Here is a 124,135-nt window from a genome sequence, read left to right on the forward strand (position 1 = left end):
CACAACAATAGAGCAGCCGTCTAGCAAAGCCCTAGACATCCCCCAAAACACCCTGACAGAACACCCTAGCAACTATCTACAATAGTAACCTTCCAAAACATCATTGCAAATACTTAGAAACACCGAGAAATCTTAGAAAAAAACACCTTAGAAATCACTCCCAACAATATTGCAGCCAGAGTAACCACCTAGCAACCATCCACAACAACACAGCAACCATGTAGCAAAGTGAAGTCCTAAACACCACTAAAACAACCTGGCAACCACACAGAACACCTTAGCTACAATAATTGTATTACAGAACACCTTAGCAACCACTTAGCAACCAGCCACAACACCAAAGCAACCACTCGGCCAGCAACACCCTAGAAATCACAACACAGCAAACATCAACCACCCCTAGCAACCACCTAATAACACCATAGCAACCATGTAGCAAAGTCCTAAACACCACTAAAACAACCTGGCAACCACACAGAACACCTTAGCTACAATAATTGTATTACAGAACACCTTAGCAACCACTTAGCAACCAGCCACAACACCAAAGCAACCACTCGGCCAGCAACACCCTAGAAATCACAACACAGCAAACATCAACCACCCCTAGCAACCACCTAATAACACCATAGCAACCATGTAGCAAAGTCCTAAACACCACTAAAACAACCTGGCAACCACACAGAACACCTTAGCTACAATAATTGTATTACAGAACACCTTAGCAACCACTTAGCAACCAGCCACAACACCAAAGCAACCACTCGGCCAGCAACACCCTAGAAATCACAACACAGCAAACATCAACCACCCCTACCAACCACCTAATAACACCATAGGAACCACTCACAACAATATCACAACCACAGAGTAACCACCAAGCAACAGCCTAGCAACCACCCACACCAAGACAGCAACCATCTAGCAAAGCTCTAGACACCAGACAACAGAGACAATTCTGTCTGAAAATGACTTTCTTCTGCAGAACACAAAACAAGTTATTTTAAAGAATGCTGGGGTCGAAACAACAATATTGACATTATATGGGAAAAAAAGTAAAAAATTGCATTTCACAAAAAAAACAAAAAAAAAGTCATACAAATGTCATAAGGGTGAGTAAATGAAGACAGAATTTTAATTTCATTGATGTACTGTTTAATTTGGTGCACTGCAGTACATGAAGACATTTTTACAGACAAGTAAAGAGTTTTCCATGCGTCGATTGTGTTGTGACGGCTCTATATGTGTGTGTGTGTGTGTGTGTAGTTCTCCCAGGTGTGTGTAGTGAAATGGAGAGCAAGATAGGGATCAGGCAGGAAATGGCCACTGCGACGTTGACCTCTGCTTTACCTTCCCTCGATCTGTCATACTGTCCTTCGCCTGACTTTTCACCCCTGCACTCTTGAGTTAGAGGAAATAGAAGTGCACTTCTGCTGCTTATTTTGGCCCTGTGAACACACACACGCGTGCACACACACATTCACACACACAGAGAGAGAGAGAGAGAGAGAGTAAGTTTATTCACTTGAATTCACTTCAGCCCAAACCATGTTAACTTCATGCAGTATGCAATTTCTCAAGAAAAGAATCCATGCGATTTCCATTCCACTGGTGGAAATATTCAAATCAAGAGAAAAGGAGGCCTCATGGATACTGAAGCATAGTTTTTCTTGAAAAATGCTCAGATTTGTCTTCTGTTTTGTTCTGTTCAAGTTACAGGTTCAAACCAGAAGTTTACATTGTTTTCTTTGCTCACTAAAACTTCCAAGTGACCAAAATAATTTTTTATCTGTTTGTACATTTATCATTCATAAAGCAGCAAATGAAAATACACCATCAAGACGTGACCAGAAAAAGAAAAGAAACAAAGACAGATTAGGTCTTTTGTCAGTGTGTTTCCTGTTGTTTTCCCCTATATCCTGTGAGAGGAACCGGAACAGGAAGAATATTCTGTCTATAAAAGTCTGCATCTTGAGGAATAGTTCGCCCAGAAATAAAATTTGTTTTGATTTATTAACCCTCATATCATTCCCATATGCAGCTCTTTCCATATTAAACTGCAGGGAAAAAAAAAAAACATGATCAGATGAAGGTTATTAAGACAAAAACAACCACCTAGCAACCACCCACAATGGCCTAGCAACCATCTAGCAATGTCCTATCCAGCTAACTGGAAACGTTCTCACATCTTTTAAATGTTAGGATAAAACATTCTTAAATTAATGTTTATGGAACATTCTTGTAACTTCATTAATATTTGATATACGTTCTCATAACATTGAGAGAAAACATTCTTAGAACATTATTCTGTTATGTTATTGTTACTTGATGAAAATGTTCTGAGATCAATAAAAAATGTTCTGAGATCAACATCCTTATGATGTTATTTGTACTTGATAAATGTTCTCAGAAACGTTTTTGTAACCTTTGAATAAATTTCTAATCACAATAAGAAAACTGGACATTTTGACATTCTTATACTAAATATCTACGTTTAAATAACGGTATTTTTGGTTAAAATAAAATTAGTAGAACATTTAATAAATGTTATTCGGTTTTAAATAACATTCTAAATCACAACAAAAAAATTGTAGTATTTTTAATATTTCTAAAAATAAACATTCAAACAACATTGTATTTTGGGTGAAAATAAAGTTAGTAGAACATTTCTTACAATGTAGCATTCTAATCATAAAAAAATTAACATTCTTAGAATATTACAAATATTCTAATCACATAATGTTATATTTTGGGTGAATATAAAGTTAGTAGAATATTTTAAGAAATATTTTAGCAATTTTTAACGTAATTAAAACTGGATATTTCAACATTTTAGAAACATTTCAGAACAATGTTCCCACAATGTTTTTATAACCTAAAATTGTATCCTAGGTAGACACCACCCAAAACACCCTGGCAACCACCCAGAATGCTTTAGCTACAATAGTAACCTTATATCTGACTCAGATACTCACATTGAAATTGATGATGTCAAATCTGATGAGATGCATAAACAATTTGGCGAAGACACAAATAAGATTTCAGAGATGCACAAAAAAGGATGAGTCCTCATTCAGATTTATCCTAATGACTAAAACTTGGAAGTTGCATGAACTACATTTATGCTGACTTCCTAAAAAGCTTCATGTCCTTCTTTTGGAATTCATATCTTAAAATATTCACACCAGATTTGAAAGGTGAATTTATTCAACAGTGGTGTGCATAATCTGCATGGCCTTGCCAATGCAACAAACTTTGGCTGAATAGAATTTGAATAATGGGGCTTCGTTTGTGGCCGGAGCTGTTTTTAAATGAGTCGACCTTGTTTATGTGGGAGTTTGGTGTGAAGGTGGGAGACTCCACGGGGAGCAGCCAACTGCCACATTACCAAACCCCTCCGCTCCCGACACACGCTAAAACTTATTCACACACTCTTTGCTGTTTTCTTACACGTTTATTTCTTTTGTTTACCCCCCGCCAGCTGCGTGGAGCAAGTTTAAGGCAGTTTGTTGTTTGCATCCAGTCTTTTTTCTACAATTATAGCAGTTGCATTTATAACACAGTCAGAATGACTAAGGACATGAGTTGTGTGTCCCTATTTGAATGTCACACAGTGTAAGACAGGGCTTGTGTTTGATAAATGCGAGCGCAGCAAGCCTTTTCTTCAAGTGTGTTGTCATTTTTTTGCAATCTTCCTGATGTCTTGTCAGCAGGGTGAGTGAAAAATATGCTCGACTATGCTTTTTTCAGCTGGATTTCTCTGCTATTTCTAGCTCACGTCTCTGTGGAAGAGATTATCAGTGGATTAGATGAAACCGCCTGAATTTTGAGACTGCAGCTGGATCTTTTCCCATATGTCGGATGAATGCTTGTGAATATTTGTGTGTTTGTCCTACAGTGATCAAGAATAAGCTTACATTTGCTTCACAGGCATTTGTCTGGCTCTTGTCTTCTGCACTCGTTTAGCACCTGCAGGAGAAAAAGAGAAAACGGCTATCTGATAAAACTGATTGACAGCATGGAACCGAACTGGCTGTAAAAAATACTAGAGACATATATCACCGCAAAGTGGATCAGGAACAGATAAAGCATAGAGGAAGAGGAAGATTTTACGAAAAGCGTTTCAGAACTGCACTAAAACAATATGAGAATGCTCAACTCGGGTTGTCAATTTAACATGTTCATTTAGTGCAATTAATTGTTTTAAAATAAAAATGCTTAAATTGAACAGAACAGACTAATCACAAACAGATTAAGAAACTCTGACCAAGTGTGAAATGATCACTATGGACTATGATGTTGAATGATATCGAAGGACATCAATATATTGCATTCTAAAGCAACATCACAATAATGACTTTCTTCATGCCTTCATGTTGTCTTCAAAATCTCGACTTCATGTCTTCAGATGTTTTTAAAAGACGTTTCTTCTACATTTATTTGATCAAAAATGCAGTAACAACAGTAATATTGTGAAATATTATTACAATTTAAAATATCTGTTTTCTGTAATATCTTTTTTCTATAATAAAACTGTAACTCAGCTAACAGGGAATGTTTCGATAACGTTTTTTTGACGTTTTATAAATGTTAGGACAAAATACTCTTGGAATAATGTTAAAGAAACATTATTAATATTTTACATAAGGTCTAATATGTTAAGAAAAGTTTTTGTTTTTAGAATAATGATCTTGGAATGTACTTATTGTCAGGATTGTGGACTGTTTTGTGTGTGTTTTGCTCTCCATGTGTTCCCTGTGACCCAGTTTTTGCCTCGTGTTGATTGTGTTCATTTGACTCCAGGTGTGTCTCGTTCATCCCTGATTGTCTTGTGTATTTAGGTCTTGTCCATTCAGTTAGTGTTTGTTGGTTCTGAACATCTTTCCATGTGTTCCTGTGTCTCCTACGTATGTGGGCTATTAAAGACCGTGTATTTTCAAAATTATAGAATGGAATGTTTCTCTAACGTTTGTATAACCAAGAAATGTTCTTTATACATAAAAAAAAACTGGATGTTTGGAATGTGTAAAAACCTTCAGAAATGGCATTTTCAAAATAATGTAATGTTCCTCTAATGTCATTCTCTAAATATAAAAAATGAGAGTTTTTAAAACTGAAAAACTGTTCTCATGTAACATTTTCAAAATGACAGAACGGAATGTTCCTAACATTCACATAACCAAGAAGAAATGTCCTTAATGCATTATAAAACTGACATTTTAAATGTTTCTAAAAAACATTCTATTATAACATTTTCATAACTTTAATGGGGAAAAAATCCTTGGAACTTTTTTATTTTTATATGGGAATTTATTCCATTGATTGAAAAGCTGCATTTTCAGCAGCCATTACTCCAGTCTTCAATGATCCTTCGGAAATCGTAATAAATGTATAAATGAACAAAGATCAAAAGCACCACATTTATTTGAAACACATGTGAAATGTGCAAGTGTTTTTGTGATATCTAAAGATATTTTACTGGAAAACACATCAGGATTTTTGCACTAAAAATATGCTAATGGTCAACTTTCGGCCCACTAATCTTTTTTTGCATATCGCCTGATATAATGCTACCCTGAGTTTTCATCAGAAGGCCCCAGCTGTGTAAGTCATAATCCAGAGTAAACCCTCATTAAAAACCATGTTTCCCATAAATCTGTGGTGCTCACTCACAGAGATCAGCTAATCTGACAGCAGAGGTGCTGACTGTCACGGGTGCATTATTCCGGAGACACGGTGTTGATATGAGTTCCTGAATCCTGTCAGTCCCTCGCCGACTCTCTCTCTCAACCTCTCAGCACCAGCACACAGAGAAGAATCCAACCATTCAATTATTCCTGGAGCCGAGCCATTCTGCACCGGGGCCGCATGTATGTGTGTGAGGCCTGAACGACACGGAGATGCTCGGCACGTCTCTGCGATCAGAGAGTATTACTGTGCAGCGGTGCAGGGCGGCAGTGGGGGTATTAACTCTACACGTGTACGCTCTCACAGTCATCAGCTCACACGCCGAAATGGAGAAACGCGTGTCTTATCAAACGCACCTGTCAGTCACAGAGATGTCAGCAGATGTGAAATTGATGTATGTGTGTGTCGTGCTCGGTGAGGAGCAGTAAATAAAACACTAGAACACGACTGTGTCATGCCACGAGAGCGTTCACCAGAGACTCCACGGCAGATCTGTGTAGCAGTCGGCGCCATCGCATTGCTGCCGTGGCATTTTGCTGAAATGGAGTGGTGGCACTGCAAAAATCGAACTGCCTGAAACAACAGAGAAAGGAAAAATTACAAATGAAATCCTTTTAATAGCTCAATTATTTCTCTTGGATAGCGGTGGCATTAAAATCAATGTGAAACTGGACTTCCCTAATCTGATGATTTCCAGGATGTTTAGTGAGAAACGCATATGGATTTTATTTATTGGAAATTGATTGGGTCGTGAAAAGTGGGTGGGGTTAAAAAGTAAAAGGACTAGGTGATGTCATCGGAAAAGTCATTTTCAAGATGCAGAGCATTAAACATTTTGATCTCTTTAGAATCTCAATTGATTCTAGACAGCAGTGAGAATAAATGGAAAGTAAATGGAGACTTTTGCTTACTGTTTTGCTTAATGAGTTTTAAAAGAGGGAGTTCCGGTTTGAGCAATGTAGCGGACGCGTGTGTGAGAGTCTCCGACAACTTCAACTTAACAGTAATTACCATCCATAATAAATTAGGCATTCATTAGGAGACGATAAAACAGGTGTGGCGACAAAATACCTAACTCAAAAACGAAAACTGACCAAGATCCAAAGAAAACTTCGATTAGCAGCAAGCTAGCTAAAATGGCGACGGCTGCTTCAGAGGCTAACGAGGAATTCTCTCTGAGTATGCTGACTACGGAGTTGGGAAAGCAGCGCGAATATCTCAAAGAGGACATGAGTGCGTTAATCAAGTCTTCCCTTGCACCAATCCAGCTTTCCATAGAATCGTTTCAAGAAACTGTGGATGCGTTTGGTAAACATCTTGCAACCGTGGAAACGACGGCTGGGGAAAACTTCGAGGCTCTCAATAAAGTTCACTTCGGATCTGTTGAAAGATGTCATGGGTGAGCAGGTGTTTGAGAAACCTTTATTATAGAAAATAAAGTCTGCGAGATCTCAAAATGAACTCAAACATTTCTCATTAACTTCTTCCAAGACTGAATGATCTGAGCTGCTATTCACTTCACATACATTTTGTAGCTCTGTTCTCCTAATGAAACAAATGACGCATGTCTTAACCAGATGCAATGCTGTTAGACTACAGTGACAAAAAATGTGTGTGTCCACACCAGGTGAGACAAAGCTGCGACGACTGACTCATTGACAAAGTCAATCAAAAATCACAGCCAATCAGAAGAGTATGTATATTGCAGAGATCTCTCTGCAAGTGCACTGCAATTAAATTGATAAGTAGTTTCAGTTTTAAAGGGGACCTATTATGCCCCCTTTTACAAGATGTAAAATAAGTCTCTTTCAGATTTCCTTTGAAAATGAAATTTAACCACAGTGTCCTCGGCTCAGATGAGGGGAGATTATGGCGACTCCTATGTTCATTAGTGCATCCCAAAACACAACACAAAGCCTCTTTGGCGCTGACACTGTATATCTGCAGTAATGGCGGACCGCAGCTTCTCACTCAGGGCTGTGTTTATGCTAATAGGGCAGGGTCACAAATGAGTGGGACTTTTTCCCCTCAGTGATGTGAACAGAGGGAGAATCTACAGTTGAGTAGTTAATGTTGTGGATTCGTGTCTGGTTAGGACACGGTGTGAGACAAAGTTGTCTCAGATTAAGTGAGTTATTAAAGAAATAATTGTCTGGGAAGTTTCACAAAACAGCATGAAATAGGTGTAAGATTGTAGTGTAGCTGTTGGGGAGAGTCTTTGACTCTGATGGAGCAGATGAAACTAAACGAGCGTGAAAAATCTCTGGATCGGGCCTAATGATCAGTGATATGAGGGAGCCTGAGGAAAAGCAATGTGGCAAATTTCATTCCCTGACCTTTCTGATGTCCACACGATTTCCAAGCGGCCAAAACCAGTGTACCAACACACACGAACATAGAGAGAATTTATCCATCACATCACATCGTTTGGACATTTGGTTAAAAAATTTAAAAAAAACTTGGAAAAGCTACATTGTAAAATGAATGTTTCATTTCACATACCAAAAATCTACTTTTATTAATTAGACTCAATTTAAGAATTCACTGAGTGGTCTGAACCATCATGATATGTTTTTGTGATTCACGTTCCTTATCTTTTTGGGGACCAAATGGCAAAAAAACATATTAATGAACTATATAAAACTATTTATGTGTAGGAAATAGAAAATCTCATTAGTTCAGTCACTGGTGTTTTGTGTGTGTGTGTGTGTGTGTGTGTGTATCAGTGTGTAGGTAATGAGACGGTCTCTCACTCCTCAAGCTTTAACTGTGTGCCTGAGGACAGACCATGAGCCTAAGAATGCAGCCCACCTAACTAGCTGAGCCTGAAGACATCGCTGTGTGTTTGTGTGAGTCAGTGGCACAGGTTTGAGAGATTCATGCCAACTAGCGATGAAGAATCTCACTGTGCCCACAGCAGTATCAACCGACAGCAGAAACAAGTAGCAGCACCAGCTGCAGAAGCTGAATAACATTTAAATGAGATGCAGTGTGAAATATTCTGTTTTCGGCTCTAAGATCCAGTCGGATGGATTGTTTCTTAAAATAATCAATATGCGCTCATCTGTGAACCCACAGCAGTTGAATTATATATTAATGCACCAAAATACTATGAACCATAAACAGTGAACAGCTTACAGACATATATTATTTAGCAGAAAAAAAATATGTATTTTACTTTATTAATACACCGCTATTTTATGAAAGAAATTAACCGCACAAAGCAATGGATTATTTTATTATGCTGGAGGTTGGTAACCACTCTGCATCATGTTTTAACTATAATAAATGTTGTATTACAAAAGTGAAAAATAGCTATAGCCTAATATTGCTATACAAACAAAGGTTATCAGATTTCTCTGAAAAAAGACTTGATAAACCTGCAGTTAGGCCTCATTACTTGACAAAATAACCATACATTCCGATAATTATCTAAATATTTTATATGAATTATTTACTAAACATTATTACACGACTCTCTAGAATACTTGATTCTGATTGGTTAATCGCGCGATCCCGTGGTCTGACATTTCCTAATGTTATCATTAAATAATCGAGGTTTATTCATGGTGTGTTAAAAGTAATTTTTAAATGCTTTTACATCTTTAAATTTCCATTTAAAGTTCGTAAGTTTAAGGGTGAGTAAAAATGTCACTTTATTTGCATCTAGGCTTACTATTGAGAGCAAATCTTTTGCTGATTGTTTACAGTTTAAGGTGAGAATTCACACAAAGCATCATGGGGCATAAGAAAAGATGAATACAGGTAAAATTCGAATACCTTTTCAGCTCAAATAAATGTGTCACGTCCACCTTTATTTGGTGAGTAGGCCTAGCTAATAAGTGAAAATATCCGTCACTATCGCAAAATAAATCTGTAGGCCTACATGTTCGAATTACTTTCCTCGACATGAGTAAACCAGGTTAGTTTCTGTGAAGAGAGTGAAGTTGATAAACTTAGTGAGTTTAATCAATCATTTGAAGAATGGCAGATTTCAGTCTGCTGGCTAATTTCGGCACAAATTAACGCGCGAAACAGGAGGAATTTCTCCCTACAGCATTTGGTGCACAGTATCAAGCTGTTCACATCTGCACACACACACACACACACACTAAAGTAGAAGTCTCACATGGCCTCAGGGGGGTTGAGTCGCATTCTGTCCATCCTTACCTCTCTCGCGTTCTCGCGCCTCTCTTCTGGGACTTCTCCTGTTAGTTTAGCGTTTTTCTGCGAGAGGCGCGTCTGCTTCTCCATATGTGCCCTGTTTGAGAGAGAGCTGAACTACACTCCATGTCACACAAGAAGTTGCTGAATTATTAAGATCTCCAGATTTTCTGTGTACTACACATCTTTGATCCATCTGTTGGAAAGATGCTCATAGCTGCTGAAGTGTACCGTACCTTTCCTCTGGCTCACAAGCTGTCGCGGATCAAGTTTGGAAGACGTAAACTCATGTTGTCGTGATCTAGAAGTTTGACACGCTAGCACGCCAACTCCTGCTCTGACCGTCTATGGTGTTTCTTCAGCTATTTTATTTTTTAGAAAATAGAATAAATCCCTTAAAACACAACTTTTCACATTATCACTGATTTGTTTAATTTGTCAGTGTCCAGTGTGTATGTATAGGCTACTGTATATGCATCAGATTTTTCTTCCCATAATGTAATGAATAAATGTAAATTTCACCACATCTCAAATTCTGTGTTTGGTTTTATTTCATTTTGTTGTGGAAATGTCATTTTAAACATCAGGGGAATAAAAATGCTCCTTTGTTTGCTAAAATATGTTTAACTGCTACCAATTTGATGTATAAATACACAATATTCATGAATAAAATAAAATAAATAATTTTTATATAACGCTTTATATATATAATTTGAAACATTTACAGCCTGATTTAAAAAAATATCTGCTCACAGGTCACAAGTTGTGTTAAATAAAACTTTAACTTTTTCTTATATATATAAAAAAAAAAAAAAAAAACATAATAAAATGTTTTTTTTTTTATTTTACCTTTAGCATATATTATTATAACTTTGAGCTTGTGATATTTTGGTAACATTTTGCAATATTTGTTGACATTAGTTAACATGAACTAACAATGAAAAATACTTCTAAAGAATTTATTAATCTTAGATATTTTTAATTTCAGCATTTTATATAAATATCAAAAGTTGTGTCTGTTAATGTTATTTAATGGACCTTCGCAAACATGAACTAACAAGGAACAGTTACTAACATTAACAAATATTACTGTAACAAATGTATTGCTTATTGTTACTTAATGGGACCGATATTTTTATGATGAATTTTCATATTTTAAGATCAAAAGTTGGTGTCTGGGACAGTGCAAAGCAAGAAACATGCATAAAATGCATGAAAGTAAAACATTCACAAGAGCTTTTGTCACCTTAATACAACAAAAATAGTTCAAATCCATAAGTTTTCATAAAACTCAACCCTTTAGACATAAAAGTTCCCATAGTCCAAACAATGCCAACATGGAAACTCAAAGCTTGTTATTGAATGCTAGCTCACCACAAGCTAAACCTAGCAGGAGTTGTGCTCCTATAGATTGTGAACTCTCAATCGTTCACGTCACTGCAGAGGGAGTTACAGATATTCACTGTGAAGCAACAAGCAGAAGATGTTTGCACCAGCAGGTCTCGCTGTGTGAGTGTCAGAAGTCGTTCATCTCACCAGCAGTCATCACAGCATCTCAACAGCAGCAGCAGAGTGGGATTTGGCTTATTTTATGACATGGGAGAACTCGTTCTGATGGCAAACGGCGGATGAAGATAATCATCTCTCAAATTGAGTGAATGCATGTTAGACTCAATAAGAACTGTGATATTTTAGGGTGGGCTTCTTTTCGACAAATGTCTGAGACAACATGAAGATCCCCGCTGTTTAATCATTTTATCCACAAATGAGCTGAATTATAAAATCTAGCTGTTTTTTGTTTTGTTCTACAAGAAAGTACTATTTACAGCTGCCACAAGGTCTCTGTTTTTTTTAATTAATACTTTTTTTCAGCAAGGACACATCAAACTGATCAAAACCGACAATAAAGACGCTGTTCTTTTAAACTTTCTATTCAGAATGTATCACACAAGATTTTCACAAAAATACTGGGCAGCACGACTGTTTTCAACATTGATAATAATCAATAGATACATCATAACTCCAGTCTTCAGTGTCACATGATTCTTCAGAAATCATTCTAATATACTGGAAATACAGCTTTGATCACAGGAATAAATTGCATTTTAACAGATATTCACATAGAGAACAGGTATTTTAAGGTACAATAATATTTCATAATATGTCTGTTTTTACTGTATTTTTCCACGCTTTGAATTTGTGAGCATGAAACCTGTCACTGATTCTCACAGATCTTCATCCACACAAAGCGAAGAGGATTTAAGTGTGTCGGGGTATAAAAATAGCATCCCATTAACAGTAATTTAATCACATCTTATATAGGGACTGCTCACAATGGCTTCTCCATGCATGTATAAGGGCCAGTGGATCACAATAGCATAATGGGCCATATTAAATCCATTATTAGGTGTCATTCTGTTATCTCCTGGGCATTTACTTTAATTGCTCCTATGAATTGAATCCTGAAGGTATAGTCAGTATGATAAAGGACGAAGATCTGGCTTATCCATTCTAGATTGTTCATCAAGGTTTTTTTATTTTCTTCCTTTTCATGAGACATTGTTAAAAGACTGATGCATGTTGTTTAGAGGATCAGGGCAATTCTCAACCTCTCAAGTAATTGAATAGTATCTATTTTAAAGGAATAGTTAACCCAAATTGAAAATTGGCTAAAAACATACTCACCCTTAGGCCATCCAAGGTGTAGATGAGTTTGTTTCCTCATCAGATTTGGAGAAATGTAGCATTCCATCACTTGCTCTGCAGTGAATGGGTGCCGTCAGAACGAGAGTCCAAACAGCTGATAAAAACATCACAATAATCCACAAGTAATCCACACCGCTCCAGTCCATCAGTTAATGACTTAGGAAGACAAAAGTTGTCTGTAATAGCTTCCGGTCCGCTCCATAAAATTGCTTTCTCCATTGAAAAATTTGTCTCGTTTGCATCAGGAGAGAAATATGAACAGATCGAGCACCATTTATAAACCAAAACAGTCAAATGTGGGTGGACTTTTTCACTGGAGGAAGCGTTATTATGGATTATTGACTTTTATTTTAGCCAGAAGCAATGGTTTTAAGTTAAAATTGCCTAATGATAAATTTGTTTCTTACAAACATGCAACTTTTTGCTTCAGAAGACATTAACTGAGGGACTGGAGTGGTGTGGATAATTTGTGGATTATTGTGATGTTTTTATCAGCTGTTTGGACTCTCATTCTGACGGCACCCATTCACTGCAGAGCATCCATTGGTGAGCAAGTGATGTAATGCCACATTTCTCAAAATCTCATGACGAAACAAACTCATCTACATCTTGAATAGCCTGAAGGTATATTTTCATAAAATGTTTATTTTTGGATGAACTATTCCTAATCTGAGTCGGTGGAGGATATGAACCCTCCTTACCTTTATCATGCTATTTTTCAGTCTGATGGTGTGTCTTTAAATCTTACTGGTGCCTGTTGTGTTGTCTCAGCCCTGTTGCCTTGGTGACCTTTGCACTTGACATTTGCATGATTCCCATGTGTAGAGTGACGGACAGCCTGAGGGCCAGATGAGCCTTTAGAGAGACACTCCAGTATTCACTGCACTTTCTGTGGATTTTTTTACCACAGAAAGTAAACATTTTTTTTTTACCATTTTTAGTTTTTGTACATTCTACATGAATTATATCCTATGCATAATCACAAAGTATGATTTAGTTTATTATAAAATTTTGCAGTATTTACAGGCAGAATTATTCAGGGAGTCAGTGCGTTGTTGCATAGCATAAATAATAGAAATACATTTAACGAAACTGCAGGCTGTTCTACATGTATGAGGCTGCGGCCAAGCTCGGTTCTTCTTCATACATAATAGATAAATAGAGTGTATGAGAGAAGCAGAAAGCAGTGAAATAGTGTGAAATTGTGAGGAGAGGGCTGGTACAAAAGATGAGGGCCGAAATCAAAGCCAAATGTGTGTGTGTGTGTGTGTGTTTGGGACAGTATAGCGTTAACATGTATTTATGTGTGTGTGCAATTGCTTCTGAGTGCGTTTGCATGGCTTTGTGTCTTTGAATAAATGAGAAAGGAAGACGCCGAGCCTGACAGAGATGAGACTTCAAACGCTGCAGAAAGCAGAGACTGGATTCTATAAGCATCGCTAAAGTTCTTGTTCTCATTCTCACAGTTCTGGGTTTGTTTTGCTGCAGCATGGCTCTTGACTAGCTGGCCGCTGACATGAATATTTCTGCTAGATCTTGTAGTGCTGTAGATGATCAATGCTGTGTTTCACAAAGCGGCTCCTTGCCAGAATATACCATGGTAACCGTAGCAACTGCTAAAATGCTAAATTACATTTTATAAAGAATATGTGAGTGATGCTTGAACACATTCACATTGCTATGATGTCATTTTGTTTCTGTCAATTCTTATTTATTTTAGTGAATTTATTTCTTTTCATCAGCAAGGACACATTAAATTGATCAGAAATGACAGTAAAGGCATTTATGATGTTACAAAAGATTTATGTTTCAAATAAATGCTGTCATTTTAAACTTTCTATTCATGGAAGAAAATATATATATATATACATACAGTACCTTCCAAAAGTATTGGAAGAGTAAAGACAAAATTGCTCTGTTGGCTGTGGAGTCAAGACATTTACAAATATGATTAAAAGATGAATATGAGACAAAACTACAGAATGTCACATTTTATTATCGGGTGATTCAACACACAGATGTTTTACCAGCTAAGAAGTTCAGCACTTTTAGAGTTCATCCCTCTATCTGATGTGAGCATAAGTATGGAGCAGTTGAACATAAGGCAGATATAAAAGATTAAAAGTTATTATTTAGTTGCAGATCCCTCACAGCAGTGAGTCTGTGACCCATAGACATCACCAGACTCTTGGTCTCATCCTTTGAAATACTTTCCCCAGCCTTTAATGCAGCCAATTACAATTGTTGCTTGTTTTGGGGAGTTTCGGCAGGGCACTGTATATACAGTATATGTATATATATATATATAAACAGAAATATATGTGTGTGTGTGTGTGTCTAGATAGATAGACAGATAGATAGACAGACTGAAAGATAGTTTATGCCAATAAAATAGCTTTAAAATCACTCTCTTCTTTTTGTGCCACCATTTTGAGGCAAAAGCAGACACATATACTATTACAAACGAGGATCTCTATTAACTCCTGCTGCTGCACAATTCCCACGAACACCAGCAAGGCTACTGTAAGCCTCCGCTCTGAGACAAAGCACTCGCTCTATGGAAACAGCAGGCGAGATGGATGCCTGTCAGCACAGCACACACACGGTTCCCTCGGCCATTGTGTAATATCCTGGAGCGAGTCCTTCAGGGCCTATTGACCCCTGCAGACGCAGTAAATCTGTACGCTGACAGGACGTCAGGGAGAGAGCTAGCAACAATCTGTGTTTTAGAGGCCTGGATTATTCTGTTATTGTGCTACAAAGCTGTGTGGATGTCCGTGGCTCGCCATTTAGCCTGCCAGGAACCCCTCAGGGCTCTCGTTTAACCACTGCCATTTAGTCAGTGTCCAGTTGTTAACTCTAAAGGGGCTGAAATAGTTACGAGAATATAAAATTTGATGGTCCCCCTTAGAGAAGACAAAGGCCTGCGAGAAGCTCGTCCACCGCAGGATTAATGGCTCTGTGTTTCTCCAGCAATTTATATGACTATGGCTTTCTCTTTTTCTTAACAGAGACACTCACAAGCTGTCATAAAGAGGAGTCTCCTCACTGGAGAGAGATCGCTCGTGAAGGGAAGAGCGTTTTTATTCTGCAGAGTCGTGACATTATGTTTAATGGGGTGAAGCAGGTGTTTACTGTGGCGCGGCTTTACAACATTCTTTCTGTGCAAATTAAAAATGAGCTCACCAAACATATGGGAAGGGATTTTTGTTAGAGGCTGTCAACAGAGAATTTTCTTTTGCCATTTTGCCATTGCCGTTTTCTTTATTTATATTTGAAATACAAATATAGATGTACATAATAAAATTCACAAAGACTGCATGCTCATTATAATACCATTTAAAGAATACCATTTAGGAGTTTTAAATGGAGTTTAATATGTCACTCCATAAGACAATTCAAATTAAGATGCCATTCAGAGGCTTTAAAGCTAACAGCATTTGACTTTTAAGGGCCTTGCTGTAATTTGTATCATCTACTGTGCACACATTCAAACAGAACAGTAAAACAGGTTATGATCAAGCTAAAGCTGTAGTTTTATTGAATCTAAAGTCAAATTCACAAATTCACTTCACTTTTTGTTATCAGAGAAAACATTTGAGACTATTTTAAATTAACTACCAGATTTTTCAAGCGCATCTTTTAAGTCAACAGCATGCAATGATGTAATTCTAGATGTTTTTTTAACCTGATTTTAACAAAATAATTATTAATGTAATGAGATTCTTTGGTTCTATTCAACACTGGACATTTTACGGGAAAATATTCTCCACATTTCTTTCAAAATCGCATGATGAAATTGATACATACTGAGAAATTTGATAATTGACAGCAAAAATACAAATTATTCTGCAAATTGCAGTCAAATTGGTTTGCACAGTGCTTTTCACAATACACATTGTTTCAAAGCAGCTTTACATAATGTTATGTGATTTAAATCGTGAAATTAATGTTTATAATATCTTAATATCCTCATGCCTTATATTTGCATTTAATAGATAAGAGCTGGGAAATAATATACTATACATTTTGAGATGATACAAGTAAGCATGCAGTTGAGATTTCCTATGAGTATATCCGACTTTATCAGGAATTATGTTAAAAAAATTATTTTTCAGGAATTATGTTATTTGCCTTTGACTTCATCTAACATCCCACCTAACAAAAATACATTCTAAGAATGTTTATGTTGCCATTAAGTTATGAAAAATTCTGAATGTTCACTGAACATATCAAATATCCAGGTTTTAATTTCGATGTTTTTAAAAATGTGTTTTATTGTTTATGGAAAATTGCATCATTGGAACATGGAACTTTCCACTGTATCGTTTTGTAAACATTATGGGAATGTTACTTTTGAATGTTCTCTTAACATTCTGTTGAATGAACGTCCAGCTAAAACGTTTTGAGAAATGAATGTTCTAAGAATAATGTATAAATTAGGCCAAATTGTACAAACCTTTTGAGGACTTTAAAGACCAGAACATTCGTCAACATTACTGGAAGAACGTTTGTTCATAACTTTGAGAGAATTTGCCAGAACATTAGCCAAAGTTAGCTGGGATATGCATTTTTATGTTTATTAGAGTATTGTTAGCTTAGCAACATGCTGACATCAAACTCTATAGGAACCTGTTGTGTATTAAGTCTCATTTTGTGTGGTGTTGCTCTTTTGTTAGTAGCTTTGGATAAAATGCTAAATGGATGTCCTGGCTGTTTAGAAAGTGTCAGATTAGTCACTTAGCAGAACTATGCTCTCCACCTAGAACTTGTAAAGTGTGTTTATAGGTAGGCGGAGCAGCAGTTAGTTGAGATCACGGGAGCAGGGTGTTGAGGGGTGGGCTCATGTTAATGGGTTTATGTTGGCGAGGGGTTGTTGGTAGGGTTAATAGCTGGTGGTTCATGACCGCGGCACGGGACTCTTTCTCAAGGTTAACCAAACCCAGCCCAACGACACGCCGCTGGGGTTTACGAGGCCCAAGCCGCGGCGCACGGCACGCTAAAGAGCCCCTAATAATGACACCAATTACTGCATTCCGCTTAAACAAACGGCAGGCTACACAAACCTAATCACGCTCACATCTCATCGGCGCTAATGAGATAAAGACTCCAATTAATCCTGTGCTAATTGCTGTGGCTCATTTTCAGAAAGCATTCAGATGCAAGCGTGGTAATGAGAGGCAGACTGCGCTGAAGGCTGGAGGTGCGTCCCGTCGCCTAGAGCCGGATGGGCACAAATTACATTTATTACACAAATCACTGCACTGCTTACAGTAACGCTCACGCCACAGCTGCCGCTGTACTGAGCATCAGACCAAACAATCTCAAACTGGAGAAGGACAGATCACTGTTACTGTTGCAATTTACTTTGGATCCTATGTGCCGGCCCATTTTACTTTAAACATTAGATGCACACATGTCATATAGGGAGAATTATTAGATATGTTTGAGAAACTATTAACTACAACAAACATTAGAAGTTTAAGGCCTTGTTTTGTGCGGGTTTTTTTTTTTTTTTTTTTACAATTATATGAATTTATTTACATTTCAGTTTCAGTTTTGCTTCAGTACATTAAAATTCAAATTTCAATTCTATATTCTGTTTGCTACCGCAATTTTAATGCAATTAAAAAATTAAATAAATAATAAATAGTTAATTTAATTGAATAATTTATTTAAATAAATAAATGATAATAAAAAATTTAAAGAAAAATGTGAATTTTTATCTTTTTTTACCCTCTCTCGCAGTTCTGAAAAATGTAAAAATTTGCGAAATATAAACTCAAAATTCTGAGAAAAAAATCCGAATCACAAGATATAAACTCTGACTTTAAAAAAATTATTCTGATGTTTTTTCTTGCAATTCCAAGTTTATGTCTCGCAATTCTGTTTGTTTATTTATATATTTATTTTTAACTGTGCGTAACGGAATAAAAACTAAAGAAGACAATTACGATTTTTTTATTTCACAATTTTGACTTTTTCCCCTAGAAATTTCAAGTTTAGCTCTATTTGGACTTCTCAGAACTGCAAGGAAAAAAGTCAAAATTACCTTTTTATCTTTTATTCCATGATGGAACCATATATTACATTTGAGAAACCACTAACTACAAAATCACAAACATTGCATTTTCAGTCCCTGTTTTGTGCCCTTTTGTGGAAAGCCCCATTTCTGTTTGCTCTCTTTATGCTTTTATATTCCTTCTGTATTCATTCTGCATCATTTTGCTCTGCAGTCTTTATTTCAATAAATGATCCCTGGTTTTATAGTAACATATGAATGTACTGTATGTAATTGTGTAAAGTGTGCATGATGATTAAAGGTCAAAGGTTAAGAGGTTTTCTTCTCCTGCTGGTCACTGTCACCGAGCAGGTCGGACTGTAATGGTCATGAACGTCTCCGCTGACACAATGACATTCATAGTGACCTCATTAAGGTTAGCGATGCCATTAACGCTACACACGTGAACCTACGGCACACGGCAGGTCCTTCATGAAATCCCCCATAAATCCCCACGTAAGCCGCCCATCTCGTCCCCTGGCCTCTTCAGTTCCTCTGCCGTCTTTCAGCCGTTCCTCCGGCGCTCCTTAATTGTAGCACTCATAGTTTTCATCTTTTTCTTCCCCGTGTTGACACGCTGTAATGGTCTGTCCTTTCAGAGTGGACGTGCGTCGCCTCTGCCATTACAGAAGCCATTTTCATTCCCAGCAGCTGGACGTTGGGTCTCTCTAAATCACCTGCTCATGTAATTGCTCCATACTTAGCCAAACAGCTCTGCTCTCCACTCTCTGCCTAAGTGCATTAACTTGAGCTGATGCGCCGAGCTACAGCAGAAAAAACCATATGAAAAATCACAAAGCATCATTTACTCTCATTTCATTCCAAACATGTATGACTGTATTTTCTCTTAAATGCAAACAAATAAAATGCAAAATATCTATCTATCTATCTATCTATCTATCCATCCATCCATCCATCCATCCATCCATCCATCCATCCATCCATCCATCCATTGTTCATTCATTCATTTGTTCTATCATTCTATCGTTCATTCTGTCTATCGATCTATGTGCATTTTTCAAAATAATGTAACTTTCAAGGTTTCATCAAGCCAACATTGTCTTTCTTGACAAACATTATTTTCTAGTTGTATTTCATATAATTACAATTATATGAATTTCTTTTAATTTGAATTTCAGTTCTACTCCTGTACAATAAAATTCAAATTTCAATTCTACATTCTGTTTTCTACCGCAATTCGAATTCAGTTTTAAAATTCATAAATTTCATGAATTTGGTTTTAAATTTTAGAGTCACAAATTTCAACTATTAAATATGTATAGAAGCCTGTTTCTACCATGGAATAAAAAATTTAAAGAAAATTGAAACTTTTTGTCTCACAATTCTGAAAAAAAGTACATTATGAGATAAAAAGCCTCTAACTTTCTCTTACATTCTGTTTTTCTGGTCAAAATTACAATGATCTGAATTTCAAATTTGTCTTCAAATTAAAATTCTGCATTTTGCTCCATCAATTCAAATTCAAAAACCGAACTGGAATTTAAAAGGCATTCTCATCTAATTCTGAACGGTGCACAACCCTCCAACAATGACATGACTATATGGTAGTTCAGGATGTTACAGTAGACTCTGCTCTTTATTTATATATATTTTAGGAGGATCAGTATGCATATAAACAAAATGTCCAGTTTAACTGATATAAACAAACATGCATGAATACTGTACGGTCTCAGTGTGTGTCTTCCGATCTCTTAACCCTGCTACTCTGCTCAGCGGGCTGTGTATGAAACGTCAGCGGTTGTTTGTTGGGTTTGTTGAGGAAACAGGCAGCTTCATCGATTTTGTGACAATTGGAGAAAATCGAGCAGGAAAACAAGAGTGAAAGTTTCAGTTTGCTCTTTGTGACTCGAATCAAGGCCCACAATGGATCTTTTGTGACTTTTGGAGCAGAAAATGATTGAAATCAAGCCGCTATTACCAGTCAGTCACATACAATATTCTGTACTGCAGTGATTCAGGTGAAATTATTATGTTTAGTGACGCTAGCAGATCCATAAGAAGCTGGTCATTATTGCAAATTGTGCAACAGTTGAATCAATCATGCAAATTGGTTTTCTGCAATGTGCATTCAGCGAGTATTCAGAATGTTAAATGCAAACTCTCATTTTTCAAATCCTCATATTGTTCAGCCATTACTCTGAATATTGTCTATGATGGTCATTTTGTCTAGCAGAGTCATACTAGTAATTTACAGGTTGATTTTCATCGCTTTATTGGAAGGACAGTCACAGGATTTTCCTCCAGAGTGGGCGGGAGTCTGTTCTGGCTGTCGGCTCTGCCAACGATCGCAGCAGCCCATTGGCTAATTACTCAGTCAGCGCGGTATTGGCAGCTGACCGCACACCTATCGATCAGATCCCTCAAACACAAATTAATCAAGCCATATTCTGGCCTGAGAAGAGATGGATTTGAGCCAAGGCAGATACTTAACCAAGTGAGATGTTCTTGCATCGACAGATCTTATGGGACAGATTCTGATGATATTTGCAGAGGGAACTTATGCATGAGGATGCTATTGATGGAGAATAAACCTGCTGAGAGTTTGACTCAGAGAAAGATACGGCCGTAAGAAGAGTGGAGAGATGCACTCAAACTGTTTGAAGCTCAAATATGCACTTGCTTTTTTAGAGTATATTCTGTTTAGGCATCCAAATCTACTGTATATCCTGAAGAGATTTTCAGCTGTGGTGGTTAAATTTGTGAAACATTAGTTTTGGTGTTTGTTGAGAAGTTTTGAGATATAGTGGGTCATTGTTTGCAGTAATGAGTTATTTTTCATCATCAGACTGACGCCGATCAGACATTCAGCAGCTCGACTCTCCTGAGGCTGCATGTGAAATTAGATTAAAGAGAAGTTAAATATGGCAACTGGTATTTTTAGAAGGTTTATGGATTTGAAGACCACAACATAATTGTCGGGCCAGTTTTATGAAGAGTTAGGTGTGATCAAAACATCACTGCGAACAACATATTTATGTCCATTGGAATACTTTTTCAAAGCCCAATATTGATTTTGCATATATTTCAGTGCTTTTACCATAACTAAAAGTTATTGTTCTGTGAAGCAGGACAGTAAAACATTTTTATAAGTGATAAACTAATTTTAACGTACAGCATCGAGTGACTTATTATATTGCTGCTAGTGCCATCATTTTATAAAAAGACACCAATGTTTAATTTGTTACATTTATTAATAATAATTCCATAAGGAATTTTTTATAAAATTTATATTTATACATTTATAATTTATAAAATTATAAAAAATATTTCAAATAATTCAATCGTAATTTAAATGGTTCTTTCATAAATAATATATTTCATGCAGTAAACTGTGTTTTTTACAGGCATATTAATATAGAATTCAACTTGTGCAGTAACAGATGCACGTCTCAGCTATTTTACAATGACTCAATCACATTTTAGAGGCAGATCTGTTTATTCATTTAAAACGAAAGTTTTAGAGCATTAATTGTTAGTATTAATTAAGGAGTCCTATAGGCACAGTTTCATTGGTGTGTGATGTGTGGTGAAGTGTGTAGACTGTAAGTGTGTGTGCTGTGGAGGGCTGGTGTTGTTCGTGTAGTGGGCAGGGATGACTGAAACACATCAGGGCTGTGATTAAGCGGTAATGACACGCCGGAGCGTCAGTGTGTTCTCTTGCTGGATTTGTAGTCCCGGCTGGCACACACACACCGTCTGAGGTACTATACATCACCTGCTCTGAGTGTGCGTGTGTGTGTGTGAGAGAGAGAGAGAGAGAGAATCACACAGTGCGGCTCTGTTCCAAAACCCAACGAGCTGCCTACCTAGACAGCTTTTTAAGACAACACAAACACGACACAAAGACTCATGTTGCCTTCTTCTTGCGGGCTAAGTAAAGGGTACTTCAGGTTCTTCACAGAATGCATTGCAACTAACATGACAGACAATGAGCAATAATAAAATATTATTTTATTAAAGAATGCTATAAAATCAGTTATAATAAATTAAAATAATTATTAAAAATAATTAGTTTTGTATGCAAAAAAAAAAAAAAAAAAAAAAAAACAGCACTCAGGGTGCTGCCTGTACTGTAGGTGAGGTGGTAGACAGCAAGACAGTTCACTAGGTTTTAGGACAGAGCCTGTGTGTGTTTATAAGAACACTGAAAGCACAGAAGTATTTCAAGAAAACAAAAAAAAATCCTGTGTGATTTCAGCCTCTTTCTTACAGACTTTCAGGAGTTATTTCTCATTGCAGTCATGCCGGCAGTAAATACCTCACTTTACCCACGCTGCTCCTGTCGTGACCTCTGACCTCCATCCACACTGCTGTGTTCCCGGCTCAAGGCCAGCCGGCCGTCAGCGCTGCAGAAAAGTGGGCGGTAATTCACAACCCTCCACATCACCTGCCAGAAGCTATTGATTTTTGTTTCCCCAATCTCCAGAAGAGAAGCCGAGGAAAGATTAAAAACACTGTCAGTTTGGAGTTGAATAAGGATGTTGAGCAAGAGAGAGAGAGAGAAATACGCTTTACACTCTTAAAGAGATACTTCACCCGAAAAATTAGTCCTTTTAAACCTTCTCTGAAAATTAGAAATGTTGAAGAATATTCTTGCTGCTGTCATAATGAAAGTGAATAGGGGCTGGAGCTATCAAACTTTAAAAGGACATAAAAAAAACACCATTCAGATATTAAACCAATAGCACAAACAACTTCTGAGCCACATTGCAAGTCTTCTGAAGCTATTTTGAGGAACAGACTGAATATTAACCGTTATCCACATAAAACAGTGAAGAGCTACAGTATTTAAAGGTAGGGTAGGAGATTCCAGAAAGGCTAGCGATAGCAAATTAGCTTTGAAAGCAAGATCTCCCCCCTACCTGCGTAATCACTCTCCAAAGCCACATCTCCACCAAAAGGCATACCGGAGACTAACCTGCGACACGATGAGAGATGGTGTTAGTGGAGGATTGAATGCAACGCTGTCAGATTAGTTTATGACTCATTCACAGGTGAGAAAGCACAAAGCACATAATATTACAATAATTGCTGCTTTCATTCTAACTGGAACGCGCCGATGACGTATCATGTCCGTGCAAACAGGGTACGCAGAGGTATGCAAATGCATATTTGACAGGCAAACGCTGATCGCTGATTTATGACTGCGTGTTTTGAGTTTGAGCTCCATCAAGTTGATTCTTTATCGTCTATTTTCTATCTTAAAAACAATTTTATACACTATAATTTTCGTTTCTATAATGTGTGAATATATCCCCTATAGCATTCTAAAACAAAACCAATCAGAGCGCCTTGTTATCACTAGTTTATTTTGATTTATTATCTTATAGCCCGTTAGCATCGGCAGCATGGCTGCCGCTAATCTCGCTTACATTGCTAATACTCTATTCACACACATTACCATTGTTTCACTGTTACTTGCTTAAATGGCGGATTTGTGTCTACCTTTGAGTGCAGGTGTGGACACATTCGAGCTGCATTCGGTGCAAGCTGGAGCTGGAGGCCGTGGAGAAGCAGGCCCAGCTGAGAGACCGAACATTTTGATTGGACGAAGTTTTTTCCACAGATAATATAAATACATTTAGACCACTTAATGAGTGCTATTGAGATGTGAAGAGACTTTCAACCAACATAACAAAAAATATATTTGAACCAAATCACCTACCCTGCCTTTAAGTGGAAATAGTGAGACATTTTTACTGTAGGCATCTGTAATACATACAAAGGCATCTGTCTGCTGACTTCAAACCATTGCTTCTGGCCAAAACATGAGTCCATAATCCATAATAACGCTTCCTCCAGTTAAAAAGTGGATCCCCTGTTGTTTCTCACATCAAAATCCACCCACATATTTGTTTCGAGCTGTTTTGGAATGTTTTGGCTTGTAGACGGTGCTTGATCTGTGCAGATTTCTCTCCTGATATAAACCAGATGATTTTTTTTCACTGTCGTGGATTATGGGAAATTTTCATTATTGGATTAAAATTAGATTGAATTTTTATTAGTATTTTTCAGTGCTGATTGTAATTTATTTACAGTGATTTTGATTTATTTTAATTTAATTGAACCACCATCTTCAATTAAAAAAAAAAAAAAACCTAGACATTCTTAAATTAAGATATATTTACTTAAGAAGCAAAATTATATAAGATATTAAGTCTTATTTTCTGAGAAATGTCTCAAAATTAAGTGAGTTTACACTTCAAACGATGAAAAATATCTGACAGTGGATTCAGAAAAATAAACTTGTTTTTCATTTTTCTCACCTTATTTACAAAATAAGTGAGCTTATGCTTAAAATTATGTTTTGAGCATAAACTCACAAAATTTTGAAGCTATTTTAAGAAATCGACTTTATATGGCATTTTTCTTGTATTTTGTTTTAAGAATGGTTAGATATTTACTGGAAAGTAAGACAAAAATACTGAGGAAGAAGATCATATTTTCATTGAACGTGTGAGAATACTGACAGAATATTTGTTTCAGTGAACGATTATTTAACCCCTTGCACACTGAATGCTCATAAATCTTGAAACTCTCTGGAGGATGGCACACATCTATTTACAAACGCAAATCGCTGTGACCGGTTATGTGTCAGTGGAGACATGAGAGATGTTCATTATTACCAATGGGCTTGATGGAGTTATTGCTTTCAGGACGTGACATTTCGAGAATCCTTAACTAAATTGCACTGCGTTTGTTATTTCCCTAATGCCCTTCAAACAATGTTTGGGGATTCAATTGTATGGCTGGAATATTGGATGTGTTATTGGTTAAACTGATGGCTCACTAGATTAGTTCAGTGCTGGTTCCACCCATTTATCAGCAGTAATGACCAGCCTCGCTGTTACACAACACAACTTTCATCATTAATGACAAGCTCCGATGTTTGTACTGCATCCCTGCCGTCATGTGTTACAGTCACTGCGGTTTGCACATGTGTGTGTGTGTGTGTGTGTCCACCAGGATTGATTCATCTCTGCGGTGCTGAAACGGCATTTTATTGGCCTTGACCTCTTATGAAATACTGTCTTATCAGCTGTGCATGATTTGCTGTAAGACATTCAAATGGCACATCACGACAGTATTGCTTCAGAACACCACAAACAGCTCATGAATAATCAAATATAGTCCATTTTATCCAACATGGTCTAATCAACCTCCCTAAAGTTAGAATAGTCAGGTATTCTATTCTTCTCAGGTATTCTTAATTCAAATATGCATGTACTTCATCACTTCTATATTTAAATGATCTTTCTTAGGACTTTAAAATATATTTAACTATAGAAAAAAATGTATAACTCACTCCAAAACACAGCCAAAATGGAAACTAAAAGCGGTTATTATAGTTAACTACAACTAAAACCAAAAATAAAATATTTCCATACTTGAAACATAATAAATGTTAACTTTTAAATAATAAAAAAATAAATACAACTTTGTGTAGTTTAGTTTAACTTGAAGTACTAAAATAACTTAAACTGAATTGATTAAAAATAAAAATAAATAAATAAAATTGATAAAAATGAATGCAAATTAATAAAATGGAAACTAAAAGCAGGGTTATTATCGGTAACTAAAACTAAAACCAAAAATAAAATACTTAAAAAAATACTTTAGTTGAAACTAAATAAATGTTAATTGAAATAAAATAACTATATTTTTTTTAAATATATTTTATTTCAGCTTTTTGCCAAGGCAACCTTTTTCACTTTTGTTTAGTTTAACTTGAAGTAAAGGTATAAAAATAAATATAGCTGCAAGCAGCGATGACGGGCCCAAGCCGTCAGCATACGCCACCCCGGTGGCATCGATAAAACAGTGCCCAGCGAGCAAACGCATCACAGTAACCCTCTGGCAGTTTGGTTTTAAGGGATACGGCAATTAAAGGGTTAATCCAAACCATCAACTCTGTGAAACACACACACACACAGAACAACATATAAAACTTTAAATTCTGTGAAAATATATTTTTCATTGGTAGTTCATGTTAGTCAATGCATTTACTAATGCTAACAAATGAGAAATTATTATAGTTACCAAAGCTTTTAATGATTTATAAGCATTTTTTAATGATTTATTTTTCCATTAACTAACATGAATAATTTTTTCTAACACAAATGAATAAAGTAAAAAATATATTGTTAATATTTAATGTTATTTGTGAATTAACCAATGTTAAAAAACAACATTATTTAACTGTTGTTAATTTACATCATTAATAAATATATACCATTTAATGTTTATCAAAATCAATTCCAAAATGTGTTAATATATTATTACATTTTAATGTTTTATCTTTTGAACATGACTATTTTTCTAATATTACAAATATTTTGTTCATTGTTAGTTCATTGTAAGTTCATACTATCAATGAAGAATTAACATGCTGTAAAAAATATATTTTTCATTGTTAGTTCATGTTAATTAATGCATTCCCTACTGTTAACAAATGAGACTTAATTATAAAGTGTTATCAAAACCTTTAATGCTTTATAAGCATTTTTTAAGGATTTTATTGAGAAGTTTAAACAGACCCTCTCTCTCTCTCTCTCCCCCTCCACACTCACTGAACTCACACAGTCAGTCACCCACCCAGTCACCTACCGCACACATTAGAAGCACAGTGACAGGATATCTCTGATAAGTTTTAAATTTTCTCCTCTGCATAGTGTATTGTAAATTCATGAAATTAATCACATATCTCAGACTGTCTTGTTCTGTGTATGTAATTTTTTATGAAGTGTTTGGAAGCTGCTCTTAAAAGAAAAAAAAAAAAAGTTTTCTCTTTTTTACTGTAACTTTAATAAGTTGCCATTAAAACACTGTTCAAGATATCCTAAATCCATCCACAATTTAGCATCTTCAGTATTTTGGCATCATGAGAAAAAATGTTTGGTGTGATTTCTGTGTTTCTGCTTGAAGGAGTATGAATTTGTTTACAGCCTGTTTAAAAAAAAAACCACATTAAAATAAATATAGCCGACTTCCTGTTGGTCGTAGCTAATGACTGTAAATTAGAAAGTTGTCCGGCTTAATAAGAACAATTTATGTACCGAGTTTGGTGTCTGTAGCTATCAATATATATATATATATATAAACATTAATAATTATATACCATTTAATGTTGATCAATATTAATTCCAAAATGTGTTAATATATTATTAAATTTTAAAGTTTATCTTTTGAACATGACTATTTTTCTAACATTAAAAAGATTAATAAATGCTTTAAAAAAAATAGTTCTTTGTTAGTTCATACTATCATGGAAGAATTAACATGCTGTAAAAATATATTTTTCATTGTTAGTTCAGTTAATTAATGCATTTCCTAATGTTAAGAAATGAGACCTTATTATAAAGTGTTATAAAAATCTTTAATGATTTATAAGCATTTTTTTAAGATTTTAAAAAACAGACCCTCTCTCTCTCTTTCTCTCTCTCACCCACTGCCTCAATCCACACAGTCACTGACAGCCCACCCCACCCCCACCCCTCACTCAGATGCAGGCTGGCAAGAGCTCTCACTCAGCAGTCTAACAGCTTTCTGATAGTTTTAAAATTTTCTCCTAAGCATAGTGTATTGTAAATTCATGAAATTAATCACATATCCTCAGACTGTATTGTTCTGTGTATGTAATTTTTTATGAAGTGTTTGGAAGCTGCTCTTAAAAGATAAAAAAAAAAAAGTTTTCTCTTTTTTCTGTAACTTTAATAAATTGCCATTAAAACACCGTTCAAGATATCCTAAATCCGTCCGCAATTTAGCATCTTCAGTATTTTGGCATCATGATAAAAAATGTTTGGTGTGATTTCTGTGTTTCTGTTTGGAGGAGTATGAATTTGTTTACAGCCCGTTTAAAAAAACAAAAAACCCACATTAAAATAAATATAGCCGACTTCCTGTTGGTCGTAGCTAATGACTGTAAATTAGAAAGTTGTCCGGATTAATAAGAACAATTTATGTACCGAGTTTGGTGTCTGTAGCTATCATTATATATATATATATAATCATTAATAATTATATACCATTTAATGTTGTTCAATATTAATTCCAAAATGTGTTAATATATTATTAAATTTTAAAGTTTATCTTTTAAACATGACTATTTTTCTAACATTAAAAAGATTAATAAATGCTTTAAAAAAAAATGTTCTTTGTTAGTTCATACTATCATGGAAGAATTAACATGCTGTAAAAATATATTTTTCATTGTTAGTTCACGTTAAATAATGCATTTCCTAATGTTAAGAAATGAGACCTTATTATAAAGTGTCATCAAAATCTTTAATGATTTATAAGCATTTTTTTTAAGATTTTAAAAAACAGACCCTCTCTCTCTTTCTCTCTCTCACCCACTGCCTCAATCCACACAGTCACTCACACAGTCACTCACAGCCCACCCCACCCCACCCCCACCCCTCACTCAGATGCAGGCTGGCAGGGATCTCTCACTCAGAAGCAGTCTTAACAGCTCTCTGATAGTTTTTTAATTTTCTCCTAAGCATAGTGCATTGTAAATTCATGAAATTAATCACATATCCTCAGACTGTATTGTTCTGTGTATGTAATTTTTTATGAAGTGTTTGGAAGCTGCTCTTAAAAGAAAAAAAAAAAATAATAATTCTCTTTTTTACTGTAACTTTAATAAATTGCCATTAAATCATCTTTCAAGATATCCGAAATCCGTCCGCAATTTAGCATCTTCAGTATTTTGGCATCATGAGAAAAAATGTTTGGTGTGATTTCCGTGTTTCTGCTTGGAGGAGTATTAATTTGTTTACAGCCTGTTTTTAAAAAAAACCCACATTAAAATAAATATAGCCGACTTCCTGTTGGTCGTAGCTAATGACTGTAAATTAGAAAGTTGTCCGGATTAATAAGAACAATTTATGTACCGAGTTTGGTGTCTGTAGCTAAAACTAACCCCCCCATTTTTGACAAAAGGTGGCGCTATAGAGTGCCTCTTCCACGCCCGTTTATGAGCTTTTTCCAGTGTCTAACTATCATTAATACTCATATGTGTGTTGAGTTTCATGACATTCTAAACATGTTATCTGCCTCAAAATCACCAGAAACGAATTTTCAACTTTGACACGTTGCCATGGCAACATAAGTTTAGATATCAATATTGCCTTCACAGTTTTACATCGGCCGTGTTTTGACATTATTCTGGTGAAGTTTGAAGCAAATCGAGTAAAAATAAGATGCTGAATTCAAAGCATTTTGAAAACGACACACTTCCTGCAGCCAGTTGGTGGCGCTATAACTTTCAGTCATTATAGTCACATCTATCCGATCGGCATCATACAACGAACAAATCACTGAAGTTTGATCAACATCATACAATGTATGTGGACGTTATTAGGCATTTCCTGGGTCTCATTTTTCGCCATAACTTCATCGCCTCGCCACGGGCAAACCGTTCGACATATCAAAAATATCTTCGCAATTTAGCGTCCCCAATGTCTTGAGATCATGTTCACCGAGTTTGGTGGCAATCGTATGGAAATCCTCAGAGGAGTATATCAAATTCCAGAGCATGCGCTTTTTAAACAGCCCTGAATAGCCGACTTCCTGTTGGGCGGAGCCTATGACATGCTGTGCGGAAGTTGTTCAGCTCAATGAGTTCTATATGTGTACCGAGTTTCATATGAATACGTGCAAGTATGTGTGAGCTATACATCAAGTTTTCTGACAATTTTCCAGGGGGCGCCGTAGAGCCCCTGTGCCACGCCCGGGTCCCAGCCTCAGCGGCGTCCTAATGGCCGCAGGTTCCAATGTGCGTGCCAATTTTCGAGAGTTTTCGGGCACGTTAAGGCCCCCAAAAGTGCCCGGATGATTGAAATAAAAAATAAAAAAAAAAATAAAAAAAAAAAAAATAATAATCCTTAGAAGAACAATAGGGCCCTGCGCCTTACTGGCTTGGGCCCTAAAAATGAATATACATTAAAAACATATAGGCATAATTTAAAAAAATGACAAAAACAATTACTAAAACTTTAAAATTAAGTGAAAACAGAAAATAAAAAATAAGATTTATTAAAAATAAAATCAAATTCAGAATATATAAAAAAAACTATAATAGTATATTAATGCTTCTAAAATAACTAACTCAAATGCACAATATACCCAAAATGACTTAAATACTATATTTATATTTATAGATAATTTCATTATCTGTTTGCATGAAAGTTACCAAATTATTAATACATGTCTGCTGTTGTTTCTTCAATCTGAAAGAAACTCTTAGAAGTTCAACAGTCTCCAGCAGTGAAAGCACACAGATTTGTCTTCTGGCACAGGAACGATGTCACACCTGAAATGATGTTTTCGTTCATGTGCCATGTACAATAAAAATGCTGGTTAAATCTCTGGCAGTTATGCAGCGTTTGTGTGTCTTCATTACATGCTTCAGATATTATAGAGCAGATATTTATTCATCTCTGTCTTTTCGTTCAGCAATAACTCATGAAGATGTCTTTCTGTACTAATGGCGCTCTATTTTCCTGAGCATCTACACACCTACTTCTCCCTCAAACACAAAACCGCTTCTTGTGAAAAATGAGCATCTTCCATCAGCGGCTTTTTGTGTTTTAATATATCAAGGAGATCCAAATTAATTCTCCACTGGAGGGTCTTGGATAAATCTGCCCATTTACTTGATCACCTTGAAAGTGCAGGGCCACACATGAAAATATATGAATGCAATAATGCAACCCACATTCAGCGTTAGTAATGCATTTACATATTAAAATGATCTGCAGCCGCAAGCTGTAATTTCTTGTTGGACACACACACAGATTGTGTGTTGAAAAAGCATATTAGTTTTGCTTTTGGAGTTTAATTTATTCTGCCTTCCAGCCTGGTTCAGACTAACCACAACAACCCTTCCCCCAAACTCAAACCCACACCCGCATTACAATATTCCTCTGTCGTGCTTTCCGGTGGGAAGTGACAAGGCCTTCTGCCCTGGATCATTTTAGTGCATGCATTAAAAAAAATCAATTATTAAGCTAATTATTTTGGTCCTAGATGCTGAGTGGTCAATCAGGAGCTTATGACTTATAGTCTCTTTTTTATTTTAGCATTATTGACTGGATATTTAATGTTTTCTGCTTTTTTTAATGGCTTTTGGATGGGTTGCTATCATGTAGCACTAAAATAAAAGGAAAACCAGATTTCATTGGAAAATGCTATTATTTTACAAAATTTTTATGAATTTGTATGATGTACATTGTACAATAATGTATGATTTTGGAAAAAGAAAAAAGTAAGCATGAAGGTCCACCTATAAACATAACTGTCACTGTGGTGTAATCATATCATACCAGCTGTTGTTTTAGATAGTAGGCCTATAATAGTTTTATTAATATTTTCAATAAAATTTTTATATGTTCAATTTTTTACTTTGTAGTTAAAAAAATCATTTTGTTTTTATGTAATTTTATTCGTTTTTTAACATGTCTGTATAGTTTTTATTAATTCTTAATTTTAGTACATCAAGTTAAATTAAATGAAAATTTTTGAAAATTAAATTTTATATTATAACATGTTAAATGTTTGTTTAGTATGTTATAAAAGTTTTAAATTATAGCATTTTTATTATAAAGTTTATGATATTATTTATATAATTATATATATTTTTTCTCATTCAAACAGTATATATTTTTCTATAGCAGATTTTAGAAGTACTTATCTTTCATAGTATACATTATAATGCTATGATGAATAAATTAGTTTGCGGCATACTTCCAGCTTAGTTTTTATTATGTTTTATTTACTTTTTCCTAAAGATATAGATAAAGGTATAGATTTGGCCATCTATAGGTTACATGATATATTCTATATTAATATCAGTGCTTCCCTGCTCTTCTAATCAGCAGGTTTTGGAGCTTGATTACATAAATGTTATTTTTGTAATGAGGACCTTTTAAATTATGAAACTTGCAGGAAGTCAAAAGTTCAAGGAAAATTTTATTTCTCACGCCATGACCCATTTAATATATCAATCGTCGTAGAATTATACTAGACAGCAATAGCAAATGGAGATTTTTTTTTCTTAACTCCAGATGTTTCTGCCGAGAAAAAGACCTCATTAATCTCACGTGTCTCCTCCTTCAAAACAGATCTCAACAATGTCTCAAATAATCTCAGAGACCTCAACATGAACTTTTCTCATCAAAATTTCACTAGATTGAATGATTTTATGACAACTAGTGACTCATGTGTGTCTATTTTTATTTTCCCAGAGGAATTTTAGGAGAAAAATCTGAAACAAAGTAAGTCTCCTGAGCTCCTATGAAACGGCAACCTCAGAGCAACGAGATCTTGTTTGAAGAGCCACTGACTCATTGCTCTGTATGTATTTTCCTACGGTGCCACACAGGTGTGAGACATGCAAATATGAGCCGTGCAGCTCCCGGCGGGACCGGACTGTAGCGGCCTGTTTATTTAGTTGCTGACTGCGAGAGAGAAAGCGAGAGGTTATGTTTAGCAGGAATGATTACAGATGTACAGAGTCTCCAGCGCGTGTTCACATCACAAACGTGAAGCCGAGGCCCAGGTGGATTGGAAGCAAGCTGTTCTCCGCAGCCCCTCCCAGCCCAAACGCACACTCCCAGCATGCCGAGCTGTCAGCCAGGAGTCTCTCATAATGAAGGCTAAAATATTTTATTCAGATTTATTAATTTGAAAATGAAGCGTGCCTGTCGGCAGAGGGACAGCTCTTCTCAATCTGTCATCTGTGAGGCGCGCGCCGGTGACACCGCCATACATTTGTCTTGTCGTATCTGACAGTCGGATTCTCCCGGGCGCTTCTCCGCCAGGGATCACCCAGGGATTTTTTGAGCGGAATAAAACACATTCCGACAAGGAACAGCCTCTTTATTAATGCAAATTAGGCCTGAAAAAACGCCGGCACCAGGCACTTGGCTTTAGACACCTGATTGTGTGTGTGTGTGTGTGTGTGTGTGTGTGTGTGATTTTAATAAAAGCAGTGAGTGAGTGACTGTGGGTTTGAGAGCTCCCACACAAATCTGCCAGTCTCGGCTGTGACAGACCCCCAGAGCTACAGGGGGTTTATCTCACCAAAGCCCGTCCAGATACAAACCAACACAGCCGCCCGCTGGGACTCGCTCGTTGTTTTGACTGCTGTAAATTGGGTGGCCGAAAACAAACACTGGCATGAATGTTGCATTCATTTATTTAAGGGTCGATAAGGATTTTCAAGAGGGTTTCTCTCTCTCTATCTCTCAAGAGGAGGGGGCTTTTAATGAGACTTTTTGTTCATTGCTGCATTATGGTGACAACACTTCAACATGTTTGACTTTATGCCCAACAAAATTAATTAGTATTCATTTAATTATTTTTTTCATTTTAATATGTATTCATTTAATGTTAGTATTAATTGATCATAGAAACATAAAAAACTGTTATTTTTAATTCTTAATTGCAAATTGTTTTTATAATTTATTTATTTATGTATTGTTTGTTTGTTTGTTTTAATGTGACTTTCTGTTCATTGCAGTCTCTGGATGGTGACACCTCTTCCACATTTTTGACTTTATGCCCCACTAAATTAATTAGTATTCATTTTATTCATTAACTATTTAATTCATTTAACATGTATTAATTAATAATATTAATTGATAATATAAACATTACAATATTTTTTAATTCTTAATTGCTCATTTCTTTTTTTAATTGTATTTCTTTCTTTATTTCTTTATTTAGTTATTTTTAGAATCTGAGCTTTTTAATGAGGCTTTGTTAATTCTAACACCATTTCAACATTTTTGACCCACAAAATTAATTATTCAAATGAATTAAAATTAGAATATTAATTGTATTAATTACTTAGAATAATATTAATTGTATATTAATTTATTAACATTTGATAATGTAAACATCAAAATATTATAATCAATGTTTTCTTTTTTTGTAGTTGCAAATAACATTTTTAATTTGAACTTTTTTCATGATTAGCAGCCCCTTAATTGGACTTTTTGCTCATTACAGGACATTTTTGTCCTTAGGCCCCACAAAATTAATTAATATTAATTGTTTTCATTTTTAATATTGACAAGTATTTGTTTTATATTCATTTATATTAATTTTAATATAATAAAATATAAATATAAACATCAAAATGTGAATCATTTTTATTTTTTATTTTTTTCTAGTCACACAAAAAAAGACATTATTGACCCACCCAACTTTAACTTTTTCCATCATGTTGAAAATCAGTCAGTCAGTCACTGTTGAGAAGAGCAGCATCTGTTGTGTTGTGCATACTGATGCAGGCTTATTGCTTGGTCAACCAACTTCACTAGAAAGCCCATGCTAGTTGAACAGCTGACTTATGGCTATACAGCCTCAGATGGCCAGAATCTAGTGTAGAAATAATAGGTGAACTTTCCACGCTGTGTGTGTGTGTGTGTGTGTGTGTTTGTGTCAAAGGTGTGGCTGTGTGTTAACCAAAGGGCAGGAGACTGTCTCTCTGTGTGTGTGTGTGTGTGTGTGTGTGTGTGTGCATGTTTATGTGGTTTATGAGGACACAAATTTGTATGTCTGTATTTATGTAGCACCGTGGTCTTGCGAGACACGACATTTCGTTCCACTGTATGTCCCCACATGTAGCGGAATGACAATAAAGCTCAACTTGACTTGACTTGACTTGACTATAATGACATGGGTATGACGGAGGTATTACAATATGAAGGTGGTTTATGAGGACACTGCCTATGTCCCCGTAATTCAAAAGGCTTAAAAAACATACTAAATGGTGTTTTTTTGAAAATCTAAAAATGCACAAAGTCTCCTGTGAGGACTTAGTTTAGGTGTAGGGTTGGTGTAGGGCAATAGCACATACAGTTTGTTCAGTATAAAAACCATTACGCCTATGGAGAGTCCCCATAAACCACAAAAACCAACGTGTGTGTGTGTGTGCTTGAGTGACTCTGGCCTGGATGAGCACAGTCGAGTTGTTGCTTTCTTTCGCCGCGTGTCCTTTGACATTTATCTCTCCTCACCTGCTCTGTGATGGAGATTCAGAGTGACGTGTCTCCCTCTCTGCCTCTGTTTCTCTCTCACTGCTAAATTGTCCCACTTTTTCTTCTCCTCTGCCCCTCTTTTAGCCACTCTGTCTCTCTAGTGTTTCCGCTAATGTTCTTTCTGTCTGTTTATTATTATTATTACCCGTGGGTCTTAAACTATGATGGATAAACCAGTACCCGAGCATCTCATGTGAGGGACCACAATATTCTTTTTTCTTTTTACAATGTAGTATTTTTTGTTATAAATATATTAAATGTTCAGAATTCATTGAGAAAAAAACAACAAACAAAAATCAATAAATAAGTAAAAAACAGAATTTCTCAATTAATAAAATCTCAGTGCATTACACATGCAGAGCAGTATGCAAGATATGAGAGATGTGAGTGTAACTCTGTAACTGTCCCTGTAACTGTGCAGTATACATGTATATACTTATAATTCATGCCATAGTGGTATAAATTAGTTTTCCAGAGAGAATGTCAGTCTGTGTGTTGGTTGTGTGGAATATTCAGTGACTCTTTCTGCAAGTTACGTCATTACACCAGTAGGTGGCGACAAGTAACTGTCTTGATGAGTCAGATAAAGTGAATCATTAATGATTTATTGAAAAAAATCAGGTATTCAGGAATCAAACAAGTGACTATCATTATGAGTGTGTCATTGAATCATTCACTCAGCCAATTAAATAAAAACCCTGAATTAATTCAGGAATTAAACAATAACAGTCAATGAATCTTTCAGTCAAATGATTTGTAAAAAATAAATAAGTAATAATTCAGGAACAAAACATGACTGTATTTATTGCTGTTATTTCTAAATGAATTTAAATATATATATTAATTATATTGTTATTTATTTCATATCCAGTTTGTTTTATTATGCGCTATACACATATTTTAAATGAATATTGTTGATGTTTATTTGGTATAACTATTAACTGACAGATGATTTCAAGAAAGGACCTGATGTCTCATGACATCGGTGGTCTCTCACTATACACAATAATGCACATTGAAGTTGGTGGGCAAGGGATAGTTAAAAAGAGAAGGCTGTCAATCAGATAAAAGTGAGTGGGCATGATGGGATTGTTCAATTACTTAAATGGATGAGATGGATAATGGATTTAGTGCATAACCTGCGCTGTTCAGATCGCTAATTGTTTATATTCCCAAACAAGATGGAGATCATACAAGAGCGCCAGTCAATCAAAACTGATCAAGAACTTGCATGTAAATTACACCACTGACACAAGTACAGTGGTGTACACAAACATATATTATGTAAACAAAAACTTTTATTTTGAATGCGATTAATCGGTTGACAGCACTAATAAAAATACTGTATATAAATATGTACATTTTATGTTGTTGAAAAACCAAAAAGCAATGTTTGTTTATCAAGGTTGCAATATCTTGCTACCTCCTAAGATATTTACTTTTGACCAAATTCAAAGGCATTCCTGCATTCAAATGTCAATTAAACATATACTGCATTTTGTTTAATTGTTAGGACGCTGTCTTACAATATCTTGAAAAATTAGTATCTACAAGAAAGCGTTTTGTGTCTTTTAGACCTCTATTCAGTCCTTATGTTTGGTGTAATATGGAAAATATGATTCAGCCACATCTGTAATCACATCTGTACAGGATTGAGCTTTCAACTTTATTTTCTTTCTTTCCACAGCAGAGTTTTAGTGTAATTACAGAGCTGACCCGCATTAGTTCATTAAAGCTAAATTGAAAGAAATGATCATCTGGTAGAGAAAGAGAAAGAGAAAGAGAAAGAGAAAGAGAAAGAGAAAGAGAAAGAGAAAGAGAAAGAGAGAGGATGTTTCTCCTTCCCTTCTGCCCTCCTCTATCCGGCCTGCTTGTCATGACGTTTTACAAACGGCCTTTAAAAGCCTTTTTTATGTTGTTGTTTTTCCCTCATACAGTAAATGGAGCCATAATTTAAGATTTTAATGCATGTTAATGTGTTGTTTAACCTTCTCTCCACAATCAAGTGTCTCTAAAAGATTAACCTTGAACATGGGCCAGTTCAGACAATAATGTTCTCTGAGAAGCTTCACTGTCTAATGGAGCTGTGCATGATTGTACAAGTATGTCTTGAAGCCTGTATATATATAATATATTTATATTATATGCTTATAAATATATAAACTTTGTCGGCAACAGCTTATTCTTTTATTAAAAATTGAATAAATGCAATTTATGTTCATTGATTAAATGCACAGAGCAAGGGATGTTTTACTTTGTGTGTTGTACAGTACACTTGGCTAGCATTCTAATGCCCTGTTTTCAATGTAAAAACATCCTAAAGTGTTTCTCATGATTGTTTTCCATCTCCCTTTAGGTTGAAAACAGTTTAATGTAATTCCATAACTTGATTGTGGACACAAGTAGTCCAGGAGTTGAAGTCCATACATGGAAACTTAATTTATCTCACTCTGTCCATGAGCTGTGAACACAATCCCTCTCTGTACACGTATAAGAGCATGTATGGAGCATCTGATTGAATTTTCTGAACTACTTAAACGTCTCAGAGGACACTTTTCCTCTCTAGGACTTTTCATTTGTATCCTTGGCAGCGGCTTGTGTGTGTGCTGCAGAACATCAACTTCATGAGTTCATTAGATTGTGGGATAGCTACAGGGTCAAAGGTCAAAGGCAGTTCAGGCACGTTTTACGGCACTGGGCTGCAGATCCGCTCTGAGTTTAAAAGACACGGCATGTTTATAAAGTGATTTTATCATGGAAAACAGATTTGTCCTGTTCTTGTGAAATACAACAGTTTAGTGTAATATACACAAATACAGATACTCTATTCTAATCTGCATACACAGTACCATTCATAAATTTGGGGTCAGTAAGATTTTTATCTTTATTTTACTGTAATCAATGCTTCCATACACTGTAAAAAAAAAATTGTGTAAAATTTACGGTAAAAAACTGGCAGCTGTGGTTGCCAGAATTTTACCGTAAAAATACGGTAGCAATATTTTAGAGTTTACTGATTTAACTTTAATTTACAGTTAAAAACCGTATTTCATTAACTGATAGAATGTTAATAGTTCTTGAAGTTCTGAAATCTCTTTTGTATCTTTGTAATACACTGATAACCACCAAAATCAGGTGGTGATGAGACAGTCACACGATGAACCAAAGCACACCACAAGCTGAGAAGGCCAATACTAATATATATATATATAGAAGGAGCACAATGTCATTCACATAAACACTAAACACCATCACGGTAAGACACATGAAACTGAAATATGCAAAAAACATTTAACATTAGATGTAACATACAACCCTAATAAACATAACTTATAAGAAAAAACTAACAAGAAACATAATTATTTCAAAGAAACAACATCAAATTTGATTCTTTTTCACTTCCAAAAACGATATTTTACCGTAAAATTACATGAAATGTCTATTACAGTTTTTCACCGTATATAGTAGGGGAACTTACGTTAACCATTTAACAGGTTTTTACTGTAGCATTTTTACAGTTTTTTTACCGTTAAATTCACAATCATTTTTTAAAGGGTAGAGCAGACATCCTCAAATCTGGCTCACTCCTGCAGAATTCAGCTCTAACCCTAATCAAACACACCTGAGCTGCTAATCAGAGTCTTCAAGATCATTAGAAAATCACATGTAGGTCAGTTTGATCAGGGTTGGAGCTAAACTCTGCAGCAGATTGGCCCTCCAGGGAAAGATTTGAGGAGCCCTGGTGTAGAGCAAGGATGCATTAAACCGATCAAAAGTGACAGAAAGGGCATTTATAATGTTACAGAAGACTTCAATTTAAAAAAAAAATGCTGTTCTTTTCAACTTTCGATTCATCAAAGAATCCTGAAAAATAAAATGTATCATGATTTCCACAAAAATATTTGTCAGCACAACTGTTTTCAGCATTGATAATAATCAGAAATGTTTCTAGAGCAGCAAATCAAGAATGATTTCTGAAGGATCATGTGACACTGAACACTGGAGTAATGATGCTGAAAATACACATTTGGAATAGGAATAAATTACATATAAAAAGAAATTAAATTACATATAAAAAAAATTTAATTGTAAAAATATTTTTGAATTTTACTGTATTTTTGATCAAATAAATGCAGCCTTGGTGAGCATGAGTCTTCTTTCATTAAAAAACAAACAAAACATGAAAAAAAATCTGATTTTACTTACATAACCTATGGTAGTATGCGTTTTTGTGTATACTGTACTGTATGTGTACGACAATGTGAATTTCACCTGTAGGCTAGTCAGTCGTAACAGAGGGGAGGATGCAGGAGTAAAAGGGGAGGAGAGGAGGAGAGGAGAGGAGTGCAGATGGCACACTAACATAATGAGGCTTGCAAATAAACAAGCAGTTGATTGATGTGATGGAGGAGACGTGCAGCTGATGGAGACCGGACTGCGATGGCAGCAGAAGCTCCTGAAGAGCTGGAGATGCTGGAGTCTCTGTGTGAGGCGGCACTGATGTGGCTCTGGGTGAGTGATTAGTATGTCTGCTGTAACACAGCTCCTCTTTGTTCTGGGCTCTATTGATTCTTTCAGGCTCGTCTGTGGAGGCTTCACTGGCATGTTGCTGAAAGCGTTTCTGAGGTTCCTTGATGCCCTGGAAGCCAAACTCTCATACCACAAGCGCTGACCGTCTTTCACGTGTCTGTTTGTCTCTTATACCTACAGCGTTCATTCCCATGTAGAGATGTCACTCTCATTAGGACTAAAAGCATTTCTTTGATACTTTGATAGCGGTGCTGACTCCACCAGACAATCTGTTTGGACGACCAAAACACTTCACCTTCAACAAATCTGATTTTGTATCTTATAGTGTTTAACAGGGTTTTGGGTAAAAAATGGATTAAAAGGAAAGTCTCTGCTAAATGCATAAATGTGAAGTATTTCTAGAATGAGTTAACAAAGAGTGTGCTACTTTCTTATAGGGAAAACATATTGAAGCATGCAAGCCAAAGCATTTAATAAATCAACAGTCACATTTACACATTTTTTTTTTGTAGGCAAAATCAAGTCATTTCAATAGAAATGAATTCACTCGATTGAGAATTTCACTTGAGGGCAAAAGATTTCCCAATGCAGATTTCACTTCAAGTCACATGAATTCACTGCATTGACGAACAGAAAGCTGCTCATCCGTTGCTATATATGCCCTTGATAATAATGAACTTTTTCCACCAAGGTTTTGCTAACGTGATCACCTTATGATGGTTGTTCTGATTTCTCCCAAAATATTTTGGATGAATTCTGTGTTTTCAGATTCTATGTGGTCCTATTTAACATTTACCAATCGGTTTAGCAGCACTGATAAAAAAGGATTTTGTGGTGAGATAAATACAATAAAAAAAATGTAATTTCTACATTAAATAATTTAGTTCAGGCAAGAATTGAAAAATTTAAGTAAATTCTATATTAGTACTCAATTTAAGCTTTTTAATTTAATTTAAGCTTATAAGTATATTTTACTTGGAATTGTTTGTTATGTTTACAAGGATTCTTTAAGTAAATGATCCTGTTTTTCCCATCATGCACTGGGGCATGAATAATTAAAACGTTTTTCGAGTTATATTTACACAGTTTTATGGTTGCTATTGTTGTTAGGTTTAGTAACAGTGTTTTGTACACCTGGAGTTGATTTTCTACTCAAAATGACCCATTCATACTCTGTCCACTGATTGTTACTGTCATTGTGTATGGTGTACCAGGTATTGAGGTCTCTGTGTTCATTTGGGTAATAAGTATATTTAGGGGACATATTAGCTTAGAATAACACATTGTTTACTTGCTTACTTACATGTTTGTATGTGAACCTCATGCTTTTACTTAATTCAATTTTTACTTAAAATCTATATGCAAAAATCTTATTAGCAGTGAATCAGAATTAATTTCCAAGGTAAGCGTTACTAAAGTAAAATTTACAAACAAAGAGTCAATGAAATATATTGGGAATTCCCAAGGAAACTCAACTTAAAAAATTCTATTTCAAGCTACTAATAATTATGTTTAGGCTTTTACTTGGCATTTTTTTGTTCATTTACTAGCCTTTTCTGAGTGAAAATTGTTTCCAAGCTTTTTTTCCAAGTAAATCCTACTCCAATTTTTTTTTTTTCAGCTGTATTAAGTGTATTAAACTCTAAATTATCTGTAGTGATAGAGTCAAGGTATTTGTATTTGTTTAACTTTATTGTCCACCTAAGTGGAAACTTGTCTTTGGCTCACCAGCACAACAAAATTAATATCAACATACTGTACATAGTAAAATAAAAACATATATTACATAAAAGAGGATAGAAAGATACAGTTCATGCCTAACATAATGTTTGATTAAACACTTGCTGAAGTAATGATTTTAAGTGCATTTTGGGATAAAGGACCTCTTAACACATTTTTATTTACTAGTGGAACTCTACAACGTCTACCTGACTTCAAGAGCTCAAACTGTCTGAAAAGAGGATGAGCATTTTCTGCAAGGAGAACTCTTGCCGCCTTCTTTGTCCTTTCAACGTAAAGTTAGATGTTAGTAAATCACAAGTTCTGCTTTTTGTTTGTAAAACAGTTTTATAGTTTTGGTTTCCTTTCATTGAACAGATTGAAAACATTACATATACAGCAATAGCAATTATTCACACTTAGTTTAATGAAAAAGGAAACCAAATAAAAATGTAAATAACAATTAAAATAAGATAATAAAACTATAGGTCAAATCAGTAGGACATATTTATCTCCTTGAAGGATTCCATGAATGGCCACCACATTTTTAAGAGAATGTGTTAAGCTTCTGTCATTCTTAACACCTTAAGAGTATATAAAACCATCTAAAAACCCAACAGCGATACACAGGAGGGACTGCTGACTTCCAGTTAGTAAGTATTAGCTGGTTTACAGTTTATAAGCATTTCAAAGATGTGGCATCCAATGCCTCATTCAGATCATAAGTGTTAGTTCACAGAAAGCAAATGATTTGAGAATAACCCCACTGCTGTCACACTTCACACTAACTCCAGGATCAGCCCCGAACCTGCAGCGGTGTGAGAGGAACCTCCTGGTGGAGAGGAATGACCCACGGCACACAGAGAGATCCAGCGATCCACTGCTCGACTGCATCGCTGTCAGCTTCAATCCACTCACAGAACACACACATGCAGGCGTAACGTGTGTTTGTGTGATACGGCACAGGTCGTGTGATTGCGCTGTGTGTAGAGCGAGGTTTTAAGTGATTACTGTAAAGCTCTTTCAGTGATGAGAATTGTGATATACGATTTGGCATTAATTCATGTTTTTATTGATATGCAGCTGCAAAGCCTTGATGCTGTCTTAAGTCGTATGTCAATAGTCATTCCTGGTTGTTCTTTTCATGGTATTAAAACTGTAAATTAGGGTATTTTATCTATGGCATAATGTGTAAGTCTGCGCCTACAGAATTGGTAGAAAAGCTCCACAGATTTTCATATCATTCACAAATCTTCCTTTGCATGTGTGTTTATCATAAATGACTTCCACCTCCTCTAAACACTTTTACTGTTTTTTAATCCATCCAGCAGAATTCCTCCTACAAATGTAAAAGCTCTTGAGATTTTGCATGGAAATCCAGGTCTTGATAACTACAACATGATTGTAAGGAAAGAATGGACATGTTGACTCTGATAGACAGATGATCCAGTGGTTTTCCATATGGATGTAGGACGAGGAAAGCATCTTCCCTCACTGTGGTGTTGTATTTGACATCGTGGTCTGAAATGGACTCTGTTACTGTTAATAGCTGTGAATGCATGACAAAGAATCACATTAGGGTGCCAATATTGTGTCTTATCATACACAACTATGAGTGCGACTGCCACAAACAAAACTGCACGTATCCAGATTCTGGTCATTTTGACCCCAAGACGATTTTTATTTTCCTGAAAATTATAGTTATTGATGAAAACTTACTGACTTTTCTCACATATATGTGTATAAAAAAAATTGAGAGGGATTATTTTCCCCCACCATTGTTACATTTGTGGTGTTCCTGGTCAAAAATGACCAGCCTACAAAAAACGCTTATAAATTATATATATATATATAGAGCTAACATTAGCATCATGCTACATAAGACAATTTATGAGATTAATAGTACACTTTAACTCACTTTAAACCATCATCGAGTGTTTGTAATAACTTCCTTTTGCGATCACGTGTATAATTTAGGTACATTATAAAAGTAGCCCAAAGTCACTAGCCCGGCGCCTCATAATCACACAATCCCTGCGTCCCAATGTGCACACTATACTATCTGCCCTAAATACTATTGAAAATGACTAATATCACATGGTATTTAGGATGGATAGAGAGCACATTGGGGACGCAGGCAATGATTACCTTCTGCGCTGCCATGACGGCAAGAAGTTGGGGTCAAACCTTATCAAACAATTAATTTGCGTTAAAAAATATTAACACGTTTAGATTAATCACATGTGTTAATGCATTAACGTTGACAGCCCTAATATATATATATATACAGGTCTTAAAAGGACTTCTTTTTTTCATGAGAAGAACCGTTTTCCAGAACCTGGAATGAAAAGTTTCCATGGATTTTTGAAGGTTCTTCATGAAACCATCAACGCCAATGAGGAACCTTTATTTTTAAGAGCGTATCTATACTATGCATGATTTTATTATCTCCCTTTTGGAGTCGCGACCCTCCAGTTGACAGTCTCTCATGCGTGAATTTTACATGATTTAATTTGTTAAAATGTCTGTAACTTACAATTAAAATTCATTATTTTGTGATGATTCTAAACACTAAAAGATTTCCAAAGTCAAAACGAAACAACTTCAAACAAGGCCCAAATCTGCAAGCACTTTATTTCCAGTTTAACCCACATTCGTAACGTTCCACGAGGTGTGTTGTGTCTGAAGGCTTGTTAGATTGATCTGATGAGCGAATGGGTTGCCATGTGCTGGTCAGGACAGCTGTTTGGACAGTGTGACCGTCTCTCATGCTACGTGAAAGATCTCTCAGGGATTCCTGTTATGCTTGGCAGATGGCGAGATGCACACAGGTACAGAACTGTCCTTTTAAAAACTCAAACTAAGGATAAACAGAGAACAACCAGGGGACTGTCTGATCATTCCGAATACATTCCAAGAAATCCGTCTCGTAGCCAGAGGCTCGCTGCTCAATTTGGAACAGGGAAATTAGCCTGAAGTGTCTTCCATTTATTTTCGCTCCAGGATTTGCTGGATGTTCTCGGTTGAGTTAAGCAGGCATCTCTCAATCATACACACTGGATCGAGTGTGTGTGTGTGTGTGTGTGTAACCTCCCCCTCTTTCCCAGTGGCAGGAGCACTAAAGTGGATGCTTCAGACCTGGAAGGCACTTTTCAGCCTGGTCACACACACTGAGGCCCTGCTGCTTGGCTGCGCACCATGGGTCACCGGCTTACATTAGAAAAACCCAAGCGAACACAGTGAAGCGTGCTGCTTGAACATACCTGACAAAACCCAGCGCTGCACCGAGCATTAAAACAGATCGATGCACTGTGCTCAAACAAGACGCTTAAATAAAATGCATAAAATCATTTTAGCCTTGCATTCCAGGAACACATACTGCTTAATTAAAAGACGAAATCAGTGTGAAAAAGGTAAAGATTCAACATTATTCATTGGGATTGAAGCGAAGGATAAAATCATTCGATCGTTAATCCTGAATTAAGCACATTAACCGGGTAATAACTGAAATGGATGAAGTACAAGGTCGATTGTTTTGATTGGGAGTTTTACATCTCTGTGAAATATATCTATTCCTTGGCAGCGGGCTGGAAAATGAGATGGAGTCCAGGAGAGAAAATGGAGGTCTATCACTGGTCAAAGGCGAAAGTGAGACAGACCCTGAACGTCAGACTCAATGATTTAGCTCGTGTTCGAAACATCAATACATCCCACCGCCTTCAGTGTCCTTCATTTTAAAGTATCTAATGAGTTCCCACCACAAATGAATGAATAAATTACTATAATAATAAAAAACTGACATTTATTTTTTTAGTTCATATATTTATTATTATCATATTTGACATTATTGTTTGTGTAGATTAAATAAATAAATAAACAAATGATTTTTTCATTTAGGTTTTTACAATCATATACCGCTTGTTACACAAAAGCATATTACAAATGAATAATAAATTGAATAGAATAGTATACCGTGATTACATTTTAAAATGTTATTTGTAAATATAATTAATATTTAATATAAATAAATGTGAAAAATAAATTAGTTTTTATTTAGGTTTTTATGATAATACTACTGCTTATTACACAAAAACATATTAGCCTACAAATAATTGTAACATTATTATATTTTAATAGATTTTTATAGATTAATATGCTAATAGAATATTATATTGTGATTACTAAATTATATTATCATAATAAATAAATAAATAAATGAATAAATAATGTGTATTTTAAAATATAATTCATATATTTTATTATTGTATTGATATAGTATTGAATTATAACAAATATTATGAATTGTTTATAGAAAATAAATTGATTTTCATTTAGGTTTTTATGTTCACACTAGTGCTTTATGCTTATTTATTACACACACACACACACACGCACACAAAATACAAATAATTGTGACGTTAACATATTATATTAAATTAATATGTTAATTGGATATTATATTTGATTATTAAATCGTATTATTAAATTAATTTAATATTAGGATATCACACCCCCAAACATTTGTTATCACAGAAACCCGTGACATTCTCTCTAAATACATGTGCGCTATCAGAGATATTAACAAAAAACATGAAGAGCAAGAATCTCCCCTGCGCAATGATTGACGTGCACTGAGAGACATGGAGAGGCGGAGCTATTCGGTCACGGCGTCCAATCATGATGAGTGGGCGGGGCCAAAGCATAGCAGAATCTCTGAGCTGTGAGAGCGCTACAATGTAACAAAAGCAGCGGAATGAAACAGTGAAATAACGCGCGAGTGTATGAAGCGCTGCGTTCACGCGGGACCTGATTAATAACACACACACCACGCTCCACACACACACTCCGGTGAGTTTAGTGGTTAAAGGGCTGATAGTGGCTCGAGCTGTGAGTGAGTGAGTGAGCGAGCGAGCTAAGGAGGACTGTGCTTACAGAGAAACTGCCAGAGGAATCTCCGCCGCAGCTGGACAGAGGACCGGAGGACCGGAGCGGGCCGACATGGATGAGCAGCCGCGCCTGATGCACGCTCATGCGGCCGTGGGGATGAGCGGACACCCGGGCCTGTCTCAGCACATACCGGACAACACCGGAGCCACCGACGGAGACGGAAGGAAGCAGGACATTGGAGACATTTTACAACAGATCATGACCATCACTGACCAGAGTCTGGACGAGGCGCAGGCCAGGTGAGCTGTCACTCATCTCATCCGAAGATCTGGAACATTCATGCTGACTTTCATCTTCAAGATGCCATTGACACTTGATTGATTAGAGTAGAAAATAAGATACACTTTTACCAAGCAATAGTCATTAAATTCATTCATTTAAAAATAAACTCGTCACAGAAAATTAATAAAAATATAATAGTACTGCATTTGCACATTTTATACCGTGCTCTACATTTATATGATACATAGTTTATATATTAAACATATACATATATATTAATAGCTTAAATATAGAAATGTAAAATAATGTGTATATCAATGAAACGTTTGTACATTACTATATGCATAAAAATATTGATTTATTTTTAAATATAATATATTTTTGTTTACTTGAACAATGCTGTAATATATAAGCTAATTAAAGATAGACTTCCAAAAATATTCAGTTAAGCTGATTTAATTTCATCAGCCCTTAAAATGTATAAATTGTGATAAATAACACACACCACTACAGCTATTGTTACAACTGTAAACTCTTGTTCAATTAATAAGATCGGTTTCAGAAGCTTTTATTTAGTTTATTTTATGTCAGTTGGCATCTAATTCACTTTACACTTATCAAGTGGCTTTGTAGTAACAATAACTGCAGTAAGTACTGAGGGATTTTAGCAGAAAAAATATAGTTCAGGCAGTATAGTTTAGATGTTTGACATCTTTATAATAATTAGTAATTAGCAAATATTTACATGCAGATCAGGCGTTATTGACTAAGTAGGCATCCAGACATGGACTGATAACACAAGCGTTGTTGTCAGTGTGTCCAAACACATGTAGTGTGTAGTGACAGACATCAGTGTATTTTTCTGACATGCAGTGCTCATTTTTTGTCAATAGAAATGAACAGATGCCACGATAGAATTTGACAGACAGCACTGAGACTCGCATCACGCGTCTGACTGTGTCCCTTTAGGACAAATATTGCTCAGAATGGAGGTTTTTAATTCAATGAGCTCAACTATATTTTATAATTTTATGCTGCTTTTCGCCCTGTATATTTTAGAATTATCTGCAGTGTACAATGTTATGATTTTTTTTATAATGTAAAATAATCACAGTAATCACACAGCCCACAACTATTACTATTGCTAAATGTTTGAATGCATTAATGAATCTTTTTTTGCATATGGGTGTATTCAATAAAAAACATGCATTTTTTAAAAAGATTAATTTAAAAAGTGTTTTAGAGTATTATTAGTGCTAATTACTAATGGAAATTTGTTAACGTTATACAAACAGTGTGCATGCAAAATATGATAAACAGAGACTAGCATGAGTTTGCACAGGTCAGTATGTGCTTTCCTTTTCACCACGATCAGTGTACGTTCAGGCAACAGGCTAGTGGGGTGAAATATCCGTCTGCTCAGACGCTCACCGCGGCCTTGTGTTGTGTTTCAGAAAACATGCTCTCAACTGCCACAGAATGAAGCCAGCGCTCTTCAACGTCTTGTGTGAAATCAAAGAAAAAACAGGCAAGTCATGCTCTGCTTTAAAAAAAAAATACCCCATGTTCGAGTAGCACATATTTTTTAAAAACACTGGATATGCGTTGGACGTCAAGTGCATTTGTTTTTCAGTGTCTGGTCAAAGCTGTGAAAGCAAATTGTTGTCTTTTAATGGTTTGCACATGTTGTGACATATCTAGTCAAGTAAATCCTCTCATAAAAAATCTTCTAATTGGAAACACAGTGTTGTGCTGTAGTGGCATGCTGTTTTTCTGTATTGCGCCTTGGATGTTTTAGAGCATGGATTTCAGTGGGTAAATGTGGGTTTGTGGCGATCGTAGTGAGGAAATGAAGAGAAACGTCTGTAGAAGTTCAGCTTCTTTGACCTCTGACTGGTAAATCATCTTTACTACTCTTGCACTGTACCGGGCTTGTTTTTTGTGCAAAAACACAGCTATACGTTCTGGTTAGGAAAGAGCAGGATTAAATTACAAGCTGCCCTAAATCGCTAAGTTGAAATGTTGATTTAGTTGCATTTGGCTAAAGCGATGAATGAAGATTGTGTTTGTGCATTTTTGGAGGGAAACCTTGTTTCATTTCGTGGAGCCATTGCAATGATTAAAAATGTCGTAGATGCCGAGAAGAGGGGCGAATGTGACGTTTGTGGTCTGGTGTGTGGAGAGCTGAGCTGCTCAGAGCCACTCGTGTGTTTTTCTCTCGAGCCGAGAGAGTAGGAACTACGATGGATTTGTGCTGGGAGATACTGAGATGCTATCGCTCTGCGGTTTGATGTGGAAATGGTTCCAGCGTGTTTCACAGTCATTAGTGCATGAAATAAAAAGGACTAGATGAAGGATAAAGCAGATTTCTTTATCATTATCTCTCTGACTGCTCTGTTCCAGCTGTGAGGCCGTGGGTGGTTCTCATCTCTGTTTATTCTGTCTGTGTCTCCGCCGCTGTGATGGTTGGCAATGATGTTTTCATTGAGTTGGAGGCGCGAGCAGAGCGGGGGGTTTCTGCGGCCTGCTATGCGTCCGAGAGGGGAGTGACACAGTTATGCGTGGAGTTTTACTCCCTGCCGTTTCTTATTCTGTTTGTTTTTCTTTTGCGAGTTCACGCAGAGTTCGAGCGCGGAGCGACGTGGACGTATCCCAGACTGCTTTGCTCCTCTTTGCCCCTTTTCTGTGAAAATATGACAGGACCTTGAGCTTTGGGTCGAAATGACATGGCGTGAGTTTTAAGATCGTTGAGGTTTGTTTGCAAGAAAGTTTCCGCCTCACTTCTGCGGCCTTCAACACATCCATGGATGTTTGTCATATTCAGGAAAGCTCTTTTTAGGGATTATAGAAGGATTCAAACACTTCTGCGTTGGATTTCGAAGGTATGCTGTCATTTCACTGTGTTCTTCAGTCATACGGTGGTTTGAGAGGCAAATCCGCAGACGTTCTGAGTTGTACGGTTGTTAACTTTATTTGTTTTGAAATCATGCGGCAATCAAAATAGCTCATGAAAAGTGTTTATTCTGTTTGACATCTGTGGAGATGTTGGTTCTTTGGCAAAAGTGCACAGGAGTGATGTTTAGCACAGCGGAGGACTGTAAAGCTAGTTTGCTGAGAGTTATTGCTGAAAAGAAATCTTTCTGCAGACTTACAGATCAACTTTTACTAAAATTGTAATGAAATATAATTGCCTTAAATGTTTGCAAATGCTTTGTCAAATTAAAGCATATATTTATTTCTATATTAGCTAAAACTTTTTAGCAATTGCATACTCTTTATTATATCATATATTCTATGATAGTAATTATATTAATTGATAATGTCAGCTCAGTTACTCTTAAGCATTATTTACTCACCAAATGAATCTCATTTCTTTTATTTTGCATTTTGTCTTTATTTCTGTTCAAAACAAACAAACTTTATATTTTCATTTCAATGGACAGTGCATAATTTTAAAATGCATGTTCAAATGAGATTTGCTGAATTCGGTGGTTTTAATGTATTAATATTTTTTTTATCAAACAAATTAAAAAAGTTAACGATTATAGCTAGATGCTTAGTTTCTCCATGTCACGCCTGTGAATCTTAAACGTGTAAATATTTAACGTTTTAAACACAATAAATAATTTATCCATTTGTTTGCATTTAAAAAATTCCAACGTTTTTTTGTAACACTCTTTACGCAACAATATGACATTGAAAGCGGCAAAAGATCTGATTGGGTTTGGTCAAGTAGAAAGTATCTCGTATAGTTTGACAGTTGAAAATGGCATTTCGTTAAAGCTCAAGCTCACATCCAGTCCTCTCAGTGAGTCTATAGTGTGTTTTTACAGTTCCTTCCAGTGTGCCAATTGACACCTGCAGGGGAGGACTCGGCCCTGGGCCACGACCCGACCTTTTGACCCTGCTGTGTTTTTACTGGGATATAAGGGAACGGCGGACGCAGAGGGAAATCTAAACAGCCGGAGTGTTCTTCTGCGCGCAGAAGGAGGAAGGAACACTTAATTTTAGTCCAAACGTCTGAGACACCGCCATATTTTCATGGCGCTCTTCTCTGCTCGCTTTCATTCCACTCATATTTTCTATCTTGTCTGAGGAATGTGTCTGTGCGAAGACTCTGTGAGTGAATGTGTGTGTTTGCTTCTAGGTGGATTTTATAGTCTTTGTGCATGTTCACATTGTCATCTTTGTATGTAGTTCAGACGCGTTGTTCAGAATCACTGTTAAATGATGAACACAAACCATACATTTTATATTAATGCAGATGCTAATTTATATGAGGATTGCTAATATTAAACATTGCTGTGTTTTATAATCTTTATGAAAGCAGTAAGGTTGTGCATTATCTTGACTCTACCATGGTAAAATCGCTGTAATGCATGGTCTCTTATGGCTGCGCTATTGTTAAAGCAATGTTTTTCCATCAAACAGCAAAAGAGTACGAAAATACAGTTGTGCCATTTTTGCTTTTTTACTTCTTGCGCACAGATTGAATGGCTTTAGTTGCATTTTTAGCATTTTGTTTTTTTAGATGCACCACATGCATGCACTTTTAAAATGCATTTTTATATGTAATTAGTGAAGTGTTTCAAATCATGTTCTGAACAGAAATAGAGCAATGCACTTGTTTACACGCTCATGAAACAATGGCAGTGTCTTGTCTGAGCGTCTGTGATCTTTGAAGCGTGCAGCACAGAATCGTGTTGGAAAGGATCTGGCACCAAATGGCTTTCCAAAAATACACTCTCAAACAATTCCAGCCAGATCAGTTGGCTCACACGGACCCGATACCACGCAAACTCTCGTTTCATTATTCTTCACGGTGAAATAACCCAGCCAGCACTTGAAAGGAGCCGTGCAAATACGTCTTTTTTTTTTTTCTTTCCCCTCTTTGGTTTCGTCTCAGTGTTTCTGACACATGGAGACTCGTCTCTATGGAAGCGGAATTCTTGGATCTCTTGGAACTTCAGAACGATGTCAAGGCATCTAATTGCTGAATGTCAGAGTTTGTTCTGTGACACCACCTTGAACCTCCAGCGTTGACAAAGACACCGTAGCATCGCTCTGCCGTTGAGGAGTACGAGGGTTTGAGCACCTGTCAGAGATTTTACGTCGCATTCAAATAGTCGTTAAGTTCAGAAAGCTCCAAATGAAGCCCTAATGGAAGCTGTTTATGCACTCGGTGGCTTGTTTGGTGTTGTTTTTTGTTTATTCCATTCTGAATGAATTTTTCTTTTCTTTGCAAACACATTTTTCCAGCTTTGTTTTTATGAGTGCATTGCTTTTCACATTGACTGTAGAAAATAGTTTTCTTTATAAGTCAAACCAAAAAAAGAACTGAAATTGTAATTTAGATTTGAAGTGCTTTTAAGTGTCTCAAACTGATATTTTATATTGCGTACAGTACAAATAGTCATTAACTTTAGACACCTTGCTTAGGTATTTAGTTTAATTTTATTTTAAAATGTATAATAATATAAAATTTATTTATAATATATGGTTTATCATTTTATTTTTATTTTTTTATTCATATGTTTATAAAGCAATGCATTCATTTCTTAAGAGCTAATAGCTAGGTAGTATTATTAAATATTAGATTAGATTTAATATTGTATTATCATTATAATCAGTAAAAATGCTTTTAAAAAACAAATAAAGAAATTGGTTTTAACACTGTATGATGTTGTTGTCTACATTATTTTTAATTTTAAGATTTCTGTAATAAATGAGGTTTTCTTTATTGAAATGAGAAGCTCATTTAGTTATTGGTTTTGATACAATGTTGTAGTTTAAAAAAATTCCATAATAAACTAGCTCTCTTTTATTTTGTCTTTGCAAAGCTTTCTACTGGCTGTGTAAAAACTGAAACATAAAAATGAAGAGCTCATTTAGTTATTGGTTTTAACACTGTGCAATGTTTTTTTTATTGCAACCATCTGTAAGCATATGATGATGATTATAGATCTCAATCTTCTAAACATCTGTCAAACCTCACAAATCTTGACTTGGAGTGTTTTCTCTCTGTGCAAACCTCAACAAAAGGCTAGTTTTCTTGTGGCATGTGTTTAAACGGTGTAAGGTTTAGCGCCTGGGGGTTCGGGTGATGTAATGTTATATTTTGATGGGTGAGAATGAGGTGAGCAGAGGGCAGGGCGGGAATATTTGACAGCGTTGAAACGAGCCAGAGATATGATTACTGCGAGCGCGTTCAGTTCTCTGGGTCCTGTGGGAAGCTCGACTCCTTACGGCTTCTTAGGCTGAACACACCAGTGCACACAGTATACACTTCTATAGCTCATTACAGACGGAATAAATCATCTACGGCAGCTCGGTTTCAAACCAGCAGACAGACGATTTAAGAGTGTGTGGCGTTAACAATGACATGCTTGATGTCACAAAATGGATTCAAGAGGGCGTCTGTTACGGTGATATTAAAAACACCCAGTTTTGGTGGAATTCTGTGTATTAAGCTGCTTCATAAATAGAATTGTTTTCAAGTATCTTAAAATATGCAAATTGGCTGTACTCAGTAAAGCATACTACCTTATTACATAGTATGAACATTTTCTGTTTGTGCTGAATGTTACCTTCTAAAGTCGCCAAATTGCAACGTGCAATCCAAAAATACAATGCTTTTTTCAAATTCCTTTTGATATTAAAATTGCAATTGTTTTCTGCTTTCTATTACAAGTTTATTTTGCATGCAAAAATTTTATCTGCTATTTATTATTGGCATTTAGCATTGCTTTTCCAGATCAGAGCCATAGGCCTCGACTCCACATTCACTCCTGTTGAATAACACACAAGTACGTAGCATTCAGCCGATTGGTGCATCCGATCAGGTGAAAACAAACAAAGCAGTTCATATTCTCCAGCACAGCTGCCTGAAATCATTTGCTTTGCGTGCGCAGGGCCGTCACTGACACACGGCCGGTCTGGTCTCAGTGCTAATAAGTGCTGCTTTGTCTTTCATTCTCTGTGTGTTTTTTTTTAAACATGCTGATGCAGCATCTCTGCGGAGCACCAACGAGCAGGATATGAGAATCACATCTGTTGGACCGGCTCATCATCCTTCAAGCGGAAATGCTAAAGCCTAATCCAGCACATAATAGAGGCGCACGCACACGTGCCGACTGGCAGCGCTCGCACGGCCGGCGTGGTGTTTTTTGGAATGGCTCCGGCAGGCTTTTGCAGAAATGAGATTAGGAGAGCATGCAACAGCAGTTACGGAGAGATCTGTCATCGTTTTCTCTGAGTATACACTGGAGCACAATCACATTACCTTATGAATTATGCAAATTGTCAGTGGCCTAATTGAGATGTGTTAATCATATTAAGAAGCTTAATAGCTGGAATTTAACTGTGATGCTATTTGGTAATTAACCACGACGACGAGTTTGGGGTGCCGTTGATTGAGCTGCTCGAGGAAGATGACGTTGGAGTGTTTATACATCTGTCTGTCTGTCTATACAGGCATTAGAGAAATTATACCTTGATTTTTTTTTTTCATGTAATTAACTGAAGAGAACTGGTTCATGGAAATGACTCAGACTTACCAACTCTGATACTGTTTCACTACTGACGTTAAAATGAGACACTATTAAAACATCTTTTAACATTCTCATAGGTATAAGTTGCAAAATTTGTCTAATGATGGTGTCTTTAGGAAATAAATGTGCGATAAATAAGTAAAAAATTGCATTGCAAGTGTTTGCGTAATTGGAAGTTGAGATCTGGTTCAGAGAGTATTAATGAATAGAATACTTTAAGAAATATTAGACTGAATTATTTTCATCTGAAATCATTTCTTTGAAGAACTGTAAAGGAAACCAAAATCATTAAAACATTAAATCTCTTTCTATATTCATTCCTAATAACATTTAAAAATTTATCAAAATTCTATTTTTTTTATTTAAATTGATTAAAAGAGACAGTGAAGATTTATAATGTTACAAAAGATTTGAATAAACGCGGTTCTGTTGAACTTTCTATTCATCAAAGAATCCTGAAAAATAAAATATTCAGCAGCACAACATTGATAATAATCAGAAAAGTTTGTTGAGCAGCAAATCAACATATTAGAATGATTTCTGACCGGAGTAATGATGCTGAAAATCACAGGAATAAAATTTATTCACATAGTAAACAGTTATTGTAAAATATTTCAATATTTTTGATCAAATAAATGCAGCCTTGGTGAGCGGAAGAGACTTCTTTCATTTTATTTGAAACTAATCTTAAAGAGCCTCTAAATAGCAAATTCATAGTTTATTACCATCAATTTTATTGATTAGCGGCAGGCCTGATTCCTAATATTTGATATATTGGCCAGCCCTAGTGTTTTTGTGCCTTACAGAGACAAAACCATTATAAAATGTCAGATTCACCAGGGTAATGAAACCTCACAAACTGAAAGCGCCTCATAAACTGCCTCAGAATCTGTTCTTTTGTCAATAGATTGTATCTTGTGTTCGAATGGGCTCTGCTCACAGAGATATGAATGAGCGGCGCATTAGACGAGATGGCGCTCAGTGCATTAGGAAGAGATGCTGTGGCGATTTTATCTGGCCGTTTGCTTTGTGTCGCTCGTCGTAAAGCTGGTAGGTGGAGACTTTCTTGATATGTTATGACTTTAATCAAATCTGAAAATTTGTAATGCGCATTAAAGTGAACGTGAAGTGCTTCTCGTGAGCGCCGTTGCCATACCAACCCCGGAGGAGTCGTCTGTCTTTAATGCGCGGTTGGGAATCTGGTTTCCTCCCCCCTCGCCGTCACCGGCTCACAGAGAGATGGAGACTAGAGGCCTCTCTCCACGTACTGGAAATGACACAAATTAATATACACTACTTAAACTAGAGCAAGATTAATGGATGCCTTTCGCTGCAGTTTAGTCCCACTGTCAGTTGCCGGGTGTTCCTTGGACAAAATCAACACTAATCAACATTTATCCCACATTTGCCCTGGGCTCTCAGGATGCAGGGATCCGACCCCCCCGCCACGCTTTTCACCTCTCATCCAGCGTGTTCATACATCACCCGCTCTCTACATCCGCACCTCTCTCCAGCACGTCACATTAGAGACGTGATAGATTTACGTTTTTATTTGCATCTGATAGCTAACTAGGTGAAACGCTGCATCAGTCTCTTGAAAGCGTGTGTGCATGTGCTTTTGTGATACGCTTGGAATTCAAATGTTTCGGGTCGGTAAGATGTTTTCAAGTCTCTTCTGCTCACTAAGGTTGCATTTATTTGATCAAAAATAGTTACATTCTGAAATATTTTTACAGTTTAAAATAGCTGTTTTCTACGTGAATATGTTAAAATGTAATTCCTGTGATCAAAGTTGTATTTTCAGCATCATTACTCCAGTCTTCAGTGTCACACGATCCTTCAGAAATCATTCTCTAATATACTGCTCAAGAAACATTTCTGATTATTAACAATGTTGAAAACAGTTGTGCTGCTTCATATTTTTGTGATAACCATGATAGTAGTGCTGTCAAATGATTAATCGCATCCAAAATAAAAGTTTTTGCTTACATAATATATATGTGTGTATTGTGTATATTTATGTATATATAAATACACACACATGCACGTATATATTTCAGAAAAAGTTATTTTTATATATTAAATGTATTTATTATAATATAAATTATATGGATATGTAAATGCATGTAAATATTTTCAAAATATATACTGTATGTGTGTGTATTTATATATATATATATATAATAAATATACACAGAACACGCACATATATTATGCAAAACAAAAAGTTTATTTTGGATGTAATTAATCGTTTGACAGCACTGCATGATTGCATACCTTAATCAGAGAATGTTAGCATGAGAAAATTCACTGCAATCATGTTTTATATCTGGGGTCTCTAAGAACCCAAGTGTAAATGCAGCATTTTTCATGAAGGACGTTTGAAGCATTTTATCAAGTTGAAACTTTGTTTACATATAAGTGAAGTGAAGTGACATACGGCCAAGTATGGTGACCCATACTCAGAATTCGTGCTCTGCATTAAACCCATCCATCGTGCACACACACAGCAGTGAACACACACACACCGTGAACACACACCCGGAGCAGTGGGCAATGTATATGTTTCCATATAATAATTTCTTGTACCTTTAGGTACACTGAAGACTGGAGTAATGATGCTGAAAAATGATGCTGAAAATACAGCTGTGCATCACAGGAATAAAATATATTAAAATAGGAAATAGCTATTTTAAATTGTAATATTTCACATTTTTACAGTTTTTACTGTATTTCTAATTAAATAAATGCAGCCTTTGTGAGCAGAAGAGACTTCTTTTAAAAACAGTAAAAAATCTTACCGACCCAAAGCTTTTGAAAAGTAGTGTGTATATAATGTAGTTGACCTCACTAATTGACTCATTGGTTTGTTGGAAGTCTAGCAAACCATCGTGACCCATATTTTGTTGCCAGGTTGAACTGATGTGTATGATTCAGTGGTGATGTTATAAATCGATACAGAAATGATTGTTCCTGTGTGCTTCCCCTCAGAGACTGGAGAAACGCCACATTTCGCTCTCTCTCCTTCTGTATGAATAGCCTGGCTATGCAAATCGTTCATAATTAGACATGTTAATATATGGCAGTAATAAGCCACTGTCTGTCGTTATGTCTGCCAGTCTTCCCATTGTGTCCAGCGAAAAATGTGTCTTTAAAATACCGCTTCCCACAGTTCTGTCACTCCTGTAGACGCGTCTCATAAAAACCATCAATATTTGCCTCGTTTATGCAAATTTCATTATTGTTTTAGATTTTTAGACACTGAAATTTGATATTATGGAGTAAAAAATCTTTTTTGATGGCTTGCACATATATTAAATCTAAGGACACTTACACCAATTAGCACTCTACTCTCATGTGTCTCTTTTAGCATCTTAAAACAGTCCCCTCGACGCAGTGCTCGTGGCACGGAAATGTTTTTTTAAGGAAGCATGTGGAGCCTTGTGCCCCCTGAAAGGAAACAAATGTTTGGGAGAAGCAGAGAGCGGCGGTTTTGGCTGCTTTCCCAGCACAGACGCAAGTGCCATCGCGGGCTCCGGAAGACTGAAGTTCCTCCTGCACACGCGAGAACCGGCTGCAGCGTTTCCAGCAGAACTGCATGCTTGAAGTCGACATTCTGTGGTCCATAACCCGTCTCATGTGCATCACCATGAGCTGTTTTCTACCAGATCTGCTGTAAAGTGCTTTAGAGTTATGCTCAGTTAAATCCAAGTGGTTTTTGGAAGAAGGCGTCACCTTTTTCTAGCTAGATCAGCACTTGAGAAGCCATGCAACCTCTGTGCTGTCAGGGATGTGGAAGATGAAACAAGTGCTTGTCATTCGAGTGGTCAGCTAAGGAAAGGCTGCATTGTGTTATATGAAACTACAGCCTTTGATCAGCAGGTGTGCGATGTGTCTTTTTTCCTTTCGAAAAACTCCTTCAAAATGCTTTTTAGGGTACAGGATGTGCTAGAGTTTTCTTTTAAGAGTAATCCAAGTCGGTTTGGTTGTGTTGTGTGCCGAGTATTTTCTCTTTCTTTCTTTCTTTGGCATTTTCTGACTGGTGGCCCAGAACCCAGACGTGAGTCATGTGGATTGAGATGAGCGCTAGCAGACACACTGCTCTTCTCTGCTCCGTCATGCTTCATTTCCCGCATCCAACACCGCCAGATTCAGCTCAAACAAAATCCCGCTTTATGACTGATTTCACTCGCCAAATGTAAATTCAAGCCAGATTTTTGGGCATCATCAAAAACGTCCCATTTAAAAGTGCCCACTCTGAAGGCGCATTCACACTAGAGTCAGTAGTTGTCAGAGAGTTCAGTTCGATGTCAGAAGTTGCTTGGTTGTTGTGAACTTTTTATATGGTCCACAGTTGGTGCGAAAGCAATCTAGACTAACTTGCAGAGGGGAGATGCCATTCACAATGTGTAACACATATGGTTTAATTTCCTTTTTTGATAAATTTGATAAATTGAATTTGGTTTTGAATTTGAATTGAGTTTGGTGGTCAATATACAGGATATGCTGTCTGAGACGATCAAACCCAGCAGTCAAACCAACTATGAGAGCAGCTCTAGAAATGAAAGTTGCTGTAACCTACAACACATGCTATTGCTCATCTGCAGGATTCTTAGTAGAGCAGTTGCATTTGTAGGAGTACCATACAGTACTCTTAATGAAAATGCCAGTCAGCATTGTTGTTATCTGCTCATGCTCTGACTGAATTCATCAGACCGCTGATGGGTTTTCTCCTGTTTACTTCTTGTGGTGTAGTAGATCACCTCCAACTTCATCTCCTGCAAGATAAAGGCTGGAGGTTAACGTAACCTTGATAAAACGCTCATCTCATGCTCTCCATCCATCTTCCGCCATCACGGAGTATAAAAATGAAGCCGTCGAGAGCGACGTAATACGGAGCAGTTAAATGGGCCATTTCAGATGTTTTGTGTAGCACACCGACTACGAAATCTCCCCTGTTGCGCCTGTGCAGTCCATTTTCTGCCACTCTCAGTCGCCTCTTCTCTCCTTTCCTCTCGTTATCCATCTCTCCTTTGCTCCAAACCCACCTCGCCTCGTTTTTTCCCCCCTCTTCTTTTCTATTCACAACCCATTTGTGTTTCCAGCCAGCCAGCAACACAAATTAGGAATATACAGCCTGGTGTCAAAACGAGCGCTCATAAAATATTAACAGCGTGTAGGAAATTTTACATGGCAACATTCTTTTTCATTTTCAGGTCTGTCAGCACAAGCTGTGGTGCAGCTATTTGTGCGCTCGCATCTATTTTAATGCTGCTTATTTGGAGCCATTTTCCCACGCCATCTTTTTAATGTCTTCTCAGAGTCAAAGGTAGAGCATTTTAAAGACCTCCATTAATTCACATTTTTTGTCAGCAATTTCAACACTTTTGGACTGAATGTCGTTTAGCCAGATTTTATGCCAATTGTCAACAGCCACTTTGCAGTTTATTGCCTCTTTTGAGGTTTGTTACTGCCACAGTAAAATGCAAAAACGCACATTAGGCATGCACAGTGAGAGAGGATGCTTGCAATGCATTGGCCAGGCAACAATTTTTTCCTCATAAGCCATCATTGTAGCAGTTTGGGAACTTGTAAACATGACTTTGTTTGCTGGTGGGTTGATAAAACTGTGCACCTTGGTTCATGGCAATTAGCCAAAGCCATCCAATCAGATTGGAGCTTTGTCATAATGAAAATGTCTATTATTGCACACAGTATGCATGATGATCTGTGAACAGGCTGTGCACAATGGTATTTTGCTTTTTCCCTACGAAACTCCCATAGTGATTGTAAATGTGGTGTATATGCATGTCTCAATCACTACAGCTGTTGTGGGATGATCATACAGTTATGAATGCAGGCCAAACCAAGTCGTTCCAATTTGTTTTACTTTTTTCTTCACAAAGGGTTGTGCAATTAGCTTTTTTCCATGCAAGTACAATGCATGTTCAGAATGACCATGAAATCTCATTAAAATGAATCTCTATGACTATATCCTCTATTCTGAGGTCATTAACTTGGTGTAATTATCATTTTGCTCTGATAATCTTCTTTCTGGTGAACTGTTGCGACCACATCATTGGATAAGTAAGTTACTCATGAAACAGATAAGTGAATTAATCATTTAGACTGAATTTGTGAACTGGATCAACTTTTACATTGAAAAGATTTGACTTAGAAGAATGATTCGTTCACAGATCGGACATGTTAGTTCTTGTGCCAAGGGCACAAGACAGAGTTGAGTGTTTTTCACATAGCCTAAACCTGTTGTTTGACTTGAAATATTTTTGGTTTGGCATCCATTTTTGACACTTGAAAGCTCCTGTTCTTGTTCATGCATGGAAAATAATATCATTTTGATTTTTACATTTTTAAATAATTAAAAATATGTATTCATATACATTGCCAGTCATCATCATATTAGAATGATTTCTGAAGGATTGTGTGATACTGACGACTGGAATAATGATGCTGAAAATGCAGGTTTGATCACAGGAATAAATTACATTTTAAAACACATTAATATCGAAAACTGTTATTTTCAATTGTAAAAATATTTAATTGTCAAATGAATGCAGCCTTGGTGAGCAAAATCCTTTTTTTTTTTTTACATTAAAAAGACTTCAAAGATTCCAAACTTTTGACTGGTAGTATATAATGATCATATTCATTTCAAAGCTGATATTTAATATCAAATGTATAAGGTCTACTTTTTTGTATCATGGAAGAAAGTCATGCAGATTTGGAACGACGTGAGAGTGAATTAACGATGACAGCGAATTCACATTTTTAGGTGAACTATCACATGCATCGCATCTAAATCGTGACTTATTTAACACGTCAGTCTGGTCTGATTTATCTTCTGGATCTCAGATGATGGATTCAGAGTCTCTTTATCTACATGCTTCATGACGCCTCTCTGAGTACGTCTGTCCAGGTGGGCGGGGATGAACCCTGAACCTGCCTTTTCATGGGATGCCGCCAATAAAAACGAGATGTCAATCATCCTGCGCTGCTGTGGTGTGCTGGAGCCTGTCCAGCTGTCCTTCAGTCCCTCAAACCGTCACTCAGCGTCCCACCATCCACCGGCGACAGAATCTCAATGATGTTCTTAAGAAGTCACATTCCCTTTGATAGGACGTGAATTACAGCCGTCCTTAAGTAGGTGTTGAGGAGCGCCGTGCTGACGGTACTTTTATTAATCAGCTCTGACACGTTTCACTGTTATTCTTGTCCACTGACATGTCTCATTGTTTTGATTGGACCTCCGCTGCTGGATTTGCAACAGACGGGTGAAACCGAAAGAGCATCAAGTGGGAAAAAGTCTCTCTGAATGTCTGTGATCTCTGGTCAGAAACATGAAGAGAAGAAGGTTTAATTGAAGCTAAACCTGCACATTCGTTGTGTGCTGGATAGCAAGTATAAGAACAAAAATAGCATGGGTAAGGAATACAATTGTACAATATACCATTTTTTACATTCGTGCATGGATATTTGGCATTTTAAGAATTTAATAAGACGATTAATTGATTCTGAAGTTCTTTAGACATCACAGTGATGTTGTTTTGTTTGAGACTAAAGCTTTAAATGTTTTGATGGCAAGGCTTGTAGCACAGCTGGACCAGTTGATGATTTAAAACATGTTTCTAGAGGAAAGACTGATTTATATTCACATTTTTCATGCAAATTTTGGCGCATTGCATAGAAATGGTTTAGAATTTGTAATTGCGACATGCATTTAAGTGATTTCAGTCTTCTTTTTATTTCTCAGCATAGACTAGGACTATTTTTAGTGCTAGTGCAACAAAATGAAGAGCAAAGTATGTGCATTAGGTGAGTAATTGATGCTTTATTTAGCTTTATTTTTTTTTGCTGCCGCAGAGAATATGGGAAATTAAGTTTTGATGCACATTTGTGTGTATAAAAAAGTATTTGTACATTTACAATTAAAACTTACTCTGATCAATATTAGCCTTTTTGCTTTTAATTGACGCCCTCAACACGGAAAGTCATTTCTGATTGGCTAAAAAGGATGGGCCATCTTGTGTGATTGGCGTACATAAATGCTTTGCAGTATGTATCGCATAACGATCGTGACACTTTGGACTGTGTCATTTGATCAATTCAAACATGTAATCATTAGTTGCTTTCATGCAATACATTTGTTAAATTACTGTAAAATTGCTGGATTGACTTTTCTGATAAATCCATCATATCTGCTGTTCACACTAGCAACGGCTTTCCAAGTTTTATCATTAAAATACCAGTGTTATTCATCTTCCTGGATGATCTGTCCACAACGCTTTTCCTACTTCTGAGGGATCAGGGTTATTATAGTTAGCTAGAACTAAAACCATAAAAAAAACGTTGCTTGAAATTAACTGAAATAAAATAAAACACTTATTTAAAATAACCTAAAATGGAAATAAATATTACGAAAAACTATATATAAATATTTTAAAACACACAAAAACGACAACAAATATACAAAATAACTTTAAAATAATTTTAAATGAATTATAATAATTAAAAAACTGCACAGAACATGCTTATGCTTTTAAAAATGTGAGACGTCACGAAATCGTATCCAATAGCAGTGCTGATTAATAGAAAAAGTTCTTTAGACGCATTTTAAAAGTGCAACACTCATGAGCGAGATGCAGAAAAAGCAAAGAGATATCTGTCAAAAATGTCCATCTAGCTCATGTTTACACAGAATAAATGATTCAGTGGAACACACAAATTATTTTCTGGTATTTCTCAAAAAGTCTGTTTGCACATGAACTGTAAACAGGAATTTACCAGTAATTTTCCAGAAAGCACTGTAAGTGTAAAAGCCCCAGTTACCTTGGTTTTCATAATTAGTAAATTCACTTGATCTTCTTGAATGCAAAACATTCTTAAGATGTCATATTGGAGTGTGTTTATTCTGATCTGCTAAACCGGTCGAGTTAATGAACGGAATCGTCTTCTATCACAAACTCCCCAAACACACTGGTAGTGTTGCGCTAATGAAGCAGCCCGGCTCAGGTAGCTGTCAGGCCGCTGTGATTAATTAAATCCAAAACTAGGCCAATTTGTCACTTTCTGTGGTGTGGTCGGATAAAGAGACTCGTGCTGCCGTCTCTTCACTCTTCCATATGTTACTCCTTCGATGTACGGGCGGGAGATTTTTTTTTAATTGCATTGGAAGGGCTCGGCGAATGTGAAATTCCTTTTAAAACACGTCGAGTCTTCGGAGCAGCCAAGCCAAACACGCACTCAATTGCCTGACCTACACCTAGAGGTGACTTTTTGCCAATATGACTTTTTGCCTAATAAATCAAGAGCCGGCGCTTGATTTATTAGGAATGTGAAAGAGACGGTTGGAGATATTCTTCTAAATGTCAGCGCCGGTGCTGTTGGGGATTTGTTTGATCTGGTGTAGGCGCTCTCTGACTCTCTGTTAAATCTGTCAGCATGCAAACGGCCCACGTCATCTCGACGAAGAAAGACAGGTGTCTACTGTACACATCCGTCAAGTCTGTTTTAGCACAGATGACTGTCAAGACGGTTCCTGAGCATGAGAGGTTGGGAAGGAGAGGTCATCTCCTCTGCCGACCCTCACAAGGTGTGTCAGGCAGCTTAGCGCTCTGTCGCGTCACCGCAGTCAGATTGAGGGTTTGAAGGATGTTGTCTTGTTGACAGTCGACTGCAGACGCAGCAGAGACGATCTGCTTCCATCCAATGTCTTGACAGGGCAAAAGCAGAGGAGAAATTCCAGGACAAGCCCAAAAAAAATATACAAAAAGTGAATTTGTGCAGAATCAGAGCAGCTCTATACATTATTGCGTGTTCATTTATGAAATATTTTTGATGGAAAACTACAGTAGTCAACATTTGAAATTTTCAAATGGGGGGAATTTTCATTTAATGCCAGCTTTAACATGAGCTGTATCGCAGTGATCTTTGAATGAACAACATCACAGACGCTCCTGTTTTTTTTTTTTTTCAGGTGAAACACACTTTTTATTGTGATTCCACAGAAATCTCAAGATATTCTCCCAAAATCAGCGATCGCCTCTGGACGCGCTCATCAGAAATACAACTTTTTTGAATTAATTTCTTCATCCATGTAAACCGAAGAGAAGCGTCTAACAGAAGTTTAACTTGCCACTTTCTGGGTATTTGGGGTCTTGACTCTCCCGCTGTTCAGACTGGCAGAATCTGACACGCTTCCTCGCTGAGGTGACATGAGCCGGCGGGAGCCAAATGACTAATGCAGAGCCGCATGGAGATCGCAGCGCAGCCAACACACACATTTCCATTTCCTGCATCCATGTTCCTTCCCTGGCATTTCAATTGATCTGTAGTGAAGCTGACAAAGATGGCTGTGTGTTTAATATATTCCAGCGGGCACATTAACAGCGGGGTCCGAGCACTGCTTTCACGTTAATTATTTAATTGCAGATGTGGATGTAGATGTTGTTGCTGCCAGTGATGGATTTTTCTTGTCTTAAATGTGGTGTCACTCAGGGTTGAGCAGTATTACCATAATCTTACACCATGCTATGATTAGGTTTTATCTCACACTCATGGTATATATCACAAAATAGTATTTTTTTTTAAAGAAAATGATGAATGAATAATCAATTAAATTTTAAACATTAATATATAAATGGGAAAGTACATCTTTTGCTATACATATGCATAATGTGTGTATAATATTATGTATTATTGCTTGGTAAAATGTTCTTTTTCAGTGATTTAATATTGTAACTATTTATTGAATATTTGTGCCTTTTTATAATGTTACTTTAGTATCACTAATATAGTTTTTGTTAATATTGTATTTATATTTTCTGTTTTAGTAATTTTGTTCATCTTTTCAGTAACGTTTTACAATAAGGTTTCATTTGTTAGCATTAGTTAACATGAACAATACGTATACAGCATTTATTAATCTTAGTTAATGCTAAGTTCAACATTTACTTATACATTATTAAAATCAAAACCTGTATCTGTTAATGTAGTTAATGCACTGCGAACTAACATGAACATTTTATTAACTAATATCGACAAAGGTTAATAAATGCAGTATAAACATTTATAAACAACAGTTAAACCGTATGCAAATGTTGCTTTGTCAGATAGCTGAAATAATTTTTTTATATATATATATATATATATATATATATATATATATATATATATATATATATATATATATATATATATATATATTTGTTTCAGGAAATAAAAATGTTTAGTTTTTTTTTTTATGAAATATGGTTTCGGTTTTAGTTAACGATAACTCTGGTGTTTTATTATATAAAATTGCATTGTTTTGCATTGCACTGTGGTAAAATCGCTATAATGTGAATTCTGATTGGATGAGCCACATTCAAGTAGCCAGCTTTCTCGACAGCTGCTTCTTTCTGGACTTGTATGTCGCACGTCTCTGCATTTTCTCATTTCTGCGTGTTTATCCATCAGTCTGTCGTAAATAGCCAAAAGTTGTCCTGCCCACTGAGAGCCGTGCAAACACTAGTTTACCGCAGTATAACCGCTACAGCAAGTCATGCCGCCCATCCCTGCGTTTCCATCCGCAGCCCTTCTTGCTTTCATCAGGCCGTAATAACATGCGGCTCAGAATCACGCCGAGGGTCCCGGAGGCATCTGGTGTGATCTTTCGGGGTCTTGAGGTCTTCAGACCCGGCGCTCGCCATCCCTTTAGCCCGAAGCTTCAGTGCTGACAGCGCTCATGTTTATTTCATCCTGTGTCTGGGCTGTCTCGTTTTTTCTCCAGCCTCCGATGTCATTAACGCCGGGAGAGAGGACCCTGCAGTGGCGCGGCTAATGAATTCCACTGCGGCTCCTCTCTCCTCACCTCGTTACCCCGGCTCAGGGTGTCAAATTAAAACTGCTGGAGAAAAGAGCGTGTGTGTGTGGGTGGGTGGGCGAGCAGTCATTGTGGCTTCAACATTGTGGTCAATAATCAACAGCGTGTGGTTGCTAGGCTGGAAATTGTGGTGGTGTTCGAGGAATGAGTCAAGCTGATGGTCGTATAGTGGGCTGAAGATGTTGATTGTGGCACAAAATTAATGAGTTCCTGGCTGAGACAGATTTAGAGACGCTTACTGAGGGAATCACATTGAGATATTGTTAATGTGTGCTGTGCTGGACTGGATTAGCTGTTCGGCTGCGTCTCATTCCGCTCTCTCGTCCCCTAGATAGGGTGTTGCGTCAACTACTGTATGGACATATTTGACACTGGAAAGTTTTAGAAATTATATCACTTTCTCAAACTCACAAATGTATTTAATTGGACCACTAGCAGAGTCTCAAATCACCTTTCATTCTGTGAAGGAAATTAACATATTATAATAACATATATATGAATTTTTAAAAAATAAAACAGATTATTGGAGTGTATTTTACAAGAAAATACTATTTTAGTCTTCCTACTTCAAAATCTCAATTTATTAATTGCCAATTCTGTGTTATTATTAGTGACCTTTACTAGTGAAAATTGTTTCTACACCAATTTTTTTTTTTTTGGGTAGTTTGTTTCATTTAGGCTTGGCATTTATAATAAATGTGATTTATAATGAATGACACTCAAATGTATTTTTTATAGTTATGTTTTTCATTTCTGTTGTGTTCTGAATACCATTAAATTGAAAAGATTTGTTATGGAGCAAGGAGAACAACAATACATATTTATAGTGTATTTTTGCTTCATTTATAGGCATTTTACATTTATTTCTGAGTGTAATAATAAAATGTGACTTATCCCCTCAACGATACAATTCACAATTTATTTTACAGAAAAATATGGTAAGTAAAAATGCCAAATTCTTTGTCTTGCTATTGCCATAGCTACAATTGTAGGAGTCCGAAATATATAATCGTTAATGAATTTTTGCTTAATTTTACGGAATTGCTTCTTGTTTGTTGTTGAAACATGGTAAACATGGGCACTAGAAATCTAGTGTGCGTACTTTTGAGCCAAAGAGCAGATTGAGACTCATCATTCACAATAAAATTGGCTTCTCAAATGAATCCTAATATCATAAATGTCAAAAACAATGTATTTAAAGATCACATTCTGGATTTTTGAACGATTTTCAGCGTTCATGATAAAATGAGAGATTGTGATTTAGGTCATTTGTCTGTTTTTGATGGAATAGTTAGCGTTTAGCATGGCCTGCTAATTGTGCTGATTTAGTTGTCATGAAGGAAGCGTGACGGATGTGGACGTGTTATTGAGTTGTTCGGTGATGAAGGCTTCTTTCCCATCTATTAGACGATTCAGTTCTGTTTCTCTGTTGAAATAAACAGCTTAAGGTGGTTTGCTGGTTTAGATGGTCTAAAATGCCTAAAGCCATCAAGCCAGACCTGCAAACCATCTAGTTCAAGATGTCCAGAAGAACAACTGTGTTTTTCCATTCAGATTTCCTCAATCACAGGACATTCTGTAAGGATAGAGCTTAATAAAACACCTTGCATTGATATTATAATGATGATTTCAGTGTTTTGATGCAGGTAGATGGGTGTGGTGTGTGTTTTGTTCATGCGTGTGTGTATGTGTCCCTGTAGAAATCAAGCAGAAATGGCCCCTGTATCTCTTTCTCACTTTCTCTGACAGCACTGGCAGATGGAAAATGGTGTCAATCAATTCATCAGAGCTGTGTGTCTCCTTTGGGAGTGTGTGTGTGTGTGTGTGTTCAGGGACGTTGTGGGCGGAGCTTAGAGGTCTAGAGAGATTCCTGTCTGCTAATGAAGACTCAGGTTATATTCTGCACAGAATCCTTACTACATGCTGAATACAGAGCAGAATACTGTATACTGAATTATTTTCAAAAGTAATATGTGAAGCAGAGTATATTTAAATGATTTAACATTCATTTTTAATTCAGTGATTTAAGTTCTACTTTCAGACGAACAATCATTTTACATTTGACCACTTTTTTTGTGCATCATGTTTCATCGCTGCACATAGCCTGCATAGATGAGATGTTTTCATTCCTTTCAAATTAATCAGTGTCTGGAGGACAGCATTGGGCAGGATGTGGAAAAATGTATTGTAAATAATGTATTATATTATATTATATTAAATTATGATTAATTTAAATTAATAATCAGAAACATTTCTTATTATTATCAGTGTTGAAAATATTTAACATGACAGAAAAATCAAAAGAACAGTCAAATTTATTTTAATATTTGTAAATTTCAAATGTCAACATTATTTGTTAATATGTTGAATTAGCTTCTATATTTATATTTTTAATTTTAATTTTAGGAATTATTTGGGAATTTATTATATAATTCAATTTATATGACTATTTTTAATTAAAATGATGCCTTTTTACTAATCGATTAATCATAGATATAAGAGATTCAAAAAACATTTGATTATTATTGTTGAAAATGGGTCTGATGCTTTATATTTTTGTGAAAAAACCTCACCCCCCAAGATTCTGAAAAAAATAAATAAATAAATAAAACCACTAATATATACACACATAAATTGCACATTGTTTTGGAGACAACACTATGCAACATAAAATACACATTTTAATCCATTATTTATAAAAGTTTTATGTTTAATATTAATATTAAATAATATTAATAATTGTCTGATTAATCGATTATCAAACTAATCATTAGTTGCAACTTGCAGACCTAGAGTCAACAAACTGATAAAAGCATGGCTGATATGACTGATATTGTAATTGGGTTCATTTGTCACAATGCAAATAATGTGCAATGCACTGTGGGACAGTATTGTGTGACGCGTGCTGTGCATGTTTTGTCACAGGTATTCCAAACATACAGTTAATGTGCATTCAATGCACAATGCAGTATGGCTATTCTGAAACAATTCGATCAACCACCTTACTGCATCCCGGCCTTGTTTGTCATAAGACATAAATGTGCAGCATCATTTAATGATATGTTAATATTCTCGAATGCTCTGCATTTGCATATTAAGAGAGATTTGCAGGTTCGGAAGCATGATATATTTTAATTAAGGATTAATTGAAAAGTAATGGGAGTGTGATTCTGAATTCTGCGGCAGAGGCTGCCGTTCACTCATCAGTGGAATATGAAGTGCTGTGAAGAGCGAAGGTCCTCACGGGGTCTTCACAAAACAAACGGCCCTTCTTCATGCATGCAAACGCCAGAAAGCGCATCAGGAGAGGCCTTCATTTGGCTATTGAAACACACTCTCTCTCTCTCTCGGCTCAGAAGCACTGAGACACGGAACACTAGTTGTGTTGGCAATTATGGTAATGGGATGCTATTAGGCCATGATTCCGTATGAGTGATCTGGGAGAGGGAGGCCCCGGCGGTGCAAACCATAACAGAGCGTGTGCTTCTCCTTGATACTGCTCCAGCAGCATCATTTGCATAATGAACCTTCCCAGTAACGAGGGGTGTGGCCTGAACCGGCTGTTCAGAATTGCATGCTAACATACTAGTCTTATTACTTCTGCAGTATGTAGGTTATGCTGTGCTCAGTATATTTTCTGTATGCATGGAAGACCCGGGTGACCTGCTGCATTTGTTAAATTGTGCAGTATACAACAGCATACTGCACTGAAGAATGTATCCCACAATGCACTGCACCTTACATTTCCAATATGACGATGAATGAATTAGGCCCTATGGTTATTTGATCGTATTGCAAAAAGCTGATATATTTTTAAACAAATTGAATTAAAGATGATAATTGGATGTGTGCAACATAAGGAGATCATGTGACAAAAATGTAGTGTATGTTAAGCATATAATCATATAATCTAAACATTATATAATTATATAATGTTTTATAATATAAAACATAATTTTAACAAAATATACGTATGTATTTCATTATCTCTCTCTGTAATTTAAACTTAAATAATAAATTATAATGATGTATAACATGACAGAAAAGGCAAAATATGAGTCAAATGTGTTTTTTAAATGTTTAATTTTAAATGTATTAATATGTTGCATTAGCTTTCATATTTATATTTTCAGTTGTAATTTTAGGAAATATTTTTTGGTAATGTATGATATAAATCTTTTTTTTTTTTTTTAAATACATTTATTTTGTCTGTTTAACATTTAATTTAGCCTTTGGTAAAACTTATGCTTTATTTTCTATTTATCATGCAGCATTTATAATTCATTATAATTTTAATTAATTTTAAAACATTTTTAATTTAAAATTTACTTTACTAATAATTCTGTGTTGAATATATATATATATATATATATATATATATATATATATATATGTGTGTATATAAGTATATATATGTATATATGTGTGTATATATTTATTTTATTTATTTTATATAATTTTTTTTGTAACATTATAAATGTCTTACTGACCCCATTTTATTTTATTATTTTTTCTTAAACTGCTTTAAAGTTTTCTCATATTTCCTGTTGTCCATGAGCGAATGGAGTGCTTATGTAAACTGCAAGGTTTATAAATATGGGTTTCAGATTGTGGCATTCTTCATTAATTTGGCAGAGATGCGTAACATCTTCATTCATATAGCTTCCCCTCTCTCTCTCTCTCTCTCTCTCTCTCTCTCTCTCTCTCTCTCTCTCTCTCTCTCTCTCTCTCTCTCTCTGTACTGATATTTTTTTCCAGTTTGTGTGTGTGTTTTGCGGTGAAGGGCCTGTCATCTTCTCACGCATTCAGAGGATATGATGTGAACGCTCTGGACTCTCAGGGGGGGGGGATATTTAACACCCAGAACCCCCTCTGTCTCTCTCTGCCTTCTTTTTTCATTCTCCCTTAATGAGAAACCCTTCTAATTATTTCAGTGGCTGTATTGGGGACGGATCAGGAGCTCGGGGACGTGACTGTGATGCTGATGAACGCTCACGATCAATAATTTAGGTCTGAGCGGTAATGACAGGGCCAGTCCAACACAACACATCAGAGGTGATGCTTCCAGATGAAACCAGGAACAGCATCTGCGTCAGGAATAGCCTCAGCTTTATGATTTTATTTAAAGGATTATATTCTTGCATAAAGTCTGGTTCCTATTGTAGCTTATTCTGGTCAATAACAGACAGCCTGATCAATATCAAGTGACCAAAAAACAATGCATTGCTGTTAGACGCCATTTAGTAGCGGGTTAATATGAAGTAGGTCATATATGCATATTTTGCATATTTTTGGTAATTTGAGGGGGGAAAAAAGTCAAATTTTTCTGATTTAAAAATGGCAGATGCAGTTTAAAATGCAATTAAAATGATTTAAATAATGATAAATAATGACAATAATAATAACATAATAGCTTAATTCTTCTTAAATTGTAATTAATAATTTAGCATTAACAATTACTACTGCTATACTACTAATAACCAGTACTTTTATCTCATTATTGAATTATTACTGAATAAAAAATACTATTGTAGTATTTCTCTGTAAAAAAATCAAGCATTTAATAAATAATAATAATAAAAATATTAAATGTATTTTTAATAATAATTTAATGATGATAATTATTATTATACTTTATTATTAATTATAATTTAATAATAATAACATTTATGACTACTACTACTACTACTCTAAACTATTACTAAATAAAACAAAAATACTTAAAAACCAATTAAGAAATATTACTATTGTAATATCTCAGTGAAAAATCAAGTATTTTATAATAATAATATTAATAATTTTACATTACAACTGGAAAATTACCATACTAATATTTATGGCTGTCCTAATTACTTAATTTTCTAGTGTTAATCAATCAAACATTTACTTAGACGGAAATCCACAGGGAGTCTTTAAAGCAGGTTTATAAGCGCTTCTCATTACAAGTACAGGAAGATGGCTTGTGCGTGTTGCGTTTTCAGATGTCTCGAGGAATATTTGTATGGATTTTGTACAAATCGCTGTAGACTTTTTGCTCCGAATTTGCCCATTCAAAAGTAATTTTCATCATCCAATTAGTTCCCAATGGATATAATCAAATTCTTCTCTCACTGAATATCCTGTTCCACTTAGAAATATGCCACATTCTGAAAGTCATGGGTAGCGAATGGTGTTTCATGTTGACTTTAAAGGTTTTCAAGTTCATCTTGAAGTTTGAAGCGATGCCCATGTGATCTGGACCAGCTTCTCCAGAGACATACATCTTTTAAAGGTACTACTCTTCAGACAGGCCTTGCCTGTAGCCTTCCGCTCAATTATTAAAGTCTGTTTCCTGCGTTCCCTCCGTCTCAGCCTCTTTCTATGCAGGAGAGGGACCTAATGTGCTCTGTAGTTCAGTACCGAAACCCAAACTCCCTTCAGCTTCACTGACTGCTCTCCCAAATCAAGGGCAGACCAAAGACTAACAACTGCAGGATGAAAAACTGAACAGCTTTGGAGTACGGCTGGGTGGTGTGATGCTGCAATGTATAGAACTCTATTCATGCCATTCAAAAGTTTTTTTTTTTTTCAAAAGAAACCACTTTTGCTCACCAAAGCTGCATTTATGTGATCCAAAATACAGTAATATTATGAAATATTATTATAATTTAAAATAACTGTTTTCTATGTGAATATATGTTAAATGAGAATTTATTTCTGTGATCAAATCTGAATTTTCAGCATCATTACTCCAGTCTTCAGTGACACTATCCTTCAGAAATCATTCTAATATATTGATTTGCTGCTCAAAAAAAAAAAAAAAAAAATTGTAAATGACCCTAAACTTTTGAAGTAGCATATACTACTATTGATCATGATTTTCATGTTTATTCATTCTCACGTATATAAAAAAATTGAGTAATGCAAACATACTGTATGAACTGATTAATCTGAGGTTGATCACATCAGCTTCAAAGTTACGTAATGGTTCATTTTCTTAGGCATATTATTATGCATGATCTGACCTTTTGCTGAATTCTAAAAAAAAAAGTACTGTACAGCATTTGTTCTATAAAACCCGACTCATGTGGTGATGCATATGGTCAGACCGGTCATCTGTGCATGAAGCTACTGACCCATGCACAACTTCCTGAACGATAATCACACTAGTTTTCTCTCTCTCTCAAAGGCTTTGGATTAATGATTTTAGTGAATCCAGCTCTGTATCTGTTGGAATATGGATGAGCTTCAAGCGTGGTCCATATGGATTTAATATGCCAGCCTTTCCCTCTTCAAACAATATGATGTATTGTGGGTTGAGCTACAGTTTTCCATCACTCTGTCTGTGTGTGTGTGTGCTGCAGTACATGGGAAATGTGATTGTGTGACTGTCATACGAGAGACACATTTGTGTCTGATGTGCTCTTTGATTAATGTGTGCGGTCTTGAGATGCTCCACTAATTAAAGCCAAATGCCTGAGATTGAAACATTTGTTATTGACCCGCTGCATTACTAACAGACTCTCATCAGATCCGCTGACGAGTCTTGGGTTTTGCACATTTCCAGTGTTGGGTTTTGAAAGACAGTGTTTGCAAAACAGAAACTGATGCATTCTGCATGCTTGGTACGTTTGGAAAGGGTTGTCAGGATGTTTCATGTCTTTCATTAAAGTCTCTGAAGATTCAAAATCTAGAAAATAACATGGAAGCTTGTTTCGACCACAGAATAAAAAAAAAAAGAAAAAGATATCTCACAATTCTGACTTTTTTCCTCACAATTTAGTTTCTCATAATTCCACAATAAACTGAGAATTGCGAGATGTAAACTGAGATTTGAGGTGTAAACTGAACATTGCAAGATACAATGACGTAAACTATGAGTTGTGAGCTATCAACTGAGAATTGCAAGATATAAACTGAACTGAGAGATATAGGCCCTAAACTGAGAATTGCAAGACGTAAACTCCGAATTGTGAGATATCAACTGAGAACTGCAAGATATAAACAAATTTGCTAGATGTCTATTGTGAGAAAAAAGTCTGAGTTGTGTAACAAGTCCAAATTGTGAGATAAAAAGTCAATTACCTTTAATTTTCATTCCGTTGCAGCAAGCTTCCATCAAATTATGCACTTTTCTCACATACCAAAGCATTAAACCAGGGTCATTGATAAATAATGAGAGCTTTGTAGTTACGTTTTCACACTGGGTTAACATTTTTAGGTACATATTTGTTAATTACCAGAGATTACATAATATGTTTAAACCTGGGGAAGTTTGATGTCTCTCTGTGAAACTTAAGACTTTTCTGTAAGCATTTCTTTGCCGAGATTGTCATTAATTGTTATGTTTGAATGAAATATTAATGTTTTTGCAAACCACAGTTCCATACTGAGAAGTTTAATTAAAGTTGTAGAGTTCACACCAAAAGTAGAAGACAAGAAACGGCTATTAGATTGAAAAATGGCTTCTTTGTTGCTCCTAGTTTGCAGTCTGTCGCCATGACTCATTCTGACAGACTTTAATATTCAAACGCTGTATTAAAATAGATGTTGCTGCATTACTCGACATGCTGTCAATATGCCGGCGGTTTGTGAGCGCGGGGCGGTGGGAAGATACTCTGTCAGCTCCGTGTCTGATGTCTGTACTCACGTCTACAATCAGATAATTGACAGAGAGACACTGGAGACTAACAAATCGACAGCTGCTGTTAATCAATGTGTGGTGACTTCATGAAATTCTTGTCGGCGGAGAGAAATATGACCGTTTCTCATCGCTCTGTTCATCTGCGTCTCGTCCAAAAATCTGTGATGATTTTCCACACTGGGGCTGTCGAGCTGTCTCAGGTTTTTGACTTCAGGAAGCTCTCGACAGTCTTGGAATCAGCAGCCAGAGTTCAGGAAAACAAATGCAGCTCACACAGATCCATAGAAAACATCAGATTTTCCATCAGGCGCTTCGACTTCAGTCTCGTCACTATCACTGCGAAAAGTCATTTCTTGTTTTCCTGTAAAAAACATTCTTAAAACAAGATGGATTTTCTTGAGAAACACAGTTGCTTCAGATTTGTTTTCGCAGAATATATTTTGAATTAAGTTTATATTTCTTTTCCTCTAAGCCGATATGTTTTTTTGTGCTAGTTTTAAGAATACGTCTGCCAAGAATGTTTATGAAGTTTAGAAAAAATGTATTTTAAAAAACAATACTTTCTTTCTTTACTTATTTACGTTATAGTTACTTGCTTTATTTTTTAATTAACTTTTTTACTTAATAAATTATTTATTTTTGTGCATATTGTGTAGGGTTTTAAATTGAAAACAAAACAAATGTAATATAGTATGATATCTGGTGCCTTTTTCTCTAATTTTGTGACCGACGACCATTTTTTCTTACAAAATTGCTGTAAGTAAGTCATATATTTTTTTGGGGGGGAATCTAAATCTAAATGGTTGAATGTGAAAACTATTTTAAAAAATGCTAAAAAATATATATTACAAAAAAAAATTATTTTTTCTTTTTTTAAAATTTTGTGTAAATTATGACCTGGGAATTTCTTTCTTTTTGTTTTGCGGCATATTAGCATGTAATACGGCATCAAAGCGGCCCGCTGTGATTAAACCTGTTACACTGTGAGATGTGTTTTCACATGATTTATATGTGCCAAATGGCTAATTGTCTCTAAATAATTACGTCCCAGTTTGAGCTCAGGGTTGGAGTGTGTGCTCGTGATATGACGACTGGTTGAGTCGCAGTGATTATGAGAAAGACGTGTGGTGTTGAATGAATATCATCTTCTAAATGGACAGTGATTCTGGAATAGAAGAGCATTTCCAGTGGTGTCTCTGTTTTGTCAGTTATGTGAGGGTCACAGTCTCCGGTCTAAATGGTAAAAGCAGTAATGCTCCCCTGAGAAGGATCATAATGACAATAAAGCCATCAATTACCCCCAGGAAAACGGTTTCAAAGCGCATTTTATCGCAGGTTCTAGAATAAAAGACTTTATTGGTACGTTTAAAGGGACTGTGCATTGTGCTGGTCCATTTTATGACCCTGTGGTGACATCTTAAACTTAATAGAACGAGACTCTCAAATCAGCAGCAAGAGCATAAATGCACATAAATTCTCAAATTCCCGTTAAATTCTCTCATGTGCTGGATATCCAATTGTTGCATGTTCAGACCTTTCTGTGTTTTCTGATGATCATGGGCTGGGGGATTTTTTTGGACATTTAACTAGCCAACTTAAAAACATGACTAACATGATTCAGGTAGCATTCTCTTTATAAAAAAACTTACGCAAATTCTGTGTGAATAACTGCTCAGGACTTGCCATGTGTCCCTTTAAGACCGGCTATTCAACTACTTCTTGCCACTGACTAGCAATATGTAGATTTGTGCATCCATATTTAAAGCACAATCCCAACATTCTAGTGTTTACCAGGACTGTTTTTCTAACACGTTTCTGAAACAGGATGCTGTAGTCAAAGCTCTTCCCCTTCCTCCTCCTCATCCTCATTACTCGTGTGCTGTTGTTCCTGTGGAGGTTCAGATGAATGTGAAGCAGTAGTTTGTGAGGTGATACTATGCAGGGAAACCAAACCAGGAAGTCAATAGTGCTTGAATCTTTTATGAAGGCAGAGATATTCAGATCACAGAGCGACTGGCAGTGCAGGGGATACCAGAAAGGACTGAAATGCATTTCTTTTTAACCCTCCACTCATTAACGCTGAGCTGTAGTTCTCCGCTCATCTCTCTCTCTCCATGCCTCATCATTACAGGAGAGCACAAACACACTGTATGAAATATTAAGTTTTTGCTCCAGATTAATATATTCAAATGGGTCTCTTCACTGTGTTTCATACAGCGCTGTGCGGTCGGAATGGTCAGTCGCGCCATGCTGTCTTTTGCAGATAATTGGTCTGCGCTGTGCAGTTCCTTCCACAGATGAAAATGGTGGAGCTTAATCAAAAAATATGGCAGATTTTGTTGTCACAACACTCTAAAAAAAAAAATGGTGCTATATAGCACTAAAAGTGGTTCTTTGGCTCGTAATTATAGGAGAACCACTTGTGGTGCTTCAGTGGTTCTTCAGTGGTTCTTTGTCACCGCTACCATATACAGAACCTGTTAAACTCCTGTATGGTTCTTCAGCGGTTCTTCAGTGGTTCTTTGGGGTGATTAAGGTGCTATATAGCACCACTGCCGTACAAAGAACCTGTTAAGCTCCTTTAAAGGTTCTTTACGAGCCAAAGAACCACTGTTGGTGCTGTTTAGCACCATTTTTGTTGAAGAAATACAGTGCAGTATGGCACCTCTTATGGTTCTACATAGCACCATTTGACAAAGGTGCTGTATAGCACCTTTAAAGATATGGTGCTATATAGCACTAAAAGTGGTTCCCCTATGATTACGAGTCAAGAACCACGTTTAGTGCTATATAGCACCATTTATTTTATTTTTTTTTAGAGTGAACCAGTGCAAACAAATTTTAGTCACAGAAAAAATTAGCGACTATTTGGTCGCAGTTTAGAGCCTGGATCTTAGGATGGTTTTTCAAACTAGGGTAATATTATGCAACTATATATAGTAACTGTATATAACTAATATGTAGTTTATATATATATATATATATAGTTTAACTAATATATAGTTTAATGTTTTACTATACATATAAAATCATATATAAAACACATAAAACCTGTGTATACATGGACATACATATATAAGTGCTGTCAAACGATTAATTGCATCCAAAATAAAAGTTTTTGTTTACATAATATGGGTGTGTACTGTATATTTATTATATACGTATATATAAATACAAACACATGCATGTATATGTTTAAGAAAAATATGTTGTGTTTATATATTAAATATATTTATATATAATATAAAATATAATAATAAAAATATGTATGTGTGTGTGTGCATATGTAAATATTTTAAATATATATACTGAATGTATGTGTATTTATATATACATAATAAATAAACACAGTACACATATATTATGTAAAAAAAAAAACTTTTATCAGGGATGCGATTAATCGTGATAAATCGTTTGACAGCACTAATATATATATATACACACACACACAATATAACATTTGTTGATAAAATATTTTTACGTTTTTCTATAGTATTGTGACTTTGAAATTATTTGATTTGGGAAAAATCTTTTATATTCTTGTCTTTACTTTATAATTTCTCAAACAGAATAAATGTATTTTTGTACAACAATGCATAATTTTTAACATGATTTTATGTTTAATGAAGGGCCTTGGCATTGAGTTTGAAAACCCCTGATGTCGAAAAGAAGAGCTTATTTTTGCAAGCATCATTCTCGAATCGCTTCTGTTGCACCTTCAGTTTCTGGTGTGTTTCTTCCGTCCTGACTCTCGCTGATGGTCTGTTCCCTCCTGAGTCATTAATCTGGAGGGAGAAGCCATTTTTAACATCCCCGTTGAAGCTCAGAGAACAGGCCGCTTTAGAAATCTAGCGCAGCACGGCCAAGGTCACCTCACCGCGGCTCAAAGACGTCTCATCAGAGCTCCCTGGAGTCAAAACAGACACCTTGATACTGGTGCTGATGCTGATGACGACAAGTGTACCACGATATCGCCCGATCTCCACCAGGCTGTGGCGTTTGTTAAACTCTCTGAACTGTATTTGTTGGGTTCTCTGTCTGCAGACGCCAAAGTTGTTTTGATTTCAAACCGAACGCGGCGTCTGCGGATGTTTTCTTGTTATTGATTAGCTGGTGTGTGTTTGTCAGCCGCCGTTCACTCGGTTCCTAGATGACAGCTCTTTGTCTCCATTAAATGTGTTTTCTAGTGGATTCATCTAATTTGCCATGCAGATCAACACAAACAAGCAACAAAAGCCACAGAATGAGACGGGACGGGGGAAGAAAGAGCCTATTGAGAGTGGTAGAATAGACGCCGGGCCCATTTAGGGCTGCCAGCACCTTTCTCTGAGGTAAAGACGCGCGCCAGAAGTGAGAGTGCTAAACAAACACTGCGTCCTTTATTCCAGCGCTCAATAGTGATTCACTTTAGGTCAGTATAATGCGCATCGCGTGCACATGTGATTATGCATGCGTTGGGCGCTGAGGTCTGGTGTGTGTGTGGCCCATATGTTTGGGTGCTGATAGTGTGTGGATTTGTGTGTTTGTGCGGCAGATAACAGGCTGTTTATAACCTTGGCAGAGTGTTGGGCTGTAATCTGGTGGTGGCATATTTCCCCTCACCGGCCGATAAAGGGCTGCTAGTGACTTTATCACACCGGCAGATAGAGCACACACACACACAATACACAGCGTTCGGATGCCTTATTTTTAGAAAGCTCGCTCTACCCCCCTCTGGTCCCCTGGAAGAGCAATCAATTTCTACATCTGCCTTTCCAGGCTTCATGGGGACAATGCGACAAACCGAAAGGCCCTGATGGTGTCATTAAAGGGTTTATTCTCCAGCTCTTTTGTTTTTATGGAAATCCAGTCACCTTTAAAGGCAAATTATCCTCTTTTTTTGAAACCGGCTGTCATTTTTGCCCATTTATAATTTGAATGTCTCACATCATCTGGTGTGAATGTTATGAAGCGGAGATGGAGTGACGATCTGTTTTATTTGGATATTATGGATATTTTCACTCCGTTTTGATGTTTATGTCATTGCCAAGGGCGGTACAGAGCAGGGATGCTTGAAATGCTGCTTTGAAGCTGTAGTTTGCTAAGCTACATGTAGTTAAGCAGCAGTCAAAACTACACGTTTGAACCATAGTGCATGTTCAAAAATCAGAGCCGTATTTCCTTAACAAAAAATACAGAAGAGTAATATTAGTATGTTTTGTGGAAGTGGTAAAACTGCAATACCACAGTATTCTTTGAAGTACCTTGGATTGCAATGTAAATGTCATTGTATATGAATATGGAATTCATTTTAGAATCGTGGTTATATGGCAGTACCATAGTATTATTTTTTGACTTGTGTCCATCTAAATCACCTCAGGCCATTCAAGCTGTAGATGAGTTTGTTTCTCCTTCTGAACAGATTTGGAGAAATGTAGCATTCCATCACTTGCTCAGCAATGAATCTGCTGCAGTGAATGGGCGCCGTCAGAAATAGAGCCCAAACAGCTGATTAAAAAACATTACAATAATCCACAAGTAATTCACACCGCTCCAGTCCATCAGTTAGCATCTTTTGAAATGAAAAGCTGTGTGCTTGTAAGAAGAGGATCCATTGCTTAGCAAGTGATGGAATGCTAAACTTCTCCAAATTTGATGAAGAAACAAGCTCATCTACAGCACCTACTGAGTTAGGAACGCCAGCATGCAACCAGTTTACTGTGAGTGTTAATGGGGCTTCAGAGTTCAGACAACTGTGTCATTTTGAACTTGTTTTTGTAATTCTGTCTGATAAAATGGCACATGTTGCTTATTGCTAGCGAGTGTTCATAACTGTCAGGTTCTTTCTCGTGAGGTAAACGAGTCCTCATCTTCTATGATGCCACTTCGGCACAATTATAAAGTAGCGTCTTCTCAGGAAACTGCAAAATTGTCATCCGTGCTACAAATTACAGCAGCTCGAAGATACTCCATCTCTCCCTGTTTTACACTCACAATCCTCTTTCTCTCAGTGCTTGGGAAAAATTGCGATAATCCGAGTGCTCGGGTGCACTTAAGGGTAAATACAGGCCGTCAGCATTAACATACGATTATTCCAGAGACTGTCAGAGGAAGTGTGTGTGTGTGTGTGTGTGTCCTTTCCCAACACATCTGCCAGTGCTTCTTATTCCTGTGTTTTTTTTTTTTTTGCTTGAACACAATGAGTGCATCTGAAACACTCTTTCTGAATTCTTTGTCTTTCCTCCATCATTCCTAGTCAAACAAGGACTGTCAGTTTTTCCTAGAACTTTCCTCCGTCAGTGCAAGCACCGCAATACTTTTCTACCAACATCACACGGTTCTGTTGAAGGAGAACAACACAGTGGAGCGTGATGATTGACTAGGACAACGGCATGCATGCATGCATAGAGGCATCACAGTATGTGCTTGCGTGTGTGTTTTTATATATATGTATATTGTACACACACACACACTGCTAGTGGCTGCTTCATAAATTAGAATTATGTATTCATAGAGCGAAGCGGCAGGGAGGCTTGTGAGAGAGAGTCTCATGAGGGCCGCAGCATCTAGGTCAGAGTGATTTTATCATTCAGCGGGTAGCTGCAGAACGCTGGAGGAATCCTTCAGAGACAGCTGGAGTCGGTTACTCTAGAACGTGTTCAAGTTTCTCAGAATAAGACAAAAGCATCCCAGGATGTTATTAGCCTCTGGAATCAATCACAGAGAGAGACATTTAATTAGTTGGCTTTGCTAAGATGAGGCTCGTAGAGAGCGTTAGTGATCTGAACAAAACTGTGGAACCATTAAAGTCAACAGTCATCACTGCACATTATTCTAAATAGAATGTTTGTCTTTAAAATGTTTTATCAACACGTAACAACCTCTGAAATGTATTCACTCTTACTTCTTATTTCAGTTTCACTTGCAAATGTGCCTGATTATTGAATTAAATCAGATTTTGAACTTAACTTTGATGTATACAATAGTGTATACACATTTATTTGTATAGAACATTTCACAATACACAATGTTTCAAAGCAGCTTTACAGAAAATCGTGATGCTAAAGTTTATAATATGTTAATGCCTTATAGTCACATTTAGCAGATTAGAGCTGGGCAATAATATATTTTACATTTTGCAATGATACAAGCAATCAAGCTGTTAAATTTGCTATTTGCTTTAGCCTATATAAAGAGCTGGGAGATAATATAGTTACATTTTACGATGAAATAATCAGGCAGAGATTAGCAATAATGTGTATCGCAGCATTATAAATATACAATAATTCTACATATTGATTATCGGCCGATATTAAAGATTTTTAAATTTATCGGTATTTGCCGATATTGAATATTTGAAAGTCCATACTCATTTCTAATTTTTTTTTTTTACATTTATATTAACTTTTCCATCATTTTAATGCTTGTTTTCAAAATTTAATTTAGTTTACTATTGTACAATATTATACTATTCAATAGTTTGGGTTCATAAGATGTTTTAATGTTTTTTTTTTTTTTTTTTTTATAAATTAAAGTGCTCCTATATTTAATCATAAACACGGTAAAAACACTAAGATTGTGAAATATTATTAAAATTTTCAAATTTTTGTTTTCTAATTGACTATATTATAAAATATGTACATCACCTGTGATGTAAAGCAGAATTTTCAGCATCATTACTCCAGTCTTTAATGTCACATGATCCTTCAGAAATTATTCTAATATGCTGATTTGCTGCTCAAGAAACATTTCTGATTATTATCAATGTTATCAAAAACTGCATATTTTTTTAGTTATTAAACATTGTATCGTTAAAGTTGTTATTATAGCTTATATTGCTATCATATACTGTTATGTACCAACATTAACACAACATTTCCCCCAAAATCATGTTTAATCGGAGCAGGGAGATACGAGATTACGCTGTCATTGATAAGAATGGTACGGACACAGACGTCGCTGCTGCCAGCAATGTTCATCAAAGTCTGAGCCTTTTGACAAGAGACGAGGCTTTAAGAATTAATCAAAGCTAATGATTGTGGTTACATACATCTTCCTAAACTCTATTTTAAAGGTTTAAGAGCTGTCTAATAGGTGGAAATTAGCCTAATCTGCTCGCAAATTTACCTTCGTGGCTCACAGGCTTCCTTCTGCAACGAAGCATTATAGCTATCGGATTTTTAACAAAACAGGCCTACTCAAATGTATCTAACCTAACTATTTTCACTCGTTATTGTCTAAAAAACAGACAGAGTTATCCAAAGATAGGCTTACTTGGCGCCAGTAGACAGCCCTTTTTTCTCCCATAAATAAAAACGGATCGAGATAAAACTTATATGTAATATATAAACTGTTATTATATTATTCATATAACTGAATCATGAATAACCAGTGTTTTGAGGACATTTACCTCAGAGGACGTGTTGCTCGACGAGGATTCGTTGCGACTTTCAATCTTGAGGAGACATAATGCCGCGAGGCTCCCGCGGAGTGAAGAAGAGGTGGAGTTACGAGACTTCTCAGACAGTTGAAGTGTCCAGTGGAGTTAAGAGATTTAATCTCAAGCTATTTTCAACACTTTAGATTGGTTAATAATTTGTAAAAATAACAGACCCACGTGGGGACTGACCAATAGCATCGATTTGTGAAAAAATATGAAATTGACAAAATTTGGACATAGGAGGTTTCCGCCCGACAGCAACGATATTTTGCTTCATATTTATGTGGAAATCATGATATGTATTTTTTGTAGTATTCTTTGATAGATCAAAAGAACATAATTTATGTCACTTACAGTGCATTTTTGCTGAATAAGAGTTTTAGCCTAATTTCTTACAAAAAGAATCACAACCCTGACTGAACTCTTTGAAAGGTAGTATAAATGTAAAACTCCAATTACATGAGCAAAAATCACTCCACTCCTGGGCTGGATCAAATTAAAGCCGTTAATGGCTTTGACTCCGAGGTTTTAATTTGCTGGAGGTGTCCTCTGTGTCTCATAGACCTTTGACCCCTGCTCACCCACTGTAGCTCTTCTAATATTCATCTCTTCTCATCTCCGATGGCCTGTGATCCAGCCGAGCAGGCATGATCTTTCACGCTCAGACTTTCATCATTTTATGTACGTCTTGATTGACAACAGGAGTTTCCCGTGACCTAAATTTGCATCTGCTCCGTGACCCAGATAGTGCTGGCATAATGAGTGTCCGGCTCCTCCTCGTCTTGGTCTCGTGTCCGTGTGCTGAAGACGTCCCGCCGCTGATGGAGTTGTCCCCAGGGCCTGTGCTGTCTGGGGTCTGGAGAGAAATACTCTCATCCACCCGGATTGCGGACACTTTGGGAGGGGGTCACGCATTAGTATTTATGGGTCTGAGATGACAGGATGGTCAGAGGCCTCTGCTTGATGGAGCAGATCCATTCACATCTTCACCTGACCCTGTCCCAGGGTGCAACTTTACCAGAAAAATTATTATTTGTTGGTTTAGTATTATGTATACAATATTATAGTATTTATTAATATTTGAAGTAGCTTTTATTTTTGTATTTTATTTTAGTTTTAGTAATTTTATGTGCTTTTGTCATTTTTATTATTTTTTATCTTTTTAATATTGCTTAGATGTAATATATTTTTATTTCAGTTTTAGTAAATGTAGTACATCAGCTTTATCAGTTAATTGTCTAGGTAATATTCCTCATTCCTCAGTTTAAGTCTAAATTTTGTCTTAATATTTATATTTATTTTATTTCTGCTTTATTTCAATTAATGAAAACGATTTTTAATAGTTGTAGTTTTAGTTAACAACACTTAAAGTGTTTCATCTACTCCCTTTTCAGAATGTTTGTTGATTTCCATATTGATTATCAGCCGATATTAAAGACTTTTTTTAATTTATCGGTATTGGCCGATGTTGGATATTTAAAAGACTACACACTCATTTCTATTACTTTTTTCATTTAAATGACATTTTCCATCATTTAATGTTCACTTAAAGCTTATTTTGAAAACCTAATTTAATAACACTGTTAAATTTAATCTTTAATTAATTAGGTCTCTAAATGAATATCCATTTCTCATATTGTACATTTATTATGTTGTGATGCCCAAATTCACGTTTAAAATGTTTTGTGTTAGGTTTTATTTATTTATTTACTTACTTATTCACAAAAAAATAAACTTAATTGTTTCCATATTGATCATCGGCCAATTTAAATTTATCGGTATCAGTCAATACTTAATATATTTAATTGTGCACACTAATTTTTTTACATTTTAGATGACCTTTTCCATTATCTAATGTTCACCTTAAAATTCAGTTAAAACACTAATAATTTAATAACAATGTTAATTTTCATCTGTGTCAAATCCTAAAAATAGAAACCCTTTTTTGATATTGTACATTTATAATGTTGTGATGCCTAAATACAAATTTTTTTGTTTTATTTTTGGATACAAAATATATATTTTTTAATATCGGTAAAAAAAAAAGCTTGCATCGAAAAGCCATATAGAGACCAGAATATTGCAGCGACTTGAGATGTTTTGACTGTCGGGACCTAGCAATCACCCTAGCAACTGCTTAGCAACACCCTGTAGCATTGCATTGGTGAGTTTTGCACAGGAAAGCACTGAAAATCTGGTTTTATCTGTATCGATTCCCAAGTATTTCCTGCATGGCTGTGTTAAGGATGTTGTTCTCAGGGTATTTCTGGTCATTTTGAAGTCTCTCCTGTTTATGCGGAGGGTTGTGCGTTAATGGAAGGTGATGTGTTTTGATGTGTTGTGTTATATGTCTCTGAATGGCAGGAGGAAAGTCGCTCTGCCTGCGTCTCCAGCACAAAGTAACCCAAATGGAGGACCCGCGGGACTCTCGCTGCTCGTTCCCTCTCTTTCTCTTTCTCTTTCTCTCTGCAGCTGTGAATCTCATCTCAGAGACGTATCAGACAGACGCAGACAGAGCTTCACTGGCAAACACAAAGAAAAAGATATTTATGTGCTTCCAAATATGAACAACAATGCCTCAATCCAAGTGTTCGGCATGCAGAAATCTGTTTCAGAGTTTTCCGTTCCATTCCTGACATGGCAGATGCATTTATTTTTATAGTTGCTTCGTTGAGTACTTAAGACCCAAGCTTAAAATACACTTTCTCAAAAAAGCCAGTAATTAAAAGGCTTGTGTGAGACTTCCATGTGTGCCACATGGAACAAATCTGATGTCTTGATGCCTTTCTAGGAACTGTTTTCATTAAAGTGATCTTAAATCAAAATGCATACCATCGTTGATGGTCAATTTTTAAAATGTTTTTGAAAGAAATCTTCTGCTCGCCAAGGCTGCATTTATTTGATGAAAAATACATTAATAACATTAATATTATTATGATTTAAAATGAGTTTTCTATATTAATATATTGTAAAATGTAATTTATTTCTGTGATGCAAAGCTGTATTTTCAGCATCATTACTCCAGTCTTCAGTGTCACATGATCTTCAGAAATCATTCTAATATACTGATTTGCTGCTCAAAATTTTTTTTTTTTGATTATTATCCATATTGAAAGCAGTTGTGCTGCTTCATATTTTTGTGGAAACTAACACATTTGTTTCAGAATTTGTATAAATTAAAAATGTTAAAATATATTTGATCAAATAAGGGATCAAATTAATGCAAAAGCCTCTAAGTGCCATCTGAAATTTTCTTCTAAAATTAGCATTTTTATTTTTTGAATGTTCAAATTAAAACTGATGTTTAGCACTTTAAAGAACTAAGTAATCTTTAAAAGACCCAAGTAAGGAGTGGATATTGTGATGAGCATATGAATGTCCTCTTGAATCTTTCCTCTCTCTGAGCACATTTCCCAGCCTCTCCGTCCTCTTTTCATGTGAGGCGTTTAAATCCTGTAGATGTTGTGTCGGAGGAGGCCGCGTCCATCCCACAAGCCTCGTGTGATGTTTTAATGAGAATTAGAGGCTGGTATCGCTGAGCGCTCCGCTGCGTTTCCTTAAACTGCCAAGTAAGAGCCCCATTAATAATGCAGCTCATTAAAGTGTGTAATTAATCGGGAGCGGTGTAACGGGGAGAGCAGGGGCCGCTCAGGGAGCCGCAGCGCTTCCCCGCTGAGAGAGAGGCTGCAGCGCCACACGCCTCCGACTGATGCATTATTTATGTGCCAGAAAAGAGGAGCCAGACCCAAATGAAATGAGATAGATTTGCTCGGCCTCCGTCACTGCTGGCATGCTCCGAGTCTTCAGCTGGCGTTACGACCCATCCGGTATGCCACGTGCGTGTGTGCTTTGTACAATAAATATTGAAGAGAGGCCTCCATTCTGCAGTCTCTGTGTTGGACTGGAAAGGTCAGTGTCTTGGCCGGTGAGTCTTTTGTTCTTGAGTTGGGAAATCGCTGCATGCAAGTAGGGCTCCATGAAATCTGATTTATTTTTTGCCAAATTCTAGGTTTTCAGTTTAAATTTTTCTGGATTGTGTTGGTTTTATTAAACTTCAATAATCAAAAGGATGTCTTCATAAAATGTTAACAATAATAATTTAATACCTAATTTACTTAATTTGAAAATTGATTTAAAAATGTATTAAATAAAATTAAAAACATGTCAAATTTATTATTAATATTTTATTTTATAATATTATAAAATGATATTAACAATGTTATGATAAATATTATAATATCAATAATATTTTAATAGTTCCTTATGAAATGAGTTGTTTTATTTATTTTTAATTCTGTTGCCTGCCTAATTTTTATGGATTCTATTTTTTATTATTTAATACGGACTTATTTTATTTTAAATGATTTAATAAAAAACAGTAGTATAATCAAATGAAGGCATTAAACTTTAGCATTTCAATCGATCTTTTAAAAATGTAATCGAATTAATTAATTTTTGGGCAAAAAAAGTGCTGCACAACAAAGGTTTACAGTTTCGGTTAAACATGGTTGAAAAAGTGTGTGATATTGTTTGATATTCCATAAAAATAATGTTTTAATAAATAGTATTGTTATTAATACCAGTACTTTCAAAAGTACATTCTACTGTCCAATCGCAATATATTTCTGACATAATTTCTTCAAATTAGACTGAACTTTTATTTTGGTGGGTTGTAGTGAAAGCTCATTTACCCAAAGAAGCAGTAAACAGAACAAGCAGACTTCATTTAACAATAACAGCCTTTTGTGCTTTAATATTAACAGACACTTGTCCATAACAGCCCTACTTTTTATTTATTAATCCAAAATTTTGCCAAACTCTGATATTCCGCATGCAGTAAATTCAGGTTTTATGACTAGATTCAGCAATAATTGCAGAAATTGCAGATCTCATCGGGCCCTGTGTATATCAGATAAACCTTAAAAGTCACAATGGAATCAAAATTACCCAATTAACTTGTTTACTAGGAAAACAAGTTGCAAGCTATGTGTTAATGTTGTTTTAATGTTGATTGTTGTCATTTATTGGCTTTTATTTTGATAGCACAGTGGAGAAAGAGAAAGAGAGGGAACTAGGAGAGGCTAGATAGACCTTCATGTTGTTCCAAACCTAATTTCTTTCTTCTTTTGAGCACAAAAGAAGATATTTTGACAAATGTTGGTAATCAAACCGTTGCTGGTAGCCATTGACTTGAAGCCATTGAAAAAATACTATGGAAGTCAATGGCTACCAGCAAATGCTTGGTTATGTTTGGCTTTGTAGGACTTCTAATCAGATTATAAATGTGTATTATGATTTAACAAATCACTTTCCAGCATCACATCAATTCATGATGGAGAATGTTAAGTCACAGCCTGTTTGTTTTCTCTGTCCAGTTTCTCTCATTACAGTGTCGTGTTGTCCTGTTCATTCCTCTTCACTCGTAAACTCTCAGTTTTGAAGTCCATTGGACAGCCATAATTACACTTAAATGGAGGGATTAAAAGTGTGAAGCGTCACATGTCCTTCCACACCACAGAGCACGAGATGAGCAGTGCATCGTGGGTAAGACGCTCAGACTTCATGAACAGGTTGATGCAGCGGCCCGTCTCAAACACGCCTCCCGGAGCTCCTCTCATCCCATGTGCTGCTGTAATTTACTGCGACTTGGCTAATCAGAGTAATTATGGCTTAATTACGGTTAATCACTTTTACATAAACTTGTTGGCTGAGAGAATGATGCTTTATGAAATGTGCCACACATGCGCACGCTTGACAAAGAGGCTGAGATGCATGCATCCTGAACTTCTTGAACTCAACATTTTCTTTACACTTCAGTCAACAACAGTCACCCTGTTTATGCACTTATTTTCTTCAGCTGTTCACACTTTACACCTGTTGTATAAATAGAGGTTATTAAAGGTGAAGTATGTTTTTTCCCAATATTAAAATACTTAAACCAGCTTAATGTGTGGGGCTTCACTATTTAGGGAATAAGTCTAATAAAAATTGTGGGGGAACAAATTAAGCTCCAGGTTTGCAGAGCTTGTTTGTAGGACTGCAAAATTTGGCTGAAAATGTTATGAACATGTCTTTAATAAAATATAATAAATTATTTTAATAAATAAAATATTCAACAAAATGCTATCAAAAAATCATTTAAGAAAAATAATCTAATTTTATTTTACATAACTGTAAAATTAAAATACTAATAATTATGGCTGCCGTAAAAAAGCCTATTTATTTTGTATATCAGCCTTTATTTTAGTGGACAACTAGGCTTTTGTTTTGGAGCTGCGCTTTGCTTTAATACATACTGCAATTTTATGTATTCAATTAATTTACAGCCTTTGCAATTTGATAATCATTTTAAGCCTTGCCGTGATTTCAGCTTTATTTCAAATTAATCATGTATCTCTAGTGTAAAGTCCACTATAAGGAACTTATTGATAGTTTGGTTTCCTCAAGTAAGCACTTTGATGATGGCCTGCATGCCAATTGCAAATTCTGTTTATTGACCAATAGGACATAAGTTAAAACAGCCTAGTAACTACATAAAAACACCCTGGTTACAACCCACAACAACTTAGCAATCATTCAGATGTCATAGTAGTGACAATCACTCACATTTTGTTGATAAAATATAAAAAGTTATTTTTGCAGAATCTAGTTACACACTTCACTTTTAAGGTGATTTGCTATTTAGCAGAAGCTGTTTATCCGGAGTGAGGTACAGATACAGTCGGGACAGTTTCCCTGGAGGAGCGTGAGGTTAAGTGCTTTGCTTGAGGTCAGCATGGTGTTGGTGAAATCAGCAAGTTTAGTGGAGTTGTTAACCACCAGCAGCATTAATGATCCAGGCCTGACAGTCACGTGATCTTGGTCTGATATTGAGTTGTGTGTCGTGATCCGTGCGGAACAGGACAGAAAGGCTCTGTGTCCCCCTGACTCACGTGTGATCAGCGCTGATGGTGTCATTGGTCACCCTGGCCTCTGTGGCTCTTTCGGAGACTGACGTGTTCTGCGGCGTCCCGGAGGAGTGGCTTTAATAAAGAGCTGCAGGGCAGGTTTTAATGACATGCTTGTCGCAGGCCGTCCGGCGCCTCGGGGGAGCTGAAAAATGGACGCTTTATCCGGTATGAGGGGCGACTGGGCTCTTCATACAACTCGGGTTTATATTTTGTCCTTCACTTCACAGAGCTAACCATATATTGAAATATATTACCATGTATTGAAACTAGTAATAAACATACAACAAATGGATATTGGATATTATAATTGACCCTTTCGATATATCAATCTTCCTATGTGGACCTATATAAGTAATAACAAGTATATGATATGATAAAAAAAATATGCATATGAAGCAAACAGATAATCAGATCTCAGTCTGATATTGATACCTTTAAAAACAGAAAAAGTTTTTTTTAAATATATATTTTTAATATTTAGTGTGTGTATATATATATATATATATATATATGTGTAAATACAAAATAACAGGTATTGACCAATATATATTATTATAATATGTTATTTTTAATTATCTGAATATGTTGTTTTTTTACATTGTAGTTTAATAAAAAAATAGATAATTTTTCCCAAAAATATTTGTAAAAATAATTTGAATAAATGAATGAATAAATAAATATTTTATATATGATAAATACACACACACAAATGATTTCTCAATATCTTAACAATATTTCTCTTTACAAAAACTAAAATTTGCAACAGCCTGGAAATTTTACATCTATAATTACATTTTGTAAGTTTCATCTTCATAAGTCTTGAACTCTCTCACACTGACCCATCTTTATCTCTCAGCCCTGATGTCACTGCATAATGTTATTCCTGTTGAGAGCTCAAGGCTTTCTTTACTTTAATAACGCGTAGTTGTGCATTGAAAGTGTGCTGTGCTTCATGTTGTGATGTAAACTCATGCATGTAAAGCGAACGCAGCCCTGATTAGCTGCAGCTCATAGATCACATATATTTAATAGATCTAGAGGAATATGTCTGGCCTGAGGCGCAGGATGCTTTGAAATGAGGAACGCTATTTTCCTAATGAATGACTTCACTCTCTCCATCTCCACGTCTATCTGTCTCTATCTCTGGTTTCCAGCTCAGGCTGTGTCATTAGCAGCTAGCCTGGGGCCTGGCCAGCCTCTAATGATTATAATTAGCATTATTAGAGTCGACTCTAGAGGTGCCTGTGCGGGCCAGACGCAGAGCCGGGCTCGTGCTGGTCCACTGGGCTGGAGCTGCTGGTCTCAGGCTGAAGGGATGCTTCTCTTCAGAACACACGTGCACACACACACACACACACACACGCAGCTCCTGTCAGCTCAGTTTAAGCCGTGTGTCACACCTGCACATGTACGCTGGGGCTTATTCTTTTAATTGACTTTTTAATTTGTGATTTTATTCTGTTTATGATTGAGTAATTACCCTCATGGCACCTTTTTATGTGTCTGCTGTGATCCGTTTTGTGCATAAAAAATAAATTGTATACTTATTTTACTATATTTACATATACTTATTTTTATAAATATATTTGTTTTATGAGTTTTTTAAATGCTAATTATACACAAACACACGTGTGTTGGCATAAATATATAAAAATAATACAAAAACAAATATTGGCCTTTTTATATATTGATTTGCATACTGTGTAAGCAAAACTATATAATAACAGTAATAACAAATGCATGACACGATAAACATATTCATATGAAATATATGATATGATAAACCGTGACATATGTTACATGTATATTAATTATGTATATATGTAAATAAACAATAATAAAACAACAAATATTGGACCTTTTAATTGGCCTTTTCTATATCGGTCTGTATATAAGTGAACCTATATAAAAAACAACAAATAAAAGAAAAAACTTATAAAACAACAAATATTTGTTATGATTTAAATATATACATGAAATATATGATATGCCACATATACAAACACATACAGAAAATAGTAACAACATATACCGATATATCGGTCTGCATATAAAGAAGCTCTCTAAACAAAAACAAATATATGTTATCTATCTGTCTATCTAAAAACAAATATATGGCATTATTTAAGTTTGCATTTTGATGGAATAGTTTTGTGTAACTCCTTTAATTCGTCGATATATCGGTCTACATATAAAGACACTCTTTAAACTATAAGAAATATATGATGTTACCTGTCTGTCTATTAAGGTTGATGTAATAATTTTATAGCTCCTTTAATCCTGTATCAGCATCAGACCTTTAAAATCCCCTCTTGGTCGGTTGCTAATTGACGTTATATAACACTGATGTGTGTTTTGAAGGCTTTATCTACTCAGAGTGATTCTGTTGTCTTGTTTGATGGCTTGTAAACCCATTTCCTAGCATTCTGACTGTCTAGGCTTGTAACAGCGGTGGCCTGGTTTAACAGATCGAGTCCTGTCGCACTCTTCCCGGTGTGTGGAGTTTTCCTTTCCGTTCCAGTACACTTGTGACTGTATAATGAATAATGCCGCCATTGAATTAGCATGTAGCTGTCGTCTCGACTCTAGTGCCTATGTTGTGACGGGACCACCGTCGACCCGCCCTGATTTATCAAGTGCTGCAGCCGCTCTGAATCACCAACAACAACAGCACCAACAAACAGAGCCAGAGCTGTCAGCGTCAATCTGAGCCCAGCGCTTCAGCACAACCACAGCAGAAAGGGTTAATCTGACTCCAAATGAATGCAGAATTTTCCTTCTCACTGCCAGAGATTGTTCATTTGTTTGGAAGTCAATACCAGTACCAGTGAAACTGTAGTATTATCTTTATTAATGTTGATGTAACAGAAAAAATATAAAAACATATTGCTTTATTTAAAAAGTGAAAATGAAAATAAATATGAACAAATGTATTTTTTATTTATTAGTCAATCAGTCCACTTGGTACCAAAGTTACTTTAATTATTAACTATAACTATATTAAGTTAAGTAATATATATATATATATTAGTTTCGTTCTCTGCTTTGTAGTTGAGAGATGGCAAGGCATTTATAATTGTCTTTGTCCTCTCCAGCATGTAGAGTAGAGCAGCAGTGTGTGTCTTTGTCCATGTGAAACAAAGCAGATGTGGTGTTACCGGAGACTGACAGCAGACCTAAACATCATTCATTCAACATCAGCAACATCAGCATCTCCATGACAACCAACCATGCCAACCGCCTCCAATGACACGACTGCATAAATTCACAGAGGATTACGTGTTCTTCCGGCTATTGACAGCCGTGTGTTACCCGCGCCTAATCACACACCATTAGAAACGTGAACCGCCGAGAGGATTTGGCCGTTCCGTTCGGAGCTGAATTATTTCAGGAGGAAACTGATCCGCTGACACGGATATGCATGTAATCTCACGCACTTCTTACTCCAATTCACAAATGCATTATTAATATGAATATTATTGCTCTAATGAAACGATAGCAGTCATTACAGCCATATCTTGTCCTCATTTTAAAATTATTATAACCCAATTTTTACAACACACTGAGGTCTAATGATTCTGATAGTTGCTATGAGATTTATGCTATAATATAGTACAGTACCTCTTATAAGGACATTTATCTTCCTCTTTTTATAATAACATCAGTTTATTAGTGAAATCAATGTAATATATATATAATCAAAATTTATATACAGTATATATATATATATATATATATACACACACACACACACACATACACGCACACACACACATATATATATATATATAATGTATATGTGTGTGTGTGCGTGTATATATGTGTTAAGGTGCTGTGCGGAACAACGAACACGCGACAAGCATAAACAATTACCTTCTCTTTTAATCAGAGATCCAGGAGCAGATACAGACACAGGAGTGCACACACATCATAGTAGAAACAATAACCGACAGTGAGACTAACAAACACAGGAACTTATAAAGGGGCAGATAATTGGGAAGGGCAGGTGTACACAATGACTAATTAAACTGAACTAGAACACAGGGGAAAACAGAAAACCCGACATGGAACAGTCACAAAAAACCCAACATGTAACATATCGCCCCCTCCCGGCAAGGCGTGGCCTCACGCCGTAACGTAACAACTGAGGAGGGCGGGTGGGGGCTCTGGAGGAGGATGTGGAACAGGAGGGTGGCAGAGAAAAGACATGGAGTCCAAACAATAAGTCCATGGGGGAGTGGAGGGTGGGAGAAGCCAAGGGGGAGCCAGGAACAGGAGGAGCCAGATGACGACCCAGGCCACAGTCAGGATGGTGGCCCACGGGGGAGCCGACGGAGGGAGGAGCCATGGTGGAGGAGTGACCGCCGACTCCATGGGGCCGACCCACGGCGGCGGAGCAGGTGGAGGTGGAGCCCGAGGTGAAGACGGAGAGCCGAAGAGCCAGGGTGACGCCGAAGATCCGGAGGTCCAAGGCGGAGCAGATGTCTTCGGCGACCTCGGCGCAGGCGGAGATCCGGATGGCCGCGGCGGAGCCGGAGCGACAGAGGACATAGGTGGAGCAGGAGGGAAGGAGGAGCCCAACGGAGCCGGAGGGACGAAGGGACGGGGCGCAGCCCAAGGAGAGTAGTCCTGAGGTGCAGGTAGGGGGACGACTGACCAATGCGGAGCCGGAAGGACGAGGGAGCCCGGTGGAGCTGGTGGACAGACGGGATCCGGTGGAGCCGAGGGAGCTTGAAGGCATGGTGGAGCCGCAGGGTCGCCGGACTGAGGCGGAGTCTGGCTCTCGGAGGCTGAGGGCGGAGACGAGGGATCCTCCAGACTCAACGCCAACAGAGCTGGAGGTCGGCAGACCCGCGGCAAGCCCACGCCACAGATGGTGTGCTGAGGGTGAGCAGAGGGGCTGACGAACTCCAGTGATGAGGGTGTTGGAGTAGGAACCAGATCAATGAGAGGCGGTGGGAGAGGGAGGTCGGGTGGGATAATTCCCCAGAAATCCAATACAGGAGCTGGCTTCAGGATGATTGTGTCAGTGTGAAAGTTAATGAGGTTTCCCAGGTCCAGTTCATGCTCACCCTCAGCGGTGGCGCCGTGGGCGGGGCGTTCCATCGCCCCCGCGATCTCCACAGCTTTCTCCACCGTCGGATGCACTGCCGGCTCTCGCACCTGGTCAGACGTTTGGGGCTCGGGCTCCGGGACGATCGGCAGCTCTGTCGCTCCTGATGGCGATGGCTCAACGACCGCGGCAGGCTCTGGCTCTCCGTCTGCGGTGGGCTCGGGCAGCTCCGCGCTGCGGGGTGGTAGTGGACTGGGCGCTGGGTCCCGAGTGGGGCTGGTGTCATTCTCTGCGAGGTCCACGGTGAGTTGCGATTTGCAAGACACCAGCACCCACTCGATAAAGGCGGCGAGGCTCTCTCGAGGACCGTCCCCGGACAACTGCCTACGTGTGGTGATGTTAAGTCCAGCTTTGTAGAACGTGCAGAGGCAGTAGTCCGGGAAGTGTGTTAAGTTGGCCAGGAACAAAAAATCCTCGGTGTGGTCCTCGAGAGAGCGGTCCCCCTGCTCCAGCAGGATGACGAGGACAGCGGGATCCATAATAAAAATAAAAAACTTGGAAAATAAAACGGGGGAAAAACGCCGCAAACTTGCTGTTTTGGTCGGTTATTCTGTTAAGGTGCTGTGCGGAACAACGAACACGCGACAAGCATAAACAATTACCTTCTCTTTTAATCAGAGATCCAGGAGCAGATACAGACACAGGAGTGCACACACATCATAGTAGAAACAATAACCGACAGTGAGACTAACAAACACAGGAACTTATAAAGGGGCAGATAATTGGGAAGGGCAGGTGTACACAATGACTAATTAAACTGAACTAGAACACAGGGGAAAACAGAAAACCCGACATGGAACAGTCACAAAAAACCCAACATGTAACAATATGTGTGTGTGTGTATATATATATATATATATATATATATATATATATATATATAAATTTATAAAAAACACAAGTTTTATATAAATATTACCATTATATTAAATATTATATTATATATATATAATTTGTTTTCATTATTTTTTATTAGCATGTTGTACTTCAGCAATTAGACAGATTGCACAAAAGCGCTGTGCTTTTCTTTTTAAGCGACCTGCCATAAATGTTATGATAACACAATATTAAGTTAAAAATAGTCCCACTTTAATAATCAAAAAAAGGCCTGCTCCATTTTCTTCCATCTAGATATTTTTAGTCAACTAATTGTTTCGACAACCAGTTTCGACAACTTTTAATTTGTTTGGGTAAGCTGTACGTGTCAAATCTGCTGTTGTTTGTGCCACTTCTGGTCATTAAAACAGTCTGCATCATTTTGAAGATAGAAAATTGTCAGGAAAACATGTATGTCTGTTTTCGAGTTACAATATAAATGCTACAAACAGATTTGTGGAGGTGTCTGATGGTCTCCTCTGGTCCTGTTGGACACCATCCAGTCACAAACTCCCATCTGCGTCTTGTGCTTGTTCAATTAAGATGGGTTCAGCCGGAGTGAATGCTGCTCCTTTTATAGAAGTTCAATTAATATTTCAGCATCTGAGGGAGTCGTGGCATGAAGCAGAACCACTTGATGTTTGGCTAATGGAAAATGCAGAGGACTCTGAGTGCTAACCATCCCTCTGTACACGGCCACGCTGGGAAAAAAAGGAAAATACAAGGCTTTTGGAGAAGAGCCACCTTGAGAAAAGGTACATAAATCCTGCATGTGCCTTTCCTCCAATAACACGACTGGGCTTCTCGGAAATTAAACGTATCGTCTTCGATAAACAAGCCAACGGAGAGAAAATCCATTGTCTGGTCAGCCTGTGGCCTTGGGTTTTTATTAAATATTGATTTGATTTGTGAAAGGCCACACGCTGTGGGGTTGAGCAAATGTCATGAACTCCCGTTTGTTTTGTTGCTCTTCTAACAATCTGTTGAATCGAGCGGCTGATGTCTTGGGTTGGTGGCTCAAGTAAAAGCAGCCAATCTTCTTGAGCCTCTGAACACAGATCTGGCAGGGTAGGCCTGATTTTGCTATTTGCAAATATCATTCCTGTTGTGCATGTGGGATATAACTTGCAACAGCTGACAAAACGAGCTCAAGCAGAGTAAATCTTCAGTAATGCCAAGTAAATGTCTAGACAGATGTCTGCGCTCACTGGATCATGTCATTTAAGCAAAATCACTTGATCTCATATCTTAATGAAGGAAATATAGTTAATAGTTTTATAAAGAAAGTTCCCTTATAAAGAAAGTTTTCAGTATTGTACCTTTTTAATCTGATTTTCTAACACTTTTTGCTTCAAATTCAAAAGTGTTATAAGGTTGTGATTCATCTGATTGGTTGTGAATTTCAATTTTTTTTATTTTATTTTATTTTATTAGAAGCCTAGAATGTGACACATTTTCTTCAAAATATGTAAAAATGTATTTCATTTTTATTATGTTTTGTTTTAATAGAAGCCTAGAGTCTGACACATTTTCTCCAATAGATGTAAGATGTATTTTATAAAAAAAAAAATTGCAGGCCTAGAGACATTTTTGTTATGTCATAAAGAGAGTATTCAATCTTATAGCTTTTTATCTTTTTTTTTTTTGCTTCAAAGTAAGTGTTATAATGTTGTAAGAGCAGGTTGGTTGTAAATTGAATGAAAATTAATGGGGAAATGATTGCAGACTTGTTTAAGAGATGAAAAAGACGGCTTGCTAAAGAGAAAAGGATGATAACAAGGATGTTTTCTCGGAGGCGCTAAGCTATCTGCTCGCTCTGCCCTGCTGGAGGAATCACGCAGCTCCAACACTGGAAAATATTAGCAGGAATCAATTAGCCTGCCATTATGGAGTAAAGTGGCCTTCAGTGAGTCGTGTAATTATGACCCAGAGCCAAGCCTCTTCTGAGCGTGCAGGACCCTTTACCTCATTCCGCTTAATCGTATTTATTTAAGAGAATCCATTCAGTGGTTTTAATTATGTGCTCTAGTTTACGAGAGAGATAAATAAATCATCATTTGTCTCGCTGAGACGTGGATATTCCCGTGTGCGGTTTGGACTCTTTAGCCAAGTGTCAAATGAAAATAAGTGCATAAAGGAATGTTATTTCAAGTTTAATCCTTCAGCAGGAAATAATTAGGAAATCTATAGAAAATTGAGCTCATTTAGAACAGTATTTGGACAAACTTCAGCACATAACTTGTCCCACACCATTTGTGTTACGGATATGAATGACTCTTCAAATCACACGGCTTGTTGAGGAGAGTTGGTATTCTTCTATGCGATCTGATTTAATTTGGCAAATTATTTAGTTATTTTGTTATTTTATTTAACTTATTATTTATTTATTAAATGTTCATTCTGAATGTTATTATTTTATTATTTATTTATGAATCACTCTTCAAATCACACACCTTGTTCAGTTATTCTGTTATTTTTGTATGCGATTTGACTTATTTGTCATATAATTTTTATTTTATTTTTATTTATATTTATATTATTTTTATTTTATTAGAAGTCTAGTTGTATGCATTTTCTTCAAAAGATATAACATTTTATTTATTTTATTTTTATTTTTAATTTAATTTCAATAGAAGCCTAGAGTCGGACACATTTTCATCAGAAGATATAAAATATAATTTATTGTAATTTTATTTTATTAGAACCCTAGAATCTAACACATTTAAAATGTCAAAATAAATAAATATATATAATAAAAATAAAATAAAATACTTTTTAAAATCTTTTGAAGAAAATGTGTCAGATTCTAGGTTTCTAATAAAATTAAATGAAATAAACAATTAAGTTAAATTCAAACAAAAAAATACCAGTTTTATTGTATTCTATTTATTGTTTTAAGAAAATGTGTCAGACTCTAGGGTTTAATTTATTTTATTTTATTACAAGCCTAGAATCTGACACATTTTCTTCAAAAGATGTAAAATTCTGTTCTGTTCTGTTCCAAAAGAGTATTATGCCATACATGTGCTTTTGTTGTATGCTTGTTTTTATTCATTGCAGGATAATTTCACATGTCCAAACTTCTATTCTATTCTATTCTATTCTATTCTATTCTATTCTATTCTATTCCAAGAGACATTATGCCTTATATATGCTGGTTGTATGCTTGTTTTTATTCATTGCAGGATAATTTCACATGTCCAAACCATATTCTATTCTATTCTGTTCTGTTCTGTTCTGTTCTGTTCTGTTCTATTCTATTCTGTTCCAATTGACATTATGCCTTGCTTGTTCTTGTTGTATGCTTGTTCTTATTTATTGCATAATAATTTCACATGTCCCAACTCTATTCTATTCTATTCTATTCTATTCTATTCTATTCTATTCTATTCTATTCTATTCCAAGAGACATTATGCCTTGCATGTGCTAGTTGTATGCTTGTTCTTATTTATTGCATAATAATTTCACATGTCCCAACTCTATTCTATTCTATTCTATTCTATTCTATTCTATTCTATTCTATTCTATTCTATTCTATTCTATTCCAAGAGACATTATGCCTTGCATGTGCTAGTTGTATGCTTGTTCTTATTTATTGCATAATAATTTCACATGTCCCAACTCTATTCTATTCTATTCTATTCTATTCTATTCTATTCTATTCTATTCTATTCTATTCTATTCTATTCTATTCTATTCCAAGAGACATTATGCCTTGCATGTGCTAGTTGTATGCTTGTTCTTATTTATTGCATAATAATTTCACATGTCCCAACTCTATTCTATTCTATTCTATTCTATTCTATTCTATTCTATTCTATTCTATTCTATTCCAAGAGACATTATGCCTTGCATGTGCTAGTTGTATGCTTGTTCTTATTCATTCCAGGATAATTGCATGTCCAAACCATAGTGTATCCACACCTGAACCCGCTGAAAATGACAGCGTTTGATTGGTGGGATGGATGCGGATCAGTCTGTGCAGACACAGCTGTGCTCTCATAATTCAGTCTATTGCTCTGTGTAACAATCAGCTGTCAATGAGGGATGACGGGATCCTGACGGCCGTCCCAGCGATCCTGACAGATGCTACAGCCGTGTGTTTTCTGTGTGAACCGCGTCAGCAGCGGCAGGGAGTTTCCGTTTGTGGTGAGCACGTGCAAAACTATAAACAGGATCAGGTTGTGTGCCGTCATGTTGCCAGATCACCGCAGACCGCTCTCGTACAGCACGCTTGTAAACCTGACTTTTGATTTTATAGCTCTTGAAGCATTGCTCAATACGACCTCATGAATCCGCTGCGGCTCTCCATAAAGCTTTTCATGCTTGTATGTTCAGATTATTTCTTTTCTTTCCATCGACTTTTGATCCCGTGCCATTTGTATTCTTTCAAACGAGTGTATCGTATTGCGTTTGGCTGGGGGTTTTTCGCTCTGTGTCCGTCACTGGCCAAACAGCTTTTGGTTTTAACAGACTGATGATGGAGATTCATCCAGCCAAGTCAAATAAACACCCACGAATGTGAAACCGGGACTTGGCAGAGGGGAGCCTCATCGTTTCGTGAACGGGGAATTTTTCTGTTCCATTTTCGCTTGACAGTCTAGACGTTTTATAACGTTGGGAGGAATTCTGTTGGCCTTGAGTTTCTGTCAAGACTCCCTTGTGCTCACAGTCAAGGCTTTTACTTCTAAAAGTGCCGTAAAACATGCTAAACTTGTGCGTTTGAAACCTTATTCACTGGTTTTTGGATAATCAGTTTGTAAAACTCGAGCTCAGAGTGTCTCAGTACTTTAGAAAGTTGAGATTATGAACATTGAGTGTAACTGGTTTGATTTAGTTCAGTACTTTAATGAAATAGGATCCTAAATATGGCGTTTATGAGTTGTTAACTGCAGGAAAACCGCATTAAGTTCTGCTTTTTGTGTTTTTCCAGTAATTGGGTGAAATTACTGGAGCTGTATCAAATAAGACTGCTTTGTGGCGTTTTATAGGATTGCTTTCTTAGTATTTGTGCTCCAAACATGAATGATTCCTCAAATCATGTGTGCTCTTTATTTATTGATTATATGATTATACTTACAGTTTTCACTGCTGGATGATAAAACAGATGAAAAAATCCCACATACATTAAAAACTTACCTTACCAAAGGTGTCATGTATGGGTTATTTTATGGTATTTTGTTATTTTATTTCACTTTGTTTGTTTGTTTTTCTTCTTTTTTTCAGGTTATTTTTTATTTTGTTTAACATTTAATTTCATTATCTATTCACGAATCACACACCTCATTCAGGGCTGTTTTTCTGTTATTTATGATTTAATAATTTTTGTTTATTTCATTTGTTTTATTAATAGAAGCCTGGAGTTTGACACAATTTCTTGAGAAAATGTATAAAAATATATTGTTTTATTTTTTTGAGGAAAGTTATTCTGTTATTTTTCTATGCCATTTGACCTCATTTGGCAAATTATTTATTTATTTATTTTTTAATAGAAACCCAGAGTCTGACACAATTTCTTCAAAAGGCATTAAAGAAGTGTTGTATTTTATTTATTAAGAAGAGTTATGTTATTTTTTTGTGTGATTTGACAACAGTTTTTAAAAATATTATCATTATTATTAATAATAATAATTTTAAGTCTGACACAATTTATTCATAAGATATTAAAAATATATATTTATTTTATTGTATTTGTTGAGAAGAGATATTCTGTTATTTTTCTATGTGATGTGACGTTATTTGGCAAATGTCTTAATTCATTCCTGTACGTGTTATCTTTGGTCACTTTGATGCTAATCCATGTCATCTGTGTAGCCTGTGAGATTTTCCCCATCTGAAGCCTTAGCACAGTTTCAGATTGGATGAAATATGTTTGTTAATGAAGCAGGATGTTTCTTTTGCCTGTGAAGCTCAGAAACCCAACGCTGCACAGTCGGGCTCCCGCTGGGCCTCAGCCGTGAACTCTTGACCTCTCCTGCTCGCCATCAGCCTTTGCATTTGCATTTTGACTTAAGGAGGAGGTCAGAGTCACGTCCCCCTCCCGATGACCGTCCAGCCGGCCTCTTTCTCACCGTAAACCGGGCCGCAGCGGTCTGGGGTTAATGCACCGGTGCGCGGCTTTGTCTCTGGATTAATGAAGTGTTTCCTTTGAGTCCCAGACAATGCGGCCCATAGATGAGCCACAGCCTTACAGTCTCAGAGTCGCTCTTTTGCCCATGTGTCAGAACTTGTGAGGAAATTACTCCGTCTACCCCTGACTCGCTAAGTGGATGTGACGTTAGATGAGAGACGAGAATGTCACTGATAATTAAAATGGAAGGAAGATCAAACCTGGCAGCAGGATCATGTGCCGAACCGAGAGAAAGCCTTTTATATTCCACAGTTCAGTCCCTGAATTTATATTGAGAGAGAAAACTAAATTCGAACTGGAATTAGAATAAAAATAAAATGGAAAAAAAATATTATGTGACAATTAAATAATTCAACCTTATAATAATAATAATAATAATAATGATTATTATTATTATTTCAATATATTTATTTCATTACTAAATTAAAACAATTATGCATAATAATAATAATAATACATGTATTTTATATTTATATATGTTTTCTTTGTATTTTATATAATATACAAGTCTCGGAATAATATAATATATTGTTTTTATATAAATTATTATTAATAATGATAATACTACTAATAATAATATTGTTCTAGTATTTTATATAATGTAGAATTATAATATAGTATTATAGTATATATATATTTTTAAACAATTATATTTATATAAATAAAAATATATACTGTACATGTAGTATGTAATTAATTTTTATACAATATAGTCTTATAATATTATAAAATAGAGTTTTCATATAAATATATTTAAATAAATACCATTATTTATAATGAAACTGCTACAACTAATAATATTTTTCATATTTTCTGTTGTTATAGTATTCTAATAAGTGCTATTGTATGTAGTTTTTAAAATAAGGTTATTCATATAAATATCAAATATGTTATATTAATTATAATAATGTATTTGTATATATGTATAGTTTTATATAAAGGTATTTATATAAATATCATTTACTACTAATCAAAATATTCTAGTATAATGTAGTATTACAATAATAGCGTAGCCTACTGTATAGTGTTTTATATAATGATATTTATAAGTATAAAATATGTATATACATATTCAAATGAAATGACAAAAATATAATAGTTCCTTTATGAAATTTCTAATATCATATGTATGATATCACTTAACATATTTCATATATTCACTTTCATATCATTGGCTATGGTAGAAGAACACTATATTTCTCTGAATAATGATTTGAGTGTGTGTTTGTTTCTTTTTGTGTGTGTGTGTGTGAGTGTGTGTGTGTGAGTGATGTCAAATCTAAGCATGTCAGGCCCTCTAGTGTCAGAGCCAGAGAGCGCAAGGGCCTGAGATTTACAGCCACAGAGCAGCAGCGCTGAGTGGGAAGCTCATGATATGAATTAGATGAAGTTTTATTATATCATCATAAAACTTGGCAAAGTCAACTGCAGCCTTGGCCGTTTTTTGTTTCGGCCTCAAAGACAATTTATCAGAAAGAGCGGGTTCTCTGTGGATCGATGAGGCCGGACCCGTCGTGTCAGACTCAGTATATTCAAGGCCTCTGCCACCATCACGCGGTGCATCCTGGGATATCGAGCTCTTGGAATAACCTCTCCTGCTTGTTTCATTCCAGTGTTGAGTATCCGTGGCGCTCAGGAGGAGGAGCCTCCCGATGCCCAGCTGATGCGATTGGACAACATGCTGCTGGCGGAAGGCGTGTCCGGGCCGGAGAAAGGGGGCGGGTCTGCGGCAGCTGCGGCGGCGGCGGCATCGGCTGGAGTCGGAGCCGATAACTCGGCCGAACACTCCGATTACAGAGCCAAACTCACCCAGATCCGCCAGATCTACCACACCGAGCTGGAGAAGTACGAACAGGTCAGAACACTGCAGAATATGTGTAACAGGCCAATATTTACCAGACTGAACACGGTCATCAGATGGTATAATCAAGCATGCTAAATAAACATAATGACAGACATATTCTGAACGCTTCATTAAGGGATGATTTTACAGAATTAACTAACAATAATAGTGGAAACTATACTTGAATAACTAATAATTTGGAATTTCTATATGTTATATCTTATGTTCTTCTAATATTATAGTGTTTATATAAGTTGGTTATATAAATATATAATCATTTTGAACTTAATAATATTCAACAATAGTAATAATATCATTGAAGTGAATTAAAATAACACTGAACTGAGTAATGACACTATTATCTTCTGCTTTCCTGGCGCTTTAAACTGTTGTTTTAGTATTGTTGAGATACTATCAACAGTTTTAATTCATATTTTGAATGCATTTTTATTAATTTGTTTTCATTTTAATTTCTTAAAGTTAGTATGTTTTAGGTAGTAATTTTGTTGTGTGTTTTTGTCATTTTTAATAGTTTTTTATTTGTTTACATAGTTTTAATATTATTCAGTTTTAGTTATTTTAGTACATCAAATCAAATTAAATTAAAATGAGAAAATATATTTTTTTAGTATTTTATTTCATTTCAGTTATAGCGTTTATTTTATTTCAAGTAAGCAACATTTTTTTATTTGTTTCAGTTTTAGCTATTAACGATCCTGCCATTAACAGTTCAAATTCAATTAATCAAATTTAATAAATAAATCAATTAATGAAGTTATTTTTCTGAAAATGTACCATTATGCTTGAATAACTGTGCTATTAATCTGAATTAGTGAGGATTTCACAGACATCTCAAGCATCCTAAAACTTTGATATACTCAAAACCAGGCAGTTTTTTGACAGATGGAAGTCCGTTTTGATTTTATTTGGAATAACATGCGCTGATGAATCACCAGCAACGTGTGCTGAAGTAAACACTTCAATTTTGATTTAATGTTGACTGTAATATCTCATAATTTAGATTCGTGCAACATCTGTTTGACTGCTGTTGTTATACTTTAAAGTAGTGTGTGATTGAGTGTGTGTGTGTGTGTGTGTGTGTGTGTGTGTGTGTGTGGCTCAGCAGGCAGCCTTTCCATCCCAAAGTCTGTCAGATCAGATGATGATGTGAAGAGTGTGTTTGAGATGCTCTGGGTGTTTCAGTGGGGCTCCAGCTTATTCAACCTCAGATGTGATTCACAGACACCCTCCTGTTTTAGTGTTTGAGACGCATCAGAGGCCGGTCCGGTGTTACTGCTGCCAGCCCAGCGTTCCCACGCTCACCGAAAACTGGGAGGTAGCAGACAACGTTCAAATTGTGATGTAGATTGATAAATAGGGTTGGGAATTGAAAGGAATTTAAAGATTCTGCTTCTGATTCCTCCAATTCCTTTAGTAGTTTTAAGTATGCACACATTTGTCGGCGCTGATAGCCTTGTGGGCAGTGCTCCGATATATAGTCCTGGCTCGCAGACCTTTCCCGATCCCGTCCCCCTCTCTCTCCTGCTTTGATTCTTGTCTAACTACTGGACTATCAAAATAAATCGAATAAATGCCAAAAATAAATCGTAAAAAAAAAAATGTATGCACGTATTCAAAGCAGTGTTCTTTACTGAAGAAAAGCATCATTTTTGCTATCATCTGTGTTCACTGCAGGGTTATTATTGTTAACTAAAACTACTAAAACATTTTGGTTATTTGAAATAAGGCTAAAATAAAATACAAATATTAGATGAAACAATTTTAATTAGATGGTTAGTTTCCAAGGCAAATAGTTAATTTTCGTTAGTTTATTTTGAAAAATTAAAATTAGTAACTGGAAATAAAATATATAAAAAATTTAACTGAGCTAAAACTAAAACTGAAAAAAAAAAAAAAAATGAAACCTAAATATTAATGTTAATAAATAAATAAATAAATACAAATAACAGAAGTGCACGAAAAAAATTACTATAATTCAAATGAAAATAGAAAAATAAAAACCTAATTCAAAATATTAATAAAAAACTATATTAGTTTATGAATAATACAAAAAAATATGTATTTTTAGAAAATAACTGATCCACTCATTTGAGACGTTGTTAGTTTATAGAATGTCAAAATAATAGAATTTTGTTATTCTATTGAGAACAGTTCATTTGGACTGATTGATCGAGTGAGTCATTAGATTCAAACCAGTTACTCATGAGTTTTAGACAGATTTCTGAGCCTTTAAGTGATTGATTAAACAGAAGGGTCTTGTAATGTGGTTTGTTGGTGATTCAGACGGCGCTGCTCGTGCTGTATGTGTGTTGCTGCGTGCAGCCAGAGAGGACAGTGCAGCAGAAACACGCTTCGGCTATTTGTTGTCTTGTTGTATCATTTCACAGCGTCAGAGTCTTTCTGTCTCATCACATTCAATTCAGACTGCAAGCGCAGAACTCTGGGAGAAAACACAGCTCCGCTGAACCATCTTTTCTCTGGCCGTGATGCTGTAGACTCTGTAGCTGTGCAGAATACATTGTCAGAGTAGTTTAGTACTATTAACAGAAAAATTAAATGTAATAAAATCTTACAGAGTCCTGGAATTTTTCATAGTGAATGCAGAAAACAAGTTGTAACTAAAACTAAAACCATATATATATATATATATATATATATATATATATATATGGTTATACTTTGTATTTATATATATATACTGTAGTTGCTTAATAATCCAATGGCTTTAAATTACATGTTTGCTTTTAATTATTATACTGTATATAAAACATCCTTAAGGAAATTCTTAAAGGAAGTTCATTATTTAATTATTTAATTGCTTTATATATGATGTTTTGGGTTATCATATGGTTAAAAAATGTAACACCTATATGGTAAAATATAAACTTTATTTGGAATATATTTTCAAATGATTAAAAAAAAGCTTAAGAAAATATGTGGAGTAAATTAATTGCACTATATAAGTCTCTTTGGAATATAAGTCACAGCATGTTTCAGATGATTAAAAAAAATTGACATTCTGGAAAATACAGTAAACCAATGGCATAAAACAAATAATGGCATAATTATTTGAAAAAATCCTTCAGGAAGATCAGAAGGAGTGTTTGAATGTGGTATGTATGTAAATGATTGCTGCTGTAGCTTCTTAATACTCAGGACTTGACTGGTTAAAGCCATCAGCATGGTGATGAGCATCATTCATGTTTAAGTGCGAGTATCAGTGGCCGCTGTATGGCTCTCAGTGCGCTCGGACAGTAGATCCATCCCTGATGATAAACAGTGGGGACAGAGGAGAGGTGATGTACTGAAATGCATTCTGGGACAGGGCCAGGTGTCCTCTGTTTGTTTGTTCACAAAAGGACATCCATAGCTGTCATAGGGGACCGCAAACCCACACACACACACACGGACCACCCGGCACAACAGCGAAAACGCCCTTCATCATCCACTCTGTAACTGTTGTTGTGGTCTTCCCATGAGTCCTGGTTCTCCTGACACGCTCTGCTCTCTTACTCATCTGTTTGTGTCGCTCTGTGAGTAATGAGAATCTCACGCCAATGAGGCCATTTCAGAATTAAGTCACAATATTGAAAGTGTAACGACTCCGTCACCCTCATTTTTATGCGTGATTAATGAAGTCTATGCAGGAATGAGGGCTCGAGAGATGGATGAGTTTTTATAGATATCACTGCATTACAATACATAGACCGCATCCACACTGCCATACACTCACTATACTGTTCATTCAGGATTCATATGTTGAATAATTTTTATTATAGATGATATTTAATATTATGATTGCTGGAAGTGTTCACAATGAAGCTCCAGTGTATGATTTTAAGTAGCATTGAACCATTTGGTGTACAGTAGTTTTGGGTCAGTATGATTTTTTTAAATGTTTTTGAAAGAAGTCACTTTTGCTCAACAAGGCTGCATTTGTTTGACTAGAAATACAGACATAAAACAGTAAAATTGTGAAATAGCATTAAAATTTAAAATAACTGTTTTCTGTTTGAATATATTGTAAAATATAATTTATTATTGTATTGCAAAGCTGTATTTTCAGCATCATTACTCCAGTCTTCAGTGTCACATGATCTTCAGAAATCATTCTAATATGCTGAAAAATTTCTGAATATTATCAGTTTTGTAAACAGCTGTGCTGCTTCATATTTTTGTGAAAACTGTGATACATTTTATTTTTCAGGAGTCTTTGATGAAAAGAATGAGCAGCAAATGAGCAGCTTTTATTTTAAATAGAAATCTTTTGTAACATTATAAATGTCTTTACTGTCACTTTTGATCAATTTAAGGCACCTTTCTGATTAAAACTATTAATTTCTTTTCAAAAATCGTACTCCGACTTTTTCAATCGTAATGTACAATAGAAAAGATGGGTAACTGTTTAGTCTTTGAACTCTTTAAAATAATACGTTTTAATTTTTATAAATAATTACACTTAAGCTGGTCTAAGATTCTGTTTTTAAAACTGTTCTGCTTTGACCATTAGAATTAAACAGGCTGTTGTTGTTTTTGTATGTAAATGAACTCTGTTATTAATTGGCTAGTGACAAAAAGTTGCTTAATACTGAATTGTTGATATGTAAATATGGGCGGTCATATGTTAATGAGCTCACAGTTGTGATGACATAAACATCATGGTTACTAAAGGAATCAATTTTGTAGCCAGGAGTCCTGACTGAACCCAGTTGTCCATGATAACCCTTATCTTGTTATGGTAACATGCAGGTGTCTGTGTTTCCCTCTCTCAGGCGTGTAACGAGTTCACGACCCATGTGATGAACCTGCTGAGAGAGCAGTCTCGCACGCGGCCCATCTCGCCCAAAGAGATCGAGCGCATGGTCGGCATCATCCACCGCAAGTTCAGCTCCATCCAGATGCAGCTCAAGCAGAGCACCTGCGAGGCCGTCATGATCCTGCGCTCCCGCTTCCTCGACGCCAGGTCTGTGCATGTTGCGTTTGTTTCATGCATTTGAGTGCAAATCAAACCCCACGCTCTCAATTCTTCTCCTCTGAGTGGATCACGCTCTGCGCTAAGCCTGTAGCTCTCATGTTCATGTAAACAAATGTTCCTGCGCTTTATTTGCACACGTGCGTTTTCCCGTTTCCCTCCCCGAGGGAGTGGAGGCCCGGTTCTTGCGCTTTAGGGCCGCATCCAAACCCACACATGCTTTGCGGTGTCAGTCCGTCCCTTTCTCAATGTAATCGCTTGTTCTCTTTGAAACGTGCCTGGGATTTGCATACATTTCTGTGCGGATAAATCACGCTGGAAGCCTGGAGTCGGAGGCATAACATTTAAATGAGCTTCATGTTTCCTCGGAATCCATTCTCCGTCTCTTTGGAGCATGCTCAGTTCCTCTGTTTAATCCTCTCTCCGGCTGAGACCATGCTGTGCTCATTTGCATTTAGTGAAGAGGGGTTTTGGGAGGAAATCGGCTCACCCTCTGTTCCGGCCCTTCAGTGCTGCATATGTAAAAGCCCCTGAGATGAGCTCCAATCGCACACTCTTAACCCACAGATGAGTGATGCCGAGAGGAGGTTGAATTCATTGGCACCCAAAGCTCAATTTACGGTCTCTTCTCTTTGACTATGTGTGGGGTCTGCTTTATTCTTCTTTTCAAGCATGAAGCGTCTGCCTGCTGAATTTGTTTCTGCACGTTTACACGAAGTAGGCTGAAAAATATGGCCTTAATCTATGAAAAGTTACATGTTCTGCTTTATTTTACATGTATTTTATGTGATTCATGTTACCAATTTAGATTGGGATTAATATGTAGTTTTCTTTCCAGTAAACGTCAAAATAAAGAATTAAGTAAATTAATGAAATACAATAATATAATGCAATAAAATAAAATTATAAATGAAATAATAATAAAACAAAATAGAATAAAATAAAATGGGTTTGAAATAAAATCAAATGAATTGAAATAAAATAAATTAAAATAAACCGGTAACAGTGTTGCACATACGGTTTAAATCAACCTATCACTCAGTATAAAGTCAAATTAAAATGAAAGTAAATGAATTTGAAATAAAATAATATTAAAATTATATCAAATGAAATGAATAGATAACAGGGTTGCGTATTCAATTTAAATCTAACTATTACTCAGAAGAGAGCTAGTTAGTTGATTTATCATTATTGATCAAATTATTGTTTATTTCCAATAAATTAAAGAATAAATATTTGTTTGATCATTTTCTTACAGTAACTTGACACTTTTCATGGTAGCTTTTACCTACTTTTCATGCTATGTTTTATGATTTATCCAACTTTTTCAATTTTACTAGTTTATTTTACTAGTTAACTCTCAGTGCAATTAAATAAAATAAATAGGTAACGGTTGCATATTGAGTTTAAATCATGCTAATACTCAGTAGAGGGTTAGTGTTGATATATCATTATTGATCAAATGATTGTTTATTTCCCATAAATTAAAGAACAAATATTTCTTTGATCATTTTTGGTAACAGGGTTAAATAGTTTAGGTACTTTTAATGGTTGCTTTGACCTGCTTTTCATGCTTTCGTGCTTTTTCTTGTTTTTTTAATTCACTAGTTTATCTAAGATTAAATAATTTCTCATTAAATCCCACAACGACAAAAATGTGTGGTTTGTGTCTCTAATTCGCTTCAAGTAATGAGTCGCCCAAGTGTATGTGGCCAGCGGCAGTTACTTCCTCTGTATTTACCAAAATGTTTGATATGATGCATGAAGTATATGCAAAAAAAACAAAACCGCACAAGTTCTGGCAAGATGTCCAAATCTGATGTGTTTGTGTCTGCACAGGAGGAAAAGACGAAACTTCAACAAACAGGCCACAGAGATCCTGAATGAATATTTCTACTCCCATCTCAGTAACCCGTATCCCAGCGAGGAGGCCAAAGAAGAGCTGGCCAAGAAGTGTTCAATCACCGTCTCGCAGGTACGACACTGAAAACCATCCATTCGTTCTCGCTCGTCCAAATATTGCACCCACTATTGCTCTGTCATAGTTCAATGATAGCAATACCATGGTTCTCTAATAATCAGTAGCATGTTTACCATATTTATATGCCATGCAATTACAAAAAATACCATAGTTATAAGTGCATGTTTTCCAAAAGTGCCGTCCAGGTAGGCAACTCGCTAGATATTGAGACACATCTGATGTTTGTTTCTACCTGTTTTTCATGTAAAATATATCAGTTATTCTCACGTGAGTTCAAGCTCATGCAACTCAAAAACAAAATCATTTGCAGCATGGCACCACATGCCTCTTAGCATTTTTCATCTGCTGCGCTAAATGCATAATGCATTCTAAACTATTTAATAAATTTAGCTGAAATGATTGTATGATGCATTTAGGCCTGGTTTTGAGTCAGACTCGCGGGAAGAGTGATGACTGCTGCGCCGTTTGTAATATAGAAACACCTTTAGCCTCTCGCGGGAACGGGAAGCTTAGCCGCAGGATTGATTAGCTTTTCATGGTAATGGTGTTTATCATTAGCGCAGAGCCTCATCCGCTGCTGTATTAGCCGTAATGGGCGTTAGTGTGTGCTGAGTGATTGCTGTCAGTGTATACTGTGATCATAGCTGCCAGCGTGAAAGTGATCATTTATTTCAACGTTAATGTTAGTGTGTGTGTGTGTGTGTGTGTCCATCATGGTTAGACCTCTGTCCTTGTGGCCATCACAAGTCCTGTCGATAGCATCCTTCATTGTTGGTGACGTCTACCAGCCGCTGTTGCATTTTGCTCCAACTGGTCATATGCTCTGTGATCAAAATATGCTATCAGAATAAAATTGAAAATCAGACTTTTGCACACTTTTTCAGTCCACATGTTTGTGCTTTGTGAATGCACTGAGCATTTCATTATTACACACAGAAGATTTGCTAGTATCTTGGCATGTAATCGTTTTTTAGCATGTCATTTGCAGCAAATGTATCGCAAGTATTGAGTTTTTACTCTTTTGGAATCTTTTAGCAATAGTTCAAACTTTTTAACTTAGGATGCACATTAAGTGTGTGACTGGTGCTTTTTCAGTGTATTTCATTGTTCTACACTGAAAAAAATGTTGCTAGTAAATTTCACAAATAATTCTAAAGAGATTCTACAAGAGATTTCTTTCTTTCCAAACCCCAAACTTTTGAACGCTATACTGTACATATTTGCGAACTACACGATTGTTGTAATGTGTGACTAATTCGTTCATCTGTTTATTTTGAATTGTACATCATGATTTGTGTGCACTGGGTTCGAGAGGACAGTGTGTTGGAAAACACATGTCTTGACAATGTTTTTGTGGGCAGGTGTCCAACTGGTTCGGAAACAAACGGATCCGATATAAGAAGAACATCGGAAAATTCCAGGAAGAAGCCAACATGTACGCGGCCAAAACTGCTGTGAACGCGGCGAGTGTTGTGGCACATGGCAGCCAGGCCAACTCCCCGTCCACTCCAAACTCAGCAGGTGAGACCATATCAACTCCACACTCATTCCCATCATATCAGGACTTCATAGAGCCAAGCAGCTGTAGAGCCTTTGGTGTAGGGTCACATTGTGGGAAATGTCTTTTGTTACTACTGTATATGAGAAGACTTTACTGTATGTGGAGCTGAAAAACTATTTAAAATGTTTTCAAACGGGATGAGGGCTCTGTGGGTCACAGAATGTCCTGCTCCTGTCTCATTAGTTCTCTTTGTGTAACTCAGAGGACTCGTCTAGTTAAAACACACCGCTTTGTGCTCCGGTGAAGCCATAAAAACATATGACCATAGACTTCAGTGAGTTACTTTTGCACATATGTGACTCTGGACCACAAAACCGGTTTACATCATCTGAAAACTGAATAAATAATCTTTCCATTGATGTATGGTTTATGATAGGACAATATTTGTCCGAGATGCAACTATTTGAAAATCTGGAATCAGAGGATGCAAAAAAATCGAAATATTGAGAAAATCGCCTTTAAAGTTGTTCAAATGAAGTTCTTAGCAATGCATATTACTAATCAAAAATTAAGTTTTGATATATTTACAGTAGGAAATTCACTAAATATCTTCATGGAACATGATCTTTACTTAATATCCTAATGATTTTTGGCATAAAAGAAAAATCTATCATTTTGAACCCTACGATGTATTACAAAATATACAAATATACCCCAGTGACTTAAGACTGGTTTTGTGGTCCAGGGTCACATATGAAAACACGACTGTGAGGGAGAGACAAAGACATCAAATATATGCACATATCTGAGTTTTTATCTGTGGCGTCAGCTTTCTCTTGCTTTTAGCTGAATCTCTCCTGCTTCGCATCGACTCTTGATCTTGGTTTTCTTTATGGGCTGCTGGATCTTATGCTCTGAAAAGCTTATCTAACTATAACTGCATTTCTGCTCTCTTGAATTCTTCAAACTCATTTCTCTGGCTTGTTCTGTCTCTCTCTTGTCGTGTCTGTGCACCTCTCAGGTTCTGCTGGCTCTTTTAACATGTCAAACTCTGGCGATTTGTTTATGAGTGTTCAGTCTCTGAACGGGGACTCGTACCAGGGCTCTCAGGTGGGAGCCAATGTGCAGTCACAGGTATAGTGCCAATAAATCACTACAGAAACCTCACAGCACCAGCACACACACTGCAGCTCGTGTCACAGGGGTGTAGCAACATGATGAACATTTCTAGTGTGTGTGTATGTGTGTTTTAAGTAAAAAATGTATGTAGGAAAAAATTATTTAAAGATTTTCTTTTTTTTAAGATTAAAAATCGTGTACATTTTCTCTGCATCTAAAGCTTGTAAACTGCCTGTCTACATAGGAAGCTGACTAAATTTGGACCTGATTTGAAACACTGTACATATAGACAGTAGTGGTCAGTCAATATATCGGCCGATATTTGGGATTTTTTTATTATTGGCATAGGCCAAAAATGTTTGTCTGATAGGCCGATGTGTTGGAAGCAGGACTTTTATTATGACAGCACAGAATCAAGAAGTTGTCTTCTTTTTATTTTACAGGTGTATATTTTATCAAGTACAAATTTTTATTATATGAATATATAATTACATAATATATGTAAAATAAATATAATTTTCATTTCAGCAGTTGTTATGCATGTGATATTACTATCTTTATATTAAATAGTGTGATTTCATGCATATCGGCTTTATATTGGCCACCCTGCTCTATATTGGCATCAGCAATCAAAAAAAATATCGGTTAACTATTAATTGACTGCAAATTCAAATAATGACTTCAGTAGAGCTGCTAATGACACAGTTAAGCATAAGCATAAACAAACACACATAAATTATGTAAAATCTTTCAGTTTGAACATTTTAAATTATATCTGAACCTTTCTATTAATGCTTTTCAGTAGGCTATTACATGACATATACACTACTGTTCAAAAGTTTGAGGTCAGTAAGATTTAATTCATTTATTCATTTATCGGAAAGAATACTTTTACTCAGTGAGGATGCATTAAAAATGCTGTTCTTTTAAATGTTGTTCATCTAAGAATTTTGAAAAATAAAATGTATCACAGTTTCCACAAAATATTTGGCAGCACAACTGTTTTCAGCATTGATAATAATCTGAAATATTTCTTGAGCAGCAAATAAGATTCTCCTTTCTGTCAAACATATTTCAATGTATGTAGAAAACTCTTTTATGACGTGAACTCACTTAAAGAATTTAGTGTAATTTTGCCAGAAAATTTTTAGAATTTTTATCATATGTTAATGTAAAAAATCTTGTGCAGTATAACTGTGTTTGTTTGCTGGTTTTTATTGTATTCATTATACTTTATACTAATTATACAAATTTTTTAAAATAGTTTTTGCCATGAAAATAGCCTGAGGATGCTGACATGGCATTAAATAAAAATATACTACTATTACTTGAGCAGCAAATCAGCATATAAAACAGTTATTTTAAATTGTAATAATATTTCACAATTTAGCAGTTTTTTACTGTATTTTTGAGCAAATAAAAGCAGCCTTGGTGACCAAATTTTACTGTCCGCAAACTCTTGAACAGTAGTGTATGTATATTTTTTATTAATCAATATTTCTCTTGTTTTGTCTTCAATTTTGGATCATTTTTGTTCTAATGCATCCTAATGTCCACAATGCTACATAAGGCAGCATATGGAAAATGCTGTCTAGGTAGGCAGCTCACTAGGCTTTAGAACAGAGCCATGATGACACTGGCTTTGTAATGTGTTTTATTGTTCGCTTGTCATCACGTGTTTGTCTGTCTGTCGTTGTGTCGTCTTTTATTGTTGTTTGCTTTCTTCGACCTTGCTTTCTTCTTTGTCGTGTCGTCTGACTTTGCTTTGTTTGCGACCTTGCGTTCGCGTCTCGCGCGCTCTGACCTTGCCGTGTTGTTTTGCGCTGTTTCAGGTGGATACCCTTCGCCATGTTATCAGCCAGACAGGAGGATACAGTGACGGCCTCGCAGCAAACCAGATGTACAGTCCGCAGGGCATCAATGTAAGGCGAGAAAAAAACACTTCTTTTTTTTCCCCTTCCTCTTGTTTTGCCCTCTACCAATTATTTCAAAGCCATAGGGCTCAGAATGCCACTTAGTGCGACTTGTCTGGGAATCGTGGTCACTTAGTTGATTGCCTGTGTGTCGCGAGCGCCACGGGCGGCACGCTGCCCAGCGAGACGTGGACACAACAGCGGCCCGCGTCTGTCTGGGCCCATCACATCCAATCAGATCGGCCCGGCACCTGCAGCCACGCGCCCCGCTGACGGGAACAGGTGACACCGGCTGCAAATGTATGGCCCCTCGCCGTGCCCCAAAGTCACCTGACCCTGATTATCCCCTCAAGGGCGGCGCTAAAAATACAGCCGCGTGCCTATGGTAAAACACTCGTAGGAGGACATCCTGTGTATTCGGGAAGGGAGGGGTGCTGCTGGCAACTTGGCACGCCGAGAAAATTCACAGCGACAAGCCGTGTGGTAAAGGGGAAAATCAATACGACAGACACACGGGGAGCGGAGTGTGGACTTGGGACAGCAATCCAAGCACATTGCTCAGATCAGGTTCCTGCCGAGCTAATGGCCTTGACAGCGAGCCGAGATGAGAACGAGAGAGAGAGAGAGAGAGAGAGAGAGAGAGAGGGAGGGAGGGAGGGAGAGAGAGAGAGAGAGGGAGAGGAGGAGGAGGAGAGGGGGAGGCCGGTCAGCGTCTCTGTCCCGCTTCCGTTCTGCCTCGCTCCGCCGGCCGTATGTTAATGTGATCCAACATATTCGCGGGAAAAGCACGGATGTATGCAAATCCCGTTTGCTTTTTTTGTGGAGAATTCTGTGATGCACAAACACACTCGGTTCACATCAAGTGCTTTCAAAACGCATTTAATACATTACAAAGCATTCATACTGAATAAATCATAGCATTTGTTTTGAATCACAATTAATTGCATAATATACACAGTTCCCGTGGTCAAGTTTAGAAATATATAATAGTGCTGTCAAACGATTAATCGCGATTAATCACATCCAAAATAAAAGTTTTTGTTTACATATATGTATGTGTGTTGTGTATATTTATTATGGATATATAAATACACACACATGCATGTATATGTTTCAGAAAAATATGTTGTGTATATATATTAAAAATTATTTATTTATAATATAAATATGAAAATAAATATAGACATGTATATACATGTAAATATTTTCAAAATATATTCTGTATGTGTGTGTATTCATATATACATAATAAATATACACAGTACGCACACATATATTATGCAAACAAAACTTTTATTTTGTATGTGATTAATCGCGATTAATCGTTTAACAGCACTAAAATAAAATATATATTATATTTATGTTCAAAATAGAAGGGGCAGCTTTTTTTTTTAATTAATGCTTTTATTCAGTGAGGATTCATTAAATTGATTAAAAGTGACACTGAAGATTTTTTCATGTTTTTTATTTCCAATAACTGCTGGGGGTTTTTTTTACTTTCTATTTATTAAAGGGTTTGGAAAAAAATTATGTTTTACAGTTTCCACAAAAATATTAATCTGCAACCTCTTATCACTGATAATAATCAGAAATGTTTCTTGAGCAGTAAATCAGTATATTAGAATGATTTCTGAAGGATCATGTGACACTGAAGACTGCAGTAATGATGCTGGAAATACAGCTTTGATCATAGAAATAAATAATATTTTTAAATATATTCACATAGAAAATTGTTATTTTAAATTGTAATAATATTTTGCAGTTTTACAGTTTTTACTGTCTATTTATTTATTTATTTTTATCAAATTAATGCAACCTTGGTGACTTTCAAAAACATTTAGAAAAATCTTACTGACCCTAAATTTTGAATGCTGGTGTATAATATTGTGTTACATGAAGTGTAATTGAAATTGAATTAAATATAAAAATTATTTACATTAGATTTTGAATTTGCATTCATTATCTAAACTATTAGATATTGAAAGTGTGAGTGTTGTCTCTATCAAATTTTTACATTACATTAATCCTTATCCATTGATATTAATTAGTCAGATGATGTGTGATCCTGAGTGTTATTTATAGTTTTGTAGCAAATTATTGCATCAGTATAAACTGACTCACAGGAGCACATATATCAGCTAAATGTGGTTCATCCATTCAGAGCTGAAATCTGTTGTGTTATAATGCATGCACATTTGCTCCAAAATTATTTGGACACGTAAAGGACATTTATTAATGTCTGATTGTCACTGCATTAGATAAGTTCACCTCACAAATGTTTTCCAGTAGTGTTTCACAACCAAAGTTGCACAGTTCATTTTGCTTGTACAGTGCTTTTTTCTTCAAATGAATGATACTTGTTTTGATATTTTACTATCAGCGCAATGACATTCATGTGTTTTTAATTGTGACTGAAGTGTTCAGATACTTTGGGGGCAGCTGTACGTTAAATTGAAAAACGGAAAGCATTAGTGGCACGCAAATTAAAGAGATGACATTTGATATTGTGTCTGTTGTTGGTTTACAGCATGCATTCAACAGCAGCATTTAAGACATTTCTTCTGTTCTTTTACTGGGCTTGATTAAGGAACAGACCGCCGTGAAATGCAGTGTTAATGTCTAAAGCATTGCTTTCACTGCTGTCTGTGAGATTAGTGATGGATTCTGTATTTATTCCATGTTTCATTCTCTCTGTGTCTTTCACTGATTTCCTGTTTTATTCTCGGAGTCTTGATTCTTGTCTCTCGTTGCCTCTCAGTGTGTGTGTGTGTGTGTGTGTGTGTGTGTGTGTCAGTATAAATGACAAGCATCACACACAGAGCTCTTATACGCTGATTCCTGTTTTAATTTCAGACTGACAGAAGCCTGCGCTGCCAACTCAATTACTCATAATGTTTTAATTGACAAAGGGTTTTTGACTTTGTAAAAACTAAAAATTATTCACATCTTACTGAAAGAATTCACATCTTGCAGTGTGTTTGCTAATTTGCCCAAAACACACTAAAAACAGTGATATTGCATTTTAATACTGCATTGCATTTTAAAATCTATTCAAATTAAAAAAAAATTAATTGTTATAATATTTCAAATTGTAATATTTTCAACAGTTTTCGATGTGACTTCAATATACTTTAAAATATAATTTATTCCTGTGATCTGCAGCTGTATTTTCAGCATCATTCCTCCAGTCTTCAGTGTCACATGATCTTCAGAAATCACTCTAATATACTGATTTAATTATCAAGAAACCTAAATGTGTCCTTTCTGAACAATTAAATATATATATAAAATTTAAATAGTGTATTTAAATAAAAATTGGTACATTTATTCAGCAAGGAATAAACACTTTTATATTTTGTTTTCAAAAAAACTATCTTGTTAAAAAAAAAATATATATATATATTTAATTATGTTTTAAAATATATATATATATATAAATAAATAACTTTTTTACGGTTTTAGTTAACTTTAATAAACCTGGTAAAACATCCTGCTTTATTTAAAAATGCAAAATTTCATAAATCCGATCGTATGAGAGTTTATGTTGCACATCACTCTTCTGATTTTGGAAATAAAAATAATCTATACAACGTTTCCAGTAAAAAAAAAAAAATATGATTTTAATTTTTATTCATTTTATAAAAATGACACATTTTACACACTGAGATTAATGGATTTGACTATGAAATATTGATTTACAGGCCATTTTTTTCTGCTATTGCACTTTTTATATGACACAAAATGTGCCTGATTGTTCATGTGTGTGTTGTCTCTCCGTCAGGCGAACGGTGGCTGGCAGGACCCCACCACCCCGTCCTCCGTCACCTCCCCCACAGAAGGACCCGGAAGCGTTCACTCTGACACCTCCAACTGATCCTCACACACACGGACTGTCTCCATCCCCGCACCGCAGCGCACGCTCCGAGAGCACATCATCAAACGTCTTCATGCTACCTCTCAAACACCCACACGTCACATCCAGACCAAGACAACAGGACGTTTAGACTAGACACATAGCTCTATACTGTATGTCGACCCTGCCTTCATCGTCACAACAAACATCACGTTATGTTTGAAACATTTTTGCAATTTTACCATAGTGCCAAAGTACTTTTATACATCACTTTAGGAACTCGTTTTACATTATAATAGACTTGTGCTTGAAAAAGCAGTTTGCACTGCGTCTGAGCTGAACTAGATTTCTGTTCGTCTAATAACCTTTGCTTTGAATCTCGAAATATTTGCTTCATAAGGGAAAATCCTAATTTCCCTGCTTTAGTGAGAAATAAAGGCAATGCGGATATCAAAATATTCATTTCTAAAGGTTATTAGCATTATTTTGCATTTGAAATAAGATTCCCGTGCGTCACACTTTGGTTTATTCCTGTAATCTTGATGAATTTTTGTCTGATATTTATGTACAGACACACGAATCCCTTTATATATCATTATCATCATCATCATCAGCGCATATCAGAATGCAATAAAAGGCAATCAGAAGTGAAGCAATCCCAAATGTGAAATGGGATTTCTTTTCCGGTTTCGTTCCACGTCAGCCTTCTCTCCGGGCAACCTTGATACCAAAAACCACAGGCGTGTCCGCTCTTCCGTTCACATCACATCCTTCATGCTGTAAATCGTGTCAAATCTGGGATGCGTCCCGCCGCGTTATACCTGAAACCAAAAATCCACTCGTGTTTCTTGGGAAGAAAGGAAAAGCTCACGATGGCACACAAATGCAGAAATGGGTTTGGATATATTTTTTGATGCCCTCCTGTTGTGAATAGCCGATTGTCATTTCTGATTTCATATACGAACGGCCATATATTTGATTTCTCGCAAGCATAATGTGAATGCGCGCTAGCTTCTATATGTAGATGTGCACCTTTACTCTTCTTTTGCTCTTTTCATATCAACGGCATCCACGTCTAAAACGATTCTGTCTTTGCGGAAGCGCTGTGATGAGCGCAGGCTCTCTGCTCAGTTGATTGAGAATGAGACATGTAGAGAGTGTGGGTCATATAGTCTTTCTTTGGTTTGCCGTCTCATCGCCGGAGCAGATCCCACCTCAGCAGCACCGTATTCAGAAAAGCCTCATATAATGATGCTTTTAGTTTTTGCATATACAGCGGTTTGTAAAACATCAAATGTTTACTTTGTTGCATGTCTTTTGTTCTTTAAACTCCTGCAGTGTTTTTGAATGTTTCTTCTTTTTTATATCAAGCGCAGAGACATTCTCTTGTCAAGTTTGAACTTTTAAGATCTCTGCATATGTATAAAAGGAATACAATGGAACAGCAAACTATTGTCTTTTTGATTCCAACTCGTTTTTGTGAAGAAAAACTAACAAGGTGTAGGTTTTTTGGTCTCTTCATTTGTACTGGTGATGCATATTCCAAATAAATAGTTTCTTTTGTTGCAATATGTTTCTCTCTGGTGTCTGGTTTCATCTGTGCATTCATATTCAATTAGTGTGCTATTTTTGTGTCAGTGAGATATTCTATTTGTTGTGATATTTTCAGTTTTCATATTAATTTAGGGGAAATTTTATTATGATTTTGTTGTGTTTTTGTCATTTATGGAAAACATGGAAATGTGACGTTTATAGAATAAAACAAATTTCACTAAATCCAGAGAAACTGAGAATTATCAAGTGGTATCTTGATTATTTCCATTAGCTGTATATATGCTTATTTAGTAACTTTTATTTCAGTTTTAGTTATTTTAGTATATCAACTTTAACTAATTGAGAAAGCGTGGCCTTGGCAACAGCTGGAATGATTTCAGAAATGTTATTTCAAGTGTATAATTGTTTTAATAGTTTTGCTTTTAGTTAACTGAAACCACTGAAAATTAAAACAAATTTAAATATCATTCATATATAACTGGGTCATTTTGATCTAGATAGTCTAGTACATTACTCTTCTATTGTTTGAATTGGAAATACTATATGAAATATTTCCAATAACTTATAATAATACTGATCTGGTCACTGACTGATCAAACAGTAAAAAATGAAAAGAAAAGAGCAATGGCATGTATCTCCTGAATTCTCTCAGATGAAACTGGTTGATTTTGTGCTGATGTATGCAGAATGAGTTGTTGTTTTTTTCCTCCGAGGTTGCAAATGTGACCAATATATTTTTAGTTGATGTCGACTGAAAGAAATCACAATGTGTCCGACTTTGAGATGCAGCTAGAAATATTGTAGCACACTGAAGATCATGTTTAAAAACCTGCAGAAAAACATAATTCTCAAGAAACAGAACCATTTATGTTGAATTTTTAGTTTTTTCTTTTTTCTTCAATGAGATGTCATCCAATTTGCATGTCCAGTTCATTGTCATGGAACTGCTTAATATTAAAAATCAACTTGCCTATATTTTGCTTTTATAGGCAAGTTGCTTTCATGCTTTCAATGTATAGTTTTGTTTTAAAATGCTTTTTTCTGTGAATTTGTTCATGCACATAGGCTGTAAACACACATTTAGCCATAGTAAACTCTGATAGGCTAGATAATTATGCAAATGAAATGATAAAATGCCAAAAATCTGGAATTTTTCAAGGAACAAATGGCAGCGTTTTTCCTGAGAATGACCCCTCGGGTTCTTAGCGGCTGCTGTTTTACTGTAGGAACATGACTCGCTCCAGCGTGTCTGTGTGAGATGCAGGGCTCCGGTGGTTAAATGCGCTGCTTCAGTCTATTGTCCCCCGCCTGCACTTCATAAACACGCGCTCTCGGCTGGAAGCGTCTCACTCTATCTGCTGCTTCAGGAGCGTCTCTCTCAAAGGTCAGCAGCCGAGGGACTGATGTCTGGAAAACAAATTAAGGGGGGAAGATGAATGCAAAGCAAAGCACCGCACGTTTATTGATGGCCACCATTTAGAGTATCTCTGTAGTCCATTTTTCACTCGCCGCGAGCGGGACATTGTTCTGAAATTGAATTCAGAACCTTTGAGTGAATCAGACCTCTGGACTGAGCTTCAAAACACCAGCACAAATCACAGCAGAAAACACTTAGACCTGCACAACATTAAACACACACACACACACACACAAATTATAATAAATAAATACAATTAGTCCATTTAATGCATTAGAAAAAAGGAAGCTTTAAAATTTCTATTATAGGCCCCTATGTATAATCTAGGCCAATCTTTTATTGGCCTTTACTTGAAAGCTCTACATGTAACACACACATACTTAATGCATTAAAACAGGACCCTATTTAATCTGTTATATCAAATGTTATCTTGTGATGCATACAACACATTCAACTCTGAAGATTTAACCATGAGTAGGCTATAATAACCAGTGGATCTTTATTTTTATTTTTTTTATCTGAAAGGGTTTCTTCTGAATTTTTACACTCAAGACAAACACAACCGAAATCTCATATCATTAGGTCTTGTGTTTTTTTCCATTACAAAAGTGTTTAATTATTGGAATTATATGTCAAAAAGATCAAACCATTATTTGTGATGGTTAATGTATGTCACAGAATGGTTGAATAAAAAGTGCAGGAACAAAGATCAATTCTGAGACTGACCCACTGTGAGAAAACAACCATAAAATCATAATGAGACAAAAATGCACTTTTTCATTTAAATCAACATAAAGATCCCAGAAATGCAGTGTAGCCTATATATAGCCTATATATATATTTTTTTTTGTTGTTTTTTTTTTTCAAAAGTTTTGAAATGACATCCCTAAACCCATCTGCTGTAATAAACAGAATGAGGCTTTTATGATGCGCTTGTCCTGTGAAAACAACATGCGCGCGTGTTTGCGCGTTCTGCATAATGCACTTGTGATGTAGCGTATCAATGCCAGTACAATGCACACGCATCATCCTCATCCTCACGAGCTCGCCGCAGGGGCGGATGGGATGGGAACAGCTCTCAGGTCTACAAGGCAGGAATTAAAGCTGCGCGGGGATTACGGAGCAGCGAGGATCTCGCGTGTCCAGAGGGAGGAGGCGCCGCGTCTGTATCGAGCGAAGAATTTGAAGCGTTCTGCGCCAGGGCTTTATCGTACTGACACGCCGGATGAGGGTCGTGTATTGCGCATGGCTGCGGGGATCTCAGCGCCCATCAAAGCAGGAGCGCAGAGTTCCTCCCTAATGGCTC

At 36.2% G+C, this 124,135-nt stretch overlaps 1 protein-coding gene across 4 annotated transcripts; it reads left to right on the forward strand.

Annotated features, from left to right (window-relative positions):
- The first annotated feature begins 46,647 nt into the window (after positions 1–46,647).
- Positions 46,648–121,653, forward strand: LOC306845106 (pre-B-cell leukemia transcription factor 1-like). 4 transcript variants are annotated; one of them, XM_079377690.1, is made up of 10 exons: positions 46,680–46,791; positions 46,878–47,129; positions 48,567–48,640; positions 104,269–104,510; positions 109,292–109,482; positions 111,331–111,466; positions 112,834–112,993; positions 113,995–114,107; positions 115,925–116,014; positions 119,787–121,424. In XM_079377690.1, the coding sequence occupies exons 2-10, from the start codon at positions 46,942–46,944 to the stop codon at positions 119,877–119,879; spliced, it is 1,287 nt and encodes a 428-aa protein (XP_079233816.1). In that variant the 5' UTR covers positions 46,680–46,791; positions 46,878–46,941; the 3' UTR covers positions 119,880–121,424. The 4 variants fall into 4 exon arrangements, with proteins under 4 accessions (XP_079233815.1, XP_079233817.1, XP_079233816.1 ...); XM_079377689.1 differs by having other exon boundaries at positions 46,648–47,129; positions 119,787–121,653; XM_079377692.1 differs by lacking the exon at positions 113,995–114,107 and having other exon boundaries at positions 46,683–46,791; positions 119,787–121,425.
- The last annotated feature ends 2,482 nt before the right edge of the window (positions 121,654–124,135 follow it).

The sequence above is a fragment of the Barbus barbus genome (genome assembly GCF_936440315.1).
Source record: "Barbus barbus genome assembly, chromosome: 25".
Classification (NCBI taxonomy): domain Eukaryota; kingdom Metazoa; phylum Chordata; class Actinopteri; order Cypriniformes; family Cyprinidae; genus Barbus; species Barbus barbus.

Coding starts and splice junctions, on each gene's coding strand:
- LOC306845106 (XM_079377689.1), top strand. CDS start 46,942: ATGGATGAGCAGCCGCGCCTGATGCACGCTCATGCGGCCGTGGGGATG. Junction 48,641..104,268: donor TGAAATCAAAGAAAAAACAG/GCAAGTCATGCT, acceptor GTTTCATTCCAG/TGTTGAGTATCCGTGGCGCT. Junction 104,511..109,291: donor AGCTGGAGAAGTACGAACAG/GTCAGAACACTG, acceptor TCCCTCTCTCAG/GCGTGTAACGAGTTCACGAC.